This window comes from Triticum aestivum, chromosome 4A (genome assembly GCF_018294505.1).
Source record: "Triticum aestivum cultivar Chinese Spring chromosome 4A, IWGSC CS RefSeq v2.1, whole genome shotgun sequence".
In the NCBI taxonomy this organism is placed as follows: Eukaryota; Viridiplantae; Streptophyta; class Magnoliopsida; order Poales; family Poaceae; genus Triticum; species Triticum aestivum.
In genome coordinates, this window is record NC_057803.1 from 172,828,957 (window position 1) to 172,973,135 (window position 144,179).

Genomic DNA, 144,179 nt, shown 5'->3' on the forward strand with positions numbered 1-144,179 from the left:
TTCCCCTGTGTGTCACTCGCACACACCCTCTCACACAGAGATGTCTTTCGCTCCTTAGGTATGAGAAGCTACGACTCTTCCTCTTAAATAACTCAATCTCACACACAAACACAAACTCTATCTCCTAGGGTCTCTTATCTCTCCACCATTCTCTTGTATGTCACTCACACACACTCTCTCTCCCTAGAGATATCTTGCGTTCCCTCATATGTCTCTCTAGCTATCACTCTCTTTGTGGAATATCTTTCTCTCTTGCAGACACAAAACTCCGTCTCTTGGGATCTCATTTCTCTCCGATATTTGTTTGTATGTGAGTCACATCCACCCTTTCTCCATCTCTCTCACACCCACACACATAACTCAGCCTTCTGATCCACTCGACTCCTATCTCTAACGCACACTAGCTAGCATCTTTATCTTTCTATTTATCTATTTGTCCATCAACCTTCTTTCTCGCCCTCACTCATGCTTCCTATCACGCACACTATGTATGTTTCTCTCTACATGCAGTCAAGTGCCCTCTTTTTATCTTTCTGTCACACACACATAACTTCACCCTCTGAACCACTCGGCGGTCATCTCCAACGCTCAAACTAGTCGATGTCCCTCTAGCTAGCATTTCCATCTCTGTATCTATCTGTATTTTCTCCGTCAACATTTCTTTCTCGAACGCACTCTTGCTTCCTATCACCCACACTATATATGTCTCTCCATACATGCATTTATAGGTTGATCTCTTTTGCACAATCGTTGTGTCTCACTCCCTCTGCTCGCCATAGATGCATGCTCCAACCCACGCCACTATCTCTTAAAGACAAAACACATGCTCAATTGTTGGGCCTTCTTCCCTACACTCTCACATGCATGCATATTTGTCATACTGATCCGTCTCTCCCATGTCGTTGATCTTATGACTTATGTCTTCTTTCTTTTATCTCGATCATGCGCGCGCACACACACAGATCCACATATACATGTATACCTCTCGCACTTGCACGTTCAAGGTCTCTATGTCTCCATACGTAGTTAATTACCCTCAACCCTAACGCCACATCGAATCGTTCTCTTCTTGTGTGCACATAACTTCCGTCTAGATGGGTAAAACACACATTCACTCTTAACAATCTCCTTCTAGCTACCCCCTCTCACTCTTCCCCTATATCCCCGAAACTAATAAGACCATCCCTTCGTTTAATTCCTGCCTACATGCACCATCGATATATAGTAGTCTTCATCGGCATCTCTCGAACAAACATGTTCTCTCGATGTCGACTCCTCTCACGCGCACACACCTTCTCTTCCCTCTCTACGGGCATTTTCTCTCTCGCACCCCATTGTTGGTGGCCTCTGTCATACACATCACCTCTCTATGATGAAGCCACACACACTTAAATTACATCCGCCACCGAGGACCCCGCGTCACCCCCCCCCCTACACACACACACTAAGACTCCATCTCTCTCACACACACGCATCCACCCACCCATCCAGACACACACGCACACACTAAGACTCCATCTCACACACACATGCTCTACGCGGAGCATTTTTTGCTACCACCCTTCGTCCAATCTTACTCGTATGATAAACAATCACCTTAATTTACTTGTATAACATGGACAAATTCCACTTTACATTAGTATTTAGCAAACTTATCATCTCTACTCTTATAAAAACTGAGTTCGTGATGATGGTGTGCCTGCCATCTTGTAATATAGACTGTCCGATCTATATCTGACGGATAGAAAGCAAACTATGATAATTTTACAAAAGATACCCGCACCTCTCTCCACATCCTTATCTCCCACAACCTCATTGCTGAGCAATTAAAAAAGGAAGTCTCTGGAACAATCTAGCATGGTGGCCGCTGCCGCCTGCCGGCGCCGTCCATCCCCATGCCTCCGCCCAGTCCGACCACCAGTCACCACCACGCTCCACTCCTCCTCACCTTATCTCTCAACTTTCATTTTTTCGATGAAATTCTCGAGATACCAGTTTTCCAAGGTTAATCACAACAGTTGTTTTGTTAAAAAATGCATATTGATGTTCCGTGCAATGCACGAGCATCTTGCTTGCAATTATATAACGCAAATCACGAGCAGGAAGTGACATTTTTTTACACAACCATGTTAACATGGCCACGTAAATCACTAGCTAAAGTGTAATACCATTATACTTATATCCAGATGCAAAAGGTTGAGTACATGTCCGAAGAGTAGAGTCGCACACACGCACTCTGTCTCCCAGAATCTCACACACACACCAGTTACGTGACACCCACTTAAGCAGACACGTATGTTACAATTTGTGCACCCGTGGGTACACGTGATGGTGCGCATTTATTTAGGCCGGACAACAAACCCAAACAGTAGCTGCATTCAATCCCCTCCCGCCGCCTCTTCTCTGGTCGCCGTCGCCCAGTAGCCATGGCCCGGCCGAAGGTAACGACATGGCGCTTTAATTTGGAAATTTTATTGGTAATGCATGCATCTTTTTGTGCTAGCACTCCTATATAAGGGTTGATCGGTTGCTTCTCATGGATGTGCGCGGGTGGTGGAAGAGGAAGGAGAAGGGAAGCGGGCTGTGTAGTAACGTTTTTTACCACAATTTCTTAGGAAACTGAGTGCAATAATTGAGTAGTTTTGCAAACTACCAGTACTGCACCTGAAACGGTTCAAAACCAATACTCCCTTGCTAGTGCGCGCTTCTCGCGTGAAACGATCAGTGTCGGTGTCAAAACCGGTGGATCTCGGGTAGGGGGTCCCGAACTGTGCGTCTAGGATCGATGGTAACAAAAGGCTGGGGACACGATGTTTTACCCAGGTTCGGGCCCTCTTGATGGAGGTAAAACCCTACGTCCTGCTTGATTTATTCTTGATGATATGAGTATTACAAGAGTTGATCTACCACGAGATCGGAGAGGCTAAAACCCTAGAAGCTAGCCTATGGTATGATTGTTGTATATATATCGTCTATCGACTAGCCTGGCCTCGGTTTATATAATGCACCAGAGGCCTAGGATAACAAGAGTCCTAGCCGAATACGCCGGTGGGGAGGAGTCCTTGTCTTGATCACCAAGTCTTGTGGAATCTTCCATGTATGTGGTAGCTGTCCGAACTGGCCCACGAGTATACGACCATGGGGGTCCTCGGCCCAATCTAACAGATCGGGAGACGACGTGGTGAGTCCCCCCTAGTCCAGGACACCGTCAGTAGCCCCCTGAACCGGTCTTCAAGTTAGGGACGCTCCTCGATTCTTCTGAACTATTCTTCATCTTCGGTTGTCGGTCTTGAAAACTGGTTCCACAGATCTTCTCATCTTCGATCTTGAGGATCGCCGAAGTGCATCCGACGAGTTTACATGCCGGGTATCCAAGGAGCCCCTTTAAGTTTCCGACCTTTATCAATGCCTTGTTATTTTTATGCCACACCTCGGGTTTGAAGTTGTTCCCGGGAGGCAGTGTCCTCTTGCGTCCGAGCTCTAACACCAGACTGCATTCGAGGTATCTTTTGCAGTCGAGCACCAATGTCGGACTGCTTCCGAGCTCCAACACCGAAATGTATCCGAGCTCCAACACCGGACTGTGTCCAAGCTCCAACGCCGGACTATATCCAAGATGTCATAGATCATCTTGGTCCAAAAAGGTTGAAGGAGTTTAGCCGAGCTTAATGCTGGAAATGCCCTCTATGGAGCCAGCCACTAGCGCCCGAGCTCTATGCCGGACTGCTTCTGAGGTGGTGCACCACCCCGACTGTGAGCCAATTTTTGTCAATATTTTTGATTGGTGCAATTTATTCTCTGCCGAGATATATAGCCAGTAACCCTCAAGGTGTGTATCGGTCTAAAACCCGAGATGCACCTGAAGGATGACGTAAGACCACTGATCCCAGTAACCTCTGAGACTCAGGTTGATTTGCAAAATCGGCCTGGAGATCAAGTCCTAGCTCGGCAGAATACTTCAGGACACAAAAAGCGGCGTGCTCAGTCCTCGAGACTCAGGTTGGGTGCGGCCGACCAACCTGAGGATCATAATCTCGTCGGAAACTGTATTGCACTTAAAATTCTCTTCATTGGATAGGCAATGCAGTAGCCCCCGAGACACTGGTCGGGTGGCAACACCAGATCAGGGGATCGATGTGCCCCTTTAACATTTGTAAATAATAAGCCCGAAGCCCAGTAGCCCCCGAGCCTTAATGCGGGCATGGGTGGCCGAATTAAGGATTGATATCCATAGTAAAATCACAAATTATGTGTAATGACTCTATGTATCCAAGTACTTTACGTCATTAATGCTCGGATCCGCATTGTACAAAACTTTGTTGACTGACCATCGGCTTCCACCTCCTTGGCCAGTAGCCGAGGAGTGTTTGTCCTACTTTATAAAGACTTTATGAGGGCAAAGATTTACGACAAACAAGGCAATCTGGCCATACGGTTTTATAAACAAAGGTACGCAGAGAGATATGTTATATTACTGTTAACATAAGAAATGTCTTCCAAAGAAAATAGTCCCGCTATCGGTTCCTTTCATTGGGTTGTCATAAGCATGATCATGAAACCTCAGCTCTAATGTAAGAGCAAAATATCGAGGATTTAGTTTGGGAGGCCAGTTAATAGCCCCCGGCAGTGTTCGGTGACAGTCGAGGTCAAGCCGTAAACACTTCGGCCATTGTTATGAATGGCCCGTCATTTAACACAGTCATCGGATCGCTGACCAGTTTACGCTTATTGTGACAGTCAGTTTTCGGCTTTCTCCACTGAGGTGCTTAACCGTGTGAGCTGGAAGCACAATCGCAGTGGTTCTCCCTTTGCATGCCTAGTCGAACAAAGCGGAACGTAGGAAGCAAGTGCAGGAGCCGGGCAACCCAACTATTGACCGAAGACACAATTCGAAACCGATGCATATATAGCAATATCCGAGAATGTTTTTGCCGAATCTCTAAAGGTGTCCGGCGTTGCATTGCGAGACTTGTGCTGAAAACACACAAATAGTTTAAAAGTGCCAAAAGCTTGGAAAACCAAAAAACGTCAGTAAAAACTTGACATCCGAACAAGATCAAGTGTTCGGTGCCAATCCGAAAATTGGTCTTAGAAAAAAAAGAGTGCTTCTGTCGTGCTTTAACATGACACATCCTATCTCAAGACTTCAAGCGGGTCAGCCTACGGCTTCAACTTCCTATCCCGAAGGCGGAGTACTTCTCATTAGGCCAGTTTAGCAAACTAAACTCTAGCCGCTTTGAGAGAGAAATTAGGCTCCCCGGCTAGTGACCACACACTCGTGTTGAAAAAAGGAGTGATGAATAATAATAGTAATAAAAACTTTGCAACAACTGAGAAGAACACTTATTATAAAACGGCTCATATAAATTTAAGAGCCCCCAAGTGACTTGGGTAAAAGAATTTTATGTATAATGATTGTATGTACCGAAGTACTAATATCATATCTTTGTTCATCCGAACTTTAAACGCGTCTTAACCGATCGTCGGTTTCTCCCTCTTCGGTCAAGGACCGAAAAGTGTTATATACTCCACCTGTCGAGAATATCAACAGTGTTTCCGATAACCAGGCAACCGGGCCATAAGGCTGTAATAGACAAAGCGCGCTCAGGGAACTTATGCTATATTACAAACGAAGTGTAAGAAGCATCTTTGAAGAAAATAGTACCCCCACCGATACCTTTATTCGATGCTCATTATTACTATGAGACTTGTGCAATAGATTTTTTGTACTCATGAGTTCCGTTGTGTGCCGACCATGATTGAAAACAATAAGAGCACTAGCTTTCGGCTTCACCCAGTCTGAGGTCAGAGCTCGGAGGACCCGGTCGTGACAATCGCAGAGGTGCTCCCTTTTCTCCCTAGCCGAACAATCGGGAACATAGGGGTAAGCACAGGAGCCAGGCAACCCAACTTGCAAATCGCTTAAGTCAATATGGTGCATATTGTGGCGTAATACACGAACACGGAATGAAGCCGTACAAGTATAATCATATGCAAGAGGAAAAGCTCCATCAAGGGAGCCCCCAAGTAAACGGGGTATTTGAATTTGTCCGTCACAAACAAAGTTTGGACAAGGAAATTTTTTACAAGCAACTTTTTTCCAAAAAAGTATAATGCTTGGTCGAACCAAACACAAGTTAAAAATTTAAAACTTTGAGCATGAAGGCAACTTAGCTGGTTAATGTGTTCGATGCTGATGATGCAGGCCGAGATTGTGGCGGGACGAGATCCTAGCCCCCAAGCCGGTCCCGAGATGTCCGAGTAAAGAACTCGGCTTGATGAAGTGGTGACACAGCATAGTCGATGGGCGAGGTGAAAACCCCAGTCCGACCGCGGCGACGGAGCAGGGCGGCAGTGTGACGCCGAAGCCCCCAGCATGTGTTAATGAAGTGATGACGAAGCTCCCGGGCAGCCGAGGTGACGTGGTACATCGGTACGCCGCGGTGACAGCGCTGCCCGGATTATCTACCTGTGCACAAAAAATAGTGCAAGCCGGAGATAATAGGAATAATGAAAAAATGTTGCATAATCAATAATTTATGCAAAGTGAGTAATAAAAGAAATATGGCCTTTGCACCGAACACTTGATGAGGTAGAGCTCTCTTGGCGATGTCGAAGTCCCCGAGGCAACCGAACACGTCGGTATGGCAATACGACCAACAAGGTGATTATGCGAGCTGATTTACGCTGATTAGGACGACAGCATCGACTTGCCGAAGAGACCACGTGACGCGGTCGAAGTCGATCACCTACACACATAAAATAGTGCGGTCCAAAAAGGATAATTGCTTTTCGCAAAAATAATTTATTAAAAGAGATGTGGCCTGGCGTCGAAGTCATGTCGATGCAGGGCGTCGACGTGACGCGGTGAAGGCGTAGCCAAGCCCGAATTCGCAGGCCGGTCTGAGTTCCGGATGCGGCATTCGCCGAACTGTATATGGAAACTGACCGAACCACCACGCCGCCATTGTTAATACAGCCACCATTTGATAGACCTGTGTATAGATGATGAAACAAACCAGAGTAATAATTCCTTGGGAAAAATAAACCCAAGCAAGAAAAAATACTAGGATTAATAGCACCTGGTTTATCTGTTGTAGCAATCTGGAGAAAGGTTTCTCCCAAAATTAGGACTTGATCCGCACACCCATTGCCGGATGGGTGATGAAGCAGTGGCATGGCGATGCTAGCAAAGGTTGGCTCGCCGAGGAAAAGCCAGTGGTCCAACTAATGTGATGAAGCTGGTCGGCTGGTGACGCCGAAGTCTCCGAAGTAAGTTGATGAAGAGATGGTGAAGCCCTCGGTCTAGCCGAGGAAACGGAGCAGGTCGGTAAGGAGATGTTGCAGCTGCCATGTCAGCCAAGGTGTTGAAGCACTTCGGCGTGATGGACATCGGCTTGAAGAAGCAACAGTGCGGCCATGCCGACGCGGGTCGTAACTTGTGACGCGATCAATGCCGGTTTGATGAAGTGACCATGCGGCGATGCGTGTGTTCCCGCTCCGTGTAATCTGTGGGGTGGCGATGTTGGTGATGATTTATTCTTGGTGATTCCGAACTCTTTCTCGCCGAGATGATGATCTGAAGAAGTTGAGCTCGGCTCAAAAGGCGACGACGTGTCTAGCGCAGGTCGGCAGCCGTGGAGTAGTATTGCCGGACTTGTTTGACACCAGCATGATAGTGAAGATTACCTCAGAAGAGGCTTAACATTTTATGGGCACGTGTTTAAAAACAGCGCACAATACCCTAGGAGCAAATTCCTTTAAGAAGGTTGTCCCATATCACGTTCATAAAGAAACATGAGTTCGGGTCGGATCCGAATTCGCGCAGAAAACAGATCCGAAAAATAATGCACCAATCGGAAGGTTCCCGGAGTTTGGACGGTCGGATCGAGCTAAAATTTGGAGAGGTGGTAGATATAGGAATTCCGTAGCCGATCAACGGTCGGATCTTCCAAAGGATGTCCGAGCTAGGTTCTGGAGACCATGCCCTAAACTCGTCCAGATTCCCATCCAGATTTGACAGGGCTCCGGTATATCGTAGATTGCCGGGGATTCCTCCATCGGAACTCGACAAGGTTTTGCATGATTATTGTAGACTCAATTCGCACAATTACACCAAAGGAATCGTCAAAGCGATCCTCGAGGAGGCGGTGGCAGCGGATACAAGTTCGTTGTTCAAAAAAAATAGCACGGTCGCCCGAGGGCAATGTTAACGTTGAGCCCCCGAGCTCCATGGATGATTCCTCCATGATCTTGATAGAGATCAGAGTTGATGTTGATGAAGGCCCCTGTCCGAACATGACGATCGGAGATGGAGCGCGGTCCTCGGTAGAGCCGAGGTGACCAGTCGAGCCGGCGACGAAGATACCGGCGTCGCAGTTGATCTGCGGGCGAGCCATTGATCCTTTGCCGAACACACAGCTGAACTCTCAATGAAAGCTCCAATGTCGGTGTCAAAACCAGCGGATCTCGGGTAGGGGGTCCCGAACTGTGCCTCTAGGATCGATGGTAACAGAAGGCTGGGGACACGATGTTTTACCCAGGTTCGGGCCCTCTTGATGGAGGTAAAACCCTACGTCCTGCTTGATTTATTCTTGATGATATGAGTATTACAAGAGTTGATCTACCACGAGATCGGAGAGTCTAAAACCCTAGAAGCTAGCCTATGGTATGATTTTTGTATATATATCGTCTATCGACTAGCCTGGCCTCGGTTTATATAATGCACCAGAGGCCTAGGATAACAAGAGTCCTAGCCGAATACGCCGGTGGGGAGGAGTCCTTGTGTTGATCACCAAGTCTTGTTGAATCTTCCATGTATGCGGTAGCTGTCCGAACTGGCACACGAGTATAAGACCATGGGGGTCCTTAGCCCAATCTAACAGATCGGGAGACGATGTGGTGAGTACCCCCTAGTCCAGGACACCATCAATCAGCGTCGCCCTATAGCGTCAATGACGCATTAATGCTCGGCCAGAGCGGAGGCGACCTCTCACTAGCGCCGACTTTGAAGCAGCGCGACGGCCGAGAGTGCGCCGCTTCCCAGTGCATGCGACTGCTCTGCGTCGAGGCTGGCCATAGTTTGGATGAGTATCCATCGTGGGGAGCCACACTAAAACTGCGATGATATGGATCGTTCCATCTATGAAGAACACGTGGGACTGGAACTATGAGACAGACATGTACCCAGGAGTTGTACCGACCCAACCTCAGACAGTCAAGTCTTTGTGCTTCAGTGTCATCCCTGGATCGGTAATACTGACACAAACAGTACTCGAAGGATTTATAACAGAGTAGCAATCACACACTTATTACATCGATAGTCTCCAAAGAGAACTTATTACAATAAATATGGCTTAAGTCCATCTAAATAAGATAACAGCGGAAGGGTTGGAAGATAAAGTGAGTCCAACAACTCCAACAGCATAGCTGAGTGCACGACAACGGCCTAGCGAACCTTACTGTTCGTCTAAAAAGTCTGCAACATGATAAATTGCAGCCCGAAAAACGGGTCAGCACATGGAATATGCTGGCATAGTAACACAATAAAGTAATGAATAGATAATTGCTATCACTACATGCATATATGGCTGGTGGAGGCTGTATGGTTAATATGTTTTGCGAAAAGCCAATTTTTTCCTACAACAAAGGAATATAATTTATTTAACTATCATGGTAGTTGAACAACATTGAGAAGGTTCCTCCAACTCAAATCCCAATTAAAAGTAATTATCAACCCAACAATGTTAAATTTAGAGTGATGAGATCCATATGATAATCCAAGAACCAGATACTCAAGATGTCCATAACCGGGAACACGGCTAACCATGATTAGTTTATACACTCTGCAGAGGGTTGCACACTTTTCCCCACAAGACTCGATCTCCTCTGTTGGATTTCTCGTACTACATGGTGTTTGAGAAACGGATGACCGAGACACAGTCTTTCAGAAGTATTAACTCTAACCCTGGGTAGACCGTACCAACCTACATCCCTTACATCTGCTAGTCTACCACTGGAAGAGGTCATGCAACATACTAAACTATGCTAGAGCCCATAATAGCTTGTGGCTGCACATCGAAGTTTCTAGCATGAATAACCTTAGGATCCCTTTGAGCCTGGGTGGCGGACCGTAGGATGATCACACGGGTACTCCAGGATATCCTAGGACAACACTGGATTCTCCAGGTGCCCACAAGCAATCCACCCAGATGTGTATTAAAGTTGCCACCTTAAGTTAACCATTAATTAGCAATCTCACATCTGTCATGGATTCACTGACCCAAATCACGTCTACGAGCATAGAATAGCAATATAAGCATAACGTAGAAGTAACTTCCAAGGGTTTGATAATAAACAGGGCAATAGGTTCTACCTCAACAACTACTTCCCAAAACAAGTCAAGTTAATCACATCCTAATCATGCAATATTTGAGGATTGATACAAATGCATAAAAACTAGGTATGAAAAGAGTATGATCAATGTGTTACTTGCCTTGCTGACGATCTGCAAAACCTAGAGACTCGTAGTAGCACGCTTCGCACTCCGGGAATTCTATCGCAATCAAACAATAGCATACATAAGCAATCAATCATAGATGCACGGGTAAAACTCAAATAAGAAGATCAAATCCTAAAACACAACAGAAGAGATTCGATCTACAAATAGAATCCAAACAAACGGAGCAACGAAACTCAAACCTTGAAAGAAACAAGATCCGTTTACTTATCTGGACTAAAGTCAAATTTTACAATACCAAAATCTTGTTCAAGTTGGTTAAACAGAAAGAGGGCTTCGAGACGAAGATCTAGATGCTTGTTTCACCTGATTTGGATAAATGAGCGAAAAGATAAACCAAAACGAAGATTAGGGCTGGAATCGCGATCGAAAATAATCGCGGAAAAACTTTGGGAAAAGATAAACTGACAAACAGGCTAACGACTGCGGCTAACGGACGAACAACATTCGTTAAAACGAACGTACAGACGAACGTCTGCTATTTAACCGAACCGAGAAAAACCGAACTAACCGATCTAAAAAAACAAAACTAGGGTTTTTAAAAAAACCGGGATTTTACCTAAACCCGGAAAAAAACAAACGGCTCCGGATCGGATCGGCGGCGGCGGCGGCTCCGGCGGCTTCTGCGGCGGCGTGGCGAGGCGGGGCAGCGCGTGGTGGCGGAGGGCGACGCGGGGCGGCGCGGCAGCGGCACAGTAGTAGGCGGCGGCGCCGTGCGGCGGTGTGCGACGGCGGCGGCAGCAGCAGCGCAAGGCAGTGGGGCGGCGGCTTGCGGGCGGCGGCGGCTGGCGACTTGGGGCTCCAGTGGGGCCCCGGGTCGGCTTTTAAGGTGGGGAGGGGGTGGCTTGTGGCAGGGGGGCGGGGAAGCGTGGCCGAGTCGGCCACGGCGGGTGGCGGTGTGCGGCTCGCGGTCTCCGCAAGGGAGACGGCGGCGCGGGGTGGCTGGGCCAACTGGGCCTCAGCCCAGTTCGGTCTGGCGGGGAAACTATTTTTAAACAAATTCCACCAAAAATAAATCCTAGAAAAATAAATAAAAATCTAAAAATACCAAAACAAATTTTCACCGTCTAAATAAAATATTTAGAAGAGGGTGAACATTTACTTGGCCTAAAATGCATATTTTTTCTAATTCAAATAAAATAGCAATAAAATGCAAATAAAATCTATTATTTGAGTTTGGTTTTTTTCGCCAATATTTCATTTATTTTGAAGAAGTCATATTATCTCCTCTCTTATATTTTTAATATGAAATATTTTCGAAGAGAAAAATAATTAAAACCAAAGTGATCCTTGTTTCGATATTTGATAAAATTCAAATATGAAAATTGTGAAATCCCCAACTCTCTCCATGGGTACTTGAGTTGCTTAGAATTTCAAGGATCGCAAAAACGAAATGCAATAAAATATGATATGCATGAATGACCTATGTATAACATTCCTGGAAATTTGGGATGTTACAAACCTACCCCGCTTAAGATGAATCTCACCCTCGAGATTCGAGGTGGCTAGAAAATAGGTGTGGGTGGTCCTTCCGTAGATCATCCTCTCGTACCCAGGTGGCTTCATCCTTGGTATGGTGGCTCCACTAAACTTTGCAAAACTTGATAACCATGCTGCGAGTAACTCGGCTGGCAACTCGAGAATATTGATAGGTTTCTCCTCATAGATCAAATCACTGTCCAACTGAATCGCTTCTAAGGGCACTGTATCTCTCAGAGGTATATCGGCCATCTCAGCATGACACTTCTTCAACTGAGAGATGTGGAACACATCATGAACTCCTGACAATCCTTTGGGTAATTCCAACTTGTAGGCAACCTCTCCCATACATTCCAAAACTTGGTATGGTCCTACAAATCTCGGGGCTAACTTTCCCTTCACTCCAAAACGTTTAACTACCCATAGAGGTGACACACGAAGATATGCTCGGTCTCCGATCTCGTAGACTACCTCCTTGCATTTTGAATCTGCATAACTCTTCTTCCTGGACTGAGCTACCTGCAGTCTATCCTGAATCAGCTTAACCTTCTCTTCTAACTCTTTGATCAAATCTGGTCCAAACAACTGGCAGTCTCCAACTTCATCCCACATCAACGATGTTCTGCACCTTCTTCCATACAGGGCTTCGAACAATGGCATCTACAAACTGGCCTGGTAGCTATTGTTGTATGAAAATTCCGCGTATGGCAAATTATCATCCCAACTAGATCCATAATCCAGCGCACAAGATCTCAACATGTCTTCCAGAATGTGATTGACTCTCTCAGTCTGGCCATCTGTCTACGGGTGAAATGATGTGCTGAATTCTAGCCTCGTACCCAAAGTCTGGTGTAACTGATTCCAAAATTTGAAGTAAACTGTGTTCCTCTATCTGATACGATGGTCCTCGGAACTCCATGCAGACATACGATCTTGGTCATGTATATCTTGGCCAACTTCGACTTGTATACGTGGTTTTCACTGGGACAAAGTGAGACACTTTGGTTAAGTGATCAACTACTACCCAGATAGAATCATATCCTGGTCGGGTCCTGGGCAATCTGGTGATAAAATCCATGCAAAGCTTATCCCACTTCCATTTGGGTATCGGCATAGGCTGCAGCAATCCTGCTGGCTTTTGATGTTCTGCCTTCACTCTCTGACATACATCACATACTGCTACATACTCAGCAATATCCTTCTTCATACCAGTCCACCAGAAACACTCCTTCAAATCCAAATACGTCTTGGTGTTTCCGGGGTGTATCGAGTATGGCGAGTCATGAGCTTCATGTAGTATCAACTTCCTGATTTCTGCATTATTGGGCACATAAACACGGTCCTCGAACCACAAGGTGTCGTGCTCATCCTCATGAAAACCTTTGGCCTTTCCTTTGCTCATTCTCTCCTTTATCTCGGCAATTTCCTTGTCATCCTTCTGAGCTTCACGAATCTTTCCCAACAATGTAGACTGAACTTGCATCGTTGCAACAAAACCTCTAGGAACAATCTCCAAACGAAGTTCCCTGAGATCCTCGGCTAACTCCTTTGGCAATCTTCCCGTTAGGAGAGTATTAACATAATTCTTCCGGCTCAAAGAGTCTGCTACAACATTAGCCTTTCCTGGATGATAATGCGGCTTCATGTCATAATTCTTTATGAGTTCCAACCATCTCCTCCGCCTGAGGTTCAGGTCCTTCTGGGTGAATATGTACTTCAAACTCTTATGATCCGTGTACACATCACAATGGTTTCCAATAAGAAAGTGTCTCCAAGTCTTAAGTGCATGCACTACGGCTGCTAGCACCAAATCATGAGTGGCATAATTCAACTCATGCAGTTGAAGTTGACATGAGGCATATGAAACAACTCTTCCGTCCTGCATAAGCACTCCTCCAAGTCCTAAGCTAGATGCGTCGCAATACACTTGGAAATCCTTGCGTATATCCGGCAGAATTAGCACTGGGGCTGTAGTCAGACGTTTCTTCAACTCCTGAAAATTGGCCTCACATTCTTCTATCCATCTGAACTTAGTGTCCTTCTTCAACAACTCCATCATGGGCTTCGCAATTTTAGATAAATTCTCAATAAATCTCCGGTAGTATCCCGTGAGTCCAAGAAAGCTGCGGATCTCTCCAACTGAGGTGGGTGCCAACCACTCAGTGACTGACTGGACCTCGGTGGGATCCACTGCTATACCTTCTCTTGATATAACATGTCCAAGAAATCCAACTTCCTTCAACCAAAACTCACATTTGCTGAACTTGGCATACAACTAATGTTCCGTGAGCTTCTTGAGCACTAAACGCAAATGCTCCTTGTGCTCCTCTTCATTCTTTGAGTATACCAAGATATCATCAATGAACACCACAACGAACTTATCCAAAAACTCCATAAACACATTATTCATCATACTCATGAAGTAGGCAGGCGCGTTAGTCAGTCCAAATGACATAACCGTATACTCATATAGCCCATATCTTGTGGTGAAAGCTGTCTTAGGTATATCCTTTTCTCGAATCTTCAGATGGTGGTATTCTGATCGCAGGTCGATTTTCAAGAACACTTTAGCTCCTTGCAGCTGGTCAAACAAATCATTGATCATCGGCAGTGGGTACTTGTTCTTGATTGTCACTTCATTCAATGCCTGATAATTAATAACCATTCTCAGAGATTTATCCTTCTTCTCAACAAAGAGCACTGGGGCTCCCCATGGTGATGAACTTCGTCGAATGTAACCCTTCTTCAATAACTCCTTGATCTGCTTCTTAATCTCCTCCAGATCATTTGCGGGCATCCGGTAGGGTCTCTTCGATATCGGTCCGGTGCCTGGCAACAGCTCTATCAAAAACTCAATATCACAATCTGGCGGCATGCCTGGTAATTCCTCTGGAAATATATCCGAGTAATCTGTCACTACAAGCACTTCTTCCTGAACAATTCCCGTGAGAGAATTTACGCGAGTACTCTTAGGAGTATGGCGGGATACATACTTGATCCTTTTTCCCTCCGGGGTGGTGAGTAGAATTGACTTACTTGCGGAATCAATGTTTCCTCCATACTTCGATAACCAATCCATACCGAGTATCACATCCAATCCTTGGGATTCCAAAATAATTAGGTCTGAGGGGAAAACATGGCTGCCAATGGTTAAGGGTAACCGGTGGCACCATCGGATGGCCATATACTCTGCACCTGGTGAACTCACTAGCAAGGGTGTCCTAAGGGCTAAGGTGGGTAACTTAAACTTGTCCACAAATCCCCTTGAAATGTATGAATGCGATGCACCAGTATCAAAAAGAACTATTGCAGTAAATGACTTAAGCAAAAACTTACCGATAACTATGTCTGGCTGCTCTTCAACCTCCTCCACGTTCACGTGGTGCACTTCTCCTTTGTTAAATGGATTGGGCTTCTTCCCAGAGCGCCCATTACCATTTTCTTTCTTTGCTTCAGGGCACTCAGTGGCATAGTGTCCAGTCTTCCCACACTTGAAACAAGTAATGTGACTTAGGTCCCTCTTGGCGGGTGTGGCTGGATTGGAGCGGTTCTGATTGTTGTTTGCTCCATTCCCATTCCCATTCTTGGGGCCATTATGATTATGAGAACTTCCTCCATTGTGAGTGTGGCCTCCATGGTTATGGGTAAATCCTCCCGTGTTCGGGGTGAGACGGGGTTTCTGCTGAGCTCCTGAATTATACTTCCCTTGTCCATACTTCCTCTTACGGCTCTCAATCTACTGCTTCCATTCAATCATAAGAGCCTTTTCTACCAACTCCTGGTAGTTGTTGAATGTTGCCACCATCAACTGCATCCTCATCCCATCATTCAGCCCTTCCATAAACTTCTCCTGCTTCGCGGCATCTGTGGCCACGTCATCTGGGGCATAGCGAGATAACTTACTAAACTCCTCCATGTACTGACCTACAGTACGATTCCCCAGGCGTAAGTTGCGAAACTCACGCTTCTTCATGCTCATAGCTCCAGTTGAGACATGGGCTATGCGGAAAGCTTGCTGAAACTGCTCCCAAGTGACATTGGCTATGGGAAAAGTAGTTGTGTAATTCTCCCACCATGCGGCTACGGGTTCATCCAATTGGTATGCGGCAAAACGCACCTTCTCAGCATCTGTGCAACCGGCAGTGGTTAACTCTCTTCCAATCCTGCGTAGCCAGTCATCCGTAATTATGGGCTCGGTGCTACTGGAAAACACCGGCGGCTGCAACCTCAGAAAACGGGCTAAGTTGTCAATTGGTGGTGGTGGCGAAGGGTTGTTGTTGTTATTGTTGTTGTTGTTGTTGCCCTAATTCTGAACTAGCAACTTCATCAGTGTATTCTGCTACTTGATCAACTGAGTGAGCTCCGGTGGGAAAGAAAATCTGGGGTCACGTCTCGGAGGCATCTGATGGGTTTAGAGGGAGAGATTAGAATAGAATGAGGTCTAGTGAGAAAGCACTACCCATATGCACATGAGACAAACACAATCATATCATGTAACTCAATCAATCAAGCAAGGGCATACAATTGATCTAACTATCATTACAGTGCTCGGACTATTCTATATATATGGGGGAATACTACTAATAGTATGGTGGTCTACTAGAAATTTTGATCGGTGGAAGACTCCATGATGTCCGCTCCAGCTTCGTATTCATAGTCATCATCACTACCATCATGGTCGGAGTCAGTGTCGCCGATGATGATGTAGTCTTCAGAACGAATCTCCTTGGGTTCATTGTCTTCTCCTCCTGGCGCGGGGTCTCCCAGGAAAACTCCTAGCTTCCTTGTTAGGTCGTCATTTATCTCCACAAGTATCGTCATTTCCTCCTCATATCCATCGCGTGTAGACTTAAGCTCTTCTTCTAGCTCTGTGATCCTGGTCTTCGCCTTCTTCAAATCTATCATGCTTGCGCACATCTGGTTCTCTTGGCGACGTATGTGATGATTTAACTCCTGGATGAATGCTGCAATGGACCTGTCCTTCCTGGTACTAATCATCTCCCATTGCTCATCTCGGCGCCCACATATCTGGTAGATAGTGTCCTTCAGCTCCTGTTTGTAGACTTCTCCAATATATCCTATCGCAATGTGGGCTGCCATGCACTTGCCTAGACTCTAGGTTGGTGCATCAAAGGAAAACTCTATGGGCTCAGTGACAGGTGTGAATGTCCTTCCTGGAACTTGAACTCGAATCATCTAGTGTTCCTCTTCTGGTAGTGTGGCGGTGTAGGTCCCGGTGAAGATTGGTATTCTGATGTTCAGGTACCTAGTGACTTCCTTCAAGTGTCGTCCAAAAGGTGTGTCTTCATCCGGTTGTGCAAACTTGCTCCTTGAGTCCGCCATCCTAAAGAGTAGAAAATGGGGAGGAGTCAGACATGAGTAGAGAAGAGTGCCTGTGGCTCATCTTAGTGGTCGTGTCCAACATTCAGCATGTGCTCTGATACCATCTTGTAGTGACCCGACCTCAGATGGTCAAGTCTCTGTGCTTCAGTGTCATCCCTGGATCGGTAATGCTGACACAAAGTACTCGGAGTATTTATAACAGAGTAACAATCACACACTTATTACATCGATAGTCTCCAAAGAGACCTTATTACAATAAATATGGCTTAAGGCCATCTAAATAAGATAACAGTGGAAGGCTTGGAAGATAAAGTGAGTCCAACAACTCCAACGGCATAGCTGAGTGCACGACAACGGCCTAGCGAACCTTACTCTTCGTCTGAAAAGTCTGCAACATGATACGTTGCAGCCCGAAAAACGGGTCAGCACATGGAATATGCTGGCATAGTAACACAATAAAGTAATGAACAGATAATTGCTATCACTACATGCATATATGGCTGGTGGAGGCTGTATGGTTAATATGTTTTGCGAAAAGTCAATTTTCCCTACAACAAAGGAATATATTTTATTTAACTATCATGGTAGTTGAACAACATTGAGAAGGTTCCTCCAACTCAAATCCCAACTAAAAGTAATTATCAACCAAACAATGTTAAATTTAGAGTGATGAGATCCATATGATAATCCAAGAACCAGATACTCAAGATATCCATAATCGGGGACACGGCTAACCATGATTAGTTTATACACTCTGTAGAGGTTTGCGCACCTTTCCCCACAAGACACGATCTCCTCCATTGGATTTCTCGCACTACATGGTGTTTGAGAAATAGAGGACCGAGACACAGTCTTTCAGAAGCATTAACTCTAACCCTGGGTAGACCTTACCAACCTACATCCCCTACATCTGCTAGTCTACCACTGGAAGAGGTCATACAATATACTCAACTATGCTAGAGCCCATAATAGCTTGTGGCTGCACACAGAAGTTTCTAGCATGAATAATCTTATGATCCCATTAAGCCTGGGTGGCGGACCATAGGATGATCACATGGGTACTCCGGGATTCCTAGGACAACACTGGATTCTCCAGGTGCCCACAAGCAATCCACCCAGATGTGTATTAAAGTTGCCACCTTAAGTTAACCATTAATTAGCAATCTCACATCTGTCATGGATTCACTCACCCAAACCACGTCTACGAGCATAGCATAGAAATATAAGCATAACATAGAAGTAACTCCCAAGGGTTTGATAATAAACGGGGCAATAGGTTCTACCTCAACAACTACTTCCCAATTCCATCAAGTTAATCACATCCTAATCATGCAATGTTTGAGGATTGGTACTAATGCATAAAACTGGGTATGAAAAGAGTATGATCAATGTGTTACTTGCCTTGTTGACGATCTGCAAAACCTAGAGACTCGTAGTAGCACGCTTCGCACTTCGGGAATTCTATCACAATCAAACAATAGCATACATAAGCAATCAATCATAGATGCACAGGTAAAACTCAAATAAGAAGATTGAATTCTAAAACACAACTGAAGAGATTCGATCTGCAAAAAGAATCCAAACAAACGAAGCAACGAAACTCAAACTACGAAAGAAACAAGATCCGTTTACTAATCTAGACTAAATTCAAATTTTACAATACCAAAATCTTGTTCAAGTTGGTTAAACAGAAAGAGGGCTTCGAGAAAAAGATCTAGAAGCTTGTTTCACCTGATTTGGATAAACGAGCGAATAGATAAACCAAAATGAAGATTAGGGCTAGAATCGCGATAAAAAATAATCGCGGAAAAACCCTGGGAAAAGAAAAACTGACGAATAGGCTAACGAACGAACGTTCGCTGCCTGCGGCTAACGGACGAACAATATTCGTCAAAACGAACGTACGGATGAACGTCTGCTATTTAATTGAACCGAGAAAAACCGAACAAACTGATCTAAAAAACAAAACTATGGTTTTAAAAAACGGGATTTTACCTAAAAACCGAAAAAACCGAACAGTTCCGGATCGGATCGGCGGCGGCAGCTCCGGCGGCTTCTGCGGCGGCGCGGCGAGGCGGGGCAGCGCCGGGCGGTGGAGGGCGACGCGGCAGCGGCACAGCAGCAGGCGGCGGCAGCGTGCGGTGGCTTGCGGCGGTGGCGGCGGCAGCGCCGCAAGGCGGCGGGGCGGCGGCGGCTGGCGACTTGGGGCTCCAGGGGGGCCCAGGGTCGGCTTTTAAGGAGGGGAGGGGAGGTGGCTTGCGGCAGGGTGCGGGGAAGTGTGGCCTAGTCGGCCACGGCAGGCGGCGGCGTGCGGCTCGCGGTCTCCACGAGGGAGACGGCGGCGTGGGGTGGCTGGGCCAACTGGGCCTCGGCCCAGTTCGGTCCAGCGGGGAATTTTTTTTAAACAAATTACACCAAAAATAAATCCTAGAAAAATAAATAAAAATCTAAAAATACCAAAACAAATTTTCACCATCTAAATAAAATATTTAGAACAGGGTGAACATTTACTTGGCCTAAAATGCAATTTTGAAAAATGCATTTTTTTTATAATTCAAATAAAATAGCAATAAAATTCAAATAAAATCTATTATTTGATTTTGGTATTTTTCCTCCAATATTTCATTTACTTTGGAGAAGTCATATTATCTCCTCTCATATATTTTTAATATGAAATATTTTCGGAGAGAAAAATAATTAAAACCAAAGTGATCCTTGTTTCGATATTTGATAAAATTCAAATATGAAAATTGTGAAATCCCCAACTCTCTCCATGGGTCCTTGAGTTGCTTAAAATTTCGAGGATCGCAAAAACGAAATGCAATAAAATATGATATGCATGAATGACCTATGTATAACATTCCAAATTGGAAATTTGGGATGTTACAGGAGTGGACGTACGAACCTGAGTAATGTAGCGCAGTAGGTGAAGTAGAAAGGCACAAATAGTATGAACATGCATGGCATATAGGCATTTGTCTCTTACCACATACCACTAAATGTTGTACGTGCAATGCACGGTGATGTTATGGAGTACGTGCCTAAGTACTCTACTACTACTATATTAATTGGAGGCACATATTAGGTTTTATATTTGTTTACGTGTATGCCCCGAGACCTTCCAACTAGACGTGTCTTTCTCTCCGGGTCGCACTTTGTATCGTTCATACCACTAGTACTACTACGTGTGGTCTCCGACCCAAAAGTGGAAGAAGTGGAGACGCTGTCAGGACCCTGATTCCAAGTCACATTGATCTAGCCGGTAACACCTCATATCACTTTACGGCCTCACGCACGGTATCCCCACGGGTGTCGCCTTACCAAGGCCCGGGACCGTTTGCGCCTTTTGGCTCACGTATATGATAGTGTCGCTAGCATCCATATGACAGAGAACCCGGGCCAACATGGCTAGTCGTGAACCCAAAGCGGCACAGACCTATGGGGACAGGCATACATGAATCACATCGAGCATGTCGGTCAACAGTGTGTGAATCCGGGCTGTAGCACTGGTGAGGGAGTCCTGGATTAGGGGGTCTCCGGACAGCCGGACTATATCCTTTGGCCGGACTGTTAGACTATGAAGATACAAGATTGAAGACTTCATCTCGTGTCCCGATGGGACTCTACTTGGCGTGGAAGGAAAGCTAGGCAATACGGATATGTGTATCTCATCCTTTGTAACCGACCTTGTGTAACCCTAGCCCTTTCCGGTGTCTATATAAACCGGAGGGTTTTAGTCCGTAGGGCAACAGACAATCATACCATAGGCTAGCTTCTAGGGTTTAGCCTCTCCGATCTCGTGGTAGATCAACTCTTGTAATACTCATATCATCAAGAATAAATCAAGCAAGACATAGGGTTTTACCTCCATCAAGAGGGCCCAAACCTGGGTAAAACATCGTGTTCCATGCCTCCTGTTACCATCCGCCTTAGACGCACAGTTCGGGACCCCCTACCCGAGATTTGCCGGTTTTGACACCGACATTGGTGCTTTCATTGATAGTTCCTCTGTGTCGTCATCATCAGGCTTGATGGCTCCTTCGATCATCGTTAGCGATGCAGTCTAGGGTGAGATTTTTCTCCCCGGACAGATTTTTGTATTCGGCGGCTTTGCACTATGGGCCAATTCGCTTGGCCATATGGAGCAGATTGAAAGCTACGCCCCTGGCCATCAGGTCAGGTTTGGAAGCTTAAACTACATGGCCGATATCCGCGGAGACTTGATCTTCGACGGATTCGAGCCCCTGCCGAGTGCGCCACACTGTCACGATGGGCATGATTTAGCTCTGTCGCCAAACAGTGCCCTGGAGGCCGCACCCACATCCGCTCCAACCTTTAATTCGGAGCCAACTGCGCCGACCAAGGGCGGGTGTCTAGACCCCGCCGCGGAGGCTACAGCCTCAACGGCGATCAAGCCGAACACCAACCTTATCCTTCACAAGGCCCGTGACTCCACATTGCCGGACTCTCCTCCGAACTCTGAACCATCCGCGCCCCTGCCAATCGAATCTGATTGGGCACTGATCATGGAGTTCACTGCCGCGGATATCTTTCAGCATTCGCCCCTTGGCGACATACTGAATTCACTAAGGTCTCTCTCTTTGTCAGGAGAGTCCTGGCCGGATTATGACCGGCAGGATTGGGATGCGGATGACGAAAAAATTCGATGCCCACCCACCACCCACTTCATAGCCACTGTCGATGACTTAACCGACATGCTCGACTTCGACTCCGAAGACATCGACGGTATGGACGACGATGCAGGAGCGAACAGGAACCAGCGCCTATAGGGCACTAGAAAGCCACCCCGTCGTATGACATATATATGGTGGACACACCCAAAGAAGGCAATGGCGATGAGACAGCGGAGGATGACCCCTCCAAGAAGCAACCCAAGCGCCGACGTCAACAGCGCCGCTCTAAGTCCCGCCAAAGCAAAAGTGGTGATACCGGCACAGGAGATAATAACACCCCGGATAGTGCTGAAGATGGCAACAATCCCCTCCAGCACGATCTAGGACAGGAGGATGGAGAGGCCAGCCCTCAAGAGAGAGCGGCAGATGGAGAGGCAGAGGATGATAATTACATGCCCCCCTTCGAAGACGAGGCAAGCCTCGATGATGACGAATTCTTTGTGCCAGAGGATCCCGTCGAACAAGAGCGCTTCAAGCGCCGGCTTATAGCCACGACAAATAGCCTTAAGAAAAAGCAGCAGTAGCTTCAAGCTGATCAAGATCTGCTAGCTGACAGATGGACTGAAGTCCTTGCGGCCGAGGAATATAAACTCGAACGCCCCTCCAAGAGTTACCCAAAATGCAGGTTGCTACCCCGATTGGAGGAAGAAGCGTATGACGCGGCTGATCGGCCACCTCGTGGCCGCGATGGAGAGGCATTCCAGCCAAAAGCTCAGCTTGCACCCCGACACCATTCAAATAAAAAGGCATGGGGAAACACGCCAGACCTGCGAGACGTATTGGAGAATAAAGCAAAACATGCAAGATCGATCTACGGATCACGAGGGCGCGCCACTATGCGAGACGATAAACGTCACGCCGATACAGTAAAATTAAATCCGACCGGGCCGAACACAGCGGGCAAGACTCATTGGAGCTGCATCGCGATATAGCCCAGTACAGAGGCGCCGCACACCCCTTATGCTTCACAGACGAAGTAATGGATCATCAAATCCCAGAGGGTTTCAAACCCGTAAATATACAATCATACGACGGCACATAAGATCCTGTCGTATGGACCGAGGATTTCCTCCTGCATATCCACATGGCACGCGGTGATGATCTACACGCCATTAAATACCTCCCACTCAAACTCAAAGGACTAGCTCTTCATTGGCTCAATAGCTTGCCAGCAGAGTCCAGTGGCTGTTGGGAGGATCTGGAAGCCGCATTCCTCGACAACTTTCAGGGCACTTATGTGCGACCACCAGATGCCGATGACTTGAGCCACATAATTCAGCAGCCAGAGGAATCGGCCAGGCAATTCTGGACACGGTTCCTAACAAAGAAAAATCAAATCGTCGACTGTCCGGATGCAGAGGCTCTATCAGCTTTCAAGCACAACATCGGCGACGAGTGGCTAGCCTGGCACCTTGGTCAGGAAAAGCCGAAATCTATGGCAGCCCTCATGACACTCATGACCCGCTTTTGTGTGGGAGAAGACAGTTGGCTGGCTCGCTGTAACAACATATCAAAGAACCATGGTACTTCGGATACCAAGGACGGCAGTAGCAGGTCACGTCGCAACAAACATAAGCGCCACATTAACAGCGACAATACCGAGGATACGGAAGTCAATGCCGGATTCAAAGGCTCTAAACCCGGTCAGCGGAAAAAGCCATTTAAAAGAAGCACTCCGGGCCCGTCTAGTTTGGACCGCATACTCGATCGCTCGTGTCAAATACACGGCACCCCCGACAAGCCAGCAAACCACACCAACAGGGATTGTTGGGTATTCAAGCAGGCCGGCAAGTTAAATGCCGAAAACAAAGATAAGGGGCCACATAGCGATGACGAGGAAGAGCCCCGGCAGCTGAACACCGGAGGACAGAAGAGGTCCCCCCCCACAAGTGCGGGCGGTGAACATGATATACGCAACCCACATCCCCAAGAGGGAGCGGAAGCGTGCGCTCAGGAACGTATATGCGTTGGAGCCAGTCGCCCCAAAGTTCAACCCATGGTCCTCCTGTCCGATCACCTTTGATCGCAGGGACCACCCCACTAGTATCTGTCATGGCGGATTCGCCGCACTGGTCTTAGACCCAATTATTGACGGATTTCACCTCACTCGAGTCCTTATGGATGACGGCAGCAGCCTGAACCTGCTTTACCAGGACATGGTGCGCAAAATGGGTATAGACCCCTCAAGGATCAAACCCACAAAAACGACCTTTAAAGGCGTCATACCAGGTGTAGAGGCCCATTGCATAGGCTAAGTCACACTGGAAGTGGTCTTCGGATCCCCGGATAACTTCCAAAGCGAAGAGTTAATCTTCGATATAGTCCCGTTCCACAGTGGTTATCATGCACTGCTCGGGCGAACCGCATTTGCGAGATTCAATGCAGTAACGCATTATGCATACCTCAAGCTCAAGATGCCAGGACCTCAAGGGGTCATTACAGTTAATGGAAACACAGAGCGCTCTCTCCGAATGGAGGAGCACACTGCGGCCCTCGCAGCGGAAGCGCAAAGCAGCCTCTTAAGGCAATCCACTAGTTCGGCGTTTAAGGACCCGAACACCTTCAAGCGTGCCCGGAGTAATCGGCAACAAGACCACCTCGCACATTCCGAGCTCGCATAGCAATGCGGCCCCAACCCCGGCCCAAGCCAAACGGTGAAACTCGTGTCACGCGTACATAATTACGCATTAAAAATACCATGGGCATAGGTAGGGAGGGGGCACGACTACGGCACGCCCCAAGACGCGGCTTAAACCGCACTAGGGGCTTCCCTCTTTTTTATTTTTCTCTCTTTCAGGACATTAATCTCTGGAAACCCTGTCCGGCAGCATGATTGCCGAACACATGATGCAGCAACCAAGGAGGCAGAAAGCTACATCACACCACGGATCTCCCAGGTGGATTATGATAACGAGTGTAATACTTGCCTTAATACTATTCTTCAGCTCGCCCTTGGAAGGGACATAGTCCTACTTTTTGCTTATTTCACTGCATGTATCATTCTGTTTTAACACACCTTTTTGAATAAACAATGCATAGCATTAAGACTATTATTACATTCTTCTTTATATATATATATATATATATATGTGTGTGTGTGTGTGTGTGTGTGTGTGTGTGTGTGTGTGTGTGTGTGTTCATTAATGACACCTTGTAACCATACACTTTGGTACGGCCAATACACCAGGGGCTCAAGTACCCCACAATATGGTGTGAGAAGTCCGAACACTTTCACAAGTGCGGCACACCGAACTTATAGCATTATATGCATCAGCTCCGAATCATGTCTTTGGTCAATAGTTGGGTTTGCCCGGCTCCCATGTTTTGGTACCTTATGTTCCGCTATATCGGCTAAGGTAGCACTGGGAGAACTACTGCGATTGTGCCCCGGTTCAGTTGGGCTAAGCACCTCAGTAGAGAAAGCTAAAACTAACTGTCATGATAAGGCGAGAGCTGGTCGCTGTTCGAGAGGTTTTCGAGTCCCTAAAGACTTATGCCGCTTAGAGCGAGGAGTCGGCCATGTCCGGCTTAAGGCGTGTATCGCGCCCCGAATTTGGCCTTCCGAATACTAGGGGCTTCGCCGAAATTTAAAATTATAGAATTCTATGGCTAAGTGAGAGTGATAACGCATTATAGTCCGATTGCCTTGTTCGTTGTGCTGAGCACCTCCCACGAAGGACCCAACAATGGGAACAAGAGTGCTCAGGTTTATCCCGAACACCCCAGCACTCGTGGCATGGGGGCAAAAGCCGACGACTAGCCATCTCTCAGATTTGATAAATAGCCAAACAGAAGGTAATATTTTAAATTCAAACAAGCATTGCATAGCGCATATGAACAAGTTTTTCATAACTACAGGACTACATGAGAAAGTTTACTCGAATATTATATCTTTCGTACACTCGTCCGCTACGAGACGAGCACCCTTCAGGACACCCTCATAGTACATCTCGAGGTGGCGATGCTCCTTGCCCTCCGGCGGCCCTTCCTTGATCAGCTTCACGGTGTCTAGCTTGGCCCATTGCACCTTCACACGGGCGAAAGCCCGGCGTGCACCTTCGATGAAGACGAACCGCTTGACGACTTCCAGCCGTGGGCAGGCATCCACAAGCCGCCTCACCTGGCCGAAGTAGCTGTTCGGAAGGGCGTCGCCAGGCCACAATCGGACTATAAAGCCCTTCATGGCCTGTTCGGCCGCCTTGTGTAGCTCGACCAGCTGCTTTAGCTGGTCGCTCATAGGCACCGGGTGTTCGGTCCCAGTATATTGGGCCCAGAACAACTTCTCTGTTGAGCTCCCCTCCTCAGCCCGGTAAAACGTTGCGGCATCTGACACACTGCGGGGCAAACTGCGAATGCTCCTGGAGAGCTCCGGATTCAGGTAAGTAACAAGTAATTTACTTTCACATGCTTGCTTTGCATATAGAATGCCTTACCCGCCGCTATCTTCTTCATCGCATCAATCTCCTGGAGGGCCTTTTGGGCTTCGGCCTTGGCATTCTTTGCGCTCTCGAGGGCCGTGGCAAGCTCGGACTCTCGCGTCTTCAAGTCAAGCTCCAGCGCCTCGTGCTTCTTCACAAGAGCATGGAGCTCTTGCTGCACCTCGCCCACCCGTGCCTCATGCCTCTCCCGCTCGATGCGCTCCTTGGCCACTTTGTTTTCGGCCTCGGATAGCGCTTGCTTCAGTGTCGCCACCTCGGTCGTGGCCCCTGGCAATTTTATGATAATACTGTCATTTTGCAATCGCTTTCTTTTTATACATATACATAGACTAGGTACTACTTACCTTTGTTCTCCTCGAGCTGCCTCTTGGCAAGGCCGAGCTCGTCCTTGGACCCTTTAAGGTCCTGCTTCAGTGCGGCGACCTCCGCAGTCAGTGCGGCAGAGGCCAGCAGCGAAGCCTGCATACGCATATAGACATACTTATATTACATTCCTGCGATATTGTTTGATCCTCTGTTTGGCTTTTCTTTGTGAACACCGAACAGAGCATCAGGGGCTACTGTCTATGCGGTAATATTTTTCCCATATTTCAAAAATTTACCTCAAAGCCTGTTAGAAGGCTGGCACAGGCTTCAGTCAGACCGCTCTTGGCGGACTGAACCTTCTGGACCACCGCACTCATAATAGTGTGGTGCTCCTCGTTGATGGAAGCGCTGCGAAGCGCTCCCAGCAGATTGTCCGGTGCCTCTGGATGGACAGAGGTCACCGGCACAGGCATCTTGCCCCTCTTGGCAGGAGGCTGCCTACCCGAGTCCGGAACCACTGGAGGTTCCGGCGTGGTGTTTGGCTGAGGGCCGAACTTGGAGCCCTGGGGGGCCTTGTTCCTTCTGCTCCCGTAGTCCGGAAGGTCGCCTTGAGGCGCCTCCGGGACTGTCTCCCCTCGACCTGGTGCCTCTTGCGACAACACCTCGGCGTTGTCCGTAGGACAAGGGGAGGTAGCAGTCGGAAGTGGATCGCTATCCATATCCGACGAGTCCAGGGAGCCGTCCGACGAGGATACGTCGATACGGGCTCGGGACTGTCTGCATAATTACGATTTGGTGTTAGGAGAAGCAGGGCGACAAAGGAATGCTATGAGTTACTCTGGTATCTGAATACTTACAACTTCGCCCGGGGCTTGGCCCTGGGCAGCCACTCGTCTTCGCCTTCGGCGGCGGTGGTGGAACTGTCCGGAAGGAGAGTCCTTCCCTTCTTGGACCCTTCGGCCCCCCAGTTGGGGCGGCCTTCCTTTTCTTGTCTCCCCCGACTGGAGGGGAGCGTCTTCATCTTCCTCCTCGTCTTCATGGGAGGAGTGCGCCGAGGAGTCCTCGGACGATGAGTCCGAGATCACCTGGCGTCGGGAACTCTTTCAGATTCCCTTGGCCTTCTTGGTCTTCTCTGGCACCTTGTAAGGAGACGGAGTCAGCATCTCCGTCAGGAGAGCGTCTGCTGGGCCTTCGGGCAAAGGAGCCGGACAGTCGATCTGTCCGACCGTCTCCTGCCAGTCCTGTCAAAGGTACGGGAACTTAGATCCCGCATAGAGTCAAACTATGAAAAACAAGTATCCTGTAAGAGCTAAAACAGCTTACCACGCTGGCTTGGCGCTTCGCGCAAATCCGCGATCCTCGGTAGTGGGAGGGGGAACCTCGGCGCCCTTGAATAGCACCTTCCAGGCATCCTCGTGTGTTGTGTCAAAGAGCCTGTTCAGAGTTTGGTGCTGGGCCGGGTCGAACTCCCACAAGTTGAAAGACTGTTGTTTACACCGGAGGATTCGGCGGATGAGCATGACCTGGACTACGTTGACGAGTTTGAGCTTCTTGCTCACCATGTTTTGGATACATGTTTGGAGTCTGCTCGGCTCTCTTGAACTACCCCAGGACAGGCCCTTCTCTTGCCAGGAGGTGAGCCACGTCGGGATGCCAGATCGGAACTCGGGGGCCGCTGCCCATGCAGGGTCACGCGGCTCGGTGATGTAGAACCACCCCGATTGCCACCCCTTTATGGTCTCCACGAAGGAGCCCTCGAGCCATGTGACGTTGGGCATCTTGCCCACCATGGCGCCTCCGCACTCCGCCTGGCGGCCGCTCACTACCTTCGGCTTGACATTGAAGGTCTTCAGCCATAAGCCAAGTGGGGCTTGATGCGGAGGAAGGCCTCGCACACGACGATAAACGCCGAGATGTTGAGGATAAAGTTCGGGGCCAGATCATGGAAATCCAGGCCGTAGTAGAACATGAGCCCCTGGACGAATGGGTGGAGAGGGAATCCCAGTCCGCGGAGGAAATGGGTAAGGAACACTACCCTCTCGTGGGGCCTGGGGGTGGGGATGAGCTGCCCCTCATCTGGGAGTCGGTGCGTGATGTCATCGGGCAGGTATCCGGCTCTCCTCAGCTTCTTGATGTGTCCCTCCGTGACGGAGGATGCCATCCACCTGCCTCCCGCTCCGGACATGGTTGGCGAAGGTTGAGGTGGGAAATGTGGACTTGGGTGCTGGAGCTCGAGTGTGCGAAAATGGATGAGCAAAGGAGGAAGAAGGAGTGGATGAAAAGGTGAATCATTGTCCCTTTATATGGGTGGACGAAACTATGCGTCCCCACTAGCCTGGTAAAACTCGCTTATCCCCCAAGCATCGTAATCGATGGCGCGGTTGGGTTACCCACGCCCGTATTGATGAGAATCCCGTAATAAGGGGGACATGATCTCTGCTTCAACAAGACGTGTCAAAAAACTGCCTCGCGTTATGTGCAGGGCTAGTTAAAGGAAACGGTTCTAATAATCACCGGGCCATGGCTTAATGTCATGTTGCCAAAACAAGTCAGCAGATAAGATTTGTGGAAACATTATTCTCTCTATGATGGTATGTGGAACTTATTTTGTAGGGTCGGACACTATCCTTGTATTCAAATTCTTCCGTGGTGTATTCGGAGGAGGAACCCGCCTTGCAATGCCGAAGAAAATAGTGCGCGCCAGACTCATCGTCATTGAAGCCTGGTTCAGGGGCTACTGAGGGAGTCCTGGATTAGGGGGTCTCCGGACAGCCGGACTATATCCTTTGGTCGGACTGTTAGACTATGAAGATACAAGATTGAAGACTTCGTCTCGTGTCCAGATGGGACTCTAGCTGGTGTGGAAGGCAAGCTAGGCAATACGGATATGTGTATCTCCTCCTTTGTAGCCGACCTTGTGTAACCCTAGCCCTTTCTGGTGTCTATATAAACCGGAGGGTTTTAGTCCGTAGGACAACAGACAATCAGACCATAGGCTAGCTTCTAGGGTTTAGCCTCTCCGATCTCGTGGTAGATCAACTCTTGTAATACTCATATCATCAAGAACAAATCAAGCAGGACGTAGGGTTTTACCTCCATCAAGAGGGCCCGAACCTGGGTAAAACATCGTGTTCCCTGCCTCCTGTTACCATCCGCCTTAGACGCACAATTCGGGACCCCCTACCCGAGATCCGCCCGTTTTGACACCAACAACTGGGCTAATAGGACTCCGGGGAACCCGGGCTATAGCAGGTTAGGCAGGACTATGGATGTCACCGCATGACATTTCCCCGAAGGGACAGACATAGGAACGAAGTGATACACATGCCGGCCAGTCAAGTGTCCTGAGCAGTAGTGCTGGGCTAGCAGGACTCCGGTGAACCGGGCTGTAGCGGACTACTATGGCTCAAGGAGCACTAGACTACATTTCCCCATAAGAGAGGCTGCCAAGGATAAACAACTAGATTGTCGGATCCAACACATACCAAGCATTTCAATCATACACACAATATGCTCGATATGTGTAAATACAACATGGCATCACAACAAAACTCTACAACTCAAGTACTTTATTTAAAGGCTCCGGAGAGCCATACATAACATGTTCATACAGGTAGGGGTCACAAGACCCGACACTCAAGTCATACAAGCATACAAGCACATGCGGAAGCAAATAATTCTGGGTACAGACACTAGAAAGAAAGAAGGCTTGTCGAAGCCTATCTATCTACATAGGGCCCTCCATGGCCAGAATCACCACCTGGGTGGCAAGTTACTCATCGACGTCGAGGTCTACGTAAAACCCATCGGAGGAGGCGGTGTTGTCGTCTGAAAACAGTAATTAAAGCAACATGAGTACAAAGGTACTCAGCAAGTCTTACAACAGATCCTACTATACATGCTTGTTCTCAAGAAGGTGATGGAGTTATTGTAGTAAGCCAGCTTTGACTCTTGGCTAAGCTATCCTATGAGACACCACTATAAAATAGTTTTCGCACACGAGTCCACTAATCACCAACACAATACTCCATTGGGGATCCTCCCTCGTCATTCTATGAGAGGGCCATCCTCTGTACTCACACTTATCTTGAGTCTTTTAGTAGTAACCATTAACTTGTCTATGAACTGTATAGGCAACCAAGTAGTCCTTTACCGCGGATGCGGCTATTCGAATAGTTTTATACCTTGCAGGGGTGTACTTCATCACACATGTTTCCACCACTTAGCATCTGCACACGACATGTGCTCGGCAGACTTCAAGCGAAAGCCGACGTGGGTGTAGACCACGACCTGACTAACCGCACAAGTCTCTAGTCTAGGTTTATCGCCTATTCGAGTTCCATCCGCAAGGAAATCCGGCTGGGGTGTCCTCAACGGCCCCAAATGATGTGTGCAGGGTTCCCGAGACACCAAACAGGCGACTCGGTACACCGTGCCATGGTGTATCTACCGCATCATAGCCCACCCCTGGGGTCTGCGCTACGCACGGCCGCCAACACATAACCTATAAACACTAGAAACTAGTTGCAACTCCTGGACAGAGGACGAGACGGATCAGTAAGTCGAGCGGGGTCGTATTTCAGGGCCCAATGTGTGGTAGTAGCTTAATCTTAAATCACGCATACAGATTTCAGTTCTTAGGGATGGCCTCAATGAAACAACCCACCATGTACACCTACATGGCCTCTCATTGATACCTTTACCAACTCATGTTCAACACATCCCTCACATTACCGTCGTAATCACTTCACTCTAGCCCATCACCCAGATGAACCAGACCTGACACAACCCTAAGCATAGCAGGCATAGCAAGGTAGGAAACACACACATGGCTCAATCAACTCCTACACATGCTAGTGGGTTTCATCTAGTTACTGTGGCAATGACAGGTCATGCAGAGGATAAGGGTTCAACTACCGCATCACACAACAGTATGAAACGTTGTTGTCCTAATGCATTAAAAGAGAGCAGAAGCGAGAACATGGGATTGTATCGATATGATCAATGGGGCTGCTTGCCTGATGGAGTAGTAGTAGGGTACTGCCCTTCAGCTGGATACTCGGAAATATCCTCGGAGGCAGAACCTACCACGAAAGACACCACAGAACACAATCATCACATGGCAATATGCAACAATATGATGCATGCTATGACATGGCAATATGAGGTGTCCTGCCTAATGCAATGTGAAACAAGTTGGTTTGGGTCCATTTGAATCAAAGATTCAAATGGAAGCTTATGTTCTTAACCCTTAGAAGTGTATTAGTTTTTTTCACCTAAACAGCAAGGTTAAAGTGTTTTGTCATGCATGAAACCATTACAGATGGAAAGATTGAATTTTTCTGATCAAATTTCATATATAAATCTTTGCATTTGGAGTTACAGATTAAAAGTTATGAATTTTTGAAGTTTATAATATTTTCTGAAATCTATTATATATAATTAAAACAAGAGTCAAACGAGACACGATATTGATCCACATAGGTTAAAATTATATAATCCATTGATTTAAATTTTAACGATTGAGATTAAAAGATCTAAAAGTTACGCAAAAACTTAACATGATCTGATACGTGCCAGGTAAAGCCACATTGACGTACACAAAGTCGTGATGGATTTCTAAATCTGGTGCAATCCGGTTGTGGCAAAGAAGGCAATCCAATTAAAAAAGGCCCTAAAAAAGGAGCGCAGTCCTACTAAAACAAAAGAGCATAGTCCGGTTGTATGTAGGAGTTGTACAACGATTGCATCTAGGAGTTGTAGTACTGCATGCAATGACGTCAGCAGTTAGGAAATTTAATAGGTTTGGTCGGTACGTGTCTAATGACGTCAGCAGTTAGGAAATTAAATAGGTTTGCTCGGTACGTGGCTGCTAGCCAGGTTAGCTGGCCATGAATTGATTTTTTTAGAGGACTTGATGGATTTCAATATACTATTGTTGTTATTTTTGAGGGATCAATAGAAATACTGGCACTAGAATACTAGATACATACACACAATTCGTTTTTATTGATTAGGTCGATAGTAAATGTATTGTTTAAGTTTTTTCATATATATGATTAGACACACACACCCTAAACTTTTATATGAAAAAATTATACATATGAGCTTAAACCTAAAACTAAAATGTGTGTTAAAAAGTATATGTGGACGTGCATGGGTTATTTAGATAGTCAACACACACGGGTATGATAATATATGGACAAAAGAAGAAAATTGTTTTTTTTTCAAATGCGAAAATTGATTTCAGTATACCAAATATTGGCGCTAGATTGAGATACGTAAAATCATTTTTTAATTGAATATAGGGAGTTTTTTTAGAGGACTTGATGGATTTCAATATACTATTGTTATTATTTTTGAGGTATCAATATTAAATACTAGCACTAGATACATACACACAATCCATTTTTATTGATTAGATCGATAGTAAATGTATTGCTTAAGTTTTTTCATATATATGATTAGACACACACACACTACACTTTTATATGAAAAAATTATACATACCAGCTTAAACCTAAAACTAAAATGTGTGTTAGAAAGTATATGTGGACGTGCATGGGTTATTTAGATAGTCAACACACACGGGTATGATAATATATGGACAAAAGAAGAAAATTGGTTTTTTTCAAACGAGAAAATTGATTTCAGTATACCAAATATTGGCGCTAGATTGAGATACGTAAAATCATTTTTTAATTGAATATAGGGAGTAAATTTCCTATGAAAGTATGTTCATATATATAATAAAATTGTAATTCGTACCAACATGACATTGCCTCGGTCGGTAAGAATAAGCTGCGATGATGGGACAAAATGAAAAAAATGTTCTAGAAAATACATACATACATACATACATACATGGATGCATGCATGCATGCATGCATACATACATACATATAATGTTTGAATGCATGCATGCATACATACATATAATGTTTTACTAAATCTTGGTGAATATGGATACATAACATTAATAGGAAAGCATCATAGAATATTAGAGTAATACCCATATGTTGATGCATTTCTATGCATGGCGTCTCCTAATAGAATCTAACTACAATACCACTATTGATAAGAAATGTGGAAGGGAAGTGCACGATGTTTTTATGAGCCATCAATATTTCAATTGATTCTCATTTGAAATTTCTCTAGAATATATAAAATACTTAGATTGTCGTGCTATTTTTGGTGTCTAATTTCTCAAGGTGTGCACCGTGTTGAGAAGAAATCCCATAGTCAAATATAATGTATTGGTTGACCTAAAATTTGACAATGTGATAACAAATCTAGCCGCGCAAATGCGCGGGTCACCCCTGCTAGTTTCCTGTATAAGAATAATTCCAGTAATTGAGTTATTGCGTTAACATTGCGTCAGGGTGACGTCAGTGGTCAACGGGGCCGGCCCAGGTCAAACCTGACCAGTGGGACCCGCGTGTCAGTAGTTAATTAACTAGCTAATTTTGGTTAGTGCTAATCTAAGTTAATTAGCAGGGCGGTCCCACGTGTCATAGACTCAGGGGAAGTCAACTTGGGCCCACACAGGGTCAAACAGGGTCAAACTCGGAGTGATGCGGGTTTCATGCTCCGGCGACCAAAACAACGGCGGAGAGCATCTACGCGTAGCTGGGAGCAAGCCGCATCGAGTGGTGGCAGTGGGTGGAGCTGGGGTGGCCGGAAACGTCGCCGGCGACAACCTTGGCGGTCGCCGGAGTTCGGGCAAGGTCGAAACAGAGGCTACGGGGCACGGTGAGGCACGTGGAGTGGTGCTACGGGCTCCTGTGAGTGCGGTGAGTGCGTTGGTCACAATGGTGTGGCCGGTGGGTGGCCGGAGTCACGTCGGCGAGGAGCTCGGCGGTGGCGGGTGCTCGGGTGAGCGTGGTGCGGTGCACATGGTGCAGGAGGGAGTTAGTGGAGAGGGGGCGGAGGTAGCTGGGCTCACGGCGATCATAACGAGGCAGACGGTGAGGTCGGGGACGAGCTGGTGTTGCGGTGAAGGCGAAGGGGATCTCCGGCGGCCGGAGTTGGGGAAGACGGGGGCGGGGACGACTCCAGAGCGGGCGAGCGCTCGGGGCTCGGCCTGCTCGACGTAGTCGACGACGGCGGAGCTCGTGGACATGGTGACGCGGCACGGGGACGACGACGGACGCGGTTATCATGGTGGCACGGGCGCGGCGGCGTCGGCCATGGTGCGGGAGAGCGAGGGAGAGGGGCTGGGGAGGAGAGGGCGTGTCTGCGAGCTCGGGGGAGGAGTGTGTGACCGAACCAGGGCAGGAGCACGGCGAGGGGAGGAAGTAGGGCGGCGGGCAGCTGCGTGGCACGCGCAGGTGCCGGCGTCGAGCACCTGCCTGCCTGCCTGGCCAAGCCAAGCAGCTGCTGGAGCGGTGGCTGGGCTGGGCCGGCAGGTGGGCCTGCTAGGTGGCGCCAGGTAAGCCTCTACTCTCTCTCTGCTTTCTGTTTTTCTTTTTATTTATTCCTGTTCTGTGTTTTGAAATAGTAAAAATACTATTTCATTTAGGAAAACCCTGAAAATATTCAGAGGCACATTTGAAAATATTCTCAACAGCCTAAAATTACTTTCAGGATTATTTGGGCATTTTAAAATATTTATAGGATTTAAATTGCCCAAATGCAATTAGTAATGAATTAATCCAATGACCTTATGATGTCCTAGAAAAGTGGGCACAATTTTTGTCAAAGGTTTAAACCCAAAACAAAAAGGGTGGACTTTTTAGAAGGGCATTTGAGGTTCATTGAAAAAGTTTTTAGTAAACCCTAGTTGTTCCAGGGGGGTGCTGGGGCTTCTGTCATCCCCATTTCAGTTTTTTGGGAAGATAAACATGATGCAACACTCTAATGCATGAACTAGCTAGGGTGTGACAACTCACCCCCACTCAAAAGAATCTCGTCCCGAGATTTAGGATCCGTTGGGAAGAAGGTGGGGTACTCGAGTCGAAGACGATCCTCCCTTTCCCAAGTGGCTTCTTTTTCAGAGTGGTGTGACCATTGAACCTTAAGAAACTTGATGTTATGGCGTCGAGTGGTACGCTCGGCTTGATCAAGGATACGAACGGGATATTCCCGATATGAGAGATTATCTTGTAGATCAAGCGTTTCGTGGTCCACTCCACAGATAGGATCCGCGAAGCAACGCCTGAGTTGAGAAACGTGGAAGACATCGTGAACTCTGGAAAGATGCGGAGGTATTTCCAATTGGTAGGCAACTTCTCCTCGTTTGGCAAGAATCCGAAAGGGTCCAATGTAACGAGGAGCCAATTTGCCTTTGATACCGAAATGATGGGTTCCCTTTAACAGAGTAACCCGACGGTAAGCCTTCTCTCCGACTTCATAAGTCATGAGCTTATGTTTACGGTCATATTGGCTCTTTTGACGAGATTGGGTTGTTTTCAATTTCTCACGAATAACGCGAACCTTCTCTTCTACTTCCTGAATCATATCCGGGCCAAAGAGTTTTCTTTCCCTGGTTTCTGACCAGTTAAGAGGCGTTCGACATTTTTGTCCATAGAGAACTTCGAAAGGAGCTTTGCCCAAGCTAGCTTGGTAACTATTGTTATAAGCGAACTCCGCGAATGGAAGGCATTTCTCACAGTCCATTCCGAATGAGATGACCGAAGCTCGGAGCATATCCTCCAGGATTTGATTTACTCGCTCTACTTGACCACTTGATTGGGGGTGGAAGGCGGTGCTAACAGAGAGACGAGTTCCCATAGCATTTTGGAAACTTTCCCAAAATCGAGAGGTGAAGAGACTCCCACGGTCTGAGTTAATTTCCAATGGGACACCATGAAGAGACACTATTCAGGAGATGTATAGGTCAGCTAGCTGGCTAGCAGTGATACTCTCACGAACAGGTAGGAATTGGGCTACTTTGGAAAGACGATCGATCAGGCCAAAGATAGCATTACTCCCTCTCTTGGTCCTGGGAAACCCAGTAATGAAATCCATACTGATTTTATCCCATTTCCATTCAGGAATAGCCAAAGGTTGAAGGGTGCCAGCAGGCCGTTGATGCTCTGCTTTAACACGATGATAGACGTCGCAACTAGCAATGTATTGAGAAATTTCTCTCTTCATCCTAGTCCACCAAAACCTCTGGCGCAGGTCTTGATGCATTTTAGTGCTACCGGGATGAATGGCGAGAGGGGATTCATGAGCTTCCTTAAGAATCAACTGTCGTAGATGTTGTTTCTTGGGAACCACCAAGCGGTTCTCGAAGAAGACAACACCTCACTCATCCATGGAAAAACATTTAGAAACTCCACTAGCGATGTTTTCCTTAATCTGGAATATGCCCTTATCACGCTTCTGGGCAGCTATGATTTGATCTGTAAGGTTAGGCTTCGCCACCAGGGTGAATAGGAATCCTCAAGGAATTATGTGAAGGTTAAGCTTACGAAATTCCTCGTGGAGAAGTGGTTGACTTTGTTGTAACATCAGGTTGTTACAATAAGATTTACGACTTAGCGCATCAGCCATGACATTGACCTTGCCCGAGGTGTAAGTTATTCCTAAGTCGTAATCCGAGATCAACTCGACCCAACATCTTTGCCTAAGATTCAAATCCGGTTGGGTGAAGATATATTTCAAACTTTCATGATTAGTGAAGATCTCGCAACGATTACCGAGAAGGTAATGTCGCCAAGTTTTAAGTGCATGGACTACAGCTGCAAGCTCTACATCATGTGTGGGATAGTTTTCCTCATGTGGGTGTAATTGCCGTGAAGCATAGGCAATTACCTGCTGATCTTGCATGAGTATGCAACCTAGTCCTTGTCGCGAGGCGTCGCAATTGATAATAAAGTCCTTGGAGAAGTCTGGTGGTACCAGTACGGGAGCAGATGTCAGACGTCTTTTTAGTTCCTGGAAGCTGAACTCGCACTGTGGGGTCCACTCGAAATTTTTATCTTTCTTGAGGAGTTCAGTTAGAGGTTTAGCAACCTTGGAGAAATTCTCGACGAAGCGGCAGCAATAGCTCGCTAAGCCAAGGAAGCTCCGAACTTGCTTGACCGTTTCAGATGGAGTCCAATCAAGGACGGCTTGAACTCGCTCGGGATTGACAGCAATACCCTTACCAGAGATTACATGGCCTAGATAGGTCACTTCTGGCAACCAAAATTCACACTTGGAGAACTTGGCATAAAGGCAATGCTCTCGAAGATTCATCAATACCATCCATAGATGTTCGGCATGTTCTTCCTCGCTCTTGGAGTAGATGAGTATATCATCGAGGTATACCACGACGAATTCATCCAAATACTCCATGAAGACCGAGTTCATTAGCTGAGAGAAGGTGGCTGGGGCATTGGTTAAACCGAAGGACATAACGGTGTACTCGTATTGGCCATAGCGAGTAACAAAGGCCGTTTTGGGAATGTCCCCGTTTTTTATTTTGATTTGATGGTAGCCCAACTTCAAATCCATCTTGGAAAAGCCTGAGGATCCAGCGAGCTGATCATACAGATCGTTGATCCTGGGAAGCGGATACTTGTTCTTGATAGTGACCAAGTTGACAGGTCGGTAATCTACAACCATCCGATCCGTTCCATCCTTCTTCTTGACGAAGAGGACGCGGCAAGCCCAAGGAGAGGAACTAGGACGGATGAAACCCTTTTTCAAGGACTCATCGAGTTGGTTCTTAAGCTCGGCTAGCTCTAAGGGTGCCATCTTATAGGGTCTTCTAGAAATTGGGACGGTTCCCGGAACAAGGTCTATCACGAACTCGACATCCCTGTCAGGTGGAACACCTGGCAGTTCTTATGGAAAGACATTCGGGAAGTCTCGGACTACTAGGATATCTTCAAGGTCTGGGAGGGGGTTGGCATTTAGGGAGTAAAGCTGGCGCTTGGCCACTCGAGTTAAGACATTTACTGTCTTGCCCGATGGGTGAGTAAGTTGAACGGTTCTAGTGGCACAATCAATTTTAGCATAATGAGCTGACATCCAGTCCATACCCAAGATGATGTTTATGTCCGAGGACTTGAGAGCTATTAAGGATGCAAGGAAGACAAGTCTATCGACAAGAATTTCATTCCCATGGCTTACTCTAGAAGTTTGCCATTTGGAACCCGGAGTTTGAATTACCATGGAAGTGGGCATGTCACAGAATGTCGTGTTATGCAATCGAGTATAGTTCTCAGATATAAATGAATGAGATGCTTCAGTATCGAAAAGAACAGATGCCGAATGGAAATTAACAAGGAGCGTACCAAGGATGACGTTAGGATCATCATGAGCCTCCTGAGCTGAGACATAGTTGACATGGACACGTGCAGTGGTGGCTGGCTTGGCGTAGAATGTCTTTCCCGCTGGCTTACCACGGCAAACGGACTTTCCAGAATGGTTGGGGTTGTTGTTTTGGGGACACTCTCGAATGTAGTGACCCGGCTCTCCACACTTGAAACATGTCACAACATTGGGGCGTGGAGCAGCATTAGCAGCGGGGCCACCATAGGACTTAGGTGGTGCAAACTGCTGGTTGGGGCGAGGCGCCTCAAAGGATGGCCTCGGAATGAACCTGAGTGGCAGCGCTGTGCTTGGAATCCACACCCGGCGCTTCTGAGATCCAAAGCCGGATGAAGAACCAAAGTCACGAGAGTGCTTGCGTGAAGCGTCACAGTCAGTCTGGCCTGTCTCAACACTGATGGCCTTATTGACCAACTTCTAGAAGGAGGTGCACTCGTGCAGATGAAGATCGCGGCAAAGCTCGGGGCTAAGTCCCTTGCGGAACCTTGCTTGCTTCTTAGCGTTGGTGGATACTTCTTCAGGAGCATAACGTGCTAGATTCCCAAACTCACGACTATAAGCATCCACAGTCAGTCTGCCTTGGGTGAAATTGCAGAACTCTTCCCTCTTACGATCCATGAGACCTTCCGGGATGTGATGCTCACGGAAAGCCTCACTGAATTCAGCCCAAGTATTGATTTGGCTGACCGGGCGCATAGCCTCAAAGTTTTCCCACCAAAGGCTAGCAGGGCCTTCGAGGTCATAGGCAGCATAGGTAACCTTATCAGCTTCGGCTACGTTGGCAGAACGTAGCTTGTGGGTGATGCTGCGAAGCCAGTCATCCGCGTCAAGGGGCTCGATGGAATGATTAAACTTCGGTGGGTACAACTTAATAAATTCATTGATTGACACCAAGTCGTTTCGCTGATGACGTGAAATGTTCTGCTCAATCCGCTCCAGCAAACGGTTAGTCTCACGCTTGTTTCTTTCTGCCTCCAGCATAACTTCGGCCAGAGAAGGCGAGTGAGGCAGATTCTCACCCCTAGCTGCACTGGCTTCCCCCTGCTCCGAGGCAGCAGAGTTGCTGCGGGTGTCGGGGATATACCCTGTGGCGTAACCCGGCCGGAAGTATAAACCGGCCGGACTTGGCGATTCACCGCCGACCCGCATAGACCAGATGGTTTACACGCAACCGGACTGAACATTATGATTCACTGGTAACCCGGCGGACGAGACAGACGGTGGCAAGGCCCAAGGCCCAGAAGGCCGGCTCATGTTATGGTGGGCCGGTTTAAGAGGAAAGGCGTGAGGAATATTTTTCTTACAAGGAGTTAAGACCTGGACTTGTATCTGGTTTGTATTATAGATAGACTAGTCCTAATCCAACTAGGACTAGTCATGTAAACCGCCCCTTCAACATATATAAGGAGGGGCGGGGCTCCCCAAAGGGGGAGAAAAAAAAGAAGAAACAATTTTTAGGGCTAGACACAAAGAGCCGGTTTACCGGCGACTCTCTCATGATCATAATGAGACCTAGCCTCAAACAGCATGTAGGGCTATTACCGGATGATGTTTCCCGGGGCCTGAAGTTGTCTAAATCCTTGTCTAGTGTTGTGTCTATCGATTCCACTCAACCCCTCTCAAGCTACCACATAGATGTGTTGGCCTCGCGACTAAGTCCTCACCCTAGGACATTTGCCGTGACAATTCCACGACAGTTGGCGCCCACCGTGGGGCCTGCGCACGGTGATGTTGAGTTCTTGAAGGGATCTCTCGGAGGGATCGAGAAGTTAGTAATTTTCCGGCTGGACAAGAGCCGGCCTGGAAGGATCAATGTCGAAGCTTGGTTGATCAGTCAAGAGTGAAGAAAAGTTTCAGCAACAGTATCAAGGAGAGGATCGAGACGAAAGGATTAAAGTTGCCTGTCCTCGCGCCACCGCCGATCGCCTACAAACGACTGGATTTTTCGCTGCAGCGATCATATTGCAACAGTACGCCAAGATCGACAGGAGTTCAGTGCAGGCGTAAGTCGTCCGAGGCCGCGATCTAATCCGTCGGGTTCCACGGTTTTTTCCACACTGTCAGGTTTCAAGTCCCGAGAAGATTCATGTCCGTGGTTACACATTGATCCACTAGTTGCTGCCTTCGCGTGCGAACACACGCCAAAACCTGCTATTGCATCAGCTCAAGTGATCCTAGTAAAAAAAGAAAGAAAAGGGGAAAGACAGCCGACGAACAGTCAACGAGACGGAATCAGATTTGGCCACGACTCGGAGGCGGGGATGGACGAGGGCCTCGGATCGAGCCACCATTTCTTGCGCCGCGCCTAGCTGCCAGACCGTGACCGCCTCTAATTCACATTGAGCCGCCGCCGTTGCAGGCGTGCCTCGAGTGAGCCTCTCGCGTGGGCCTCTGGCACGGCCACACCGTTCCGCCTGATGCCCCCAAGTTGCCTCGCGCCGTCCCGGATTACTCTGCCATCACGGACCTGCCGTCTTCGCCTCCTCCGAGTCGCTATCGCGCCTGGCTACCTGCGAGTCGCTCCTCCTCGCTCCCGCGTGAGCTCGCTCCTGTGGCCTGGCGTTGGCTTCACCTTCTGCTGCAGACCATCCGGGCTGCCCGGCGCGTCGTCCGTCTCCGCCACAGCCTGGTGCCTCCGAATCACTTTCTTCAACGCCGAGCCGGTTTTCGCGGTCATCATCTACAAGAGCCGCCGTCCGGGGTTTGAATCGGGCCTTCACCCGTGGTTACATCAGCTGCCTGATTGGTTCTGCGCATGAGACGCCGCCCTGACGGATTGCTGATCAGCCGAAGCTGCGCCCTAAACAGCAGCGATGAGGCCACCCCTACCGCGCTAGCCGGCTATGCCCGCCTTTCTACCTCCGTTGCAGGTTTACTCCAAAACTATCAAACGTGAAACGGGCACTTGCTTGGCGAGTTGTGGCAAGGAAATTCCATTTATTTTACCGGATCCAAAGTAGCACTTGATGGCATCACTTGATCAAGTTGTTGTTGGTAATAATCTGGTTTCAGTAAAGAACAAAAGAGCAAGGAGTTTGATTGAGTAAAAAAGACAAAGAATGGTTCGATATGCATGTTGAAGCTTGGTTTGCTTGGTTTGCAGACATCTGACAAAAAAATATTAGGTGCTATCTTCACATTTATTTTATTAAAACACTTTTTTCCTCCCACAAACACACTGCTCTGTCTTGTGGTATTTTTTGTGTGCAGGAAAAAATCCACTACAAAGTGGTATTAGGCCACGAAGATGGGGCATGCCGACATCATTCAGCACAGCTGGTCGTTGTTCCCGCACCGGTTTATAACGCCGTGGCCATCTCTCGCGACCGCGCCGGTTTACAACGCCGTAGCCGTCTGCCGCGGCTGATCCGCCCGTGAAACGATTTCAACTTCACTTAGTGATCATCAATTTCATGGCGGATTATTTCTGGCCTGGCACATCAGGTGATATCCATCTAAATTTATCTATTAAACACTTATTGTTTTTTGTCAAAGAACAATTACTTTGTCCTATAATATTTTTACACAGGACAATTTTTTATGCCATTATACCTCAGATACGGAGTGCGTGCACTAGCATTCGTCCATGCCACGCTGCTCGACAGACATGCGTGCAAGCCACTGTTCCCACGGTCCAGTCTGCGTCAACTCGTCAAGACCGCGTGAATTATCCAATAGAGCACACACATGCCGCTGTCCCCCGCAGTCCGGTCTACATCAACATATGGCTGATTTACACGCCCACACCGGTTTACAACGCCGCGGCCGGTTCATCCGTCTGCTCGCATGGCCGACTCGCCCATGATTGATTTCAGCTTCACCATGGTGATCATCCACTCCGCAGTGGATGTTTTCCGGCCTAAACATATCAGGTGAAATCCATCCATTGTATTTTCATATTATATATTGCTTTCTTTAAAAGAGCAATTACTCTGGCTTGCAAGTTCTTCAATGCAGGACAAGTTATATTACTTGGCTGTTGAATGACTCATACCGGTTTACATCACGGTTAAATATGGAGAATCTCAAGCCAACTCCTCGAGTCATCTTGAGACTTGGGGGCTACAATGACATGGCTCGGGAACTCCGGGTCATTGGAGAGAATGATAACCTGGTTACGGAGGCCACCGCCATACTGATGAAAATTTAAAGGCCGTTAGAATTTTACCGGTTCAAAATAAAGATTCCAGTTTAAAATCCGGTTCAAGAGGCATCTCTCTCCCGCAAAGCTTTGAAGCTCTCAAATCCGGCTCAAACATTCAGCTCAAGGTAAATTTGTCTCTTACAAAACTTTCAAACTCTCAATATCCGGTTCAAAAAGAATTCATCTCTCGCAAGTTCGAGTTCTCAGAAAAATTAAAGATTGACAAAGAAAACTTGCTGCCATGATGCGCGGTTCAAACATGGGTATCCTGCCTTATTGATTTATCATATTATTGATCACTTGGGGTTTCCTGTTCAAACATAGGTGTATTCACCAAAGAGAACATAGTGTTACTACCCTCTTTATCTGGCTATCAAGCCAATATTACATAAGAGCACATCTCTGGTTACTTCGGTAATCCAGCTATCAAGCCAATATTATCATAAGGGGCCAAAGAGAGTCTGTTGCACAGCACAGCTCAAACATGGGTATCCCTTGAGCATAACTCATAATATCACTTGGGGCTATGTTCGAACCATAGTCACACCTCTTGATCAGCGTAAGGCCACCAGGGAAATCACTTGGGGGCTTGGTCGTATTCGAACCATAGCTACACCTCTTGATCGGCGTAAGGCCACCAGGGAAGTTACTTGGGGGCTCTTTGCTTCGCAACGGACTAAGAGTCTGCACCCTTGTAATAGGCTATCAAGCCAGGCTTGGAAGCCAGGTGTACGCACCTAAAACCCCGGATTAACCTGCCTTCTTTAAGTAAGTCACTCCGCCCAGGTAAACCTGGTACGACCCGCGAACATTTGACAGTCAATCTCATAGACCCTGAACTTGTCAAATTTAAAACGTGATTGGTTAAAGATTGAGGTCCATCTTAAGAGGCTTTGTGAAATGGTTAATTCAGTGGCCTGGCAGCCCATGAAAAGCCTCGATTTGGAGCCTGGCAGCTCGTAAAAAGCCTCACATGTTCTTTTTTGAGTTCTATTTGCCAAGTTTTTTCGTCTTTGCTGAGGTTCATAATATCTTCTGATAAACCGTCGTCCTTGACCCGTCTTGGCTTTCAACTACAATTTGTCAGTACATGATCAGTTATAATTCGGCGTTTCTTAATCTGGTCCGGTTTGACTAACAAGTCGCCAGTATTATATATGGATAATCCGGTGTTTATTACAACCCGGTACAGTTTTATCATAAACCGGCAAAATATGGAAGGAGTTATCAGTACTCAAGATTGGGGTTATTACCCTTACTACAAAAAGTTGGTAAACCAACGATGTGATTCACTTTACTAGTATGATATACTTCATATTTGATTATTCTTAAGTGCGGCCTTGGTTATAAACCCGGGTTATATGTTGGGCATTATGACCCGTCCGGCGGTAAACCGCCAGGACACTTTAAACTTGTTGTATGCAGAAACAAGTTGAATCAAGAAGGATTATAAAACACCGGCATTTATTAACCCGGCCTGGCTTTCGACTATAAGTCGCCAGTATGATGATAAATTATCCGGTGTTTATTAAATCGGCCTGGCTTGGGACTATAAGTCGCTAGTATATATCTGGATTGTGCCATTGGAATCATGCGCTCATAGATCATTGGATTATATTATTCAAATCTTCAAATAGCCAACATGGCTGGATTTTTATTATGGTTATCAATAACCAATATTATGATAGAGGTTTTCAAAGTCGCTTTAGCGTAATGCCTATCATATTATGAATGGATATGATTTATTCTACAATTGAAGGAATAGTCCCGAGTCGCTGCAGGCTTACGACCCGGCACTTGGGGGCTACATTATTCAAGTTGGGATTACATCAAATATGCAAGTCTCATGTCGCAGCAAGCATACACCATGACACTTGGGGGCTAATGCAAAGTCATTTTTTGCTCACCTTATTGAAGACCCGACTCATCACAGTGTAATGAGCTGGCCCTTGGGGGCTACCAATTGCTCCTGGCAACAATTCAAGGTACACTAGTTTTTAATCCATTATATTGAAGAGTCCACTGCTCAGTTGGTAAAGCACAAAGCTCTTAAACCTTGTGGACATGGGTTCAAGCACCATGATGGGGATTACATCATATCATGTTATTTTCAATGAAGTTTATACAAAGTCCTTGCTCATTATTGCATAATGATCCGGCCCTTGGGAGCTACACTGGTTGAAGTTTTTTATGAGCGTAAGGCAATTACAAGTCCCAGGTTGCTGCAAGCATGACAACCCATCACTTGGGGGCTACATATGTGGGATATTCAGTTTTGACTAATGACTGAGATGAACAATCTAGATTTCTTCAAAGTTGCAGTATTTATATTGAAACAAGTCTTAAGCCATTACTTTGTTCTGCTCAAGACTTGGGGGCTACAAGTATTATATTATTATCGGAGAAATATTTTCAAATTCTCTGTTTTGAGTAAACCAGATTGACCTGGCGTCACCAATTATTATGACCCTGTGTCTGCAACTCGGCATCATCAATAATCATGAACCAGCGTTGGCAACAATCATGAACCGGCGTTAGCAACAATCATGACCCGGAATTATCAGTTTTTATAACCCGGCAGTTTCTGGCAATGATAAACCGGCAAGTTCTACATCTTCAAACCGTTTGAATATCAGATGAGTATTTCAAGACCAATATTTCTTAAGCCGGCGCTTTGGAAGCCGACTCAAGTGGATTATTCTTCACAATATTTTTCTATGAGAAACCAATGTCAGCAATTTGAGTATGAAGCTGGTTATTGACCCGGATTTTCTAGAAGGAGGAATGACAAGGACTTAAGGATGATCAGGTGCCAGTTTACAAGAATTCTTAACCCGAAGCACAACCTGTGTTTATTTTGTAGCATAAGTTTACCATGGATAAATCCAAGCTAAACTTGGGGGCTAATGTCAGGGATATACCCCGTGGCGTAACCCGGCCGGAAGTATAAACCGGCCAGACTTGGCGATTCACCGCCGACCCGCACAGACCAGACGGTTTACATGCAACCGGACTGAACATTATGATTCACTGGTAACCCGGCGGACGGGACAGACGGTGGCAAGGCCCAAGGCCCCGAAGGCCGGCTCATGTTATGGTGGGCCGGTTTAAGAGGAAAAGCGTGAGGAATATTTTTCTTACAAGGAGTTAATACCTGGACTTGTATCTGGTTTGTATTATAGATAGAGTAGTCCAAATCCAACTAGGACTAGTCATGTAAACCGCCCCTTCAACATATATAAGGAGGGGCAGGGCTCCCCAAAGGGGGAGAAAAAAAGAAGAAACAATTTTTAGGGATAGACACAAAGAGTCGGTTTACCGGTGACTCTCTCGTGATCATAATGAGACCTAGCCTCAAACAGCATGTAGGGCTATTACCGGATGATGTTTCCCGGGGCCCAAAGCTGTCTAAATCCTTGTCTAGTGTTGCGTCTCTTGATTCCGCTCAACCCCTCTCAAGCTACCACATAGATGCGTTGGCCTCGCGACTAAGTCCTCACCCTAGGACATCTGCCGTGAAAATTCCACGACAGCGGGTGTTGACCATCCTAGGAAAAACAAGACAACGGTTTATACAAGGATGGCACAATCTTGGCAAGGAAGTGCAGAATGTAATGGATAACATGGAATGCTGAGATGTTCATTGCACGACATGGTAATATAGCAACTACCGTATATATACCATTGGTCATACACACTGTACATAATTTAGTACAAGCCCAGGCTAGAGTACAACTATGGTGAAAGACATTACATCTCATCGGAGGCATTCCAAGCTCCTATACATTATTTTTCTACACCTCCGGAGCGTGATACACACCAAGTCATATCCCACGGTCACGCAGGACTGTGGAGAATACAACTATTATAGTACTAGTGAAACTACTACTAGCTCAGATGGCTCCGTAGTAATCCTCATAAAAGTCACCACCAAAGCCTGGAAGCGGAACATGATCATCTCGGAACGGACGGTCCTGCGGAGCCTGCGGACCATAGGGACTCGGATGTGGCCTTGGTCCCACAGACGGTGGGAGACGAGGACCACGAGGAGGGGTGATGCCTCCTACATCATGCCACTCCATAAAATCTGGCAATCCAGACCGCACAGGGTACAGGTCCCTCAGGTCCATGTATCCTGCCTGTACAGTAGGTGCAAACCGAGTCAAAGTGGCTGAGTGATCAGCACAAGAGTTGAAAAGCTCCATACGCAAGGCCCGATTTTCGCGGTCCTTATCCTCGAGCATCTTGGCAGTGGTGTGGAGTAGTGACTCCTCATGTGTAGAGTCATAGTACAAAGCCTGATAGTACCCCTGTGCTCCAGGGAGTGAGGCTGGCATGTAGTGGAAATCGGTGTTCTGAAGCAAGGCAGTCCTGGCTCGAATGATAGTCATCATTGAGTAAGCTGCATCCTGCACAGACATCTCAATAGTAACCCCAAGCCCATAAGAGCAGTGGAGGGGTTCAGTGGCTCCAGGATAAGAGGGATATATCCTGACGGTACAAAGGTACTGGCTCTGGTTGAAGTCTCGAAACTACTCCTCGACGGTATATTTCAGATACCATCGATAGCCTGTCTCGACCATCACTCGGACCAACATGGCTGTGTGACCGGGTACATCGAGGCACCGGGTCAGACGAACCACTTGGTTCTGGGAACGGGTGGCCATCTGAAAGCACCGAATAATGCAAAGGCATTAGAATTTCCTAGGAGAAATCAGACAGCATAACGGCTGTAAATGCTCAGAAAAAGATTTGAGACATTCACCACAGTTTGCAAAACCACTCAACAACATCATATCAAGGTTCTGGTTCAACTGACAACATACTAAGAGTAGTAGAAACTGTACTGAGGCTTGTAACAACAATCCTATAAGCTACTACGGATTAGTAACACGTGAACCTGATAGAAAGAAGAGAGCCTAGTCCTTAACCCACGTAGAATGAGAAGAGAATGAATCAGATAAGAGGGCATAAGGTAAAGGAGTAAAAGAGCCTTATGTTCCCTTCCACAATCAGTTCCCCTATATATAACTAAAGCATTTCTAGACTCGACATCGACCAGTTTGGCTCCATGAACCTACAGGCAGTCCGGCTCTAATTCCAACGCTGTCAGGACCCCGATTCCAAGTCACATTGATCTAGCCGGTAACACCTCATATCACTTTGCGGCCTCACGCACGATATCCCCACGGGTGTCGCCTTACCAATGCATGGGACCGTTTGCGCCTTTTGGCTCACGTATATGATAGTGTCGCCAGCATCCATATGACAGACAACCCGGGCCGACATGGCTAGTCATGAACCCAAAGCGGCACAGACCTATAGGGACATGCATACATGAATCACATCGAGCATGTTGGTCAACAACGTGTGAATCCGGGCTGTATCACTGGGCTAACAGGACTCCAGGGAACCCGGGCTGTAGCAGGCTAGGAAGGACTCCGGATGTCACCGCGTGACATTTCCTCGAAGGGACAGACATAGGAACGAAGTGAAACACATGCCGGCCAGTCAAGTGTCCTGAGCAGTAGTGCTGGGCTAGCAGGACTCCGGTGAACCGGGCTGTAGCAGACTACTATGGCTCAAGGAGCACTAGACTACATTTCCCCATAAGAGAGGCTGCCAAGGATAAACAACTAGATTGCCGGATCCCACACATACCAAGCATTTAAATCATACACAAAATATGCTCGATATGTGTAAATACAACATGGCATCACAACAAAACTCTACAACTCAAGTACTTTATTTAAAGGCTCCGGAGAGCCATCCATAACATGTTCATACAGGTAGGGGTCACAAGATTTGACACTCAAGTCATACAAGCATACAAGCATACAAGCACATGCGGAAGAAAATAAGTCTGGGTATAGACACTAGAAAGAAAGAAGGCTTGTCGAAGCCTATCTATCTACATAGGGCCCTCCATGGACAGAATCACCACCTGGGTGGCAAGTTACTCATCGAAGTCGAGGTCTACGTAAAACCCATCGGAGGGGGCGGTGTTGTCATCTGAAAACAGTAATTAAAGCAACATGAGTACAAAGGTACTCAGCAAGTCTTACAACAGATCCTACTATACATGCTTATTCTCAAGGTGGTGGAGTTATTGCAGCAAGCCAGCTTTGAATCTTGGCTAAGCTATCTTATGAGACACCACTGTAAAATAGTTTTCGCACATGAGTCCACTTATCACCAACACAATACTCCATCGGGGATCCTCCCTCGTCATTCTATGAGAGGGCCATCCTCTGTACTCACACTTATCTTGAGTCTTTTAGTAGTAACCATTAACTTGTCTATGAACTGTATAGACAACCAAGTAGTCCTTTACCGCGCACGCGGCTATTCGAATAGTTTTATACCCTGCAGGGGTGTACTTCATCACACATGTTTCCACCACTTAGCATCTGCACACGACATGTGCTCGGCAGACTTCAAGCGAAAGCCGACGTGGGTGTAGACCACGACCTGACTAACCGCACAAGTCTCTAGTCTAGGTTTATCGCCTATTCGGGTTCCATCCGCAAGGAAATCCGGCTGGGGTGTCCTCAACGGCCCCAAATGATGTGTGCAGGGTTCCCGAGACACCAAACAGGCGACTCGGTACACCGTGCCATGGTGTATCTACCGCATCATAGCCCACCCCTGGGGTCTGCGCTACGCACGGCCGCCAACACATAACCTATAAACACTAGAAACTAGTTGCAACTCCTGGACAGAGGACGAGAGGGATCAGTAAGTCGAGCGGGGTCGTATTTCAGGGCCCAATGTGTGGTAGTAGCTTAATCTTAAATCATGCATACAGATCTCAGTTCTTAGGGATGGCCTCAATGAAACAACCCACCATGTACTCCTACATGGCCTCTCATCGATACCTTTACCAACTCATGTTCAACACATCCCTCACATTACCGTCGTAATCATTTCACTCTAGCCCATCACCCAGATGAACCAGACCTAACACAACCCTAAGCATAGCAGGCATAGCAAGGTAGGAAACACACACATGGCTCAATCAACTCCTACACATGCTAGTGGGTTTCATCTAGTTACTATGGCAATGACAGGTCATGCAGAGGATAAGGGTTCAACTACCGCATCACACAATAGTATGAAATGTTGTTGTCTTAATGCATTAAAAGAGAGCAGAAGCGAGAACATGGGATTGTATCGATATGATCAATGGGGTTGCTTGCCTGATGGAGTAGTAGTAGGGTACTTCCCTTCAGCTGGATACTCGGAAATATCCTCGGAGGCAGAACCTACCATGAAAGACACCACATAACACAATCATCACATGGCAATATGCAACAATATGATGCATGCTATGACATGGCAATATGAGGTGTCCTGCCTAATGCAATGTGAAACAAGTTGGTTTGGGTCCATTTGAATCAAATGGAGGCTTATGTTCTTAACCCTTATAAGTGTATTAGATTTTTTCACCTAAACAGCAAGTTTAAAGTGTTTTGTCATCCATGAAACCATTACAGATGGAAAGATTAAATTTTTCTGATCAAATTTCATATATAAATCTTTGCATTTGGAGTTACAGATTAAAAGTTATGAATTTTTGAAGTTTGTAATATTTTCTGGAATTACCTGTATAAGAATAATTCCAGTAATTGAGTTATTGTGTCAGCATTGCGTCAGGGTGACGTCAGTGGTCAATGGGGCTGGTCCAGGTAAAACCTGACCAGTGGGACCCGCGTGTCAGTAGTTAATTAACTAACTAATTTTGGTTAGTGCTAATCTAAGTTAATTAGCAGGGCGGTCCCACGTGTCATAGACTCAAGGGAAATCAACCTGGGCCCACACGAGGTCAAACAGGGTCAAACTCGCCGGCGTTTAGCCGCGGGCGAGGCCAGACACGGCGGAGTGATGCGGGTTTCGTGCTCCGGTGACCAAAACGACGGCGGAGAGCATCTACGCGTAGCTGGGTTAGTAGCGGGTTTCGTGCTCCGGTAATTGAGTTATTGTGTCCCACGTGTTAGTAGCTGGGGGCAAGCCGCATCGAGTGGTGGTAGTGGGTGGAGCTGGTGTGGCTGGAAACGTCACCGGCAACAACCTTGGCGGTCGCCGGAGTTCGAGCGAGGTCGAAACCGAGGCCACAGGGCATGGCGAGGCGCGTGGAGTGGTGCTACGGGCTCCTGCGAGTGCGGTGAGTGTGTTGGTCACAATGGTGTGGCCGGTGGGTGGTCGGAGTCACGTCGGTGACGAGCTCGGTGGCGGCGGGTGCTCGGGTGAGCGTGGTGCGGTGCACACGGTGCAGGAGGGAGTTAATGGAGAGGGGGAGGAGGTAGCTGGGCTCACGGCGATCACAAAGAGGCAGGCGGCGAGGTCGGGGATGAGCTGGTGCTGCGATGAAGGCGAAGGGGATCTCCGGCGCCCGGAGTTGGGGAAGACGGGGTCGGGGCGACTCCAGAGCGGGCGAGTGCTCGGGGCTCGGCCTGCTCGACGTAGTCGACAACGGCGGAGCTCGTGGACATGGTGATGCGACACGGGGACGGCGACGGACGCGGTTATCACGGTGGCGTGGGCGCGGCGGCGTCATCCATGGTGCGGGAGAGCGAGGGAGAGGGGCTAGGGAGGAGAGGGCGTGTCTGCGAGCTCGGGGGAGGAGTGTCTGACCGAACCAGGGCAGCAGCACGGCGAGGGGAGGAAGCAGGGCGGCGGGCAGCTGCATGGCGCGCGCAGGTGCCGGCATCGAGCACCTGCCTGCCTGCCTGGCCAAGCCAAGCAGCTCGCTGGAGCGGTGGCTGGACTGGGCCGGCAGGTGGGCCTGCTAGGTGGCGCCAGGTAAGCCTCTACCCTCTCTCTGCTTTCTGTTTTTCTTTTTATTTACTCATGTTCTGTGTTTTGAAATATTAAAAATACTATTTGAAAATATTCAGAGGCACATTTGAAAATATTCTCAACAGCCTAAAATTACTTTCAGGATTATTTGGGCATTTTAAAATATTTATAGGATTTAAATTGCCCAAATGCAATTAGTAATGAATTAATCCAATGACCTTATGATGTCCTAGAAAAGTGTGCACCATTTTTGTCAAAGGTTTTAACCCAAAACAAAAAGGGTGGACTTTTTAGAAGGGCATTTCAAGTTCATTGAAAAAGTTTTTAGTAAACCCTAGTTGTTCCAGGGGGGGTGTTGGGGGTTCTGTCATCCCCATTTCAGTTTTCTGGGAAGATAAACATGATGCAACACTCTAATGCATGAACTAGCTAGGGTGTGACAGATGCTCTACCACGCTGTTCATGTCCCACTCCTTTCGCTGGCATGTGGGACATCCAGCACGTGTCGTCTTTGGCACTCCATCGTAAGAGTTGAAACGCTAGCATTCATTAGAAAAAAATATAAATCAGCAGTGATACTATACCACGCGGTTTCCTTGCTCCTCGATATCGGAAAGAATACTTCCGTTCGCCAACATGTGGGACGTCGACCATCCTAGTACACTTGCCATGCACGCAGAACTCCAAGGGAGAGTCACCCCGGTCGTCGCGCCATAGTAATAATGACTAATGAGCCATCAAATCATAGGCCCAACCTTTCCCATTGTGAAGTTGCTCAGATGAAGGAACCATCATGACTTCGTTGAATTCCGCTTCTTGAAGAAAACTACTATACTAGCAGTATTGCTAGCTATAGTAGTTACTCCAACAGAGGCCTCCTTTCGTTCATAGGATAGGAATTTTATAGGAATATGAAAATCATAGCAAGTGAGATGACATGCATCTCAATTCCTATAGAGAAAGAGATGCCATTTGATGCATAGGATAGGAATTTTTCCGATTGGGTCTAGGCTAATGCACCGGTAATTTTCTCTAAAAACTACAGTAGTAAATAGTAGTACTAGTACATGCTCGTACTCAGACACAGACACACACACTAACTACTAGTACTACTAATTCTCACATGCTGGCCAGACGCCACCGTTCTCCTTCCCAGCTTTGTCGGCGACACCCCACCATGCTTGGATCTCCGCCGACCTCTCCGCAGCAGCGCGTGCGTCCTCTTCTTTCTTGCAGCGGCAGGCCTCTCTTTTCTTGAGTGCTTTCTGACTTCTCCGCTCCCTCTGTGCGGCTTTGGCTGCCTCTTGCTCTACCGCCCATTTGGCCTTGGTAGCTTCAAATTCCGCCCACTTAGGTGTGAGGTCGCCAGCGGTGATGAACTCGACACTGCGGGATGCCATCGCTTCCCTACCATTTTGTGTGCGATCGTGGGCGGCGAGGAACTCGGAGCGCCGGGATGCCATCGCTTCCTTAGCGGTTAGTGTGCGGTGTGGTGGCATGATCGATGCTTGGTGAGAGCTCTAGGGTGGAGTGGCCAGACAACGGTATAGTGCATTGGTTTGTCAAGAGCTCAAGGATAGAAGACGAAGGAAATTTGGATTCCCGTTCAATCCTGGTCATTTATTACCGAGTAAAATGCATTGACGGTCATCGAACTTGTGTTGATAGCTCACTTTGATCATTATATTATACGTGATGCACACATTAGCGCACACTGTACATAGAGCCAAGTAACATGTACGCGTGCAGACACTCACACTCACGCTATCAAACCATGCTAATGCATGCACGTCGCCCTCTCAATCAAAGTCCTGCTCATGGCGCAACGCAAACGGCGAGCCCATCACCTGCGCGCCCCGGCGGTGCCTGACATTACTGTTTAGATGTTTGATGGAGGCCTCCGCGAACGCCGAGCATGTATTCACCTGGCTCAACACCAACGGTCATACTTGGGACTCGGTGCCTTGCTCATGTATATCGTCCATCACAATGACAATATATAAACAGCCTAGCTAGAGAGGGTACTATGGTACGGAGTATGTACTATCGTGAGCAACCGATCATAGTGCCACTGCACACGAGAGTGTGTTTGATCGATTCGTCCATTATTCATAAGTTATGCATGGTTGTGTGGTGTCTAATGGTGGTCGTCGAAGGCTAGCTGGCGACAAGACCAGTTGCATGGACGCCATGTTGGCAATACGTGCCGCATACACTTCAAAGGCTCATCATCCATGAGTTCACATTTTACCACCACGCCAGCGTCTGACCGCCCTGGCCTACCGAAACCCCTTCCATCGCTAGCGCGCGCTTCCCGCTTGAAATGGTCACCGTCTCTCCAGAACGTCAATGTCACATTCACCGGACTTAACTGCATGTGTAGTTGGTGTGTCACTGACATGCGGGCAAGATGCTCGTTGGACCCACATGTCAGTGACCCAACGCACCTGCAGTTAAGTCACTGAAGTAGCATCCGCATTCACGCTCGACTAACCTACTCCGGCGCCAGCCGTCCATCCGTCTGCCATGGCTCATTGCCATTCGCCCACTATATTAACTTGCGCCCCAGCTCCCAGCCATAGCCAAAGACGCACACTCATTCTCCTCCGGTCCCTTCCTTCTGTCGGCACCACTCCAACCATGGCCTCCTGGAGCTCCAAAGCTCTCTTGGATGTACTATCGCAGGAGCAGACGAAGGACATCGGCGGCTCTGCTCCGGGCACGCTCCAAAGCTCTCTTGGACATACTATCACAGGAGCAGACCAAGGAGATCGCCGACTCCCCCCGGCCGCCCTCCGCCGCCACAACCACGAAGCCGGCGCACGTGCGTGGGCGTAGCTGGCAGCGAGGAAGAGTAGTACACGGTAGGTCACCGCCGCTCTGGTCCCAGGAAGGCCACCGCTCCTCCACTCAGTCGACGCCAAGCTTGGTGGGATAAACATCAGCGGCCGATTAGCTGCTTGACGGTGATGTGGAGGCGGAAATCTTCAGAACCTTGTACTCCGGAGGAGGAGGTTATCTAGGCGGATGAGGAGGAGGAAAAGGCAATGGCCGGCTTTCTCGGGTTCATGGTCGAACATGGTGGTCGGGCGCCGGTGATCATTTAGATTAAATTTACAATAGGTTTTAGTACGGTTTGTGTGAAATATGTAATGACTTTCGTCCAGTTTGTAAGAAAAGTTTCCGAAATGTAATGAATTTCATCCGATTATTTTGAAATTTGCTTTGCTTGCACGAATTTCGTCCGGTTAGTTCATATAGTTGTCGAAAGGTATGGGCGCAGCATTGGATGGCATCCATCAGTGTCCTCGGAGAGATGCCGGTGTAAATTTGTGGGCCAGCACTGGAGATTAACAGTGCTCCATTATTTGGCAGGGAACAGTTATCCCTCGATCAAAATCAGATCCGTCGTGTTTCGCACTCCTCCATGTAAGAGCATAAACTCTTGCTTACATAAAAATGGAGCAATGGACAGCACTGTAGCACGTCATATCACTCAAACTAGCCCGCCTAACGCGTGGGAAAGCACCGCCCTCGTCATTTTGTTCTGGATTTCTATCGATCGATGATACGTCTCCAACGTATCTATAATTTATGAAGTATTCATGCCATGTTTACAATAGTTTTATATGATTTTGGTATGATTTGATTAGAACTAACCTAGACTGATTTTGTTTTCAGCAGAACTACCGTGGTGTTGTTTTTGTGCAGAAATAGAAGTTCTCGAAACGCGATGAAAATCAACGGAGAATTTTTCTGGAAAATATAAAAAATACTGGAAAAAATCTACCGGAGGGGGGTCCCAAGGGGCCCATGAGGGCGGGGGAGCGCCCACCCCCCTGGGCATGCCCTTGTGCCTCGTGGACTTCCCGTGGGGCCCCCTGACTAGTTCTCGACGTCAACCTCTCCTATAAATGCCCAAACCTCCAAAAAATAACCTAGATCGTAAGTTCCGCCGCCGCAAGCCTCTGTAGCCACGAGAAATCAATCTAGGACCTCTTTGGCACCCTGCCGGAGGGGGGCCATCATCACTGGAGGCTATGGAGGACGATCCCGGAGGGGCTATCATCTCCATGAAGCCCAAGGACCAGAGGGAGAACCTCTCCCCATCCAGGGGGAGGCCATGGTGGAGGGAGCACAAGGGGGAGAACCTCTCCTCCTCTCTCTCGGTGGCACCGGAGTGCCATCGGGAGGGGAATCATTGATGCAGTGATCGTCTTCATCAACATCATCATCCTCATATCTTTTACGCGGTCCACTCTCCCGCACCCCGCTGTAATCCCTACTTGAACATGGTGCTTTATGCCACATATTATGATCCAATGATGTGTTGCCATCCTATGATGTTTTGAGTAGATATCCTTTTTCTTTGGGTTGATTGATGATCTAGATTGGTATGAGTTGTACGTTTTATTTTGGTGTTGTCCTATTGTGCCCTCCGTGTCGCTCAAGTGTGAGGGATTCCCGTTGTAGGGTGTTGCAATACGTTCATGATTCTCTTATAGTGGGTTGCTTGAGTGATAGAAGCATAAACCCGAGTAAGGGGGTTGTTGTGTATGGGATAAAGGGGACTTGATGCTTTAATGCTATGGTTGGGTTTTGATGCTTGCTAGAGTTCCAATCATAAGTGCATATGATCTAAGAAGATAAAGTATGTTAGCTTATGCCTCTCCCTCATATGAAATGACAATGACGACCACCGGTCTTGTTAACAATTGCCTAAGACAATTCAGCACACCGATCCATCATTATTCCACACTCGCTATTTATAATATTTAGTAATATATTCTAACTTTATGATAACAGCACCTACTTTTATATTTTATCTCTCCGATACCATGCAAAGTTACCCTCTTCATACCCACGACGTAGTTTTATTTCTCGTTTCTAGTTGGAAGCAAACGTTCGGTGTACGTAGAGTCGTATCAGTGGCAAATAGGACTTGAAAGAATATTTATCTTACCTTTAGCTCCTTGTGGGTTCGACACTCCATACTTATCACTTCCACCTTTGGGAATTGCTACGATGATTCCCTGCACTTGGGGATTATCAAGCTCTTTTCTCGCGCCGTTGCCGGGGAGCAATAGCGTGGGGTTGATATTCTCGTTTGTGCTTGTTTGCTTTCTTCACTAAGTAGATTTTGTTTTTCCTTTTTGTTTCTGTTTAGTTGTGGGTGAAACATACAAAAAAAATTGAAAGAATGAAAATACAAAAAAATTTACTTGCCTCTCATACCTAAAAAGTTTTTCAATAAGAGAAGTGATTGGAAGATTATGCATTGAAGAAATGAGGGTCGACCTTGAGCACTTGTGTTCGTGCTCATGGAAACAATGTAAAAAATTCATGGAAGATTCTATGAAAATAACTATCCCCTTGTATATATCCATTGTATTATAAAAATAATGTGCCAAGCCTTGGTTTTAGGATGATTAGATTGCTTGTTTACTTTGTGCAGTACAAAAACAGAAACTTTGGCTGTAGCGCGTGATTTTACATTTTTTACTGGAAAGTCAAATGGGTCTAAAACTTTTTGTAAATTACTTCTGTACAAATTTTTTAAATTTTCATATTTTTTTATAATTTTATGGAGTTACAGAAGTTTAGTAAACTTCCAGATTACTACAGACTGTCCTATTTTTGACAGATTCTGTTTTCTATGTGTTGGTCGCTTATTTCGACGAATCTATGGGTAGTATTAGGGACTATGAACCATGGTGAAGTTGGAATACAGTAGATATAGTTCTAATATGAAATTTTAATAAGTTTTCAACAGTACCTAAAGGTAGTGATTTGCTTTATTACACTAACGGATCTCACAAAGTTTTTGTTAAAGTTTTGTGTGGATGAAGTGTTCAAAGATCGAGGCAAGAGCTACCAATATGAGAAGAATAAAGAGAGGCAAGAGCTCAATCTTGGGGATGCCCAAGGCACCCCAAGTAAATATTTCAAGGATACTCAAGCATCTAAGCTTGGGGATGCCCCGGTTGGCATCCCATCTTTCTTCTTTAACAATTATCGGTATACCTCGGTTTTTGTTTTGTTCACATAATTTGTGTCATTTGTGTTTTTGTTTTTCCTTTAAGAACCATGCTAGTATGAGATAGCCCTGCATTGATTTATAGAATGCTTCATGTGCTTCACTTATATCTTTTCAGTATGATCTTATAGAATTGCTCTTTGTGCTTCACTTAAATCTTTTGAGTATGGTTTTATAGAATGCTTCGTGTGCTTCACTTATATATTTTGATATTCAATATTGGTTAGTCTATATTAATTGTAGAATGCTCCATGAACTTCACTTATATCTTTTGGAGTATGAATAATACTATCATCTAAATTGGATTTAGAAGAAGTTTGCTCCCACTATTCCTAATGAGGAGAATTTTGCTTATGTGGAGACTAGTGAAATTTCTATGCTTGTAGATCATGAAAAGAATGCTTTATGTGATGGTTACATTGTTGAACTCATTCATGATGCTACTGAAAATTATTATGAGGGAGGAATACATGTTTTTTGGAGTTGCAATAATATCAAGTTTCCTCTCTATATGCTTAAGGTTTTGAAGTTATACTTGTTTTGCCCTCCTATGCTTGTTGATTCTTGTTCCCATAAATTGTGTGCTCACAAAATCCCTAAGCATAGGAAGTGGGTTAGGTTTAAATGTGCTAGTCATATTCTTCATGATGCTCTCTTTATGTTTCAATTCTTACCTTTTATGTGAGCATCATTGAAATCATCATGCCTAGCTAAAAGGCATTAAAGAAAAGCGCTAGTTGGGAGACAACCCAATATTTAACCTTACTGATTTTGTGTGTTCTCATGATTAAACTACTGTATTAATCATTTATTATAGCTTTTGTTTCAATAAAGTGCCAAGTAAGACCTTTGGGAAGACTTGGGTGAAAGTTAATGTGATCTTTCTGTAAAAAAACAGAAACTTTGCGCTCACGAGATTAGCTGTCATCTTTTACAGAATAGTGCGATTGAGTTGATTATTTTTTAAGAATATTACTATAAAAATTCCTCATTTCCACCAATTTGTTTCATAATTTTTGGAGTAGCATAAGTATGGTTGGAGCTCAGATCATTACAGACTGTTCTGTTTTTGACAGATTCTGTTTTGATTGCATAGTTTGCTTGTTTTCTAGTTTCTATGGCTTATATTTCTTAATATAAATTGTAGAAATGATATGGTACAGTATGAATTGTGTGAGAACAATTATGAACCTTGTCTTTGACAGTACCAAAGTGAATGGTTTACTCTTTGTCATACTAACCTATCTCACGAAGTTCCATTAAGTTTTGTGTGATTGAAGTTTTCAAGCTTTGGGTGAGATATCGATATGAGGAGAATAATAAGTGGAAAGACCCTAATATTGGGGATGCCCAAGGCACCCCAAGGTAATGTTCAAGGAAGACTCAAGCTCCTAAGCTTGTGGATGCCCCGGAAGGCACCCCCTCTTTCGTCTTCAAAACTATCGGTATACCTTACTCGGAGCTATATTTTTATTCGTCACATGATATGTGTTTCGCTTGGAGCGTATTTTCAATTTTACTTGCTGTTTGAATAAAATCATTGGATCTGAAATCTAGAGTGAAAAAGAATCCTCCCATGGCTAGCTAATTATTTGACTACTCAACGTTCTTCACTTATATCTTTTTGGAGTAGTTTGTCATTTACTCACGCGCTTCATGTATATCCTATGAGTAAATGGTTGAATGAATTGAATATCATAAATCTGAATTTACATATGTTTCATATGCTTATAACATGGGGAGTAATGACTTCACACATAATAAGTATAGGTAGTAAACTTACTGAAAGTTAGCAAACGTAGAATTGGTCACTTGAACAATTCATGAAAGAATATTGAAGGAAGAGATATTTCACATATAAATATACTATCTTGGACATCTTTTTCAATTGTGAGCACTCACTAAAATATGACATGCTAAAAGGTTGATGTTGTACAAGGAAGACAAATTAATGGGTTATGTTTTCCTATATCCGAAACGTTATATTGTCTTGGATCATCCAACATGTTGAGCTTGCTTTTCCCCTCATGCTAGCCAAATTCTTTGCACCAAGTAGAGATACTACTTGTGCTTCCAAACATTCCTCAAACCAGTTTTGCCATGAGAGTCCACCATAACTACCTATGGATTGAGTAAGATCCTTCAAGTAAGTTGTCATTGGTGCATGCAATAAAAATTGCTTTCTAAATATGTATGATCTATTAATATGGAGAAAATAAGCTTTATACGATCTTGTGATGTGGAATAAATAAAAGCGACGGACTGCATAATAAAGGTCCATATCACAAGTGGCAATATAAAGTGACATTCTTTTGCATTAAGATTTTGTGCATCCAACCATAAAAGCGCATGAGAACCTCTGCTTCCCTCTGCGAAGGGCCTATCGTTTACTTTTATCTTCTACCCTTATACAAGAGTCATGGTGGTCATCACCTTTCCTTTTTACACTTTTTCCTTTGGCAAGCACTTTGTGTTGGATCGATCCGTATATACATATATATATATATATATATATATATATATATATATATATATATATATATATATATATATATATATATCCACTTCGATGTAGGTTTTCATAAATTATTATTGTTCACATTACCCTTGAGGTAAAAGGTTGGGAGGCGAAACTATAAGCCTCTATCTTTCTCTGTGTCCGATTAAAACTTTGGACCCATAAATATCACGTGAGTGTTAGCAATTGTGAAAGATTAAATGATAGTTGAGTATGTGGAGTTTGTTGAATCAAAGCTCTTACATAGACCCTTCCTGGAAATAAGATGAATTGCAATTGTTCGATGACTAAGAGCACGGTTTGTTAGTTTTCAAGAAAGTTTATGATCTATACTTTAACATGTGAATAGCTTGTTACTTGATCATGAGAAGTTTTATGAGTTGAGCTACTGTTATGATATATAATGATGCTAGAAAAAGTGATTGGAACTATCATTGATCAAAGTTATGCACTTGCTAGCATTCACACTTCATAAATTATTTCTTTTATCATTTACCTACTCGAGGATGAGCAGGAATTAAGCTTGGGGATGCTCATACGTCTACAACGTATCTATAATTTATGAAGTATTCATGACATGTTTACAATAGTTTTATATGATTTTGGTATGATTTGATTAGAACTAACCCAGACTAACGCTGTTTTTAGCAGAACTACCCTGGTGTTGTTTTTGTGCAAAAATAAAAGTTCTCGGAACGCGATGAAAATCAACGGAGAATTTTTCTGGAAAATATAAAAAATACTGGAAAAAATCTACCGGAGGGGAGTCCCGGGGGGGCCACGAGGGTGGGGGTGCACCCACCCCCTGGGCGTGCCCCTGTGCCTCGTGGACTTCCCGTGGGCCCCCTGACTTGCTCTCGATGCCAACCTCTCCTATAAATGCCCAAACCTCCAAAAAATAACCTAGATCGGAAGTTCCGCCACCGCAAGCCTCTGTAGCCACGAGAAATCAATCTAGGACCTCTCTGGCACCCTGTCCGAGGGGGCCATCATCATCGGAGGCTATGGAGGAGGATCCCGGAGGGGCTATCATCGCCATGAAGTCCAATGACCAGAGGGAGAACCTCTCCCCATCCAGGGGGGAGGCCATGGAGGAGGAAGCACAAGGGGGAGAACCTCTCCTCCTCTCTCTCGGTGGCACCATAGTGCCATCGGGAGGGGAATCATCGCCGCGGTGATCGTCTTCATCAACATCACCATACTCATCTCTTTTATGCAGCCCACTCTCCCGCACCCCGCTGTAATCCCTACTTGATCATGGTGCTTTATGCCACATATTATGATCCAATGATGTGTTGCCATCCTATGATGTTTTGAGTAGATATCCTTTGTCTTTGGGTTGATTGATGATCTAGATTGGTATGAGTTGTATGTTTTATTTTGGTGCTGTCCTATTGTGCCCTCCGTGTCACACAAGTGTGAGGGATTCCCGCTGTAGGGTGTTGCAATACGTTCATGATTCTCTTATAGTGGGTTGCTTGAGTGACAGAAGCATAAACCCGAGTAAGGGGGTTGTTGTTTATGGGATAAAGGGGACTTGATGCTTTAATGCTATGGTTGGGTTTTACCTTCATGATATTTAGTAGTTGCGGATGCTTGCTAGAGTTCCAATCATAAGTGCATATGATCCAAGAAGAGAAAGTATGTTAGCTTATGCCTCTCCCTCATATGAAATTGCAATGACGACCACCGGTCTTGTTAACAATTTCCTAAGACAATTCCGCACTCCGATGCATCATTATTCCGCACTCGCTATTTATAATATTTAGTAATATAGTCTAACTTTATGATTACAGCACCTACTTTTACATTTTATCTCTCCGATACCATGCAAAGTTACCCTCTTCATACCCACAATGTAGTTTTATTTCTCGTTTCTAGTTGGAAGCAAACGTTCGATGTACGTAGAGTCGTATCAGTGGCAGATAGGACTTGAGAGAATATTGATCTTACCTTTAGTTCCTTGTGGGTTCGACACTCCATACTTATCACTTCCACCTTTGGGAATTGCTACAATGATTCCCTGCACTTGGGGATTATCAATCGATCGCACGAAAATGTTTCGCTTTGCAAGTTCAAAAGAAAATGCGGCACACTTAAGACTTGTATGCGTCGCACCCCCGACAGTTCGGCTCGCACGCCGCTCACCAGAAGGGACACGCGTTGTCTTGCAATTTCACTGACATGTGGGACTGCAATTGAATAAACCATCAATAGCCGAAATCTAATCCCTCGGTGGGTGTCGACTGAGAAGAGAGAGACGGGGGAGGGAGAAGAGATGGCCCGTCCACCGCGCACGAACTCCAAGAAATATATGGTGATAATGTGAGGTGGGCCATGCGGGAGTCCAGACCGCTTCCAAGCCCTCCCCCCTTAGATGCCAGATGCCCGCATTCATAGCAAGTAGTACTAGTAAAATACTGGCCTATAAGCCCGCTTATGTGGAGGAGAGAGAGGCATTGACAAAATCAAGGAGTGGGCTCTGCAAGAGCCCATCTCTACACATGCTCCCTAGGTATAAAAAACTAATTCTAAAAAAAGAGGCATAAAAACAATTGTGTCTAAAAAAAGAAAGGTAAAAAACATTTGAGAGGAAATAGATAGAGTGAAAGTGAGAAAAAGTTGTAACCTTTATAGCCAACCTTATAGTCAACACTATGGTAGTATTACATGAGGAAGGAGGGAGCGGTGCACATTCCAAGTTCACTAGGCTGCCATGTTTCACACTCCTCCGTCGTAACAGTGGAGACAATAGCTTTCATCAAAAATAAACAATGAATACTCGTTGCTCGTACTCTATATTGGAAAAGAATACTTTCCATTCGCCGACATGTGGGATGTCGACCATCCTGGTCCACCTGCCGTGCACAAAATTATCCTGGTCCACCCCGGTTGTAGCGCAGGCCCATCCTTTCCCGCTGTAAGTTGGTCGGACAAAGGAACCATCATGACTTCGTTGAATTCTGCTTCTTCAAGAAAACTTACTGTACCCGCAATACTGCTACCACACGCGAAGACTGGACACCATTCTACCACGTCATATCACTGAAACCCACTAGGCCAAACTAGCCCGCCTAGGATTTGTACTCCCTCTGTTTCAAAGTTAGTAGTACAAAGTTGAGTCATCTATTTTGGAACGGAGGGAGTACGTCTCTGTACTGCTATGATTTTGTGTTGTACGTGTCTGTACTTTTGCTACGATTTTCCTACCCTATGAACCAAATGAGGCATGAATGTATCAGTGTCGACTATTGTATGATCGATCGCTAAGCCTACAATTTTAGGAGCTTGGGCTATTGGCCGATCAACGATGGATAAGTATAAGCGTACCACGAGCTCATCAGCCCCAATGTTTCTCTTCGGTGAGTGTTTTGCAAGTACTATAGCTGGCATAGTAGCTAGCCTACTAACACCAAGAATCATCAAACAAGCCCTGCTGATATGATAAACAGTTCAAACTTACATCTAAGCATGCGATATATTACATCAAAAGTTGGTGAGGATCATCTGTTTCCATAACTCGGAGAGGGTTTGCATGATTCACTATCAAACAAAAGTAGCAAGTACTGCCCACACAAGACAGTGCACTAGCCCTAAGATGGTTTGATAACACGCATTGTTCTGGTAATTAAACACAGGGTAATGCAAACTACCCTGAAGGATTAGCATGACCAACTATTTCTTGTCATCAATCTCTCGGGCAATGACCACAACACGGATAGCGGCATGGAAATCGATCTCTCGGGCGATGTCCACAGGACTGACCGCGACATCAGAATAGATCTCTGGGGCGATGTCCATAGGATGGACAGCGGCATCGGAATTGATCTCTGGGGCGATGTCAACAGGACAGACCGTGACATCAAAAACGATCTTTGGGGCGTTGTCCACAGGATGGGCCGCGGCATCGGAGTCATCAAGGACGTCCACCGGCACCTGCACAACCCTAACATATTAGCAAGCACATTGCAAATAATCAAAAACCACAACTATGGTAAGCCATTATTTTTTACCTCGTGCAACTCACCAGGGGATCCCATCCTTCCGGGGGCATCTCCTAGTCCTTGATGGGGGCCATCACCTCGCAAGGGGAATACTGCTTCTCAACGGCGACTATCTCCTCAAACTCGGCCTTGAGCCTCGCATAGGTGGCCATTAGAGTTTCTGGGTAGGCACGGTGGGTCCCTTGCTGTTCTTCCAACTTTCTTTGAGGAGTTCATCCGCCAACATCGTCAACTCTTTGGCCAGTGCTTGTTTCTTGGACTTCTTCGTCTCCATGGGTTGGCCCATCAACATGGTCAACTTGTTGATCAATGTTAGAACTCCAGGATCCATCAATGAACTAATAAACAAAAAGCAATCGAAAGGAAACCACAATTGCAATGAAAACGGGAAAAGAATAGGCTGTGAGAATCGGTCGGTGCTTCACAAAAAGAAGATTCTTGGAATGAAAATATAGCTGCATCACTGATTCGCCCACCTTTCCTTCGTCGGTACAGAAGAAAAATGGCAGAAGTGAGTAGCCTGGAGTGAGGTTTTCTTCAAGAAAGGGGAGAAAGAGCTTCAATGAGCATTCCAGTGAAATGATGGTTGCTTCGTCCAATCCAACTTCGAGGCCACTTTACCACTTCTGTTAAAGGTACGAGATACATTCCTCCAATCACAAAATGCCTTGGTTGATGAGATTTGAGATTTGAGCCAGTACTGCACCCGGTGTAGTCTAGTCACTTGTTGAAATCTCTAGAAAGGCAAATACTCCTTTCCGGTTTATAGGGCTATACTAGCAAGTACTAGTACTACAATAGTGGGCTCAAATAGCAATTTTGTCTCATGCAAGAGACTGGCTATATGCGTGCCCCAAGGCTCCGCACCACGCCCCACCCCTACACAAAGACTGCCACGCAAGCGTTCGCAACTGCCACGTTCGGGTTGTGCTTGGCTCTTCGCCTCTTCGAGAATACGAACAATGATGTTACTACTACTTCAACAGTATCTAATCCACTGTTGCATGTCCGTCCACTGCGTGCGGGGGGGATAGCCACCGCGCGCATGGGTGGGGGAGAAGGTGTGTAGTACTAAAATCAGGCTTCTCCTCGTTGTATGAGTTGACGCGACACATCATAGCACTGGCCCCACATGGTTGCCTCTAAACTTGGCTGAAAGACCCGCAGCGTACAATACTCCATTTGCTGCAACATTTACCCCACCACAAATTAAAATATATATTCATGTCTTGTCCAGATGAGCATGCAAACTAGAATCACCAGGATGATAGGTAGGGCCAGAAAGCATGGAACTGACCCCAACGATTTTAAGCTTACAGGCACGATACACGCTCTCCTAGACTACTCTACACTTGAAACTACCACACGAGCGTCTGGCTATGCTTGGCCCTTCGCCTCTTCGGGAAGTCGAACAATGATGGAGTACTACTACAGTGGAGGAGTACTAAAGTATGCTTCTGGCCATCTGACACCGATTGAACTACTGCATGTCCACCGCGCGCGGCAGGGAGAGCGTGTAGCGAATGAAAGCTTCTCCTAGTCCTGCCAGCCACCACGCACATGGGCGAGGGAGGGACGCAACTTCATTGACTTACTTCTCCTGCCTTTGCGTCTATGACAGGTGGGCCCAACAGGCGGGTGGCCCACCTGTCATGCAGCCAAAGGCAGGTGCGGTTAAGGCGAGAGGGCATTGTAGTAATCAAACTTCTCGGTCTTGTACGAGTTGACGCGACACATTAAAGCACTGCACTCAATATATTTCAATAAGTTGCGTTTACCGATGCATTAGTTACTTCCCCCGTTCCTAAATATAAGTCTTTTTAGAAATTTCAAATGGACTACAATATACGGATGTATCTAGACATATTTTAGAGTGTGGATTCACTCATTTTGCTTCGTATGTAGTCACTTGTTGCAATCTCTAAAAAGACTTATATTTGGAAACGGAGGGAGTACAACGCATGCATGCATGCCGTGACTTTCCTTTTGATACTTGCATGTGTTGATTTGATGCACCTTGTCAAATTTTGACTATAAATTTAACTAACCAAATGTTCATGCATGTCACAAAAAATTACGGGGCTGTTTGGATTGTGAGTATGTTTGTCTTATGTTGCCACATTATTTTTGCCACACTTGCCACACTTGCCTAACTTGAGTTGCTCAAATTGTTAGACCCACTTTTGCTTGCCTAAGGGAATCTTGCCACACTTTTTGTGTCTATGACATGTGGGGTTCACTGCTAATAAAAAAATTCTTGTCTTAGGTGCGGCTAGAACCAAACACCCACCTAACTTGGTCAAATTTGCCTAAGGTGAGGTGTGGCAAAGTGTGGCAATATGTGGTTGGAAACCAAACAACCCATAGATCATTGAAAACTATGTACAAATACGAATCAAATGATATAATTTTTGTTAACATGCACTAACATTTTGTCAGTTAAATCTTTGGTCAAAATTTAGAACCAATTACAAAGGGGCCCAATAAATATTGTACTCTCACATTTTGTTTTGAGGATACTCCCACATACTCCACCCATTCCCAAATATAAGTCTTTTTAGAGATTCTAACAAGTGACTGTTGGTGAACGTAGTAATTTCAAAAAAATTCCTACGCACACTTAAGATCATGGTGATGCATAGCAACGAGAGGGGAGAGTGTGTCCATGTACCATGGTAGACCGAAAGCAGAAGCGTTAGCACAACGCGGTTGATGTAGTCGTACGTCTTCACGATCCGACCGATCAAGTACCGAACGCACGGCACCTCCGAGTTCTGCACACGTTCAACTCGATGACGTCCCTCGAACTCCGATCCAGCCGAGTGTTGAGGGAGAGTTTCGTCAGCATGACGGCGCGGTGACGATGATGATGTTCTACCAACGCAGGGCTTCGCATAAGCACCGTTACGATATGATCAAGGTGGATTATGGTGGAGGGGGGCACCGCACACGGCTAAGAGATGAAGAGATCAATTGTTGTGTCTTTGGGGTGCCCCTGCCCCGTACATAAAGGAGTGGAGGAGGGGGAGGGCCGGCCCTCTCTATGGTGCGCCCTAGGGGAGTCCTACTCCCACCGGGAGTAGGATTCCCCCTTTCCTAGTAGAACTAGGAGCCCTTCCAAGTAGTAGGAGTAGGAGGGAAGGAAAGGGAAGGGAAAAGGAGAAGGAAGGAAGGGGGCGCCCCCTCCATAGTCCAATTCGGACCAGCCCATGGGGAGGGGTGCGGCCACCCTTTGAGGCCTTTCTCTCCTTTCCCGTATGGCCCATTAAGGCCCAATACGAATTCCTGTAACTCCTCGGTACTCCCGAAAATACCCGAATCACTCGGAACCTTTCTGATGTCCGAATATAGTCGTCCAATATATCGATCTTTACGTCTTGACCATTTCGAGACACCTCATCATGTCCCCGATCTCATCCGGTACTCCGAACTCCTTCGGTACATCAAAAAACATAAACTCATAATATAGCCGTCATCAAACTTTAAGCATGCAGAACCTACGGGTTCAAGAACTATGTAGACATGACTAAGACACGTCTCCGGTCAATAACCAATAGCGGAACCTTCATGCTCATATTGGCTCCCACATATTCTACGGAGATCTTTGTCGGTTGGACCGCATAACTACATACGTTGTTCCCTTTGTCATCGGTCTGTTACTTGCCCGAGATTCGATCGTCGGTATCTCAATACCTAGTTCAATCTCGTTACCGGCAAGTCTCTTTACTCGTTCTGTAACACATCATCCCGCAACTAACTCATTAGTTGCAATGCTTGCAAGGCTTATAGTGATGTGCATTACCGAGTGGGCCCAGAGATACCTCTCCGACAATCGGAGTGACAAATCCTAATCTCGAAATACGCCAACCCAACAAGTACCTTCGGAGACACCTGTAAAGCACCTTTATAATCACCCAGTTACGTTGTGACGTTTGGTAGCACACAAAGTGTTCCTCCGGTAAACGGGAGTTGCATAATCTCATAGTCATAGGAACATGTATAAGTCATGAAGAAAGCAATAGCAACAAACTAAATGATCAAGTGCTATGCTAACGGAATGGGTCAAGTAAATCACATCATTCTCTAATGATGTGACCCCATTAATCAAATGACAACTCATGTCTATGGCTAGGAAACTTAACCATCTTTGATTCAACGAGCTAGTCAAGTAGAGGCATACTAGTGACACTCTGTTTGTCTATGTATTCACACATGTATTATGTTTCCGGTTAATACAATTCTAGCATAAACAATAAACATTTATCATAAAATAAGGAAATAAACAATAACTTTATCATTGCCTCTAGGGCATATTTCCTTCAGTCTCCCACTTGCACTAGAGTCAATAATCTAGTTCACATCGCCATGTGATTTAACATCAATAGTTCACATCACCATGTGATTAACACCCATAGTTCACATCGTCATGTGACCAACACCCAAAGGGTTGGCTAGAGTCAATAATCTAGTTCACATCGCTATGTGATTAATACCCAAAGAGTACTAAGGTGTGATCAGTTTTGCTTGTGAGGGAAGTTTAGTCAATGGGTCTGCCACATTCAGATCCGTATGTATTTTGCAAATTTCTATGTCAACAATGCTCTTCACGGAGCTAGTCTAGCTAATTACTCCCACTTTCAATATGTATCCAGATTGAGACTTTGAGTCATCTGGATCAGTGTCAAAACTTGCATCGACATAACCCTTTATGACGAACCTTTTGTCACCTCCATAATCGAGAAACATATCCTTATTCCACTAAGGATAATTTTGACCAATGTCCAGTGATCTACTCCTAGATCACTATTGTACTCCCTTGCCAAACTTAGGGCAGGGTATACAATAGGTCTAGTACACTGCATGGCATACTTTATAGAACCTATGGCTGAGGTGTAGGGAATGACTTTCATTCTCTCTCTATCTTCTGTCGTGGTCGGGTTTTGAGTCTTACTCAACTTCACACCTTGTAACACAGGCAAGAACTCCTTCTTTGACTGTTCCATTTTGAACTACTTCAAAATCTTGTCAAGGTATGTACTCATTTTAAAAACTTATCAAGTGTCTTGATCTATCTCTATAGATCTTGATGCTCAATATGTAAGTAGCTTCACCGAGGTCTTTCTTTGAAAAAAAACTCCTTTCAAACATTCCTTTATGCTTTGCAGAATAATTCTACATTATCTCCGATCAACAATATGTCATTCACATATACTTATCAGAAATGTTGTAGTGCTCCCACTCACTTTTCTTGTAAATACAGGCTTCACCGCAAGTCTGTATAAAACTATATGCTTTGATCAACTTATCAAAGCGTATATTCCAACTCCGAGATGCTTGCACCAGTCCATAGATGGATCGCTGGAGCTTGCATATTTTGTTAGCACTTTTAGGATTGACAAAACCTTCTGGTTGCATCATATACAACTCTTCTTTAATAAATCCATTAAGGAATGCAGTTTTGTTTATCCATTTCCCAGATTTCATAAAATGCAGCAATTGCTAACATGATTCGGACAGACTTAAGCATAGATACGAGTGAGAAACTCTCATCGTAGTCAACACCTTGAACTTGTCAAAAACCTTTTTTACGACAATTCTAGCTTTGTAGATAGTAACACTACTATCAGCGTTCGTCTTCCTCTTGAAGATCCATTTAATCTCAATGGCTCGCCAATCATTGGGCAACTCAATCAAAGTCCATACTTTGTTCTCATACATGGATCTCATCTCAGATTTCATGGCCTCAAGCCATTTCGCGGAATCTGGGCTCATCATCACTTCCTCATAGTTTGTAGGATCGTCATGGTCAAATAACATGACCTCCAGAACAGGATTACCGTACCACTCTGGTGCGAATCTCACTCTGGTTTACCTACGAGGTTTCGGTAGTAAATTGATCTGAAGTTACATGATCATCATCATTAGCTTCCTTACTAATTGGTGTAGTAGTCACAGGAACAGATTTCTGTGATGAACTACTTTCCAATAAGGCAGCAGGTACAGTTACCTCATCAAGTTCTACTTTCCTCCCACTCACTTCTTTCGAGAGAAACTCCTTCTCTAGAAAGGATCCATTCTCAGCAATGAATATCTTTCCTTCGGATCTGTGATAGAAGGTGTACCCAACATTTTCTTTTGGGTATCCTATGAAGACGCACTTCTCCGATTTGGGTTTGAGCTTATCAGGTTGAAACTTTTTTCACATAAGCATTGCAACCTCAAACTTTAAGAAACGACAGCTTAGGTTTCTTTCCAAACCATAGTTCATACGGTGTCGTCTCAACGGATTTAGATGGTGCCCTATTTAACGTGAATGTAGCTGTCTCTAATGCATAACCCCAAAACGATAGCCGTAAATCAGTAAGAGAAGTCATATATCGCACCATATCTAATAAAGTACGGTTACGACATTGAGACACACCATTACACTGTGGTGTTCCAGGTGGCGTGAGTAGTGAAACTATTTCACATTGTTTTAACTAAGGCCAAACTCGTAACTCAAATATTTTACTTTTGCGATCATATCGTAGAAACTTTTATTTTTGTTATGTTGATTCTCCACTTCACTCTGAAATTCTTTGAACTTTTCAAATGTTTCAGACTTGTGTTTCATCAAGTAGATATACTCATATATGCTCAAATCATCTATGAAGATCAGAAAATAATGATACCTGTCGCGAGCCTCAATATTCATCGGACCACATACATCAGTATGTATGATTTCCAATAAATCTTTTGCTCGCTCCATTGTTCTGGAGAACGGAGTCTTAGTCATCTTGCCCATGAAGCATGGTTCGCAAGCATCAACTGATTCATAATCAAGTGATTCCAAAAGCCCATCAGCATGGATTTTCTTCATGTGCTTTACACCAATATGACCTAAACGACATTGCCACAAATAAGTTGCACTATCATTATTATCTTTGCATCTTTTGGCTTCAATATTATGAAAATGTGTATCACCACGATCGGGATCCAACAAACCATTTTCATTTGGTGTATGACCATAGAAGGTTTTATTCATGTAAACAGAACAACAATTATTCTCTAACTTACATGAATAACCGTATTGCAATAAACATGATCCAATCATATTCATGCTCAACGCAAACACTAAATAACATTTATTTTAGGTTTAACACTAATCCCAAAAGTATAGGGAGTGTGCGATGATGATCATATCAATCTTGGAACCATTTCCAATACACATCGTCACTTCACCTTTAACTAGTCTCTATTCATTCTGCAACTCCCGTTTCGAGTTACTATTCATAGCAACTGAACTAGTATCAAATACCGAGGGGTTGCTATAAACACTAGTAAAGTGCACATCAATAACATGTATATCAAATAAATATATGTTCACTTTGCCATCCTTCTTATCCGCCAATTACTTGGGGTAGTTCCACTTCCAGTGACCAGTCCCTTTGTAGTAGAAGCACTCAGTTTTAGGCTTAGGTCCAGACTTGGGTTTTTCACTTGAGCAGCAACTTGCTTGCCGTTCTTCTTGAAGTTCCCCTTTCTTCCCTTTGTCCCTTTACTTGAAACTAGTGGTTTTGTTTACCATCAATCACTTGATGCTTTTCTTGATTTCTACCTTCATCGATTTCAGCATCACGAAGAGCTTGGGAATCGTTTCCGTTATCCCTTGCATATTATAGTTCATCACGAAGTTCTACTAACTTGGTGATGGTGACTAGAGAATTCTGCCAATCACTATTTTATCTGGAAGATTAACTCCCACTTGATTCAAGCGATTGTAGTACCCAGACAATCTGAGCACATGCTCACTTCTTGAGCTATTCTCCTCCATCTTTTAGCTATAGAACTTGTTGGAGACTTCATATCTCACAACTCGGGTATTTTCTTGAAATATTAACTTCAACTCCTGGAACATCTCATATGTTCCATGACGTTCAAAACTTCTTTGAAGTCCCGATTCTAAGCCATTAAGCATGGTGCACTAAACTATCAAGTAGTCATCATATTGAGCTAGCGAAACATTCAGAACATCTGCATCTGCTCCTGCAATATGTCAGTACCTAGAGGTGCATCAAGGACATAATTCTTCTGTGCAGCAATGAGGATAAACCTCATATCACGGACCCAGTCTGCATCATTGCTACTATCATCTTTCAACTTAGTTTTCTCTAGGAGCACATATAAAACATAGGGAAGCAATAACACGAGCTATTAAACTAGAACATAGATATGCAAATACTATCAGGACTAAGTTCATGATAAATTAAAGTTCAATTAATCATATTACTTAAGAACTCCCACTTAGATAGACATCCCTCTAATCATCTAAGTGATCACGTGATCCATATCAACTAAACCATAACCGATCATCACGTGAAATGGAGTAGTTTTCAATGGTGAACATCATTATGTTGATCATATCTACTATATGATTCACGCTCAACCTTTCGGTCTCCAGTGTTTCAAGGCCATATCTGCATATGCTAGGCTCGTCAAGTTTAACCCGAGTATTTCTGCGTGTGCAAAACTGGCTTGCACCCATTGTAGATGGACGTACAACTTATCACACCCGATCATCATGTGGTGTCTAAGCACGACGAACTTTGGCAACGGTGCATACTCAGGGAGAACACTTTTATCTTGAAATTTAGTGAGAGATCATCTTATAATGCTACCGCCGAACTAAGCAAAATAAGATGTATAAAAGATAAACATCACATGCAATCAAAATATGTGACATGATATGGCCATTATCATCTTGTGCCTTTGATCTCCATCTCCAAAGCATCATCATGATTTCCATCGTCACCGGCATGACACCATGATCTCCATCATCTTGATCTATATCAATGTGTCGTCACATGGTCGTCTTGCCAACTATTGCTCTTGCAACTATTGATATCGCATAGCGATAAAGTAAAGCAATTATTTGGCTCTTGCATCTTATGCAATAAAGAAACAACCATAAGGCTTCTGCCAGTTGCCGATAACTTCAAAAAACATGATCATCTTATACAACAACTTATATCTCATCATGTCTTGACCATATCACATCACAACATGCCCTGCAAAAACAAGTTAGACATCCTCTACTTTGTTGTTGCAAGTTTTACGTGGCTGCTACGGGCTGAGCAAGAACCGTTCTTACCTACGCATCAAAACCACAACGATAGTTTGTCAAGTTAGTGCCGTTTTAACCTTCTCAAGGACTGGGCATAGCCACACTTGATTCAACTAAAGTTGGAGAAACTGACACCCGCTAGTCACCTGTGTGCATAGCACGGCGGTAAAACTAGTCTCGCGTAAGCGTACGCGTAATGTCGGTCCGGGCCGCTTCATCCAACAATACCGCCGAACCAAAGTGTGACATGCTGGTAAGCAGTATGACTTATATCGCCAACAACTCACTTGTGTTCTACTCGTGCATATTACATCAACCCATAAAACCTGGCTCGGATGCCACTGTTGGTGAACGTAGTAATTTCAAAAAAAATCCTACGCACACTCAAGATCATGGTGATGCATAGCAACGAGAGGGGAGAGTGTGTCCACGTACCCTCATAGACCGGAAGCGGAAGCGTTAGCACAACGCGGTTGATGTAGTCGTACGTCTTCACGATCCGACTGATCAAGTACCGAATGCACGACACCTCCGAGTTCTGCACACGTTCAACTCGATGACGCCCCTCGAACTCCGATCCAGTCGAGTGTTGAGGGAGAGTTTTGTCAGCACGACAGTGTGGTGATGATGATAATGTTCTACCGACACAGGGCTTCGCATAAGCACCATTACGATATGATCGAGGTGGATTATGGTGGAGGGGGGCACCGCACATGGCTAAGAGATCAAGAGATCAATTGTTGTGTCTTTGGGGTGCCCCCTGCCCCCGTATATAAAGGACTGGAGGAGGGGGAGGGCCGGCCCTCTCTATGGCGCGCCCTAGGGGAGTCCTACTCCCACCGGGAGTAGGATTCCCCTTTCCTAGTAGAACTAGGAGCCCTTCCAAGTAGTAGGAGTAGGAGGGAAGGAAAGGGAAGGGAAAAGGAGAAGGAAGGAAGGGGGCGCCCCCCCCCCCTCCCTAGCCTAATTCGGACCAGCCCATGAGGAGGGGGCGGCCACCCTTTGAGGCCTTTCTCTCCTTTCCCGTATGGCCCATTAAGGCCCAATACGAAGTCCCGTAACTCCCTGATACTCCCGAAAATACCCGAATCACTCGGAACCTTTCCGATGTCCGAATATAGTCGTCCAATATATCGATCTTTACGCCTTGACCATTTTGAGACTCCTCGTCATGTCCCCGATCTCATCCGGGACTCCGAACTCCTTTGGTACATCAAAACACATAAACTCATAATATAACCGTCATCAAACTTTAAGCGTGTGGACCCTACGGGTTCAAGAACTATGTAGACATGACCGAGACACGTCTATGGTCAATAACCAATAGTGGAACCTGGATGCTCATATTGGCTCCCACATATTCTACGAAGATCTATATCGGTCAGACCGCATAACTACATTCGTTGTTCCCTTTGTCATCGGTATGTTACTTGCCCGAGATTCGATCCTCGGTATCTCAATACCTAGTTCAATATCGTTACCAGAAAGTCTCTTTACTCGCTCCGTAACACATCATCCCGCAACTAACTCATTAGTTGCAATGCTTGCAAGGATTATAGTGATGTGCATTACCGAGTGGTCCCAGAGATACCTCTCCGACAATTGGAGTGACAAATCCTACTCTCGAAATACGCCAACCCAACAAATACCTTCGGAGACACCTGTAGAGCACCTTTATAATCACCCAGTTACGTTGTGAAGTATGGTAGCACACAAAGTGTTCCTCCGGTAAACGGGAGTTGCATAATCTCATAGTCATAGGAACATGTATAAGTCATGAAGAAAGCAATAGCAACAAACTAAACGATCAAGTGCTATGCTAACGGAATGGGTCAAGTCAATCACATCATTCTATAATGATGTGACCCCGTTAATCAAATGACAACTCATGTCTATGGCTAGGAAACTTAACCATCTTTGATTGAATGAGCTAGTCAAGTAGAGGCACACTAGTGATACTCTGTTTGTCTATGTATTCACACATGTATTATGTTTCCGGTTAATACAATTCTAGCATAAATAATAAACATTTATCATGAAATAAGGAAATAAATAATAACTTTATTATTGCCTCTAGGGCATATTTCCTTCAGTGACTACATACAGAGCAAAATGAACGAATCCATACTTTAAAATATGTCTACATACATCTGTATGTTGTAGTCCATTTGAAATGTCTAAAAAGACTTATATTTAGGAACGGAGGGAGTAAAAAATATAAATAATAATGCATGTTGGGGTAGCCCACGTTTCCGATAATTTTAGCCGTGGGCTTGTTCACAATTTTTACGAGGGGGTGGTTGTTCATTTAATGGAGGGTCTTGTACCAGACTTGAACGATACAAAGTGCGACCTGGCACACCATAACACCACTTGGAATAAGAGGGTAGCTATCTCAAAAAACAATCAACAACTAATAAATGGCGACCTGGCACGTACACAATTTTAAACGATTGTTTTGATGGAGTAAAAAAGGAAAACAACCCCACTACGTATATATAGGTCGGAGCCTCCGTGCTTGCTTGCCAAGGTTGCCCTATTCACACACTCTCATCCTCTCCAGATCTAAATAAGATAGCAGTGGTAACACTGTCTTTCTCCCTTCAAAAAACACTGTCTTTCTATCCTCACTACTGGTTACAGATCCAGACGTATCCCCCTTCGCCGGTGAAGGGGAGGAGGGGCAGCGTTTAGGCCATTGTCGATAGCGAAGGAGGAGACCCACTGCCGGCCGCACCGTTATCTCTGGCCGAGCGCCGGTGCGGGAGGTCCTTCGATCCCTTTGTCATTGCCCTAGTGTGGGCGGATCCGACCTCCCGCCGCCCACCTATCCACATCCCGACGACCTTCAGATATATCTTCCTTCGAAACCGCCTTAGCTCTACTTCCCCAGCTTGCTACATTGCTGATGTGCATCATTTTCTGCCTCTCAGCCCCTCTCGATCGGATGGTCCAACGTCACCTATTTTTTCTTCTTCTATTGTCAGAGGTAAAGCTACTTCATGGAGTCGAATCTTGTACTTGGTTGAAACAAGAAATAAAGTGGGGGTGGGGGAATTTAGTATGTACATCGGACTTGGAACAAACAGGAAGGAATGGGGGTGAAAGTAGTACGGACTGATCATCTAACCGGTCTCTTGGTCGAAAAGGGAAATATTGGGGTAATGTTGTACACAGTGATATGACCAAGACTAGATTTGCTATCCACATATAGGAGTAGGTGGCCAGAGTGAACAAAAATGGGACCAACCTTTCTTGGATGTTTGTTTCTCGGGGCAACAAACTCTGAATCACCACTTTATGCCCCTTTTTAGGTACATGGTGCTGGACTGGTGTTGCACCCACTGTCCCATGCCCTTATACCAAATATTTAGTTGTTCTTAATCTAATGCCCCTGGTAAAATGAAGCCATGCCACTGTTATAAGCCATGACAAGTTTAGCCAAATGTTTTTACCTGTAATTGTTTGAGACTCTGATTGTTTCCATTGTAGCTTTTTGTGCAAACAGGGATATCCATTTCACCAGGTTGTTGTTGTGACCTTTTGGTGCACTGCACAAAACACTTCTTAAAAGAAGTGACTTTTGTGCTATTTAACTGGAATGTCAGAATGGAACAGTTGATTCATTTCAGTGGAACTGCACAAAGAGAGATATGTGTTACAATCCTCATCATCCATATTGGTGCCATAACCTTCCTTTAGGTAAAAATGATATTTAATGCATGTGCTCATCTCTATTTTGCGACTCCCATGAGAAAATAATGCTATTGTTTACTAGTAAACTTGTACTCCCTCACTGACAAAACCAATTCAGAAATAGAAGGCCAATCGTGTACTTGGTTTCACCAACTGGTGAGCAGAAAGAGAAACAAAGCATGAAGAGGAAGAAGAAGAAGAATAAACAGTGCCAAGGTGCTAAAGCCAGAGGCCTCAGTCGAGGCCATTCAAGGGCTCCGGCAACGTCTACCTTACATGTGAGACGATCCTCCAGGGAGCCCTTCCACTTCTGTTGTCTCTCCTGCAAGGTCATTTAATTAATTAGGAGTACTTAAGTACCACTAATTTATTGCTGCCTAATTTTTCTGTGAAAGTTAAACAAATCTTTAGTAGCACCTTATGCTGAACCATGTACGCGTGTATGTTTGTCTATGGAGGTGAATCATGTGGTGGAGCGGGGAGGGAATATTATTAGTGTCATGACATAATAGTGCTATTGTTTTGCATGTCAATTTATTGCCATTGGTTTAATGAGGCAATGTTTTGCGTATTGTCCATCATGAATTTGATGCTACTTTTAGAGTAATATGCTAATGTCTTTCTATCCTTTCTCACCAAGCTAATGAAGGTTTCACCTTGTTCCTACTTGTGCAAACAGGGATCATGTTGTGCCAATCATACATTTTAGTGGAACTACACAAGACAATACAACGAACAGTATCCCAGCCAGTGCTTTAACTCTGCTGGAAGTTCTTGATAATATTTCGATATAATCTCAGCACTAGTAAACAAGAGTGATTTCAACCATACATTTGAAGTGCACAAAAATATACACTATTGAGTGATTCCAGCGAGTGCTTTATCATCTCTTATGGGACTACATGAATAAGCTTTTTTCCTCAGGTTTGTACCATCATAAGGCCTTCATCCATATAAGTTTGATGGCATCTCTATTTGTATCGTGCTACTGTCATGAGAACCTCCGTTATCTTTGCACGTTAAATTTTTGCAACCTGTGATACATGGTAATGCTTTGAGTGTTGAGCTAATTGGCACTGATTAAATAAACAAGTACCACTCCTTAAGCAAGACTATTATGTTGCTAACTTTACCCATTAAGATAATGAGGGTGCTTCTATTTGTTAGTGTATGTTTCATCAACTAGTCCCACTATTACAGTAATCTCACTCTCTCAATATATGTGCCAACAGGGATGCTCGATTTTGGTGGAACTGCACAAAAACTTTGGGTGCTTCATTGCCTCGACAACTTCCTTCCTTTCCTGTCAGTCGCTAACCTAGGCTTGCATTCTTCCTTTGCTGCCAGTCGCTTGGCTTATCTCGGCTTCCAGTCAAGGGAAATATTACTTGATATGCTACCTCACACAGGTTGGTACTGGTCTTTATCCTGATTATTGTGCTTGTCATATGTATTGGTAATTTGGTATTGTGCTACTGTTTGCCAATTTCATAAAGGAGTAACTTGGAGCCTGAACTCGTAGGCAAATCATTACATTGGGTGATTTCAGTAGAACTGCACAAAAAGATCAGATGGACAGGTACTTATGTTGCTACTATGTACTCCAAAGTTCACTCAGACAAGCATCGATATTGACAAGAAGAAGTGCCTATATTCATTCGAGTATCAACCGGTGTCAACCAGTTGTCAAACTCCAAGTATTGGGAGAGTGAACGCCAAAAATATTGCTTGGCGCATAGCCCAGAAAAACGTAGTCCAGTCTTTGGTCCCAACTTGTGCCTTTTGGTTATCATCACATATGGTAGCGAACTGTATGGCATGGAGTCTAAAGATTCCAGACAAGTTGGTTGATGCGTATATTCATCTGGCACTTAATCAGTCCACACGCCAGGGATGCTCCATTTCAGTTGAACTGCACAAAAAATTTGGGTGGTTCATTTTCTCAACCTCCTCCTTTCTTGTCTGCAATGTAGAATTTTGGCGAGCTATAGGACCAAGATGAGCCAGTAAACTAGTTGGATGAAAGTTGTGGCCAAGTTGCTCAAACCTCCCTTGGCACGAGGCCACTATTTGAGGATAAACCTACAAGAAAAGTTCAGATTGTTTGTGCTTCCTCTTATGTACTCAAAAGTTTACTCGTACAAGCATTAATTTTAGCAAGAAGTACCTCCAACTGAACAAGATTTACCAGTCTGTACCCTAGGTAATTAAAGTTCGTCCATGGATGATATTGGCTGTGATCTCAATCATTTGGATGCATAAACATACTTAACATGTGTATATCTGAATCTTTTTGTGAATTATCTATGAATATTGTCGTGTGATCTATCAATCATTTGGATGCATGGACATGCTGAACTTGTGTATATATGAATATTTTGAGTTGTTGATTGTGAATGTTGGCTATGAATATGAACATGTCCTGTGAACCTGAGTTTGATACGAATGTTTACCTTTTCTGTTGTACTTATGTGTGAACTTGTTAGTATGCCTACAATGGAATTTGTGACATGTGGGTGTCAACGGCACACCTTCTTCCCAAGAAGAATTGCACCTACTTTGTTAGGGTAGCAATAGTGCATCAGATCTTTTTAATCTTTTTGCTTTGTCTTCCCCCTCCCCCGCTCAACCCCTGCCGTAATGTTTTCGGCCTCAAAACAAACATAGTACTGCGTTTTTTGGGGGGCTTTATGAAAAATCGAGTGCTGGTTTCTGTAGGTTGGCCCGCCCAGCAAATGGGCTGTTGTTCCACCATAGACTGGGAGGCTAAAAATACAAGTTGTATGGTGCAAAGGAAAGTAAAAAACGCCATCAAGAGCCATGATATGTCTCCAACGTATCTATAATTTTTTATTGTTCCATGCTATATTATATTCTGTTTTGGACATTATTGGGCTTTATTATACACTTTTATATTATTTTTGGGACTAACCTATTAACCGGAGGCCTAGCCCAGAATTGCTATTTTTTGCCTATTTTAGGGTTTCGCAGAAAAAGAATATCAAACAGAGTCCAAACGGAATGAAACATCCGGGAACGTGATTTTAGGAATGAACATGATCCAGAGGACTTGGACCCTACATCAAGACATGAACCAGGAGGCCACGAGGTAGGGGGCGCGCCTACCCCCCCAGGCGCGCCCTCCACCCTCGTGGGCCCCCTGTTGCTCCACCGACGTACTCCTTACTCCTATATATACCTACGTAACCCCAAACTACCAGATACGGAGCCAAAACCCTAATTCCACCGCCATAACTTTCTGTATCCATGAGATCCCATCTTGGGGCCTGTTCCGGAGCTCCGCCGGAGGGGGCATCAATCACGGAGGGCTTCTACATCAACACCATAGCCTCTCCGATGAAGTGTGAGTAGTTTACATCAGACCTACGGGTCCATAGTTATTAGCTAGATGGCTTCTTCTCTCTTTTTGGATCTCAATACAAAGTTCTCCCCCTCTCTTGTGGAGATATATTCGATGTAATCTTCTTTTGCGATGTGTTTGTTGAGATCGATGAATTGTGGGTTTATGGTCAAGTTTATCTATGAACAATATTTGAATCTTCTCTGAATTCTTTTATGTATGATTGGTTATCTTTGCAAGTCCCTTCAAATTATCAGTTTGGTTTGGCCTACTAGATTGATCTTTCTTGCAATGGGAGAAGTGCTTAGCTTTGGGTTCAATCTTGCGGTGTCCTTTCCCAGTGACAGTAGGGGCAGCAAGGCACGTATTGTATTGTTGCCATCGAGGATAACAAGATGGGGTTTATATCATATTGCATGAGTTTATCCCTCTACATCATGTCATCTTGCTTAAAGCGTTACTCTGTTCTCTTGAACTTAATACTCTAGATGTATGATGGATAGCGGTCGATGTGTGGAGTAATAGTAGTAGATGCAGACAGGAGTCGGTCTACTTGTCTCGGACGTGATGCCTATGTACATGATCATACCTAGATATTCTCATAACTATGCTCAATTTTGTCAATTGCTCAACAGTAATTTGTTTACCCACCGTGAATACTTATGCTCTTGAGAGAAGCCACTAGTGAAACCTATGGCCCCCGAGTCTATCTTTCGTCATATTAATCTTCCAATACTTAGTTATTTCCTTTGCCTTTTATTTTACTTTGCATCTTTTATTTCTCTTTATCATAAAAATACCAAAAATATTATCTTATCATATCTATCATATCTCACTCTCATAAGTGACCGTGTAGGGATTGACAACCCCTTATCGCATTGGTTGCGAGGATTTATTTGTTTGTGTAGGTGCGAGGGACTCATGCGTGGCCTCCTACTAGATTGATACCTTGGTTCTCAAAAACTGAGAGAAATACTTACGCTACTCTGCTGAACCACCCTTTCCTCTTCAAGGGAAAACCAACACAAGTGCTCAAGAGGTAGCAAGAAGGATTTCTGGCGCCGTTGCCGGGGAGGTTCGCACAAAAGTCAAGACATACCAAGTACCCATCACAAACCCTTATCTCCCGCATTACATTATTTGCCATTTGCCTCTCGTTTTCCTCTCCCCCACTTCACCCATGCCATTTTATCCGCCCTCTCTCCTCCATCCTCCCTCTCTTTCTCTATTCGCCTCTTTTTGCCCATTTCTTGTTTGCTTGTGTGTCGGATCGCTTGCTTGTCATTAAGGCTAGTCCCCTATCTTCTCTGTTGTCTCCCGAAAATGAAGTTCTTAATTTTAAACAAAGGGAAGGAGAAAACCTAAAAGACGCTTGGTATAGAATTTGCAATGCTCAAAATAGGTCTACCAGGAAGCAATCTACTTCTATTCTTCTTCGCAATTTTTATGTAGGTGCTATTCCTTGGCACATATATGTCCTTGATACCATTACCGGAGGGAACTTCTTAGGTAGCCACACTTTTTATTCCTATAATACTATGATAGATTTATTTGGCTCACCTCCTCTTTTGGTTAATGGAACTATGTTAACTTTGGAGCATGTAATGCAAAAAACTTGAAATTATTGAAAATAAAGTTGCTACCATTGAGTGAATTGAAAATTTCAATAAAAATATCCACAACCAAATTACCCAATATGGATCTAAAGTAGGAATAACTTTGAAAAATATCAAAGAGAAGGAACCTATAGTTAATGAAAGAATAAATCATGATTCCACTAGAATCGATAAACTTGAGGGTATCATTACCAACTTGGGAACCGCTTTTTCTTCCGTAAAGAATACTCCAAGTCCTCCAACTAAAGTTTCCAAGCTTATGTATGTTCCTAAAAATAAGGGTGAATCCTCTAGCAAAGAAACTGCGGATCTCAAATCTATAAGTATTCATCCTAATCTTTTTGCTATCATTAAGGAACCATTTGCTACTAATGATTTTTTCGATCTTGTGCCTAGAAGTTTGATTATTGATAAAATGAAAGAAACTCCTAAAGGTGATAGATGTCTCATTAAAGAATTACCAACTAAAGATGGCAATACCTAGATCTATCCTTGCTTTTTATGCCTAGCTAGGGGCGTTAAACGATAGCGCTTGTTGGGAGGCAACCCAATTTTATTTTTATTCCTTATTTTTTGCTCCTGTTTAGTAATAAATAATTTATCTAGCCTCTGTTTTGGTTGTGTTTTTTGTGTTTAATTAGTGTTTATGCCAAGTAGAACCATCGGGGAGACTTGGGGGAAGTCTTTTTAATCTTGCTGTAAAAAACAGAAACTTTAGCGATCACGAGAATTGCTTCCATTTTTATTTGGAAAGTGCTATTTAGTTAATTATTTTTGAAAATGATTAATAGATAAATTCCTCACGTCTAGAATTTATTTTAGAATTTTTGGTGTTCCAGATTTTGCGTTAGCTACAGATTACTACAGACTGTTCTGTTTTTGACAGATTCTATTTTTCGTGTGTTGTTTGCTTTTTTTGATGAATCTATGGCTAGTGAAATAGTTTATAAACCATAGAGAAGTTGGAATACAGTAGGTTTAACACCAATATAAATAAAGAATGAGTTCATTGCAGTACCTTTAAGTGGTGTTTTGTTTTCTTTCGCTAACGGAGCTCACGAGATTTTCTACTTTAAGTTTTGTGTTGTGAAGTTTTCAAGTTTTGGGTAAAGATTTGATGGATTATGGAACAAGGAGTGGCAAGAGCCTAAGCTTGGGGATGCCCAGGGCACTCCCAAGATAATCTAAGGACACCTAAAATCCAAAGCTTGGGGATGCCCCGGAAGGCATCCCCTCTTTCGTCTACTTCTATCGGTAACTTCACTTGGAGCTATATATTTATTTACCACATGATATGTGTTTTGCTTGGAGCGTCTTGTATGATTTGAGTCTTTGCTTTTTAGTTTACCACAATCATACTTGCTGTACACACCTTTTTGAGAGAGACACTCATGATTCAGAAATTATTAGAATACTCTATGTGCTTCACTTATATCTTTTGAGTTGTATTGTTTTTGCTCTAGTATTTCACTTATATCTTTTAGAGCACAGTGGTAGATTTGTTTTATAGAAACTATTGTTATATCATGCTTCGCTTAGATTATTTTGAGAATCCTACAAAACAGTATGGTAATTTGCTTTAATTATTTTAGGCATTCAAGATGAATAATTAAAATTTTCTTATGAGTGTGTTGAATACTATGAGAAGTTTGAAACTTGATAATTGTTTTGAGGTATGGAGATGGTGATATTAGAGTCGTGCTAGTTGAGTAGTTGTGAATTTGAGAAATGCTTGTGTTGAATTTTGTGATTCCCATAGCATTCACGTATGGTGAACCGTTATGTTAAGAAGTCGGAGCATGATGTATTTATTGATTGTCTTCCTTATGAGTGGCGGTCAGGGACGAGCGATGGTCTTATCCTACCAATCTACCCCCCTAGGAGCATGCGCGTAGTACTTTGCTTCGATGACTAATAGATTTTTGCAATAAGTATGTGAGTTCTTTATGACTAATGTTGAGTCCATGGATTATACGCACTCTCACCCTTCCACCATTGCTAGCCTCTCTAATACCGCGCACATTTCGCCGGTATCATACACCCACCATATACCTTCCTCAAAACAGCCCCCATACCTACCTATCATGGCATTTCCATAGCCATTCCGAGATATATTGCCATGCAACTTTCCACCGTTCCGTTTACTATGACACGCTCCATCATTGTCATATTTCTTTGCATGACCATATAGTTGACATTTTAGTTGTGGCAAAGCCACCATTCATAATTCTTTCATATAAGTCACTCATGCATCATTGCTATCCCGGTACACCGCCGAAGGCATTCATATAGAGGCATACTTTGTTCTAGTATCGAGTTGTAATCATTGAGTTGTAAATAAATAAAAGTGTGATGATCATCATTCATAGAGTATTGTCCCAAATAAAAAAAGGAGAAAGGCCAAATAAAAAAGGAAGGCCCAAAAAAAGGGCAATACTACTATCCTTTTTCCACACTTGTGCTTTAAAGTAGCACCATGATCTTCATAATAGAGAGTCTCCTATGTTATCACTTTCATATACTAGTGGGAATTTTTCATTATAGAACTTGGCTTGTATATTCCAACGATGGGCTTCCTCAAAATGCCCTAGGTCTTCATGAGCAAGCAAGTTGGATGCACACCCACTTAATTTCTTTTTGTTGAGCTTTCATATACTTATAGCTCCAGTGCATCTGTTGCATGGGAATCACTACTCACTCACATTGATATCTATTGATGGGCATCTCCATAGCCCGTTGATATGCCTAGTTGATGTGAGACTATCTTCTCCCTTTTTTGTCTTCTCCACAACCACCATTCTATTCCACCTATAGTGCTATGTCCATGGCTCACGCTCATGTATTGCGTGAAGATTGAAAAAGTTGAGGCGTTGAAAGTATGAAACAATTGCTTGGCTTGTCATCGGGGTTGTGCATGATTAGAATACTTTGTGTGGTGAAGATGGAGCATAGCCAGACTATATGATTTTGTAGGGATAACTTTCTTTGGCCATGTTATTTTCAAGAGACATAATTGCTTAGTTAGTATGCTTGAAGTATTATTATTTCTATGTCAATATTAAACTTTTGTATTGAATCTTTCGGATCTGAATATTCATACCACAATTAAGAGAATTACATTGAAATTAAGCTAAGTAGCATTCCACATCAAAAATTCAGTTTTTATCATTTACCTACTCGAGGACGAGCAGGAATTAAGCTTGGGGATGCTTGATACGTCTCCAACGTATCTATAATTTTTGATTGTTCCGTGCTATATTATATTCTGTTTTGGACATTATCGGGCTTTATTATACACTTTTATATTATTTTTGGGACTAACCTATTAATCGGAGGCCCAGCCCAGAATTGTTGATTTTTGCCTATTTTAGGGTTTCACCGAAAAAGAATATCAAATGGAGTCCAAACGGAATGAAACCTTCGGGAACGTGATTTTCAAAACGAACATGACTTGGACCCTACGTCAAGACATCAACAAGGAGGCCACGAGGTAGGGGGCGCGCCTACCCCCCCCCCCCAAGTGTGCCCTCCACCCTCGTGGCCCCCCTATTGCTCCACCAACGTACTCCTTCCTCCTATATATACCTACGTACCCCCAAACTACCAGATACGGAGCCAAAACCCTAATTCCACCGCCGTAACTTTTTGTATCCATGAGATCCCATCTTGGGGCCTGTTCCAGAGCTCTGCGGGAGGGGGCATCGATCACGGAGGGCTTCTACATCAACACCATAGCCTCTCCGATGAAGTGTGAGTTGTTTACTTCAGACCTACGGGTCCATAGTTATTAGCTAGATGGCTTCTTCTCTCTTTTTGGATCTCAATACAAAGTTCTCCCCTCTCTTGTGGAGATCTATTTGTTGTAATCTTCTTTTGCGGTGTGTTCGTTAAGATTGATGAATTGTGGGTTTATGATCAAGTTTATCTATGAACATTATTTGAATCTTCTCTGCATTCTTTTATGTATGATTGGTTATCTTTGCAAGTCTCTTCTAATTATCAGTTTGGTTTGGCCTACTAGATTGATCTTTCTTGCAATGGGAGAAGTGCTTAGCTTTGGGTTCAATCTTGCGGTGTCCTTTCCCAGTGACAGTAGGGGCAGCAAGGCACGTATTGTATTGTTGCCATCGAGGATAACAAGATGGGGTTTACATCATATTGCATGAGTTTATCCCTCTACATCATGTCATGCTTAAAGCGTTACTCTGTTCTCTTGAACTTAATACTCTAGATGCATGTTGGATAGCGGTCGATGTGTGGAGTAATAGTAGTAGATGCAGGCAGGAGTCGGTCTACTTGTCTCGGACGTGATGCCTATATACATGATCTGTAACACTCCGGATGTAAGTTTCCCTATTTGTGCTCCAACTCTTGCCGTTTCTGGCATTAAGTTATATTTATTTCCTCGGGTTCGAGTCTTTGTCTCCGTGTGTTGTTATCGTTGTCATGCATCTCATATCATGTCATCATGTGCATTGCATTTGCATACGTGTTCGTCTCATGCATTCGAGCATTTTCCCCATTGTCCGTTTTGCATTCCGGCGCTTCGTTCTCCTCCGGTGGTCATTTCTAGCTTTCTTTCGTGTGTGGGGATTAAACATTTCTGGATTGGACCGAGACTTTCCAAGCGGCCTTGGTTTACTACCGGTAGACCGCCTGTCAAGTTTTGTATCATTTGGACTTCGTTTGATACTCCAATGGTTAACCGAGGGACCGAAAAGGCCTCGTGTGTGTTGCAGCCCAAGACCCCTGCAATTTGGCCCAAAACCCACCTAACTCTGCTCCATCATCTAGAGCATTCGATCACAATCGCGTGGCCGAAAACTGGAACTCATTTGGACTCTCCTAGCTCCCTCTATGCCTATATACACCCCCTCCAAATCCGGATCTTTCTCCCCCCCCCCCGAAACCCTAAAAAAACCATCATCGTCGCCGCCGGACAACTTCCCCCACCGACGGACGTGTCCGTTGCACCTCGCCGCCGCCACGTGGCGCCTCCCTATTGGCCGCCGCCCGTGCCCACTTCGCCGCACCGCGCGGGCCCGCTCGGCCCGTTGCCGGCCCCCGCGGCCCAGCGCGCCGCCGCCCGCCTCCTCTCCCATCCGCCGCCTCGCGCCGCCTCCCTTGTCTGCCGCGCCGCCCCGCTCCGCCCGAGCCGCCGCCCGCCACCTCGCCCGCCGCGCCGCCTTACCGACGCCGGCCGCCGCCTCCTCCGCCTCGCCCGCCGCCTCGCCGATGTCGGCTGCCGCCTCCGCCGCCTCGCTGCGTCCGCGCCACCTCGCCGCCCTCCGCCGTCCTTCCCCGTCGACCCCGGCCACCGTCGCCTCGCTGGAGTGCGTGCCCTGGTCAACCTCGATCCATGCATCGATCTGGATCCATATCCGTGAACAGTAAACCCTAGGGGTAATATTTCGTCTGTCCCAGTTTTCTCAGATCCAAGTTGCCATGTTCGTAGCTCCGTAACTTTGCACCCGTAGCTCCGATTCATGCATATAGCATATTAAAATCTCTGAGAGTACATCATTTCATTCCATTGCATCATTTTCATTTGAGTCCATCTTGATGCCCGAAATGCTTTTAGAAGAGGGCTACTTGAGTTAATTGTCAGATCTGCTACTCCGTTTAGCACTTTTGTCATTTTTTCCATGATTAATGTGTGCATGATATGCCCTGATGATCTACATGTGTTTTGTTAAGGGTTTTGTCATCTTTCCAGAGGTGCAACCCATGTATTTTTGTGATGTGTGTGGTGACTTGTGCAAGCTTGCAAAGTGGTGCACTTGCTAATTCTGTTTTCAGGGACTTAGCAATTTCAGTAAGTCCTGGAGCTGTTTATCTCATGATGCCATATGTTCATATTGTTTCCTAGTGATCCGTGCCTCTTTTGAGGATGATCAGTAAGGATGTTTTGTTAATATTGTAGTGCTATATCCATCCATGTCTTTGTTTGCAATTGTGGAGCACCCTAGCTTGAGTCAATCGAGCTCTACTTTTGCTACTTTGTGAATCTGGGCAGATTGTCAACTTGTTTGCAATTTTGCCGATGATGTTGTAGTTGATCCGTGCATGATATGCTATTGTTCTTGCCATGTATAGCTTGAATTTTGTGCCTTCTTGATGGGTGTATGATTGTCTTGCCATGACTTGCACCGTAGTGAGTGCATCGAGCTCGTGAACATGCCTACTTGAGTTATATTTCAGCATGTGTCAGTTTTTCACTAAGTCTGGAAACTGATTATGTTTTTGCTATGTTCACATGCTTGCAATTGTATTTTCTGATCCCTTTTGGCTCAAGGTCACTAAGGGACTTTTGTTAAGCTCTTTGAGTAGCTCCATGCCATGCTTTACTTTGCCATGTACAGGTCCTGTAGCATGTAGTTTTGTTGCTCCAAAGAGGGCTACCTGATCTGAAATTCCAGACAAGTGTTAATTTCACTAAGTCTGAGATCTGTTTTCCATATGCATTTTTGCCATGCTTGTTTGAACCTGTTAATGGATGAATTGGCCGTAGCTCAGTGCTAGACTTTTGTTAAGAATCTTGTGTGCATCCCTGCCATGTATTTTTTTGTCATGTTTGGGTGCTGTATCATGTTCATCTCATTGCATTTAGATGCCTACTTGCTGTAAATCGCAGACCGGTGTCATTTTTGAATCGCTTGCCATTTCCAAACCGTAACTTCGATTCCGGCGTTCTTTATATCGTTTTCAAGCGATTTCATCTCATCTTTCCAGTGGCACACTTGGATTTCCATGTTGAGGCCAGGTTCATGCATTTCCTGTCATATCTTGCATTTCGCATCCCGCATCGCATCCCGCATATCATACCATCTTTGCATTGCGTTGTTTGAGTTTGCACGTGGTTGATTGTATCCTTGTTGCTTGTTTGTCTTGTTTGGGTAGAGCCGAGAGACGAGTTCGCTAACGAGGAGCTCGTTGAGTTTGCTTTCGAGGATCCAGTCAACTCTGAAAACTGTGCAGGCAAGATGATCATACCCTTGAAATCACTACTATCTTTGCTATGCTAGTTTGCTCGCTCTTTTGCTATGCCAATGCTACGATGCCTACCACTTGCTTTAAAGCCTCCCAAATTGCCATGTCAAACCTCTAACCCATCATGTCCTAGCAAACCGTTGATTTGCTATGTTACCGCTTTGCTCAGCCCCTCTTATAGCCTTGCTAGTTGCAGGTGAAGATTGGAGGTCGTTCCTTGTTGGAACATATATTTTACTTGTTGGGATATCATTATATTGTTATGTTATCTTAATGCATCTATATACTTGGTAAAGGGTGGAAGTCTCGGCCTCTCGCCTAGTGTTTTGTTCCACTCTTGCCGCCCTAGTTTCCGTCATATCGGTGTTATGTTCCCGGATTTTTGCGTTCCTTACGTGGTTGGGTTATAATGGGAACCCCTTGATATTTCACCTTGATTAAAGCTTTTCCAGCAATGCCCAACCTTGGTTTTACCATTTGCCACCTAGCCTTTTCTTTCCCTTGCGTTCTGCAGACTCAAGGGTCATCTTATTTTAGCCCCCCCCCCCCCCGGCCAGTGCTCCTCTGAGTGTTGGTCCAACCGAGCGATGTCCGGGGCTACCAGGGGAAACTCTGGGCTGGCCTACCCGACGTCTTGCTCATCTGAGTGTGCCCTGAGAACGAGATATGTGCAGCTCCTATCGGGATTTGTCGGCACATTCGGGCGGTGTTGCTGGTCTTGTTTTAACCTGTCGAAGTGTCTTGAATTACCGAGATACCGAGTCTGATCGAAACGTCTTGGGAGGAGGTCTATTCCTTCGTTGACCATGAGAGCTTGTCATGGGCTAAGTTGGGACTCCCCTGTAGGGATTTGAACTTTCGAAAGCCGTGCCCGCGGTTATGGGAAGATGAGAATTTGTTAATGTCCGGTTGTAGATAACTTGAACCTTGATTAATTAAAATGAATCAACTGAGTGTGTTACCGTGATGGCCTCTTCTCGGCGGAGTCCGGGAAGCGGACACGGTGTTGGAGTAATGGTTGCGCAGGTTGCTCTCTAGTTTCTCGCTCGCGCTTTGCCTCCTCTTCTCGCTCTCTTTTGCGAATAAGTTAGCCACCATACTTGCTAGTCGCTTGCTGCAGCTCCACTCATATTTACCTTGCCTTACCTATAAGCTCAAATAGTCTTGATCGCGAGGGTGCGAGATTGCTGAGTCCCTGTGGCTCACAGATTACTATTACACCAGATGCAGGGCCTGATGATTCCGCTCCAGGAGACGCGTATGAGCTCAAGTGGGAGTTCGACGAAGACTCTCAACGTTACTATGTTTCCTTTCCCGATGATCAGTAGTGGTGCCCAGTTGGGGGTGAACGGGACCGTTGTCGCATGTTGGGTTCTCTTTTATTTTGGCGCCGTAGTCGGGCCATGAGTGTTTGGTTGTTGTAATGTTATTTATGTACTTGATTGACGTGGCGAGTGTAAGCCAACTATGTTATCTCCCCTTTATTATTTACATTACATGGGATGTTGTGAAGATTGCCTAACTTGCGACATATGCCTTCAATGCAATTATGCCTCTAAGTCATGCCTCGACACGTGGGAGATATAATCGCATCGAGGGTGTTACATGATCATACCTAGATATTCTCATAACTATGCTCAATTCTGTCAATTGCTCAATAGTAATTTGTTTACCCACCATGAATACTTATGCTCTTGAGAGAAGCCACTAGTGAAACCTATGGCCCCCGGGTATATCTTTCGTCATATTAATCTTCCAATACTTAGTTATTTCCTTTGCCTTTTATTTTACTTTGCATCTTTTATTTCTCTTTATCATAAAAATACCAAAAATATTATCTTATCATATCTATCATATCTCACTCTCGTAAGTGACCGTGTAGGGATTGACAACCCCTTATCGCATCGGTTGCAAGGACTTATTTGTTTGTGTAGGTGCGAGGGACTCGTGCGTGGCCTCCTACTGGATTGAAACCTTGGTTCTCAAAAACTGAGGGAAATACTTACGCTACTCTGCTGCATCACCTTTCCTCTTCAAGGGAAAACCAACGCAAGTGCTCAAGAGGTAGCAAGCCATCCACTGAAGAAAAAAATCGCTCCTAATGTGCTTCTTCAGTCGCGCTGCTGGCCCCCTCTTTAATCCAGTTCGCTCAGGGATCTAGCTGGTATCATTTTTTTAGTGGGTGAACAAGTATCAGCTAGGCCTAGGTTTTGTTTTTTAACATGCGTAGCCCACGACATACAGAGAGAGTGGTTTCAACTTACTTTTTGAGGTCCATGTCGGCCTATGGGCTTTTCTTAAAGATCGGCAGCCCAATGTATTTTTCTTAATAAAATGCAAATCTCTGTTCTATTTATCTATATATAAGAATAATAATGTTGTCTCCAATTTATGTTTTCCCTTCTAACCACATTATATATATTTATATTATTATGATTATCATATATTTTATAGAGACTTATATATACATTATAAAAACATCCCACATGTTATTAACTTATAAAAGTAAATGTTTAACAGAAGTTGGGAAGGAAAATCCTGGTTGCTTTTGACTCACAGGCAAGGAAAATCCTGGTGATTGCGTACAAAATCTTGCGAAGATTTGAAGGACCAATGTAATAATAACATGCTCATTTTTTTGAGCAATAACTCGCTAATTTGTTAATTTTATATATAAAAAATATGTAGCTCTGGTTTATTTTTTGATATTAATTTCTCCTTCTAACCTAACCTTATATATAGAACGAGCCCAGCTAATTCGCGTATTTCAAGAAAGTGCAAATGGGCTGGGATTTCTTAGAAAATATAAATGGGCCGCATTGACGTGAAATTATTTGTTCACCTGGCCCAACAAATGGACAAAACATGGGTTAAATATATGCCACATTTTTGCAGGCTGACATGTGGGCCAATAGGTCGAAGCCTACGCAGGGCGTTGTCAACTTGCTCAACAAATGAATATGATATCCACAACCATTGGATTTATATCCAACGGCCGGCATGCACCTTCAATCTCTCGTCTTCTTCCTCCAGCGTTGCCGGGACCGCTTGGTCCGGCCTTCGGCGGCTAGCGGCTCTGCTTAGCACGCATCGCTATGAAGCGCTACCCCACCGCCGGCCAGGCTATCCCTCCACCCCTCCACACCTCTTGTTATTCTCCACCGACTACAGCCCCACGCCGCACCAGAAATAGTTATAACCCTTCTCCTCGTCTCAATTTGCGACTCCACTGCCGCGTCTTCCCATCTCCGGGCCGTTCCCGTCCAGGGCCTCGCCATCGTCCACCGCCTCACTGCGCTCGATGCGGCGTGGTCAACAAACGAGGGACATCGGAAGAGGACTGTATGTGGAGAGCCTGGCGGCTGGAACCCACGAGGTCCATGGTCGCATGCAAGGAAAGTTCCTCCTTATTAAGCTGAAAAAATGTTTCCTCCCCCTAACAGCTGGGACCCACCGGTTGTATCTTCACACGGAAGGAAGTGCCTCCTTGTTATGCGAAAAAAATTATTCCTCCCATTGACAGCTGGGACCCGTCAGATTTGGTGGCTGACTTGTGGGCCTACTAAGCGGACGTGTACGTAGGGCTTTGTCAACTTAATCAACAAATGATTCTAGCAGTTGGACCGTTGGATGTGAATCCACAGCCGTGCTCCTTCTTCAACCTCTGTTCTTGCTCCTGTCTCCCGTGGGCGGCACCACGGCAGTGCTGCCGTGCACCCGAACTAGTCATGTTTCCCACTCCTCTCCATCTGTGACTCCACTGCCATGTCTTCCCCATCTCCGGGTCATTCCAGTCTAGGGCCTCGCTGTCGTCCATCGGCCTTGGTGCGTTCGGCACGGTGTGGTCAACGTGGTCAACAACCGAGAGTCATCGGAAGATGACTGTACGTGAGAGGCTGACAGTGGGGACGCACCACGCCCATGGACGCATGCATGCAACTGCATCCTTTTTACCCTGAAAATAATGTTTTCTCCCCCTGACTGCTGGGATCCAGCAGCTACATCTTCGCACGCAAGGAAGTGCCTGACAGTCGGGGCCCACCCGGTCGAAGCATACGTAGCATTGTCATTCTGGTCGCGAACGTGTATGTACATACTGATCAATGTAGAGGCGTGCACGTGTGTTAGTAGAGGCGCGCATGTGTGATAGTAGAGGCGCACATGTAGCATGTACATGTACGTACATCGGCCATGGTAAAAGAAAGTAAATACGACCACGTACGTACATATGGGCGGGGTCTCGAACACCTACTCGCGCATACGTACGGCCAGGGCTCGTGTACATGGCTGTGGCTGGGTCAGAACAAAGAAACTACATCATAGTCGTGTTCATGGGGAGGCAACGAAATGCGCCATGTTCATCGGGAGGCAACGGAACACGTGATGTTCATCGGGAGCCAACTGGCTTGGACGGAATAGGCGATGGAAACGAGGCCTGGCGTACTGCAGAACGGAGGAAATGGCCTTGTGTTTGACCAGCCACGGTGGAAACGGGATCCTGTTCATCGGGAGGGGTCTGGCGCACCGCAAAACTGAGGAAACGGACCTCCTATGGTTGAAACGGGGTCATGTTGATCGGGAGGGGTGTGGCATACCGCAAAATAGAGGAAACGGACTTGTGTTGGAGTGCTACAGTCGAAACAAGGGTCCTGTTCATCGGGAGGGGTGTGGTGTACCACAAAACAGGACTCCACGGGATACTGTTCATCTCCACCGTCGACCTCCTCTAGTCTCCACGGGCTACTGTTCATCCACCGTCAACCTACTCCAGCCTCCACCTGTGACTGTTCATCCACAGTATCCTGTTCATCCAGCCTCCACCGCGCGCTCCTCCACCGGCTATTGTTCAACCAGCCCTCTCCATGGGGGTCCTGTTCAACCACCCTTCCACGGCTATTCATCCAGCCCTCCACCGGCTACTTTTCAACTAGCCCTCCATGGCTACTGTTCAACCAGCCCTCCACGGGGTCCTATTCATCTAGCCCTCCACGTGGTCCTGTTCATCCACCAGCACGATCGATCGGGGTACTGTTCATCCAGCGGCAATGACCTCCACTACCACGGGTTCCTATTCACCCAACCCTCACCGGGAACTGTTCATCCAAACCCCCCAACAACGCTCATTGTTCATCCAGAGGCAGCATCGATTGGCTTCAGTTAGCAGCAGTAGCGAAGGAATCACTTGGGTTCAGTTAACAGCAAGGGATCGATCGATTGCTCGGGTTCAGTGTAACGTGTAGCCTGCAGTGCAATCACTCGGGTTCAGTTAGAGCCCAATGCCTCGCTCGGGTTCAGTTAGATCCCAACGCCTCGCACCCACACGCGTACGTGTACGAGAGAAACGCGCATCGCTCGGCCCCCGACCACCCACCGTAACCGGGAACTCCCTGATATTTTCCGCGCCCTCGCTTCTACCATGGTTTTTTCCGTCATGGATGGCCCAAAGAATGTCATGCAGCTGCATCTCCAGCCCGCCCAGGACAAAAAGCCCATTTTCTGTCATGATTTTTTGTCATAGAAGTAGGACCCCACCACATCTATGATGATACTGGGTTTTGTCACAATTATCGTCTTAGAAGTGTCGTAAGTATGACAGAGAAAAATTTCGTTCGGCCCAAAATGTCACGGATGTGTCTTTTTTTGTAGTGAATGCACAGGGCATTAATGGCTTTCTAGAATCCATGCTCACTGGTTTCCTCTTCATCTCCTTTGTCGCTCTCATCATTACAAACCTCTTTCTCACGGCCCTTGGTGGGTTTCCCTTGATTCTGAGGAGCCTTGCTGGGGCGGCTTGCTTCGCCGCCTCGACCCTTCCCGCCAGCGCCATTTTGACATTTCTCCTTATCTCGCTTCTCATACTCCGCCCTCTGCTTCTTGATGAGCTGCTCAACCTGATGACACTCCTGGAGATCATGGCCCTTGGTCCGATGGATCTTGCAGTAAGGCCCATCTCCTTTCCTAGCCTTCTCGGCAGCCGCAGCCTCCCGAAAATCAGTGCACGTGGCAACTTCCTTGCCGGGGGCTTCGGCCTTGGCCTTCTTGCCGGTACTAGGCATGCCCGATCCTTCAACGGTCATCACTGCCTTATCCTTGCACCTTTTGTTGTGCTTCCTGTTCTTCTTCTTCTTCTGACTGTTGGCTTCGTCATCATCATCTGAGTCATTGTTGATGCCATCCTCTTCTTCGGGGAGCCTCCTCCCTTCCTCCACCCGAGCATACTTATCCACTAGAGTGTAGAGCTCCTTCACAGTCTTGGGCAATCGAGCGTTCATCTTGGAACGTATCCGATGATTGCGCATGTTGGGATGGAATGCAGCTATGATAGCTGCTGGGTGCATGTCTGGAATATTTCTGTGGACTCGGCTGAACCTCTGCATGTACTTCCGCAGAGTCTCTCCTTCTTTCTGTGGGAGGAGCTACAGGTCACTGGGTCGTCCTGGTTCTTGATGGCCACTCGTGAAGGTGCCAATGAACTCGTGGCACAGGTCAGCCCAGGAAGAAATGGAGTTCTCCAGTAGGTGTATCAGACAAGACCTCACATTTGGCTTGAGTGCCAAAGGGAAGTAGTTGGCGAACACCTTCTCATCTCTTCCCCCGGCATCTTGAATAGCGATGGTGTAGATGCTCAAGAACTCTGCCGGGTTTAGCCTTCCATCGTACTTCTCTGGTATCTTTGGCTTGAACGTGCGAGTGGACGGCCTACGGACTTGCCGCAGCTCATGGGGGAAGGTAGGGCACCCAGCCTTGAAAGGCGGGTACCCGCCTTCGGCGAGCGCAGGCTCGTCGATGTCGGGGCCATCACGCCTGTCGGACAGGCGGTGGGCTTCGCGGCATCGCTCGATGGTGACATGCGTGCCTCCCCTCTACCTGTCCTCCAGGACACGCCGTTGATCCTGACGCACTCGAGGGCCGGACAAGGCCATCGAGACGTCGTCAGGTTCTTGGTTATGTGGCTCCCGTGCTGGCTGCCGCAGAGGGGACTACACCATATGGAAGGCCCCTTCCGCGCGACTAGTAGCGTGCGCCGCTATCGTCGCCTAGGGAGGCCATGGCGGGTCAGCTCGCTGTGATCCTCCCACTTCGGCGAAACCAATCAGGTTTTCGATGGTGGCTCTCCACTCATCCATCTGATCGGCTGCTGGCGGAAATCTCAACAGTAGTTGGGCCCGCGCCATGGCCTCCGGGGCGGTGCTTGGCATGGGTGATGACGAAGTAGTCGCAGCGTCGCCCGGCTCTTGATGGTGCTGGTGGTGAATGCGGCATGCTCTCGTCATCTCGAGCCAGCCACTTGGATGGCGTGGTGACGAGGATCAGTGGCTCTGTTGGCGCATTGGCTGGGTCAGCCCCCTCCGGGGGTGATGCATGTCCTGCGGCCGTGCCCGCGACGGGAAGGCCAGAGAGTTGCGATTTGTGCCAGAACGGGTGCCGCCGCTGTGGCTGTGCCCTTCAGCCAGGCGGAGAGGTCCAGAAGGAATGATCTCTCTACCTGTACCTCGCGGAGCGTAGTCGTTGGGATGTTGTTGGAGCTGTCCTTCTTCGGTGTCTCCTACTCCTACTTTGGCCACAGGGGAGGCGGTGACGACGCTACCTATGCCGACCGCGTCCCCTGCAGCGTCCACATCTTCAAGCGCCCCCGTAGCCCCCGCTGCATCAATTGCCCCGGGCGGCAGGGCCTTCGAGGTGGATGGGTGAGCGGTGACACTGGGCTTCTTCTTAGGCGCCATGGACGATGGAGCCGTTGATGAAGAAAATGATGATGAAGATGACGCGCTACGTACGCTCTCGGGTTCGCACAAGTGCTACCCCCAACATGGTGCGCCAAAGATGTCATGGGAAACCATGACCACCTATGGGGCCATGAGCCCCTTGTGGTTCGGCAGGGGGACGAGCACATTGCACAAAGAGCGGAGAAGCGTAGCGCAGCACGACAGAGATCGCACAGGCAATTTTACCTGGGTTCGTGCCGCCGCGACGCGTAAAACCCTACTCCTGCTTTGGTGATTGTGGTGGAAACACGTCGCTCTTGCCCGGCAGGGTTGGCACGGGACAAGACTGGCCACACGCGTATGAGTGTACCAGGGTCCGAATCATTTCTATGGCTGCCATGGGCCTCCTTTTATAGATCAAGAGGTCACCACAGTGGCAAATCAGTCATTGTGTCCTGATTAGATAGCAAATAGTGCTATCATACCTAACTCTACACGCAAGATAGAGCGCATTAAATGCGCCGCTTAGTGTCACATCACGGTGTGCCCGGCAAGCCTTGCCGGGTTGCTTTGCTAGCTTCGCGCCTACCTGCTTGACACGTCACTGGACGGGTGTCATTTGGAGATGATTTCCATAAAAAGTGGCTGCCATGTGGCAGGAAACAGCCACCTAGTCACCTTGGGGCTTGACACCGCACCAATCAATGACTTGTGTTGCTGTGAGGTGGAGCGGTGAAGCCTTGGCAGGGTATTTTGCCTTCCTTGAGCTCGGCAAGCCTGCCAGGGGAGTCTGGAGACTTTTTCTTCGGGGCTACCTTGACCACTCCTGGCTCGCCTGCCCGGCAAGGGTTTTTTCCCTTAGTAGTGTCTTGCTTCTTATGGCTTATCTTGGTCTTCTTGATCCGCCCTCTGATTCCCCAAAGAGCTGATCTCTTGCGCTTGATCTGGTCTTGGATGTTGCAATCTTGATCTTAGGCCTATGCATAGTCTGGGCAACAGACCAAGTGTTTGTTGCACCGACAACAATGGGTTTGGAGAGGTCATGACTTTATTTGATGATAATCCCACTATTTTGGAAGAGTGTCAACTTTGCATGCTTGTGGATCATGTTGAGAATATTTTATGCGGTAGTTATATTATTGGATTTGATTATGATCCTACGTGTAATTATTATGAGAGAGGAAAATATGGTTGTAGAAATTTTCATGTTACTAAATTACCTCTCGTTCTGTTGAGATTGCTATTGTTCCTTTCTTCTTCCTTGGATATGCTATTTTTTGCTTGCCTTGATAATTTGTTTGCTTATAAGATGCCTATGTATAGGAAGTTTTTTAGACTTAGATGTGTTTTCACATGCTACATGATTCTCTCTTCGTGTTTCAATTGCTATCTTCCATGTGAGCATAATCAAAATTATCAATGCCTAGCTAGGGGTGTTAAACAATAGCGCTTGTTGGGAGGCAACCCAATTTTATTTTTGTGTTTTTTGTTTTGCTACTGTTCTTGAAAAAAGTACACATTATTACCTCTGTATCAATTGTGTTTTGGTGTTTTAATTAGTGTTTGTGCCAAGTGTGACCTTTGGGATGGCTTACGGTGATAGTTGTTTTGATCTTGCTGAAAAACAGAAACTTTTGCACCCAGAAAAATAATTTTCAATTTTAACAGAAGTGCCATAAAATACTGATTCTTTTTGCACAAGATTTATATATAAATTTCCTCTGTTGTCCTAATTTTTTAGAAATTTTGGAGTTAAATAAGTATTCTAAGTTTACAGATTACTACAGACTGTTTTGTTTTTGACAGATTCTGTTTTCTATGTGTTGTTATGCTTTTTTTGATGAATCTATAGGTGGTATCGGGGGGGGGTATGAACCATGGAGAAGTTGAAATAAAGTAGATATTACACCAATATAAATAAATAATGAGTTGACAACATTACCAAAGGTGGTGATTTTATTTTGTTATAGTAACGGATATCATGAGTTTTCTGTTGAGTTTTGTGTTGTGAAGTTTTCAAGTTTTGGGTAAAGATTTGATGGACTATGTAATAAGGAGTGGCAAGAGCCTAAGCTTGGGGATGCCCAAGGCACCCCAAGGTAATATTCAAGGATAACCAAGAGCCTAATCTTGGGGATGCCCCGGAAGGCATCCCCTCTTTCGTCTTCAATCCTTAGGTAAATTTACTTGAGGCTATATTTTTATTCACCACATGATATGTGTTTTGCTTGGAGCGTCTTGTATGATATGAGTCTTTTATTTTTAGTTTGCCACAATCATCCTTGCTGTGCACACCTTTTGAATACTCTATTTGCTTCACTTATATCTTTTGAGCTAGGCAATATGCTCTAGCGCTTCACTTATATCTGTTTAGAGCACGGCGGTGGTTTTATTTTATAGAAATTGTTGAACTCTCTTGCTTAACTTATATTATTTTGAGAGTCTCTCTAAATAGCATCGTAATTTGCTTTGGTTATGAATTTACTCCTAATATGATGGGCATCCAAGAGGGTATAATAAAAACTTTCGTATTAAGTGCATTGAGTACTATGAGAAGTTTGAGTCCTTATGATTGTTTTGAGATATAAAGATGGTAATATTAGAGTCATGCTAGTGAGTAAGTATTGATAGAAATACTTGTGTTAAAGTTTGTGATTCCCGTAGCATGCACGTATGGTGAACCGTTATGTGATGAAGTCAGAGCATGATTTATTTATTGATTGTCTTCCTTATGAGCTGCGGTTGGGGACGAGCGATGGTCTTTTCCTACCAATCTATCCCCCTAGGAGCATTCGTGTAGTACTTTGTTTAGATAAATAATAAACTTTTGCAATAAGTATGTGAATTCTTTATGACTAATGTTGAGTCCATGGATTATACGCACTCTCACCCTTCCACCATTGCTAGACTCTCTAGTACTGCGCAACTTTCGCCGGTGCATTACACACACCATTTACCTTCCTCAAAACAAACACCACACCTACCTATTATAGCATTTCCATAGCCATTATGAGATATATTACCATGCAACTTCCACCGTTCCGTTTATTATGACACACTTCATTATTGTCATATTCCTTTGCATGATCATGTAGTTGACATCGTATTTGTGGCAAAGCCACCATTCATATTTTTTATACATGTCACTCTTGAGTCATTGCACATCCCGGTACACCGCCGGAGGCATTCATATAGAGTCATATATTTGTTCTAGTATCAAGTTGTAATTCTTGAGTTGCAAAGTAAATAAAAGTGTGATGATCATCATTATTAGAGCATTTGTCGCATGTGAGAAAAGGATGATGGAGACTATGATTCCCTCACAAGTTGGGATGAGACTCCGGACGAAAAATATTTAAAAAGGAAAAGAAAAAATAGAGCCCAAAGAGCCCAAAATAAAAAAAATGTGAGAAAAGAGAGAAGGGGCAATGCTACTATCATTTTTCTACACTTGTGCTTCAAAGTAGCACCATGATCTTCATGATAGAGTCTCCTATGTTGTAACTTTCATATACTAGTGGGAAATTTTGATTATAGATTTTGGCTTGTGTATTCCAGTGATGGGATTCCTCAAATTGTCCTAGGTCTTCATGAGCAAGCGAGGTCGATGCACACCCACTTAGTTTCTTTTTGAGCTTTCATACACTTATAGCTCTAATGCATCCGTTGCATGGCAATCCTCACTCACATTGATATCTATTGATGGGCATATCCATACCTGTTGATACGCCTAGTTAATGTGAGACTATCTCCTTCCTTTTGTCTTCTCCACAACCACCATATCCTATTCCACTTATAGTGTTATATCCATGGCTCACGCTCATGTATTGCGTGAAAGTTGAAGAACTTTGAGAACATCAAAAGTATGAAACAAATTCTTGGCTTGTCATCGGGGTTGTGCATGATTTAATACTTTGTGTGATGAAGATGGAGCATAGCCAGACTATATGATTTCGTAGGGATAACTTTCTTGGGCCTTGTTATTTTGAGAAGACATGATTGCTTTGTTAGTATGCTTGAAGTATTATTGTTTTTATGTCAATATTAAACTTTTGTTTTGAATCTTATGGATCTGAATATTGATGCCACAATAAATAAAATTACATAGATAAATATGTTAGCTAGCATTCCACATCAAAAATTCTATTTTTATCATTTACCTACTCGAGGACGAGCAGGAATTAAGCTTGGGGATGCTTGATATGTCTCTAATGTATCTATAATTTTTTATTGTTCCATGCTATTATATTATCTGTTTTGGATGTTTCATATGCATTTATATGCTATTTTATATTATTTTTGGGACTAATTTATTAACCTAGAGCCCAGTGCCATTTTCTCTTTTTTCCCCTAGTTTTTGAGTTTCACAGAAAACAAATATCAAATGGATTCCAAACGGAATAAAACTCTACAATGATTTTTATTGGACCAGAAGACACACATAGGACTTGGGAACCAAGTCAAAAGAGTCCCGAGGCAATGGCAAGGGTGCAGGGCACGCCACAGGGGGGCACACCCCCCTGCTACCTCTTGAGCATGTGTTGGTTTTCCCTTGAAGAGGAAAGGGTGATGCAGCAAAGTAGCATAAGTATTTCCCTCAGTTTTGAGAACCAAGGTATCAATCTAGTAGGAGACAATGCACAAGTCACTTAGTACCTACACAAACAATCAGGAACCTTGCAACCAACACGATAAAGGGGTTGTCAATCCCTTCACAGTCACTCGCAAATGTGAGATCTAATAAAGATAGTAAAGTAAATATTTTTGGTATTTTTGTTTTATAGATTGGAAAGTAAAGATTGCAAAATAGTAAAAGAGATACGATGTAAATAAAAGAGATGCAATATAATAAGAAAGAGGCCCGGGGGGCATAGGTTTCACTAGTGGCTTCTCTCAAGATAGCATGTATTACGGTGGGTGAACAAATTACTGCCGAGAAATTGATAGAAAAGCGCATAGTTATGAAGATATGTAAGGCAATGATCATGAATGTAGGCATCACGTCGGTGTCAAGTAGATCCAAATGATTCTGCATTTACTACTATTACTCCACACATCGACCGCTATCCAGCATGCATCTAGAGTATTAAGTTCATAAGAACAGAGTAACGCATTAAGCAATATGAAATGATGTAGAGGGATAAACTCAAATAATATGATATAAACCCCATCTTTTTTCCTTGATGGCAACAATACACTACGTGCCTTGCTGCCCCTACTGTCACTAGGAAAGGACACCGCAAGATTGAACCCAAAGCTAAGCACTTCTCCCATTGCAAGAAACATCAATCTAATAGGCCAAACTAAATCGATAATTCGAAGAGACTTGCAAAGATATCAAATCATGCATATAAGAATTCAGAGAAGAACCAAATAATATTCATAGATAATCTTGTTCATAAACCCACAATTCATCGGATATCAGCAAACACACCGCAAAAGAGTATTACATCCAATAGATCTCCAAGAACATCGAGGAGAACTTTGTATTGAGAATCAAAGAGAGAGAATAAGCCATCTAGCTAATAACTATGGACCTGAAGGTCTGTGGTAAACTACTCACGCTTCATCGGAGAGGCTATGGTGTTGATGTAGAAGCCCTCCGTGATCGATTCCCCCTCCAGAAGATCGCCGGAAGAGGCCCCAAGATGGGATCTCATGGGTACAGAAGGTTGCGGCGGTGGAAAAGTGGTTTCGTGGCTCTCTGCGATCGATCTAGGGTATAAGAGTATATATAGGTGAAATAAGTATGTCGGTGGAGTTACGTGGGGCCCACGAGGGTGGGAGCGTGCCCTCCTGCCTCGTGGCCGCCAAATGGAGTACCAGACTTTGACTCCAAGTCTTCTGGATTGCTTTCGGTCCAATAAAGATCATTGCGAAGGTTTCATTCCGTTTGGACTCCATTTGGTATTCCTTTTCTGCGAAACCCTAAAATAGGCAAAAAAAACATAAACTTGCACTGGGCCTCCGGTTAATAGGTTAGTCCCAAAAATAATATAAAAGAGCATATTAAAGCCCATTAAACATCCAAAACAGATAATATAATAGCATGGAACAATCAAAAATTATAGATACGTTCGAGACGTATCAAGCATCACCAAGCTTAATTCCTGCTCGTTCTCGATTAGGTAAATGATAAAAACAGAATTTTTGATGTGGAATGCTACATAACATAATTATCAATGTAATTTTCTTTATTGTGGCATGAATGTTCAGATCCGAAAGATTCAAGACAAACGTTTAATATTGACATAAAAATAATGATACTTCAAGCATACTAACAAAGTAATCATGTCTTCTCAAAATAACATGGCCAAAGAAAGTTCATCCCTACAGAATCATATAGTTTGGCTATGCCTCATCTTCATCACACAAAATATTCAGATCATGCACAACCCCGATGACAAGCCAAGCAATTGTTTCATACTTTAGTATTCTCAAACTTTTTCAACTTTCACGCAATACATGAGCGTGAGCCATGGTCATAGCACTATAGGTGGAATAGAATGGTGGTTGTCGAGAATACAAAAAGGAGGAAGATGGTCTCACATCAACTAGGCATATTAATGGGATATGGAGATGCCCATCAATAGATATCAATGTGAGTGAGTAGGGATTGCCATGCAACGGATGTACTAGAGCTATAAATGTATGAAAGCTCAACAAAGGAAACTAAGTGGGTGTGCATCCAACTTGCTTGCTCACGAAGACCTAGGGCATTTTGAGGAAGCCCATTGTTGGAATATACAAGCCAAGTTCCATAACGAAAATTCCCACTAGTATATGAAAGTGACAAAATAAGAGTCTCTATATCATGAAGATCATGGTGCTACTTTGAAGCACAAGTGTGGAAAAAGGATAGTAGCATTGTCCCTCCTCTCTTTTTCTCTCTTTTTTTGTTTGGCTTGTTTGGCCTTCCTTTCTTCATTGGCTTCTTTGGCCTCTTTTTTTATTTCCTCACACGGGACAATGCTCTAATAATGATGATCATCACACTTCTATTTATTTACAACTCAAGGATTACAACTCGATACTTAGAACAAAATATGACTCTATATGAGTGCCTCCAGCGGAGTACCAGGATGTGCAATGACTCAAGAGTGACATGTATGAAAAAATTATGAATGGTGGCTTTGCCACAAATACGATGTCAACTACATGATCATGCAAGGCAATATGACAATGATGGAGCGTGTCACAATAGACGGAACGGTGGAAAGCTGCATGGCAATATATCTCGGAATGGCTACAGAAATGCCATAATAGGTAGGTATTGTGGCTATTTTGAGGAAGGTAAATGGTGGGTTTATGGTACCAGTGAAAGTTACGCGGTACTAGAGATGCTAGCAACGGTAGAAAGGTGAGAGTGTGTATAATCCATGGAATCAACATTAGTCATAAAGAACTCACATACTTATTGCAAAAATCTACAAGTCATCAAAACCCAGAACTACGCGCATGCTCATAGGGGAATAGATTGGTAGGAAAATACCATCGCTCGTCCCCGGCCGCCACTCATAAGGAAGACAATAAAAGAAACACCTCATGCTTCAAATTTGTTACACAACGGTTACCATACGTGCATGCTACGGGACTTGCAAACCTCAACACAAGTATTTCTCAAATTCACAACTACTCAACTAGCATGACTTTAATATCACCATCCTCATGTCTCAAAACAATCATCAAGCATCAAACTTCTCATAGTATTCAACGCACTTTATATGAAAATTTTTATTATACCCATCTTGGATGCCCATAATATTAGGACTAGTTTATAGCCAAAGCAAATTACCATGCTGTTCTAAAAGACTCTCAAAATAATATAAGTGAAGCATGAGAGATCAATAACTTCAATAAAATAAAACCACCACCGTGCTCTAAAAAGATATAAGTGAAGCACTAGAGCAAAATTATCTAGCTCAAAAGATATAAGTGAAGCACTAGAGCAAAATTATCTAGCTCAAAAGATATAAGTGAAGCACATAGAGTATTCTAATACATTCTGATTCATCCGTGTCTCTCCCAAAATGTGTGTACAACAAGGATGATTGTGGTAAACTAAAAAGCAAAGACTCAAATCATACAAGACGCTCCAAGCAAAGCACATATCATGTGGTGAATAAAAATATAGCCTCAAGTAAAGTTACCAATAGATGAAGATGAAAGAGGCGATGCCTTCCGAGGCATCCCCAAGCTTAGGATTTTGGTTGTCCTTGCATTTTACCTTGGGGTTCCTTGGGAATCCCCAAGCTTAGGCTCTTGCCACTCCTTATTCCAAAATCCATCAAATCTTTACCCAAAAACTTGAAAACTTCACAACACAAAACTTCAACAAAAAATCTCATGAGCTCCGTTAGTATAAGAAAATAAACCACCACTTTAAGGTACTGTAATGAACTCATTCTTTATTTATATTGGTGTTAAACCTATTTTATTCCAACTTCTCTATGGTCCATACCCCCCGATACTACTCATAGATTCGTCAAAATAAGCAAACAACACACGAAAAATAGAATCTGTCAAAAACAGAACAATCTGTAGCAATCTGGAGGTTTCGAATACTTCTGTAACTTCAAAAATTCTGAAAAATTAGAAAGACCAGAATAAAAAGTATATTGATCTACTTCAGTTGGAATTGGTATTTTATCGCTCTCTGGTAAAAAATGATAATTATTTTTGTGAGCGCATACTTTCTGTTTTTATCAGCAAGATCAAACAACAATCACCCAAGAAGATCCTGAAGGCTTTACTTGGCACAAACACTAATTAAAACAAAAAACACAATCATAACAGAAGCTAGATGAATTATTTATTACTAAATAAGATCAAAAAGCAAAGAACAAAAATAAAATTGGGTTTCCTCCCAACAAGCGCTATCGTTTAACGCCCCTAGCTAGGCATAAGAACAAGGATAGATCTAGGTATTGTCGTCTTTGGCATGCAATCCATAAGTGGCTCTCATAATAGATTCATAAGGCAATTTAATTTTCTTCCTAGGAAAGTGTTCCATGCCTTTACTTAACGGAAATTGGAATCTAATATTTCCTTCTTTCATGTCAATAATTGCACCAATCGTTTTAAGGAAAGGTCTACCAAGAATAATAGGACATGTAGGATTGCAATCTATATCAAGAACAATGAAATCTATGGGCACATAATTCCTATTTGCAACAATAAGAACATCATTAATCCTTCCCATAGGTTTCTTAATGGTGGAATCCGCAAGATGCAAATTTAAAGAACAATAATCAAATTCACGGAAACCTAGCACATCACACAAAGTTTTTGGAATCGTGGAAACACTAGCACCCAAATCACACAAAGCATAGCATTCATCAAGAGTATATCCAATAGCAGCATGATGCTTCTTCAGAGTTTTCAATAATCTTTCTTCTTCATGCTCTGAAAGGTTAGCACTAATAATAATAGGATATATCTTCTTTTCATCAAGATAAGCATACTTAAGATTATCAGGCAAATGTTTAAGCTCAAACACGGGATCACCCTTGGGTGGAGGAGGATCCCCTAAAATTTCAACATGCAAATTATGTTGCAGAATAGGTTCCTGTTTAAAGAATACTTCATCTATTTCCCTTCTTTCATTCATGAACATATCATTTTCATGGTCTAGTAGATAGTGTTCTAAAGGATCACTAGTAGGTACGGCAATAGAAGCAAGACCAATAATTTCATCCTTACTAGGTAATTCTTCCTCACGATGTTGTTTGCTAAATTTAGTGAAATTAAACTCATGAACCATATCATCCAAGCCAATAGTAACAACATTCTTTGTGCAATCTATGGTAGCATTGACAGTATTTAAGAAGGGTCTACCAAATATAATGGGGCAAAAGCTATCTTGTGGGGAAGTAAGAACAAGAAAATCAGCAGGATATTTAGTTTTCCCACACAAGACTTCAACATCTCTAACAATTCCAATTGGTGAAATAGTATCTCTATTGGCAAGTTTAATTGTGACATCAATACCTTCTAACTCAGCAGGTGCAATTTCATTCTTAATTTCTTCGTAAGTATGCGGTATAACACTAGCACTCACACCCATATCACATAAGCCATGATAACAATGATCTCCTATTTTAACAGAAATAACAGGCACGCCTACCACAGGTCTATGTTTATCTTTATCACAAGGTTTAGCAATTCTAGCAGTTTCACCTTCGAACTGAATAACATGCCCATCAATATTATTAGACAAGAGATCTTTAACAATAGCAACATTAGGTTCTACTTTAACTTGCTCAGGGGGTGTATAAGTTCTAATATTGCTTTTACGAACAACAGTTGAAGCTTTAGCATGATCCTTTACTCTAACAGGGAAAGGTGGTTTCTCAACATAAGAAGTAGGAACAATAGGATCATTATAAGTGACAGTCTTTTCTTCAACTTTAATAGGTGCAGCTACTTTTACTTCTATGGGAGGATGATATTTAAACCACTTCTCCTTAGGGAGATCAACATAAGCAGCAAAAGATTCACAGGAAGAAGCTACTATCTCAGAGTCAAGTCCATATTTAGTGCTAAACTTACGGAAAATATCGGTGTCCATAAAAGATTTAACACAATCAAACTTAGGTGTCATACCTGACTCCTTACCTTCGTCGAGGTCCCAATCTTCAGAGTTGCGTTTAATTCTATCCAATAAATTCCATTTAAATTCAATAGTCTTCATCATAAAAGAGCCAGCACAAGAAGTATCGAGCATGGTGCGATTGTTTTCAGAAAGCCGAGCATAAATTTTTTGAATAATCATTTCTCTTGAGAGCTCATGATTGGGGCATGAATATAACATTGATTTAAGCCTCCCCCAAGCTTGAGCGATGCTTTCTCCTTCGCGAGGCCAGAAATTATATATATAATTGCGATCACGATGAACAAGATGCATAGGGTAATACTTTTGATGAAATTCCAACTTCAATCTTTTATAGTCCCATGATATCATATCATCACATAGCCTATACCATATCAATGCGTCTCCCTTAAAAGATAAAGGGAAGACCTTCTTCTTAGCAACATCATCGGGTATACCTGCAAGCTTAAATAATCCACAAACTTCATCCACATATATTAAGTGCTCATCAGGATGCTTTGTTCCATCTCCTGTAAAAGGGTTAGCTAGCAGTTTTGCCATCATACCCTAAGGAAATTCAAAAGGAGTTTCATTTTCAATAGGTTCAGTAGGTTGAGGAGCAACTCTTTGCTCTACTGGATGGGGTGAAGATACCCCGAACAAGCCCCTCAAAGAATTACTTTCCATAGTAGCAAGTGACAGTAAATTTCAGCACACTATATAAATTTTTCCTTACCAAATTCCACCTACCAAAGGCGCTACACTCCCCAGCAACGGTGCTAGAAAAGAGTCTTGATGACCCACAAGTATAGGGGATCTATCGTAGTCCTTTCGATAAGTAAGAGTGTCGAACCCAACGAGGAGCAGAAGGAAATGATAAGCGGTTTTCAGCAAGGTATTCTCTGCAAGTACTGAAATAAGTGGTAACAGATAGTTTTGTGATAAGATTGATTGTAATGAGCAACAAGTAACAAAAGTAAATAAAGTGCAGCAAGGTGGCCCAATCCTTTTGTAGTAAAGGACAAGCCGGAACAAACTCTTATAATAGGGAAAGCGCTCCCGAGGACACATGGGAATATCGTCAAGCTAGTTTTCATCACGTTCATATGATTCGCGTTTGATACTTTGATAATTTGATATGTGGGTGGACCGGTGCTTGGGTGCTGTTCTTACTTGAACGAGCATCCCACTTATGATTAACCTCTATTGCAAGAATCCGCAACTACAACAAAAGTATTAAGGTAAACCTAACCATAGCATGAAACATGTGGATCCAAATCAGCCCCTTACGAAGCAACGCATAAACTAGGGTTTAAGCTTCTGTCACTCTGGCAACCCATCATCTACTTATTACTTCCCAATGCCTTCCTCTAGGCCCAAATTATGGTGAAGTGTTATGTAGTCGACGTTCACATGAAACCACTAGAGGCTAGACAACATACATCTTATCAAAATATCAAATGAATACCAAATTTACATGACTACTAATAGCAAGACTTCTCCCTTGTCCTCAGGAACAAACGTAATTACTCACGAAGCATATTCATGTTCATAATCAGAGGGGTAATAATATGCATATAGGATCTGAACATATGATCTTCCACCAAATAAACCAATTAGCATCAACTACAAGGAGTAATCAACACTACTAGCAACCTACTAGCACCAATCCCGGACTTGGAGACAAGAATTGGATACAAGCGATGAACTAGGGTTTGGAGATGAGATGGTGCTGGTGAAGATGTTGATGGAGATTGCCCTCTCCCGATGAGAGGAGAGTTGGTGATGATGATGGTGATGATTTCCCCCTCCCGGAGGGAAGTATCCCCGGCAGAATAGCTCTGCCGGAGCTGTAGATTGGTTCCGCTAAGGTTCCGCCTCGTGGCGGCGGAATCTCGTCCCAAAAAGTTCCTTCTTATTTTTTTTCTCATCGAAAGACTTCATATAGGAGAAGATGGACGTCGGAGAGCCACCAGGCGCCCACGAGGTAGGGGGGCGCGCCCTAGGGGGGCGCCCCCCACCCTTGTGAGCAGGGTGTGGGCCCCCTAGCCTTCATCTTTGGCGAGGATTTTTCTTTATTTATTTTAAGATGTTCCGTGGAGTTTCAGGACTTTTGGAGTTGCGCAGAATAGGTCTCTAATATTTGCTCCTTTTCCAGCCCAGAATTCCAGCTGCCGGCATTCTCCCTCCTTTATGTAAACCTTGTAAAATAAGAGAGAATAGCCATAAGTATTGTGACATAAAGTGAAATAACAGTCCATAATACAATAAATATCGATATAAAAGCATGATGCAAAATGGACGTATCATACGGCGACCCGAAGATCGAACATGACGACGACGATGAAGTAGCAGCATACACCACAAGAAGAAGCAGGACCACCCTACCTAAAGGACGTCCATTCAAGAGAAGAACTCCATTTACGAAAAATAAGGGCAAGAAGATTGTGAACAGATAGCTAGCTAAGATCGATTGTATTTAAATCGTAGTCTTCATTTCTCGATTGTATTACATGGACACGTTTTGAACTCATGAATTTTCAAATTTCATGGGCACTTTTTGAATTCATGAATATTTTTTCAAATTTGATGATATTTTTTCATATTCAATATGAAAAAATATTGAATATTCATGAGGACACTCGATCTAGATCCCCCTCCATCTCGATCGCTATCCCCCTCCATCTTGATCGCTATCCCCCCCCCCCCCGCACCCTCCCCCGCTAGCTCCACCGCCGCCGACGACCCACCGCACCCTTCCCGGCCCGCTCCACCGCCGCCGAGCACCCCCCGCACCCTCCCCCGCTCCACCACCGCCGACGACCCACCGCACCCCTCCCCCGCTCCACCGCCGCCGACGACCCCCCGCACCCTCCCCCGCTCCACCGCCGCAGCCGACCCACCGCACCCTCCCCGCTCCACCATCACAAATGAATGCAACTAAAAATCCAAAAAAACAAATTTGATTATATTTTCAAATAACAAATTTGATGATATTTTCAAATAATAAATTTGATGATATTTTTTCATATTCATAAATATTTTCAAATAACAAATTTGATGATATTTTTAAAAAATTATTATTGTTTCATATTCATATTCATTTTCTTAAAAATTATTAGAATCAGCAAAAAACAATAATAATAATTACTTATGGCGCACCTCTGGCTGGTGCGACATTGCTATATAAAAAAAGATTACTAATGGCGCACCTCCTGCTGGTGCGCCATTGCTATATAAAAAAAGATTACTAATGGCGCACCTCCTGCTGGTGCGCCATTGCTATATAAAAAAAGATTACTAATGGCGCACCGACGGGGGGTGCGCCATTAGTAAGCTTTCCCCCTATCTAATTCCTCCCGCTCCCTCGCCAGATCCCCTTCGTCCCTCTCTCCCTCGCCAGATCCACCCGCGCGCTTCCCCGACCCATGATGCCGCCGCCCCGACCCCCGCCGGACTCCACCCCCGCCGCCCCCGCGCCCCTGCGCCCCCACCCCCACCCCCGCCGGCCTCCCTCGGGCTCTGCAGCTTCCTCATCTTCCTCAACGTCTTCGCCTTCCTCCTCGCCGTCAGCGCCGAGCAGCGACGCAGCACTGTACCCCCCCTGAACCTCCCACCCCTCCTCCTCCCCTTTCCCCCCGCCTGCGCCGGGGCTGACGGCCCCTTCTCTGTCTCGTAGGGCAAGGTGGTGCCGGACGAGTATGACGAGCGCTCCTCTTGCCTCTACGACACCGACGCCTCCATCGTCTACGGCGTCTACGCCTTCTTCGTGCTCCTCCTCGCGCAGCTGCTGGTCTCCGGCGTCACCCGCTGCCTTTGCTTCGCCGTCTTCACCGTCTCCTGGTGAGCCTCGCTCAAACCCTAGATCGATCTCGTTCAATCTCAAGAGCACATTTGATCTGTCCAGTCTGATTCAGTACTAGGTTTTGTTCCTACGCTTCTCTGCATCATCAGTTCATTAGTAAATTCAGTACTAGGTTTTAATTGTCACCTGGAAACGAAATTCATTAGTAATGTATGGATGTTTTGTTAGTACTAGTTGATTGAATTTCTCTAGAGATGATTCATGACATCTTCAATGACAATGGCCATGTATCATTAGAATATGAAAGCTGAGAGTTGCCGCAGGAACCATAACAAATATGCTAAAAAAAGCTCCCCAAAATGTTCTTTTCTGTGAATAACTTGATACTGATTATCGCTACCAACTATAATCTCTGGTGGTATTTGATATAGTTGGTCCATCTTACAACACTGGGACAGCATATTTTTTTGAAGCAGACAACTCTATTTTTTTTCTTTTTAATTGGATCTTATTTGGTGGATACCTTGGGCTACAAAAAAGAAAAGAGAGATGTGCATGGGTAAAAATAGGGCATGATCATGGGCTAGTATCATTAGCTAGCTGGCTGGGTGGCCAGTTTAATTTGGGAGGCCCATTGATTGTGTGTGTCAATGGAGCCAGTCATAGCCAGCCATCTCTGCATCATCAGCAACACTTTTTTCCTGCCCTGCTTCCACCTTTCAGTACTAGGTTTTGGAGGCACATGTGATAATGGTGGTCAGATTGCAATTGATAGCTGCAGCTCCTACCTATATGTATGTGTATCTTACCTTATTAACAGAATGGTGTCATCATCAGAACAAAGCTGCTGCAAATGCATACCTTTTTTTTACAAGTGCATATGCACCTTCTGATCCATTCAGAGTTATCATAAATATATTTCCAAGGTTTTTTCATTTCACTGTAGAGTCTTTGCTTCTGGACTCAATGCACATGCTCCATGAAAGTAAATTGCCATGATCCAAGTTGAGCTGATTTTTGTCCATATGAAAGCAGAGGACCATATGGTCTGTGGCCTTTTCATCCATATGAAAGTAGAGGCACATTGTGGTGCTAGTTTGCTAGGTTTTGTCTCCGACCTTCGTGTCATGATGATTTTGCAGGTACCCCGAGAGGCCCTTGAGTTCGCCGGAATGTCGATTAACTTCTGTTACGGCAAATTCGGGTACTCCATATGTCCTATTTTTAGCAAAGGTCATGCTGAAATTTTCCGTGAATTTTAGCACGACTTTGCTAAAAAAATCGGACATATGGGGTACTTGCTACTAATGCATGGGTCGGGGTATCTTAGTACTTAATTAAGTAGGATCAACTGCCCCTTTATTCTTGCTGCATTAAACCATAGGTGCTAATAGAGCCAAGTGATTAGGCCCAACTTACAGTCGACAAACCCTAAATGATGAAACATTGGCTTTTAGGGTGCCTCGGTGTCGCGATGAGAACCTAAATGATGTACGCTTAGGCTTTTACGGTGCCTCGGCGTCGACAAACCCTAAATGATAAAATCTTAGCTTTTAGGATGCCTCGGTGTCGACAAACCTTAAATGATGAGACCATGATCTTGTTCCTTGACAATAACCAACTTTTTGACCAAACTTTTTTCCTATTTAGAGCGAAACATGGCCCAGAACGATGAGGCCGGCGGTTCGGGCGGCAAGCAATTCTGGGAGCTGTCCTAGGAGTTGGAGGAAGAACCTGACCGCTATGAGGACGCCGCGGAAGACACCGATCCTGACTACACAACCCCTAGCGGCGTCGGGGATGACACCACTGATGATGGCGCCGCGAATGCCACCACTGATGATGGCGGTGCACACACAAATGGCAGCCAGCCAAAGAGGCAACGGAAGGACTGGCGCCCGAGCGTGCTCGGCACTGTCAGGAAGGAATTTACTGAATGAACTCCGATGGGCATCTGATGGCGCCCAAACACGTAGTCAAGGGGTACTCGGTTCAGCTTGGGTGCATTCTCCAGAGCACCGTCTCGATCAACACCGAGAACCTAAGGCATAAGGACCGAGGGAATTTGCGCAGCCTCCTCTTCACGAAGCTGCACGAACAATACAAGTTCCCCACTGAGTTTGCAAACACACGCCTCTCAGGGAATAAAGTGAACGGTGCCGCCCTCACGAGGATGAGCACGGCCCTGTCTACTTGGAAAAGCACGGTGAAGGCAATGGTTGAAAAAGGTGATAGTTATGAGAAGATCAAGGCGAAATATCCTTTGATGAGCGAATATGACTATAAGGAGTTCAAGATCAAGTGCGAGAGCAGCGCAACCTCCGAACCAAGTTAGTGGGGGAAAGAAATGCAGAAGTTGAACTTAGGGGTCCACCAACTCGGTCCCGGCGGTTACAGAGTGGCGGAGCCTATATGGGCCAAGGAGGACACGGAGCATGCCGAGCAAGGCCTACCACCCCACTTCGAGAAATACCGTGACAAGCAGACCAGGAACTTTCTCAGGGCCCGGTACAAGGAGGACCCGGTAACAAAGGTGCTTACCACGGATCCGAAGACCAGGGCGCTTGAGCTTGTTCTGGTAAGGAATAGATCCCCCGCGTAATTAGCTCCATATGGTTGCATTCTAATTAATCCCCAATAATTTTAAATGGTTCGCGTTCCTTCCGTAGGACAATGAAAGCAGTAGCGCGGGGTCGTCTCAGAGCTCCCCTTTCGACACCCCTTTAAATAGGGCGTTGAACGTAACGAAAAACAAGGATAAGCTCAGTAAGCCGACGTCAGCTGGTCGTGTGGCCGACAAAGGCTTGTCCACAAAATGGTCGTCATACTATACCGCTGGTGGGCGAAAGGAGAAAAATACTAGCTCGCAAAGCTAGTCGCGCGAGGTTGAAGCACTCAAGGCACAAGTGGCGCAGATTCCGGAGATTGTCCAAGAGCAAGTGCAACAACAACTGGGAACGACGCTCAACGCCATGGTTCCTACGTTGATTCATGGGCTGACGATGTGGATTGCGGGCGGCCAACAGGGGCCTCCCCCGGTTCCCAGCTTCACGGCCAGCAACTCACACAATGTGCAGGCGGCGCCATTGGTGTCTCCGGCGGAGGCGGTATTCGTGTCTTCGGCGCCGGCATGGACATTGGAGCTTAATGCACCCAGGTGTACGCCGGCCGACACCTCGCCAGCAAGCGGCCCCTCCGTCAGTTGCACGCCCACCGTTGGCGGTGCCTCGACATTAGCCGAGCTCGATGGCATCATGGTAACTAAGCCTCTCGGGCGATGACTTCATATCCTTCCCTTTGACTGGGCATCCCTGACGCCCTACATGTTTTCGCAGGGCGCCGCCGATGTTCCTTGCACTCTCCTGCACTTCGTGGGCGGCGAGTTCGTTGATGTCGCCAAGGGCAGAATCGTTCAACCGGGCAACCCCGTGTTCCACGGTAATCTGATGCCACCCAAAGTGTATAGGGTTGAAGTGGTTCGGGTGCTGCCAGGCTGTGACGAGCTGTTACCTCCAATTCGACCCGCTAGGGCCAACGAAGAAGATGAGATGACCCTCAGCGCCTGCGTAAGCTGGCCCCTGCTTTGGCCGAAGAGCCAGATTCGTTTGGGGCGGGGGACACCACCCCACAGACAAGACCGCCACTCGTGCCGGCGCCAAGCCATGGCAAGAACGCCGCAACGCTACCGGACATGCCAGACATCCCTATGGCACAGGATCCGGACGACGATGACAACGACGACGGTACATTTACCAACGTCAATAAGTACTTTGCCGAACATAGGTGCAGTGACGAGTTCTGCGGGCCTCCTTCTCAAGAACCCAACCAAGACGACCGCGATCTAGCTGGTATGGCGGAGAAACCCAATTGCAACAAGTGTTGTCTAGCGTTCAGTTCTCAGGAGACGCCTCTAGCTGCCGCCTTCACCGAGCCTCAGATAGCTGAGGTGTGAAATATTATCAGCCCCAACACGCTCAAGAAGGCGGTCTGTGAGCAGAACTCGGCCCCATTATAGCAGATCAAGAAGAAGGGACGGAAACGAAAGGCTAAAAAGGGCGCCGGTGCGAGCCATCCGGCACCAAGTACGATCCGTGCTCAGGACAGGCCACCTTCACCTAAGGATATCTCGAGGAGGGTGCATGCGGCGGGTAGGGCGATGCTACTGACAAATATGCTCAATGCTGCAACCGGTGCTATGCGGAGTCTGCATGACAGTGTTCTTTCTTTGGAGAAGCGGCGTCTCGGAGAGAATGATGTGGCATACCCGGTTTTCGTGGCCAAGGTGCCAGAGGGCAAGGGCTTTGTGGATGGCGCCATCGGGGGTACGATCGTCCTGCGGTTTGATGACATCTTTGCTATGTTTAACCTTCATCCGCTGCACTACACCTTCGTTCGGCTATTTTCGCTGAGTATGGAGATGCGGATCATTAGAGACAAGACCCCCGACATCATGATAGTCGACCCCTTCTACATGCGTGCCAAGCTCTTGGGCAGCGCTGGGGACCGCCAAGTCGCGAGTTCACACCTCGAAGGCGTCATTCTGGCAAACCAAGATAAGGATAACTTCCTCGTGTCTTACTTTCCCGAGTAAGTCATCCCTTAACCACCCCGTAACATATGATTTCTTAGATTTCAATCGTTTTTTTCTAACATTCCGTGTTCTGTGCAGTGACACACATTGCACACTCATCCTAAGCCCGAAATATTCCATGGCCACGTATTTCGACCCGAACCATGACTCCAAGATAGACTACACAAATATCAAGAAAGTTCTTGATGATGTTCTCCCCGGCTACGCCAAATCTGGAGGCACCTTGACCAGGCCAGTTCGTAGGTACGGCAGGCACGTGTTCGCCCACAATACTAAGTTCTACTGCGTCAAGCAGCCGCCTGGCGGTCAGAAGGATGCCTACTAGGCCCTCCATCACATGCGGGCGATCATACGGGACCATCATCACCTTCTGCTACCAGATAATCTCAAAGATTGGGCCGCGAGCTTGTCGGCAATCCAGGACACGGACATCAGACAAGAATTCTTTCGCATCCAGTCGGAGTTTGCGGAAATCATCCATCAAGATGTCCTTCATACCTCGGGGCAGTTCTACCTCAGATATCAACCGTCCAACAGTGAGATAGACACAACGCTACAAATGCAGGCTGACAATACCCGTGATTTCATGACCATCACGACAGGCGGCGGCTTCATCCATGCTCCGGTCCCATGAGTCGAGTCGAAAGTAGTGATGCTATGTGTAGTTCTGAAACACTGATTGGCTCATGTTGTAATTAAACTTTAATGAATTGTATGTCTCTTTGGTTTGGATAGTCGTTCAACTTAGATGTAATCGATGCTATTTATTAGTAGGACCATGAATCGTGCTATTAATGTCTTGTTTTTCTCTTCCGATCCTTTTGTTGCATACTTATATATTGCTCATGTATTGTCTGTTGTTTGGCTTGTGGATAGAGATGCCGTCGTATGTCGTGTACAAGGGTAAGGTTCTCGGAGTCTACGACGACTGGGAGGAGTGTCAGTGACAGGTTCACCGTTTTAGCGGTAACAGTTACAAAGGGTACACCACTAGGGCGGAGGCGGAATCTAGATACGCCCGCTATCTAGCGGGAGAGAGGAGGGAGCATTGGAGGAACCAGATGAAGACCAGTTTCATCGCGATGATGCTCATCGTGACGACCGCAGCTCTCTTATATGTGATGGTAGTTTAGATGATCGATATCGACTTGTAATGTGAAGACAAACTCGCTACTCGCGGTCTCGAGACTTGTAATGTTCTATCTTTGTTCGGTCTTTTGAATTCGGAGACTAATATGATGAATTGTATTCGGAGACTAATCTTCTATTGTATACGATGAATCTGCTGTTGCTGTGTGGTGCTGACTATATTCTGTCCAATAATATATTTTGTAACCTGTGCAAAAATTAGAAAAGTAAAAAAATAAAACCTAATATTCTTACTAATGGCGCATCATCTCAAAGTGCGCCATTAGTATGCCGAAGGATACTAATGGCGCATCACTACACAGTGCGCCATTAGTATGCCAAAGGATACTAATGGCGCATCACCCCACAGTGCGCCATTAGTATGCCAAAGCACATGGGTAAATATGGCCCCCTGGGAGGCATACTAATGGTGCATGTTCGTCTATACTAATGGCGCATGGCGTGGTGCGCCATTAGTATACCAGATACTAATGGCGCACCCGTGGTGCACCATTAGTATATAATGCTAGTGGTGTTGTACTAGTAGCGCACCAGTAGTGCGCCATTAGTAGGCAAAACTGGTGCACCACTAGTAGGCCTTTTGCTAGTAGTGCAGGGCCCCGAGAACACCCTCGAAGAACAGAGTCAGCCTGGCATTAGGACTCACGTTCGGCTCTGGGACGTACCTCACGTTGGACATCCCCATGGTAGCTAGCTATGTGGTGAGCCTGCCGGTGACCTCGGCGAGGCGGCTGACCCAGATCTTCTCGCCCGCCACAAGTTCTGCGTGGCTGGCAGCGTCGTTCTTCCGTAGCTGCCTCTCCTCCAGATTCTTGGTCAGGGTCTCCTCCCAGGCCTTGACCCCCGAGAGCGCCCCTTCAAGACCCTCCAGCTTCAGCTTCAGGTCCTTGATGGACTCGTTGGCCGTGGAGAGTAGCTCGGCCTTCTCGAGGACTGCGGCCTGCGTGTCAGCCAAAGCGCCCTTGGCCGTGTTCCTCTCCCTCGTCAGCTCCTGGACCTGCCTCTTCAGCCCGTCACGCTCGGCCTCTAGCTCGTTCACCTTGCCGACATGGGCCTGGGCCTAAGCATTGAGGGCCTCCTCGTGCCTCTGCTCCAGTTCCCGGGTCCGCTGCACGACGAGCTCCTGGACCTCCTCGTCCTTGCCACGGAGTGTCGCGGCGAGCTTCTCCTTGCGAGCAGCAAGGTCCTCCTCCTGGGAGTTCAGCTCGGCCTAGTGCTGGATCCGAGCGGCCTCCTCCTTGGCGGCTGTCGACTCGCCGTCTCCTAGGCCTTCTCGATGTCGGCCTGCTTCATGACAAGCTCCGGCTTGTGCTCGGCCAGCTGGTCCTGGGCAGCCTTGAATTCCTCACAGGCCTGGCGAAACCAAGACTGCGCCTCGGCGACGCGCCCTTCGAGGTCCGCCTCCGCCTTGTCCACCGCTCCACCCTGGACTTGGCCTTGTCCAGGCGGGCACGGTGAAGCGTCTGAAGCTTGTGGAAGCTGGCGCTCATGCTCTGGAGGAGCCTCTCTTCCTGGGAACCGCCGCCGACGACACTTGGTCCGTCGAAGACCTCAACCCCGGTGGTGCCAAGCACCTCATCGTCGAACACCTCCCCCTCGTCGGGCGCCCTGGTGCTCGTCGTCCATGGGAGGTGGACGAACAAGTCGCCGCCCACCTTCAGATATTTGCCCGAGCCAGAAGCGGTGGAGGAGGAAGAATGGTCATTGACCACCTCCTCCTCGGCAGAGGCCTTGCTGGCCTCCCCGGCAGGCCCCTTGCCGACCTCCTCGGCAGCGGCCTCGCCGGGCTCCCGGCAGGCCCCTCGGCAGCGTCCTCAGCAACATCCTTGGCGGCCACCTCAGCGGCGATCTTGTCGGCCTCGGCCGCGGCCTCTCCGGCGACATCTCCGATGATGGTGTCCACGTCCTCCTGGTCCGCCGAGGAAGGATCTGGATACCGAGAAGGAGGATGAGGCAAAACCAAGATCAAAATTTGAAAGAACAAAAACGAGCAGGAACGGGAGGCAAACAACTCACCTATGCCAAGCTGGGACGAAATGGCCCCCTCCCCACCGACATTCGATGCCAGGACGGAGCCGCCGGCGCCTGGGGCCTCCTCCTCTGTGTGCATGGGCTTGGTGCTTGGCGCCCTTGCCGGGGACCCCCCTCGGGGTGGCGTGGTCAATGGGGGCGGCATGTTGAGGGTGGCCCTCAATGGCTCCTCCTGCTACCGTTCTCCTCCTGCAACCACGGTAAGGTTAGCACCAAGAAATCGTGCCCCGGCGCACGTAGTGGGGAGCGAGTGATGAACGCACGCTGGGGGCGGCATCGGGGGATGCTTGGGGAAAAGTGCACAAACCTATGCAGAGTTTATAAACTAATCATGGTTAGCCGTGTCCCCGGTTATGGACATGTTGAGTATTTGGTACTTGAATTATTGATTTGATCTCATCACTTTACTTAATTAAATTGTTGGGTTGTAAATATTATTTTGGGATTGAGTTGGAGGAACCTTCTCAATAATTTCAATCAATTCCATAGTTAAATAAAATATATTACTTTGTTGTAGGAAAAAATTAGCTTTATGCAAAATTAAACTTAGAGCCTCCACTAGCCAAATATGCATATAGTTATAGTTGTTACTTGTTCATTGCTCTATAGTGTTATCTTGCCAGCATATTCCATGTGCTGACCTACACAGGCTGCAACGTATTATGTTGCAGAGTTTTTAGACGAAGAGTAAGGTGCGCTAGGTCGTTGTTATGCACTCAGCTATACCGTTGGAGTTGATGGACTCATTTACCTTCAAAGCTTCCGTTGTTATCTTATTTAGATGGCCTTCAGCCATATTATTGTAATAAGTTCTCTTTTGAGACATTTGATGTAAATAAGTGTGTGATTGAACTCTGTTATAAATCCTCGAGTATTGTGTGTGCCAGCATTACCGATCCAGGGATGACAGTTATGCACATATATTTGACCGTTTGAGGTCGGATCGCTATAGCTTCATGTGATGCTCCCACAACGTCAAGTGAGAAACAAGTCTTCAATGAAGAATTGAGCTTAATGGTGAAGAACTTCAACAAATTCTACAAGAATAGAAGCAAAGAAAGAAGTTCCAAGTCAAGGTCCTACAATGACAAAAGATATTCTAGTCGTGATCGTAATTTCTACAATTGTGGAAGACCCGGACACTATTCCAATGAGTGTACGGCTTCCTAGAAGAAAAGAGAAGAGTCACCAAAAAGGAGAAGTAAAAGAGATGAATCACCACCAAGAGGAGAAGGAGTAGAGATGACCATTATGAATGAATACCCTCTCGTAGAAGCAAGGATATGGAAAGGAAGGACAAATCATCAAAGAGCTTCACAAGACGAAGACATCAAGCTCACGTCGGTGAATGGGTATCCGGTTCCGACTCCGACAACTACTCTGAGAGAAGTTATCACTATGACTCGGAATATACTCAAGATGAAGGTGTTGCTGATCTTGCACTTGTGTCATCCAACTCCTATGATATATTTGACTCACCAAATGAAGGAATTGGAATATGCTTCATGGATAAAGGCCCTGAAGTATAACACCCCGAGTATGTTGATTTCAATAGTGATGAAGATGATTTGCTAGGTGATGATGATTTACTTGTTGACAACACTAGTGATGAAAACTATGATGAAATTGCTATTAATCATGCTAATTAAGATGAAACGAATGACAATGATAAGAAGGATATTGAGCGTCTAACTAAAGAACTAAACACTCTTAAGTTATTAGCTCATGAAACAACTCTAGAGGATCATAGAGAGCTTCTAAGAACTCATGGGAAGCTACGCTTCGAGAAGCTAAATTTAGAGCAAGAGCATGGGTTCCTTAAAGCAAGCAATGATGATCTTCGAAAGAAAAGTTATTCTTACATTGCCAAGCATTTACTCTTGTCTACTTATATGCCACAAGTAAAATCTAGCAATAAGAACAAGAAGGATTCTTCCTCTGGTAGTAAAAATAACAATGTTAAATCCAATATTGTTGCTTCTAGTAGTTCTCTTGATTCCACTAATGATTCTCTTAGCCAAATCACACTTGAGTAAGAAAATAGCTTATTGAAGGGAATTATAGAGAAAGGTGTTTACAAGAGCCTTGCCGGAAGTAAGCAATTTGTGGAAATTGTACGCAAGAAAGGAAGGCACTGGAAGAATAAAGGTGTTGGTTTTGAACAAAAGTTCAATGCCAATGGAGTTGAGTGGGAAGAAGATCAATATCCCAAGATGAAGTTTGTTCCTCAACAAGAGAAGTATGATCCCACTTCTTTCAAAGGAACACAAGCTCAAGATGATCTTCCACCACAAGCTAAAAGGCAAGGACAAGCTTCAAGAGGAGATTGATTCATTTGAAGAAGCTCCTAAGGCCATGGTCAAGTGGGTTCCCAAGACTACATCAAGTTCTACTTCATCAAGTACGACTACAACTCCAAGGATTCCCATCAAATTGATGTGGATCCCAAAGAAGAAGGACTAGAGAGTTCTCGAGGGTGACTCCGCCAACATACTTCACTCATATTCATTTCGGCAAGGATAAGTGCAATCAATTTCCATATCTTGCACTAGTTCATGGAGTCACAACCCTCTTGTTGGTAAGACAAGGGACAAGGTAACCTAATGCTTTCATGGACATCATCATATGTGTGTTTCCCTTTATGTCTATGGATATTCTTGCATGTTCCTTGTGGGTGAAAGCACAAGTGCTCCCTGGTGATTTTGGTAATTAATGTCAACATATCTCTTGTTGGACTAATAGTTTCAACTAGTATATTTCAGAAAGTCCAACTAAGGCATGGCATGGACAAGAGGATGTGGAACCCCTTCAAGATACTAAGGACAGAAGATTGGCAAAAGCTCAAGACTCTTCATTTCTATTTTAGTGATCCAAGATCACATTGACTCCATAGGAAAAGCCAATACTATTAAAAGGGGATGAGGTGTTGCTTAATGGTCTAGTTGCTCAAATTGCTTGGTGATATGCTCCAAAGCCCTCAACCACTTTCTCAAATCCAAATATGTCCTAAACCTAAAGTCAAACTCGGCCTACCGATTTAATTCATCCGACGCCACCGAGTTCACTTGACATAGACATAGCCAAAAACCCTAATCAGTTCGGTCTCACCGATGGGATCTCGATCTGCAGTCAGTCTCACCGAGTTTTCTTGACCAACTCTCTATTTGCTTATTACCAAAATCCGTCTCACCAAGTTTGTGTAATCGGTCAAACCGAGTTGAGGTTTTACCCTAACCCTAGAGCACATCGGTCCCACCGAGTTGATCATATTGGTCCCATTGAAAACTCTAATGTTCACATTTTGAACTGAATTGGTCTCATCGAGTTCACATATTCGGTCCGACGGAGTTGGATCTTTTGTGTGTAACAGTTAGATTAGTGTGGAGGTTATATATACCCCTCCACCCTCCTCTCCATTCGTGGGAGAGCCATTACAACATGCCTACACTTCCACCATTCATTTTTTGAGAGAGTACCACCTACTCATGTGTTGAGACCAAGATATTCCAATCCAACCACAAGAATCTTGATCTCTAGCCTTCCCCAAGTTGCTTTCCACTCAAATCATATTTCCACCATAGCTAAATCTGTGAGAGAGAGTTGAGTGTTGGGGGAGACTATCATTTGAAGCACAAGAGCAAGGAGTTCATCATCAACACACCAGATATTACCTTTTGGAGAGTGGTGTCTCCTAGATTTGTTAGGTGTCACTTGGGAGCCTCCGTCAAGATTGTGGAGTTGAACCAAGGAGTTTGTAAGGGCAAGGAGATCGCCTACTTCGTGAAGATCTACCCAAGTGAGGCAAGTCCCTCGTGGGCGATGGCCATGGTGGGATAGACAATGTTGCTTCTTCGTGGACCCTTCATGGGTGGAGCCCTCCGTGGACTCACACAACCATTACCCTTCGTGGGTTGAAGTCTCCACCAACGTGGATGTACGATAGCACCACCTATCAGAACCACGCCAAAAATCTTTGTGTCTCCAATTGCGTTTGCACACTCCAATCCCATCCCTTTACTTTCTTGCAACTTGCATGTTTTACTTTCCGCTGCTCATATACTCTTGCCATGCTTACTTTAAATGTATTTTGAATGTTTAAACTTGTGCTAAAACTCCACCTTAACTTGAAGAAATTAAAAACGGTTACTTTTCTTTGTTGAGGATCTAATCCCCCCCTCTAGACACCTCTTCTCGATCCTTTCAATTGGTATCAGAGCATTGGTCTCCATTGCTTTGGTTTAATCACCATTGGAGGAAGATGGATGAGTCTACGATGGGGAGTTTCAGACATAGAGTGCCTATTCTTGATAGGGAGTTCTTTAATGCTTGGAAAAATTAGATGCTTGAAATTTTCAATGAATATCACTTGAACAAGTACATTACTAGCCCTTGTGCACCCCTTGTTGACCCCTTGCATCATACCCCCGATGAGTCCCTTGACATGATCTGCAATCTTAGAACTATCAATCTTATCTTTAGAGGATTGCCTAGAAATTTGATAGTTTGCTTGCCTACTCTTGAATGTGCTTACACCATATGGAGATTTCTCGAGGAAAGGTTTCCAAACTATTCCTTGAAAAATCTAGATGTAATTCTTCAAAAGTCCATAGCCTTTCATAAAATGAAACCTAATGATCCCAAGTTTGATGATTGTCTATTTGAGCTTCGTGACCTTATGCGTGCCAAAGGAGATGTCAGAGTCACTAGTAGCATTATCTCTCAAGTCATTAGAATTCATAAAGATGAACATTGCCATGGTCATACATCTAATGAATCGCTCTCTCTAGGTGATGGTCGATCACAAGATGAGGTTGAACAGGGATACTATGATGATGATGATGATGATGATGATGATGATGATGATGATAGTGACTTTGATCTTGATGAATCTATGAGACACTTTGGACTTATGGCAAATCTTCGCGGCTACATGGCTGGAAGAAAGGAATGGGTTCTTGATAGTGGATGTGCCGATCACATGATCGGAGACAAGGATATGTTTCGTGAGCTTGCTGAAAATGACGGCCCTCGAAAGTATGTCACTTTTGGTGCTAACTCAAAGGGTAAGGTGGTTGGCCTTGGTAAGGTGGCCATCTCACATGACAGCTCCATCCAAAATGTTATGCTCATTAAATCTCTTGGCTATAATTTACTTTTCGTATCTAGACTAGCTGACTTTGGATTCAATGTTCTATTTACTGAAGTAAATTGCTAAGTGTTTCGAAGAGATAGCCATAATATGGTCTTTACCGGTATACATAGAGGTGATCTATACATTGTTGATTTCACTAAAAAGACTCAACCTAGAACTTGCTTGATTGCTAAATCTTCTAAAGGTTGGTTGTGGCATAGAAGGTTAGGTCATGTGGGCATGCGAAATCTTGATAAGCTTATTAAAGGTGATCATATCCTTGGAGTGATAGACGTTATATTTGACAAGGATAGATTGTGCAGTGCTTGTCAAGCACGAAAACAGGTTGGAGGAAGCCACCCCGTGAAAAACATCATGGCCATGAGAAGACCGCTCGAGCTGCTTCATATGGATCTTTTTGGTCCAAGTGCCTATAAAAGTGTCGATGGAAATTCGTTTGGTTTAGTCATAGTCGATGATTTTTCAAGATTTACGTGGGTATTCTTTCTTGATGATAAATCGCAGGTCCAAAAGATCTTCAAGAACTTTGCTAGGAAGGCCCAAAATCAATTCGAAGTGAAGATCAAGAAGGTTCGCAGCGACAATGGAACGGAGTTCAAGAACGCAAATGTGGACACCTTTCTTGATGAAGAAGGGATTTCACATGAGTTCTCGGCTACGTAGACACCTCAACAAAATGGAGTCATTGAGAGGAAGAACCAGACTCTTATTGAGATGGAGAGAACGATGCTTGATTAGTACAAGACGCCAAAACACTTTTGGGCGGAAGCGGTTGAGATAGCTTGTCATGCAATAAATCGTCTATATCTTCACAAGCTACTTGGCAAGACGGCATACGAGCTTCTCACCGGTAACAAACCCCAAGTTGGATACTTTCGAGTATTCATCTCAAAGTGCTATATTCTTGATGAGCATCGTCGCTCAAATTTGCTCCTAAATCTCATGAAGGTTTTCTACTCAGTTATGACTCAAACTCTCACACTTACCGTGTCTACAACAATTTCACCCGAAAGGTTGAAGAGACGGTAGATGTGAAGTTTGATGAATCTAACGGCTTGCAAGTAGAGCAATTGCCAATTGATGTAGGAGACAAAGACCCTTCAGAAGCAATCCAAGACTTGTCTATTGGCAAGATTCACCCAACGAAGGTGAAGGAGAGTACCTCGCCCGTCCAAGTGGAAGCTTCTACTTCACAACAAGGTGAACCACGAGTTGACTCAGAGGCATCCACAAGTGGGACACGCCAAGATGAAGAAAACGAGGAAGTACACCAAGATTAACCTCATCAACCTCCCTCTCCACCTCCACAAGAGAACAACAACACCAACGATGAAGAAGGCCAAGAGGAAGAACAAGATGATGAAGATGATATTCCACCCTGACCCAAACAATAGCTCTCATGTGTTAGAGCAAGAGTCTCAAGAGACCATCCCGTCAAACAAATCTTTGACGATATCCAAACCGGGAGAATTACTCGCTCTAAAACTCGTTTGGCTAATTTCTAGGAACATTATTCATTCATCTATAGTATTGAACCTATGAAGGTTGAAGAAGCGCTTGCTAATCCAAACTGGGTGAATGATATGCACAAAGAGCTACACAACTTCGAGAGGAACCAAGTGTGGAGATTGGTAGAAAAGCCGGACAACAACCAAAATGTCATTGGTACCAAATGGGTGTTCCGGAATAAAAAAGATGAATATGGACAAGTTGTATGCAACAAGGCCCGTCTCATCGCCCAAGGCTACACTCAAGTCGAAGGTATGGACTATGGTGAGACATATGCCCCCGTTGCTAGACTTGAGTCCATACGCATCTTACTTGCTTATGCCAATCATCATGATATTACATTGTATCAAATCGACATTAAAAGTGCTTTTCTAAATGGTTAAATTGAGGAGGAAGTTTATGTTAAACAACCTCCCGGCTTTGTTAATCCCAAGAAACCCGATCATGTTTACAAACTTCACAAAGCTCTTTATGGTCTTAAACAAGCTCCTAGAGCGTGGTATAAATGCTTGACCAAGTTCCTTATTGAAAAAGGCTTTGAGATTGGAAAAATTGATTCTACTCTTTTTACTTAATGGATTAATGGTGAATTATTTGTGTGCCAAATTTATGTGGATGATGTCATATTTGGTTCGACTAACCCTCATTTTAGTGAAAAGTTTGGAAGGCTAATGCCGAAGAAGTTTGAGATGTCTATGATGAGTGAGCTCAAGCTCTTGCTTGGTTTGTAAATCAAGCAACCTAAGGAGGGTACCTTTGTTTCCCAAACAAAGTATACCAAGGACTTATTCAAGAAGTTCAACATGCAAGAAAGCAAAGGAATGAAAACACCCATGCCTACTAGTGAACATCTTGACTTGACAAAGGATGGCAAACCGGTTGACCAAAAGGTTTATCGCTCTACGATTGGTTCATTGTTATATCTATGTGCCTCCCATACCGATATTATGCTAAGTGTGTGCATGTGTGCACGATGTCAAGCGGCCCCTAAGGAATGTCATCTTAAGGCTGTGAAAAGGATAGCGAGATACTTAATTCATACACCAAACTTTGGCATTTGGTATCCTAAGAGGTCTTCCTTTGATCTTGTTGGCTACTCCGATTCGTACTATGCTAGAGACAAGGTTGATAGAAAGTCCACTTCAGGTACTTGTCAATTTATTGGTAGATCTCTTGTGTCTTGGTCCTCCAAGAAACAAAACTCGGTATCCTTATCCACCGCCGAAGCGGAATACATTGCCGTCGGTTCATGTTGTGCTCAGTTACTTTGGATGACCCAAACTCTTAAAGATTATAGGATTTATGTGAAACATGTTCCATTTCTTTGTGATAATGTAAGTGCTATTAAGATTGCTCACAATCCCGTGCAACATTCTCGAACTAAGCATATTGAAGTTTGTCATCATTTCATTTGAGATCATGTTGCTAAAGGAGATATTGATCTTAGAATGTTCGTATCAATAAGCAATTGGCGGATATATTCACCAAACCACTTGATGAGAAAGTATTTTGCCGTTTGAGAGGTGAATTGAACATCATTGATGCCTCAAACTTGGAGTAGGAACTCCATTCGGATACATGAAAGGCATGAGACTTTGACTAATCCTTGATATTTCTCTTATGATGATGATCATATGTCATGGATCTATACTTGTACCCTTGCATGCTATCTAACCCTTGTAGGTACTTGGATGAGCCCAAATCCATGAGATTGCAACTCACTCACATCTTGAGCAATCTCTACATCACCAAGTCTCTACAATATGGTGGTTGAAGTCAAGGAAGCAAGAATTCTTTCAATATATCCTTTGACAAGATTAATATATCAAATATCATTTGGTATCAAATTTCATGATTGTCATTGTCGGTGTCAAAACCGGCGGATCTCGGGTAGGGGGTCCCGAACTGTGCGTCTAGGCCAGATGGTAACAGGAGGCAGGGGACACGATGTTTTACCCAGGTTCCGGCCCTCTTGATGGAGGTAAAACCCTACATCCTGCTTGATTAATATTGATGATATGGGTAGTACAAGAGTAGATCTACCACGAGATTAGAGAGGCTAAACCCTAGAAGCTAGCCTATGGTATGATTATTGTGATTGTTGTCCTACAGACTAAAACCCTTCGGTTTATATAGACACCAGAGAGGGTTAGGGTTACACAAGGTCGGTTACAAAGGAGGAGATATCCATATTCGTATTGCCTAGCTTGCCTTCCACGCCAAGTAGAGTCCCATCCGGACACGAGACGAAATCTTCAATCTTGTAACTTCATAGTCTAACAGTCCGGCCAATGGACATAGTCCGGCAGTCCGGAGACCCCCTAATCCAAGACTCCCTTAGTAGCCCCCGAACCAGGATTCAATGACGATGAGTCCGGCGCGCAGTATTGTCTTCGGCATTACAAGGAGGGTTCCTCTCCAAATTCTATGTACCTGTCGAAATAGTGTCCGGTCTCTTGTGAATGTTGCACTCCTTGGCTTCCATGCCCAATAATGGCCACTTTCCACGTGTCGAGCGAATGTGAAGAGCCAGGGTGTTTTCACATTTACCCCCCTGGCTGTGTGAATGAGCCGCCTATTAAAAAGACGAGGATTCAGATTCAAATCACACCATCCTCCCTTGGCGAGCCTTCATCGGAGCGTACCTGACAGAGATCCATTCCATCATGGACGATCGACGCAGCTCCTCCTCTCGCTCCCCTAGCTCCAAGCCTGGAGATTGGGAGAGATGTTCCGTCCCGCACAGCAAATTAGTGATGCTTCAGACCAAGGGATTTCTTCCCCCAGCGTACATGGTCCCGGTTCGAGCCGGGCTCGCCACCTATAATGGCAGAGAGCAAGCGGAGAGCCTTCCCAATCCCTCCAAGGGAGAGCGGGTATGCCTTGTCCCTTATTTGGTAAGAGGGCTCGGATTCCCAATTCATCCGTTTCTCCGGGGGCTCCTGGAGTTCTACGGCCTCCAGTTGCACAACCTTACGCCTGCCTCCATGCTGCATATCGCGGGATTCGTAGCCCTTTGCGAGTTGTTCTTGGGCTGTGAGGCTCATTTCGCTCTGTGAAAGAAGATGTTCTGCCTTGTGCCCCGCCCTCAGAAGGGGTCAATATATCAAGTGGGCGGAGCCGAAGTGTGGCGTATTGCCGGGACCGGATACCTGTCCGGAACCCCAAAGAAGACGTCCGAAGACTGGCCTTTAGAATGGTTTTATATAGAAGACGTCCCCCTCCCGGATCCTATTCGAATCGGTCTTCCTGAGTTTGACAATGCCCCTTTGAAGAAGCGCCGGAGCTGGCGTCCACGGAGCTCCCTGGAGGAAGACGACATGGACGTTCTTTACCTGATGAGCCAGATAAGTTTTTTAGCTCGATCCGGATTGACCATGATCGAGGTCATGGCCATATGTATCATGCGGGGGGTGCAGCCGCTTCAGTATAGAGGCCACCCCATGTGGGATTTCAACGGGGAGGATGACGCCACCTGCTACGGCCGTAAAGGGTCGGGATCGGTTGCTGATCTAATAAAGATCTTTGTGTCAACCCGCAGGGCGGATTTTCTATGTACAATCCTCCGAGCTGGGTAAGCGGAGACTTTGTCTCGCCCATCCATTTCATATTTCAGCAGTTAAGCACTCAGTCTAGAGATTTCTACGCAGGAACTGCGCCAGGCTGTAAGGGAGATAAACAACCCCCCCTCCACAACCCGAGGACCCTGGACGGTCCCTCGACCCAGCCTCCCAAGAGGATACGGACATATCTGTGGAGCTGATCGATGGGGTGTTTTACCAATCGAGCAATGATAATGCTTTGGTGGCCATTACGGCCGATTACCCTGGGCTAGTTCCAGCCTCATACGTGACTGAGACCGAAGTCCCAGCACTTCAAAAAGGGATCCGTCCTAGCGTGTTTTTGATCGCCGTATAACAGTCGTGTTTTGCAGGGGAGGTCCTCGAGGCAGAAGGTCGGGCCTGCGGCGACTGGCCGACAAGGGGCCGCGAGGCCAGGCAGGCTGAAAAGACCCATAGTCCGGATTGAGACACCAGTGCAGTGGTACGGCGCGCCTTCTTTATTGCAAGACATTATTCTCAGAGGCATACTAACGCCCATGCCTTCTTTTTAGGAAAAAGAGCGCTCGCCGGACTCAACCTGGAGAGGCTACCAATCACGCCTCCACAAGCCAGGCTCCAAGGCCGGATTCGGAGGCGGGAACGAATACGAGGCGTGCGTCGGGTGCTCCTCTGACAGAGGATGCGGATAAACTGTCCGCCACCCATTCCGAGGTGGAAAGTGCCATGAACCACAGGCGTCGCCGGACTGTTCATCGTGACGCTTGTTTCTCCTAAGAGGCATTGGATGCCTTCAACTCGGGAGATGCGCACCTCCGTGCTACTCAAAATGGTCTAGCCAGAGCCACGGAGCAGTATGTAAAAGTAGCCCCTGAGACTTGAAACAGTTAGGATAACTGATTTAAGGATCATTTGTTATGCAGGTTCTTACAGAAAAGAATACTCAACTGTCCCAGGAGCTGGAAGAGTGCAAAGCCCAACTTCAGGCCGCACTGGTCGCAGCAGGGGAGCCCAAAGAGACCCCCTCTGGTAACATATCCTTCAAATGATAAGTATCATATAGAATGCGGCGTGTATGCAGATCTGACGATAAAATTGCAGATGACACTGGAGTAAATCCGGATAAGCAACAGCTCCAACGCCAGCTGAAGGCCGGTGAGAACGTGCTTACGAGGGTGAGGCGGGAGAAAAATGACCTCCAAGATGCCAACACCAAGCTGGGCGTGGAACTACAAGATGTTCGCGCCCAACTGTCGGACTCTGTTAAGGAAAATCGGTGGCTTCGACGCGGCATATTTAGTAAGTGCTTGAACGAACTTTGAAAAAGAGTTCAGCGAGGAAGCTGGCTGACAGAGTTATGTCTGTAGGTATGCTAACAGGTCGTCCTGCCAAGGAAATGCCTGGTTCAATGGGTGACCTTCTTCCTGAGCTCTCACAGCTGCACGAACGAGTTTGGCAGGTGATGCAAGGCGTCGCCCAGGCCTTGTGGCCATCCGTCTCCATACCCGAAGGCCTTGGAGAGGTTGCAGAAAAGCTAAAGGGAGCGCGGCGGCGCTTCCAATTATGGAAGATATCAGCCTGCCGTCAGGACGCCAGGGAAGCCTAGGCAATGGTGAAGACACGGTACACGAAGGCTGACCCGAACCACATGGCCGAAGTCGGACCTGTGGGGCCCGATGGGAAGGAGATCCCTGTGAGCTTAGTGTACAGTCAAGTAGAATTGGCCGCAAAGTATTCCCAACAGGACTGTAGACTAGACAGCCTTTTGGATGGTATTGAAGAGGAATTCAACCAGTCAAATTGACTATGTAATTTTAAAGTGACATGTATAATGCCTTCTAGCCGGATTGTAGATCGTTTATCTTGGCGGACCTTTTCGCTTCGACCTCGGGACCCGACGGTCCGGAGTGTATCCGAATACCCTCTTAGTTATGTAAGAACCGGGGCATGCGTGGAGACCAGGCGTAGGGGTCATTAGTGCTTTATCAGACAAGTGCCCAACTAGTTATGTTATATTACATGGGTAGTAAGAAACATCTTCCAGGGAGAATAGTTCCCTTAAGGGTTCCTTTCCCTGGGTAAGCATGCCCTAAAGTGCATGTCCAGACTGCGACAAGAAGCACAGAAAAAGCATCTGGGGCGGATATGGATAATAAATAAAAGGCATCTTTTGTTCACCGACCGAATATTCCCTGAAGAATGCTAGCTTTTGGCTTCACCCAGTCTGAGGTACACGTCCGGCTAACCCGGTGGTAACAATCGCAGAGGTGCTCCCCTTATGCCCTAGCCGAATTAACGGGAACGTAGGGCATAAATAAAAGAGCCAGGCAACCCATCTTGGCCAAAACTTAAGTCATATTGATGCATATAATGGTGAAAAAAGGTACATACGGAAGTATAACACATGTGTTGGGCGTGAGGCCCAGGTAAATAGTTTAAGCTTCTGTGAAAGAAGCCCCCAGGTATGAAGAGTGCGGCTAGCGCATCTGTAATGTATGAGTCAGGCACAAGGTGACCCTTGAAGGCCTAGAGAAATAAAAGAAAGAAAGGGAAACAAGACAAATGATGCATATGCAGAAAATGGACAAAGGGGGGACTAACATAGAGTCCGGTGCTAGGCATAGAATCTTCGAAGCCTGGCTGTGTTCCATGGGTTCGGCTCGAGTCGACTAGTCGATGCATCCCGCAGTCGGTACGCTCCACCGGTCAGAACTTGGTCGATAATGAAGGGACCTTCCCATTTGGGCTCGAGCTTGTTCTTTTTCTTATCCGGCAGTCGTAGAACTAGTTCGCCAACGTTATAAGTTTTGGCCCGTACTTCTCTGCTTTGGTATCTGCGAGCCTGTTGCTGGTAAAATGCGGAACGGGCTTTGGCTACATCACGCTCTTCCTCCAAGGTGTCCAGACTATCCTGCCGATCGAGCTCGGCTTCTCTTTCTTCGTACATGCGCACTCGAGGTGAGTCATGAATTATGTCACAGGGCAGGACTGCCTCTACGTTGTACACCATAAAAAACGGTGTATATCCGGTACTACGATTCGGCGTGGTCCGCAGCCCCCAGAGTATGGAGTCGAGCTCCTCTACCCAGTGCGTGTCAGACTCCGTTAAGGAGCGCACTAATCTGGGTTTAATGTCGCTCATTATAAGACCATTTGCTCGTTCGACTTGTAGGTTGGTTTGTGGGTGATAGACTGAAGCATAATTGAGCTTGATGCCCATTTTGCTACAACAGAGTTTTACCTTGTCAGCCGTGAAGTTCGTGCCGTTATCGGTGATGATGCTCTGGGGGACGCCATAAGGGTGTACAACCCCGGATATGAAATCTATCACCGGTCCGGATTCGGCTGTTTTAACCGGTTTAGCCTCTATCCATTTGGTGAATTTATCCACCATGACCAATAAGTATTTTTTCTTATGGGTTCCCCCTTTAAGGGGTCCAACCATGTCAAGCCCCCAGACCGCGAAGGGCCATGTAATGGGGATTGTTTGGAGGGCGGTGGGTGGCATGTGGCTTTGATTTGCAAAGAGCTGGCAACCGGCGCAACGTTGGACCAAGTCCTGTGCATCTGCCCGGGCCGTTGGCCAATAGAATCCTGTACGGAAGGCCTTGCTTACAAGAGCTCGGGCTGCAGCGTGATGACCGCCGAGTCCGGCGTGAATTTCTGCCAAAAGGTTCCACCCTTCCTCTTCGGAGATGCACCTTTGAAGGACTCCGGTAGCGCTTTTTTTTGTACAATTCTCCCTCATGGACCCTGTAGGCCTTGGATCGCCGCACTATGCAGCGTGCCTCATTTTGGTCCTCCGGAAGTTCTTGTCTAGTTAGGTAGGCCGGGAATGGTTCTGTCCACGGGGCAATAATGGCCATTATTTCGTGGGCTGAATGTGTTATTTCGGTGGCGGAGCCTCTGATTGTGTCAGAGAGTTCGGTATCGGGTATTTTGGCCGGGTCCGGACTGTTGTTACCGGTGTCCCCTTCCCATGCTACGGATGGCTTGAAGAGCCTTTCCAGAAATATGTTGGGAGGGACTGCATCGCGTTTTGCGCCGATGCGGGTGAGGATATCCGCCGCCTGATTGTTTTCCCGAGCCACATGGTGAAATTCGAGCCCCTCGAACCGAGCTGACATTTTTAAGACAGCATTGCGACAAGATTCCATTTTCGGATCCTTGGCATCAAAGTCCCCATTTATTTGGGATATCGCGAGGTTCGAATCCCCGCGCACCTCTAGGCATTGAATGCCCATGGATACTGCCATCCGGAGACCATGTAGAAGGGCCTCATATTCGGCTGCGTTGTTGGAGTCCGTATACATTATCTGTAATACGTATTGAACGGTATCTCCTGTTGGGGACGTCAAAACGACGCCAGCCCCTAGACCAGCCAACATTTTGGAGCCGGCGAAGTGCATGATCCAGTTTGAATATGTGTCGTACTCTTTAGGGAGTTCGGCTTCCATCCACTCAGCGACGAAGTCAGCCAAAACTTGCAACTTAATAGCTCGCCGTGGCTTGTAAGTTATGTCGAACGGGAGGAGCTCAATGGCCCATTTGGCAATCCGGCCCGTCGCGTCGCGGTTGTTTATAATATCGTTAAGTGGTACTTCCGAGGCTACCGTTATCGAACACTCTCGAAAGTAGTGTCGCAGCTTCCGGGATGCCATAAATACCGCGTATGCTATCTTTTGATAATATGGGTACCGTGATTTACATGGAGTAAGGACAGTGGACACATAGTAAACCGGCTTTTGAAGGGGTAATTTGTGTCCGTCCACTTCTCGCTCGATGACGAGTACTGTGCTTACTACTCGATGAGTTGCCGCAATGTATAGTAGCATTGGTTCGCCAATGTTTGGCGCGGCCAGCACTGGGTTTTGTTGCCAATATGGCTTTTATTTCATTGAGTCCGGCCGTGGCAGCATCCGTCCACTCGAAGTGTTCGGTGCGCCGGAGGAGGCGTTAAAGGGGTAATGCCTTTTCTCCCAAGCGGGAGATAAAGCGACTTAGAGCCGCCACGCATCCAGTCAATTTTTGTATTTGTTTGAGGTCTGTTGGGGTAGCCAACTGTGACAACACTCAGATTTTGGCCGGATTAGCGTCAATACCTCTACTGGAGACAATGAATCCCAAGAGCTTTCCGGCTGGTACGCTGAAAACGCATTTTTACGGATTGAGCTTGATGTCATATGTTCGGAGGTTGTCAAATGTGAGCCTCAAGTTGTCGACTAGAGTTTCGACATGCTTGGTTTTAACGACCACGTCATCTACGTATGCCTCCACTGTTTTGCCCATCTGGTTTGCCAGACATGTCTGAATCATGCGCTGATATGTTGCGCCGGCGTTTTTGAGCCCGAAGGGCATTGTGTTGAAGCAGAATGGGCCGTATGGTGTGATGAATGCCGTTGCGGCTTGGTCTGGCTCTGCCATTTTAATTTGATGGTAGCCAGAGTATGCGTCAAGGAAACACAATGAATCGTGTCCTGCGGTAGCATCGATGATTTGATCCATGCGGGGGAGGGGGAAGGGATCCTTTGGGCAGGCCTTGTTAAGGTCCTTAAAATCGACGCACAAGCGCCAGGATTTTCCTTCTTTGGTACCATCACCAGGTTTGCTAGCCAGTCCGGATGTTTTATGTCTCTGATGAATCCGGCCTCCAATTGCTTGGCTAGTTCCTCTCCCATGGCTTGTCTCTTAGGTTCGGAGAAACGTCGAAGAGCCTGCTTGACTGGCTTGAATCCTTTTAGGATATTTAGGTTGTGCTCAGCCAACCTGCGTGGGATTCCTGGCATGTCTGAAGGGTGCCAGGCAAAAATGTCCCAGTTCTCGCGTAGGAACTCTCGCAGTGCAGCGTCGACATCAGGGTTTAATTGTGCCCCGATGGAAGCTATTTTTGTAGGGTCCGTTGGATGGGCTTGGAATTTGACTATTTCGTCCGCCGGTTTAAAGGAGGTGGACTTGGATCTTTTATCGAGTATCACGTCATCCCTGTTCACCGTGGAGCGCAGCGTAGTTAGTTCCTCGGCCGCTATGGCTTCGGATAGTGCCTCAAGGGCCAGTGCGGCTGTCTTATTTTCGGCGTGGAGTGCTATGTCCGGATCACTAGCAAGAGTGATGATTCCGTTGGGCCCATGCATTTTGAGCTTCACGTACCCGTAATGGGTATGGCTTGGAAGATTGTAAACGCCTCCCGCCCTAATAGAGTGTGGTATCCGCTGCTGAACGGGGCCACTTGGAATGTAATTTCTTCAGACCTGTAATTATCCGGCGTGCCGAATACCACGTCTAGTGTGATTTTCCCAGCACAGCGTGCTTCCCGACTGGGGATGATTCCTATAAAGGTTGTGCTACTTTGCTTAATGCGGCTCCAGTCTATTTCCATCTTTTGAACGGTTTCCTCATAGATGAGGTTTAATCGTTGCCGCCGTCCATGAGTACCTTGGTGAGTCGAAAGCCGTCCACGATTGGACTGAGGACCAGTGCGGCTGGTGCTCGGGCTGTTCAGAATTTAGGTTCGTCACTGGCATTGAAGGTAATAGTCGTGTTACTCCAAGGATTTATTTCTGCTATGTGGCAGATTTCGGCCATGCTGCGGAGTGTTCGCTTGCGTCTATTATTTGACGCGAAGGTCTCGAAGACCGTCAACACCGTATTGTTGTCCATGGGATGGTACTCTGTGGTATTCGGGAGGAGTAGATCCTCACCACTTTTGGCCACCTGCCGGAGTATCCAACATGCTCTAAGGCTGTGCGTTGGTATTGCATCTGTTGTACTATGAATTTTGCAGGGACCGTTGAGCCATCCCTCCAGTACGGCTCCTTGCCCGTAGAGGGCTTTTGCTTTTTGGTAGTTAACCCAGGTGTATTGTGATAATGCACCCTTTTATTTTGGACTGTGTTTGTATTCAGGGCCAGATTATCCCAAAATTTTATTTCGCTTTTCCAGGTGCTTTCCATCGCACAGTACTTTCGTACTATGGACACCAAGTTGGCAAAGCGTGTAATTTCGCAGCGACTTATGGCGTTGAGGATTCCCTTGTCCGTGCAATTATTGCAGAAGAATGCAATTGCGTCTTCCTCGCGGTAGTCCTTTATCCTGTTCATGACCAGGAGGAATCTGGCCCAGTAATGGTGTACTATTTCTTCGGGCTCTTGCCTAATTTGGGATAGATCATGTATGTTTGGGTGGGTGGGTGGAATTGAATCCGAATCCACACCCATCTGAGACTCAGGGGCCAAGGAGTTTCCGAACTCAGAAGTTTGGATTCTTGGATGTTTTTCGATAAATCTAGCCCGCTGCCTGATTCTAGGTTCAGGCCTTGAGTGACGTCCTCCCCTCCGCGGATATCCAGCATTGAGGGGTCGGGAATCCGGACATAGCTAGTGGTTAAGATAGATGAACGGTTGCCGCATTGTTCCTCCACCACTGCAACGTGATGGGTGACCTGGGGAGAGCTGATCTCTCTCAGATCGGGTTTAGGCCCAATCTGATCGAAGTCTGTAGTGACTCCCAGGGCGGCGATGCGATCCAAGAGCTCGTTCAGGGAAGAGAGCTCCATTGGATCTAACTGCCCGGTGAGTTCCGAGTTGACGTGAAGATTGCTTTCGATGACCCGAGAAGTCATCGTCGGCGCAGCGGCCGAACAGGTGGTCATAAGAAAACCACCTAGCCAGAGAGTTTGGCCGATAGCCAAAGCTCCCTCAGCAACAGTGCCGTCTTTAAAGACGGGACAAGACATCCTTCCTGATGGCGATGGCACAGCGGAACTCTCAATGAAAGCACCAATGTCGGTGTCAAAACCGGCGGATCTCGGGTAGGGGGTCCCGAACTGTGCGTCTAGGCCGGATGGTAACAGGAGGCAGGGGACACGATGTTTTACCCAGGTTCGGGCCCTCTTGATGGAGGTAAAACCCTACGTCCTGCTTGATTAATATTGATGATATGGGTAGTACAAGAGTAGATCTACCACGAGATCAGAGAGGCTAAACCCTAGAGGCTAGCCTATGGTATGATTGTATATTGTGACTGTTGTCCTACGGACTAAAACCCTTCGGTTTATATAGACACCAAAGAGGGTTAGGGTTACACAAGGTCGGTTACAAAGGAGGAGATATCCATATTCGTATTGCCTAGCTTGCCTTCCACGCCAAGTAGAGTCCCATCCGGACACGAGACGAAATCTTCAATCTTGTATCTTCATAGTCTAACAGTCCGGCCAATGGACATAGTCCGGCGGTCCGGAGACCCCCTAATCCAGGACTCCCTCAGTCATGTTGGATACACAAGTGATCTTCCTTGCAAGACTAACCCATGTAGGTAGATGAACTCAAATTACACGAGATGCTCCCAACTATTGATGAGCTACATCAACCTTTAGCATCCTACACAAGTTAAACTACATGATCAAGATCAACACTACCACCCAAGGTATGTCATTCCATCTTAGAGAAGCTTTACCCCAAGTCATGGGTCAAAGCAGCTCAACAAGATGTGAATACATCAAAATGCTTAAACAAAAAATGGTAACCCCATTTTGAGCTTAAAAGATGAGTATGAACTACGATCAAGTGTTATCACTTGACACATCAGTCAATATACTCTAACATACACTACAAAAAAAGACACATCTGTGACATTTTGGGTCGAACGAATTTTTTTCTGTCATACTTATGACACTTCTATGACGATAATTGTGACAAAACCCGGTATCATCATAGATGTGGTGGGGTCCTACTTCTATGACAAAAAATCATGACAGAAAATGGGCTTTTCGTCCTGGGCGGGCCGGAGACGCAGCTGCATGACATTCTTTGGGCCGTCCATGACGGAAAAAACCATGGTAGAAGCGAGGGCGACAAAAATATCGGGGTGTTCCTGGTTACGGTGGGTGGTCGGGGCCGAGCGATGCGCGTTTCTCTCGTACACGCACGCGTGTGGGTGTGAGGCGTTGGGCTCTAACTGAACCCGAGCGATTGCACTGCAGGCTACGCGTTACTGAACCCGAGCGATTAATCGATGGCTGTTAACTGAACCTGATCGAGCGATTCCTTCGCTACTTCTGCTAACTGAAGCCGATCGATGCTGCCTCTGGATGTACGGTGAGCGTTGCTGGGGGGTTTGGATGAACAGTTCCCGGTGGGGTGGATGAACATGACCCCATGGTGTTGCCTCTGGATGAACAGGGCCCCGATCGATTGAGCCGGTTGGGGTTGGATGAACAGGACCACATGGAGGGCAGGATGAACAGGACCACGCCATGGAGGGCTGGATGAACAGTAGACGGTGGAGGGCTGTATGAACAGTAGCCCGTGGAGGGGTGGTTGAACAGGATCCCGTGGAGAGGGCTGGTTGAACAGTAGCTGGTGGAGTAGTGCGCGGTGGAGGCTGGATGAACAGGAGCCCGTGGATGAACAATCGCAGGTGGAGGCTGGAGGAGGTCGACGGTGGATGAACAGTAGCCTGTGGAGGCTGGAGGGGGTCGACGGTGGAGATGAACAGTATCCCGTGGAGTCCCGTTTTGCAGTACGCCACACCCCTCCCGATGAACAGGACCCCTGTTTCGACGGTAGCACTCCAACACAAGTCCATTTCCTCTGTTTTGCGGTATGCCACACCCCTCCCGATCAACATGACCCCCGTTTCGACCGTAGGAGGTCCGTTTCCTCCGTTTTGCGGTACGCCAGACCCCTCCCGATGAACAGGATCCCGTTTCGACCATGGACGGTCAAACACAAGGCCATTTCCTCCGTTCTACGGTACGCCAGGCCTTGTTTCCATCGGCTGTTCCATCCAAACCCTCCCGATGAACACGACGACGCATTTCGTTCCGACCCAGCCAGTTGGCTCCTGATGAACATGAAGACGATGTTGTTTCTCCGTTCTGACCCAACCATGTACATGAGCCCTGGCCGTACGTATGTGCGACTAGGCGTTCAAGACCCTGCCTATATGTACGTATGTGGCTGTATTTTCTTTCTTGCACACTGGCCGATGTACGTATGTGTACATGCTACATGCATGCCTCTACTACGACACGTGCGCGCCTCTACATCGACCAGTATGTACGTACACATTTGTGACCAGAATGACAATGCTACGTATGCTTCGACCAGGTGGGTCCCGGCTGTCAGGCACTTCCTTGGGTGCGAAGATGTAGCTGGTGGGTCCCAGTAGTCAGGGGGGCGAATCGTTTTTTGCCCGGACGCACTTCCTTGCGTGCGAAGATGTAGCTGGTGGGTCCCAGCAGTCAGGGGAAAACGTTTTTTCATGAAATACGGTGGCCCGTCCGGTGGGTCCCCGCTGTCATATGGAGGAATAATTATTTTGCGCGTAATAACGAGCCACTTCCTTGCTGTAGCCGTGGACCCAGTTGTCAGCCTCTCCACGTACAGTACTCTTCCGATGGAAGTCATTCCTTGACCACGTTGACCACGCCGCACCGAGAGCACCAAGGCGGTGGACGACGGCGATGCCTAGGAAGGGGACGGCGCGGAGCCAGGGAAGACGCGGTAGTGGAAGCCCGCGCGGAGAGGAGTACGAGGGTTCACTGGTTCGGCTGCGGTGTGAGGCTGCCGTCGCCGTAGGGCCTGGCCAGCGGTGGGAATAGCAGGGGCGGTGAGGCCTCCGCGGTAGCATAGCCGGCCACGGGAGGCAGGAACATGCGGCACGACCGGCGTTGCTTTGGGCGGCTGGAGCAAGAAGACCAGAGGTTGAAGAAGCACTACGGCCGTTTGATGGACATCGTACGGTCACTGGAGCTAGAATCGTTCATATTGACTAAGTTGACAAAGCACTCCGTCCCCGTCAACTTAGTAGGCCCACAAGCCAGCCACCCACCAAGGTGGGTCCCAACTAGCAGGGGGTATTCATTTTTTTGTGCGTAATAAGGCGGCACTTCCGGTGGGTCCGAGCTGACAGCGGGGGGGCATTTTTTTCGCGAAATACGGTGGCCCGTCCGGTGGGTCCCAGCAGTCAGGGGGGAAACGTTTTTTCGCCAAATACGATGGCCCGTCCGGTGGGTCCCTGCTGTCAGGTGGAGGAATAATTATTTTCCACGTAATAAGGAGGCACTTCCTTGCGGCTGACGTGGACCCAGTTGTCATCCTCTCCATGTACAGTACTCTTCTGATGGAAGTCGTTCCTTGACCATGTTGACCACGCCGCGCCGAGAGCACCAGGGCGGTGGACGATGGTAAGGCCTAGGAAGGGGACGACGCGGAGCCGGGGAAGATGCGACAGTGGATGCCCACGCGTAGAGGAGTATGAGGGTTCACTGGTTTGCTGCGGTGTGAGGCTGCCGTCGCCGCAGAATAACAGGGGGTGTGGGTGAGTAGAGGGATGGCCTGGCCAGCGGTGGGAGTAGTAGGGGGCGGTGAGGCCTCCGCCGCATCGCAGCCGGTCACGGGAGGCAGGAGCACGAGGCACGACCAGCGCTGGTTTCGGCGGCTGGAGCAAGAAGACCAGAGGTTGAAGAAGCACTACGGCTGTTGGATGGACATCGTACGGTCACTGGAGCCAGAATCGTACATATTGACTAAGTTGACAAAGCCCTCCGTCCCCGTCAACTTAGTAGGCCCACAGGTCAGCCTCCCACTATAATGGGTCCTAGCTAGCAGGGGGTATTCATTTTTTCTGTGTAATAAGGACGCACTTCCTTGCGTGCGAAGATATAGCTGGTGGGTCCGAGCTGTCAGCGGTGGTAACATTTTTTTCGCGAAATACAGAGGCCCTTTCGGTGGGCCCCAGATGTCAGGTGGAGGAATCTTTATTTTGTGCATAATAAGGAGGCATTTCCTTGCGTGCGGCCGTGGACCCAACTGTCAGCCTCTCCACGTACAGGCCACTTCAGCTGCATGTCGGTCATTGACCACGTTGACCAGGCCACGCCGAGAGCACCAGGGCGGTGGATGACCGCGAGGCCTAGGAAGGGAATGACACGGAGGCAGGGAAGACTCGGCAGTTGTTTCCCACGTGGAGGGGAGTATGACTGTATGAGTGTTTACTGGTTCGTCTACCGTCGCCGAAGAATAACAGCAGGTGTGGGTGAGTAGAGGGATGGCTAGGCCAGTGATGGGACTACGGTGGGGCGATGAGGCCTGCGCGGCAGCATAGCCGGTCGCGGGGAGGAGGGAGCAGGCAGTCCCGCCGGCGCTTGTTTGAGCGGCTGGAGCAGGAAGAGCAGAGATTGAAGAAGCACGACGGTCGTTGGATGGACATCCAACAGTCACTGCTTGTGCGTCAACCTTTTTTTAGGAAAGCCTCAAATCTGTGGAAAACAGCATACAGCCCATCTGCCATTATTTCTAATAATTTACAGCCCATTTGCTAATTCTTAAGGTTTTTTTGGAGCCCATATTCTTTTTGTTAGCATTACAGCCCATATTGTGGCCACGGTTAAAAAATTATACGAAATTTTGCATATTTCGGTGCGGTCCGAACTGTTTTTAATCCCGAAATTTCGAGTCACATTCAAACTGATTTTAAAAATAAATGTATATCAATATAAAATCCAACAAATTGTCCACGCATAAAAATTAATGCAATTTAAAATCTCAAAATGAAAAAAAGAAATTTGAAACTAATTGCCGGTTTGATGTGTTTTAAAAATGTACAGCCCATTTCTCATTACTGATAGGCCATTTTCTCGTCCAGCCGAATGAAGCTCTCCTCGTCTTGAAAGATTTGCAGCCCAACAGGCCTGACAAAGCGACTTACTTGGCAAATCACAAAAAAACTGGGCTAGCCATTTTCAGAAAGAAAAAAAACTACTGGGCTGGTCTGTGGTAAACATAAAAGAGAAGGCTGTCTAGACAGGCCAGAGTGCCCCGCACAGCCCAGTTGACACCCTGCTTCCGTCTCAAAAAAATTAGATAAATGCCACTCCAATTATGGCGATTCATAAAAATGCCACTGCAATTTCCAAACTTTGAAAAATGCCACTGCAATTTTTGCAAACTTTGGAAAACGCCACTACAATTTGCAAACTTTAAAAAACGCCACTCCAGACTTCGAAAAATGCCACTGGAAATGGCATGAAATGGCATTTTTCAAAGTTTGGAAATTGCAGTGGCATTTCTCAGAAACACCAGATTTGGAGTGGCATTTATCAAATTAACCCAAAACAAAAATAACTGGGCGAGCTGCTGGGTCCCTGGTGTTAGCCGCTCGTTGTGCAATTCTCTCGTTTATTGACTACGTTGACAATGGCATGGGACCCAGATGTCAGAAATCCATTAGGAGGAGCCATTTTTTATTGTCTTGAAATAAGGAGGCACTTGCTTGCGTACTGCCATGACCTTGGTGGGTCCCTACTGTCATCCTCTCCACGTACAATCATCTCCTGATTGTGTACGCATCAACTTGGTAGGCCCACAAGTCAGCCTCTAAACCCGTGGAGGACAAATACAACCCATTTAAAAAAATAATAGCCCATTCCATACCTTCAAGCGTAAAGTTCAACATTCAGAGCAAAGTAACGGGTCTAATCCACATATAGAGTACTGAACTTCCACGTTGACAACCATCATAGCCAAGTTAACTATCTACTCCCACTAATACTCCAGTAGCATACAAGTACTAACTTACTCTTAGCTAACTAGAAGATGCCAGCCGCCATCTATGGTACACGCTAAACGCTGGCACCAGCGTCCTCCGCCTCGCCTCGGACTTGCCAGAGGTGTGATAGGGCGCGTTGCCCGCGCGCGTTGGCCCTTTCCATGCCGGTGTGGTCCACCGAAGCTTCGGCTTCTAAGCGGGAAACCCACTTGACGAGCTGGTAGTAAAAATCGGCGTCGCAAACGCGTGCGTGCCCGACAGCCTCCAGGGATATTTGCTGGGGTCCGGCCTCCACGTAGTCGGCCCAATTGCGGGCGCTCTGCTCGCGACTCAGAGCGTCGGTGCGCTGCTGCTCCATGTCTCGCTGGCGGCGCAAATCGGCAATACGCTGCTCCTCCGGCAAGCGGTCGCGCTCCAACAACTCCTACTCCTCCGCTAGGCAGTCGTGCTCCAACAAGTTCTCGATCTCCGCATTGCCATCTAAAGACCGATAGAATGCCTCCTCCCTCTGCCTGCCTTCCGGTGAAAAACCAAACACTAGTTCCAGTAGTGACCGCCTCCGGCCTCGCCTATCGCGGATAGGCGGTGGCATGGCGGACGTGGCGAGAGCAAGGATAAGTGGAGAGCGACGTCGGGCCAGTGGGGGCTTATGAGGATAGGGCGAGTTGGGTCACGGTGCCACCATAGAAGGCCGGGAAATAGTACTTATAGGCGGAAGGTAGCGCGACGGTCATCGGAATTCAATGCATAATTAAGCAGGCATGGCTTAGCGCGCCAGGTTGCCGTGGAAAACTACAGAAACTAAAATTCTGACAGTGCCATCCCGTCCCGTCCGTGCTGGGTCGCACGCCGGCATGACGGTTAAACGAGTGCACTCGAATCATCTCCATCCTTGTCAATAATGATTCCACGGATTTAAAAGGCCCGTAACAATTAAAGTGCATCTTTTTCGCATTAGTTAGCTGCCTTGATTACGGCCGGTTGCATGCAGGCACTCAAAATCGCTCGCAGCCAGTACGTGGAGCAGCATGCAACGAGTCACAGCCGAGGGAATTAGTTGATGAACTTTAGCTGGGAGATAAGGCATTTGCGAACGTTTTCGCTGGCAGTTTCTTCAGATTCGCATGGCATTTTCTTCAGAGCAGCTTGTTAGTTTCTTCGTAGGTAGGCATTTTTATTCAAAAAACTGCCACTTCGAATGTTGCGTCGCAACTAAAACTGC